The sequence below is a fragment of the Rana temporaria genome, chromosome 7 (assembly GCF_905171775.1).
Source record: "Rana temporaria chromosome 7, aRanTem1.1, whole genome shotgun sequence".
Classification (NCBI taxonomy): Eukaryota; Metazoa; Chordata; class Amphibia; order Anura; family Ranidae; genus Rana; species Rana temporaria.
In genome coordinates this window covers 195214406-195329224 of record NC_053495.1, presented here as the reverse complement: position 1 = coordinate 195329224, position 114819 = coordinate 195214406, and the positions used below count along the sequence as shown (strand labels likewise).

At 46.9% G+C, this 114819-nt stretch overlaps 1 protein-coding gene across 1 annotated transcript; it reads left to right on the top strand.

Moving 5' to 3' along the window:
- Nucleotides 1–8715: 8715 nt before the first annotated feature.
- Nucleotides 8716–108158, top strand: LOC120946048 (interleukin-12 receptor subunit beta-2-like). The gene is made up of 16 exons (XM_040360746.1): nt 8716–8991; nt 19621–19732; nt 21612–21887; nt 23223–23346; nt 36860–37020; nt 39973–40118; nt 49465–49606; nt 63200–63282; nt 65146–65356; nt 68481–68669; nt 69821–69907; nt 72934–73092; nt 87179–87298; nt 90696–90795; nt 100979–101069; nt 107247–108158. The coding sequence occupies exons 2-16, from the start codon at nt 19648–19650 to the stop codon at nt 108075–108077; spliced, it is 2805 nt and encodes a 934-aa protein (XP_040216680.1). The 5' UTR covers nt 8716–8991; nt 19621–19647; the 3' UTR covers nt 108078–108158.
- Nucleotides 108159–114819: the final 6661 nt, after the last annotated feature.

The window sequence follows — 114819 nt, the reverse complement described above, 5'->3', positions numbered from 1 at the left end:
CCATCCGGGGCCCTGGGGACCTCTGGGCCCTTTAATAAAAAATAAATAAATATATATATATATACAAATTATTATTATTATTATTTTTTATTAAAATAAATTACAAAAAAGCGGGGTAGCCATCCGGGGCCCTGGGGACCTCTGGGCCCTTTAATAAAAAATAAATATATATATATATATATATATATATATATATATATATATATATATATATACAAATTATTATTATTATTTTTTATAAAAATAAATTATAAAAAAGGGGGGTTGCCATCCGGGACCTGTGAGCCCTTTAATAATAATAAAAAAAATAAAAAAATAAACCTCTGGGCCCTTTAATAAAAAAAAAATATATATATAAAAAAAATAAAATACACATTTATAAAAAAAAAAGGGGGGGTTGCCATCCAGGGCCCTGGGGACCTCTGTGCCCTTTAATAATAAAAAAAAATGAATATATATAAACAAAAATAAAAAAATAAACATTCATAAAAAATAAAAAAAGGGGGCCCTGTGGACCTCTGAGCCCTTTAATAAAAAAAAATTATATATATATATATATATATATATATATATATATATATAAAAGAAATAAAATATAAAAAAATATATATTTTTATAAAAAAAGGGGGGTTGCCATCCGGGGCCCTGGGGACCTCTGGGCCCTTTAATTATATATATATATATATAAAATGAATAAACAAATATATAAAAAAAATATTTTTTTTATAAAAAAAAGGGGGGTTGTCATCCGGGGCCCTGGGGATCTCTGGGCCCCCTGTACCCCTAAAAAAAAAATTGTCCCTTTAATAAAAAATAAAATAAAAATATATTAGACATTTTTTTATATAAAAAATAAATAAAAAAAAGGAGGGGGTTGCCATCCGGCCCCTTACAGGTGTACTGCCTGTACCCCCCCCCCCCTGATGGCGGCCCTGGTTCTAAGTGTCCCTCATTGTCAAGTTCAAAAGTTGGGAGGTATGCAAGCGTGTAAGGTCAGCAGGTTTGCTGCGGCTTTTAAAATTTAACATGTAAACAGTCCGTCAGATTTACATATTCAGTATTTAAGCACATAAGCTCGTTTTGTGTTGAAAATAACTTTAAATAATTTTTTTTTTGTGAATCGTGATCTACATTTTATGCAAAATAATCGTGATTCTCATTTTTCCCAGAATCGTGCAGCTCTATTTAATAGGTACAACAGGTTCACACAGGGACGACTTCCTGTAAAGTTGCCTCACTGTGAACGGGGATCCGACTTGGAGGCGACTTCCATTGAAATCAATGGGTACAAGTCACATACAAGTCGGATTGAAGTGGTACAGGAAACTTTTCTCAAGTCGGAGCGACTGCAGTAGTGTACATTAAGACGGCTCCATTCACTTACATTGATTTCTTCATGCAGCGCGACTAGGGGCGACCTGGGGCAACCTGAAGTCAGACCTGTGTGAATGGGCTCTTAAAGCGGAGCTCCACCCTAAAGTGGAACTCGCGCTGATTGGAACCCTCCCCCCCCTCCGGTGTCACATTTGACACCTTTCAGGGGGGTGCAGATACCTGTCTAAAGACAGGTATTTGCACCCACTTCCGGCCCAGCATTCACGGGCAAAAGACGGGCATTGCATCACATCCCGTCGCCCCCCCGTTGTGTGCTGGGAACACTCAGCTCCCAGCACACAGCGGGAGCCAATCGGCGGGCGCAGCGCGACTCGCGCATGCGCCGTAGGGAACCAGGCAGTGAAGCCGGAGCGCTTCACTTCCTGGTTCCCTCACAGTGGATGGCGGGGGGGGGGGGGCAGCAGAGTGACGAGCGATCGCTCGTCCTCTGCTGCGGACGGCGCTGGACGGCGCTGGACTCCAGGACAGGTAAGTGTCCTAATATTAAAAGTCAGCAGCTGCAGTATTTGTAGCTGCTGGCTTTTAATATTTTTTTTTGGCCGGACATCCGCTTTAAGAGTTGTAAAAAGCAATTCTGGCTGACAATAGAAAAAAGACAGCTCACGTTGTATAAACCCATTATATTGTGTAGAGTTTCACATGATATTCCTACAGGTTTCAACCTTTTAATTATTGGTCTTCTTCAGGGGAGTTTTTTTCTTTTTTTTTTTCATTTTCGATGAGAGAGCTATTTTCTACAACCAGAAGAATTGCTGTTCTTTTAAAAGCACGTCAGGCCCCGATGATCCCCAGAGTCCACACACTGTTCTCCTACCCTCCAGGGAGGAACCCCCCTCCTTCACAAAACTTGCAAAAAATCACCCTTCAGTTGGACTGAGGAATGGGTTGGGGGGGAGAGAGCGACAGAGCACCTGCTATTCTCTTAAACCATTCAGACGATAAACATAGCCAGGAGTGGGCAATGTGCAAACTATCAAAAAAATTAAGACGTCCCCCCCCCCCCCCCCCACACCCTTTTCCATCACAAACCTATCCACCCCCTTTTTTCTTTTTCCTCTTTTCACTTTATCCCTTTATGGTTAGTTTCTTTTATTGTATTTTTTTTATTTTATTAATTTAACACCCTATATAGGGGGGGGGGGAGTAGGGGGGAAAAAAAGGGTCTGAGCCCATGCGGTCGCACCGCCCTACTACATTACATTGCCAACGCATGCATGCCTTCCTCCGCAGCAGAGAGATTCACGATTAGGTTACCAACACTCCGTAGCTAAGACTTTTGCTTCAACGCAAGACAAACAGGAGTCTATGGGGCAGATCCACAAAAGAATTACCTATTATCTATTGATACGCCGCGTAATTTTAAAGTTCCCGCATCGTATCTTTGTTTGTATCTACAAAACAAGATACGACGGCATCTGGGATCGATCCGACAGGCGTACGTCTTAGTACGCCGTCGGATCTTAGGTGCATTTTTTCCGCCGGCCGCTAGGTGGCGTTTCCGTTGAGTATGCAAATTAGCTAGTTACGGCAATCCACGAACGTACGTCCGGCCGGCGCATTTTTTTACGTCGTTTGCGTTCGGCTTTTTCCGGCGTATAGTTAAAGCTGCTATATGGTGGCGTACTCAATGTTAAGTATGACCGTCGTTCCCGCGTCGAAATTTGAATTTTTTACGTCATTTGCGTAAGTCGTTCGCGAATAGGGATTTGTGTAGAATGACGTCACCGTCGGAAGCATTGGCTTGTTCCGGTTTAATTTTGAGCATGCGCACTGGGATACCCCCACGGACGGCGCATGCGCCGTTAAAAAAAACTTTGTTTACGTCGGGTCACAACGTATTTACATAAAACACGCCCCCATCACAGCCATTTGAATTCCACGCCCTTATGCCGCCAAAGATACACTACGCCGCCGTAACTTACGGTGCGAATTCTTTGAGGATTCGAAAAAAAAAAGTTACGGCGGCGTAGTGTATCTTAGATACGCTGCGCCCGGAGGAAAGATGCGCAGAGGTACGTGAATCTGCCCCAGAGTTTGTATTTACCGCATCATCTATGTCTAGCCTGATATGCGCTAATGTCAGAAGTAATGTTACGTGAGACGTGATGATGCGTCGTGGGTAGCACTCCATTGGTTGTATTGAATGTCTTTGCATTGCCATGTAACACTGCGGTCCATGTGGGCCTCTTTCCTGATATAAATAAACAATAATAAAAAAATAAATAAAATTAAGACGTTTGCAGACTTCAGTATTTTTAAAAAGGTACCGTATTTTCCGGCGTGTAAGACGACCTTTTAGATACAAAAAAATGCATCCAAAGTCGGGGGGTCGTCTTATACGCCGATGACAGTCTCCGTGACTCCGTCAGGCTGCGGGCATCCATGATTTAAAAGCCGCGCCTCCTCCTGAGACTGTTCCGTGATAGGCGGAACACATATTTTCCCAGCAGGGCCTCTGTTCAGTGTTCCGCCTATCACGGATGCCTTCTCATCCTCCGACGAGAGGACATTGTGTTCCGCCTATCACGGAACAGTCTGAGGAGAAGTCGCGGCTTTTGAATCATGGATGTCCGCAGCCTGGAAGACAGAATCTGCAAAAAAATAAGGTAGGGAGATCGTCTTGGCCGGCACAGTGGGGGCAAGTGATGGCACAGTGGAGGCAAGTGATGGCACAGTGGGGGCAAGTGATGGCACAGTGGGGGCAAGTGATGGCACAGTGGGGGCAAGTGATGGCACAGTGGGGGCAAGTGATGGCACAGTGGGGGCAAGTGATGGCACAGTGGAGGAAAGTGATGGCACAGTGGGGGCAAGTGATGGCACAGTGGGGGCAAGTGATGGCACAATGGAAGCAAGTGATGGCACAGTGGGGGCAAGTGATGGCACAGTGGAGGCATGTAATGTAATGTAATGGCACAGTGAGGCATGTAATGGCACAGTGAGGCATGTAATGGCACAATGAGATTTGAAAAAAGCCTGTTTCTGTCAGCGGTTGTTCCAGTCAGTGGTTGTTCCGGCTACCCCTCAGCTTCCAGAAAGACTAGTAGGAAGGGGGTAGTCTTATATGGCGAGTATATCCCAAAACCAATATTTTTCCTGGAAAAATAGGGGGTCGTCTTATACGCCCAGTCGTCTTATACGCCGGCGAATACGGTATGTCAGTATCTGAACAGCCATCCAGGGATCTTACTGGATGGCTTACTGGAAGGTGGATACGTTTCACTGGATCCCTGGCTTCTTCAGGACCTTAGACCTTAAATGTTTCCATATACAAATAAAATAATGCTGGAAAACAAATTTATACAAAAAATTACACATCAAATAATAATCATAACATTTTTCAGGTATAGGGTTTGACATATAATGTCCTTTATACGCCTTTTAGCATATTTGTAGCAAGTAAAGAGAATACCTTTTAGCTATTGTATTGTTGGTGGTAACAGGACAATCCCTTAAAAAAATAATCCTTGTGCACAGCAATAAAAACCTGACAGGGGTTCCAACCATGTATATAGCCTATATATACACGCTGACTTTGCAGTAACTAAATCACAAATTGCAAAACAAAGCTAGCAAAGTAGGTCATATAAAGGGGGTCACCAGGTAGCAGAATGTGTCAGCAGCAGAGGTGTAAGAAGTAGTGCCATGATCTGAGAATACGAAGATCAACATGAGGCAATTACAGAGTTCTGAGTAGGCTCAATAGTCAGTGCCGCTACCTGCAGGGTTATTGGTCAAAAAATTAAAGAGTGATGAAATGTTAGTAGGGAGAGTCTCCAAAATAATGACAGCCTATGACACATAAAAGGAACGTATCCTGCACTAGAAGACATAAGAACAATAATAACTGGTCAGGGTTGTGTCATTAAGCAGGTTTTCCTGAGGGTTGCAGAAGAATGCATAACGTTTATTGTGGGAAGGCCATGGATAGTGTCAAAGGCAATCTTCTTCCAGGGTGCTACTGTCTACCAAAGAAATTGTATCTCTTTCCATCCAGTGCTGGTCCACCAACTGCCCCCTCTCCATTGCCTATCCCCACAATCAACTGCCCCCTCTCCATTGCCTATCTCCACAATCAACTTCCACCTCTCCATTACCTATCTCCACAATCAACCGCCCCCTCTCCATTGCCTATCTCCACAATCAACTGCCCCCTCTCCATTGCCTATCTCCACAATCAACTGCCCCTTCTCCATTGCCTATGTCTATAATCAACTGCCCCTCTCCATTGCCTATCTCCACAATCAACTTCCCCCTCTCCATTGCCTATCTCCACAATCAACTGCCCCCTCTCCATTGCCTATCTCCACAATCAACTTCCCCCTCTCCATTGCCTATCTCCACAATCAACTGCCCCCTCTCCATTGCCTATCTCCACAATCAACTGCCCCCTCTCCATTGCCTATCTCTACAATCAACTGCCCCCTCTCCATTGCCTATCTTCACAATCAACCGCCCCCTCTCCATTGCCTATCTTCACAATCAACTGCCCCCTCTCCATTGCCTATCTCCACAATCAACTGCCCCCTCTCCATTGCCTATCTCTACAATCAAATTCCCCCTCCCCATTGCCTATCTCCACAATCAACTGCCCCTTCTCCATTGCCTATCTCTACAATCAACTTTCCCCTCTCCATTGCCTATCTCCACAATCAACTTCCCCCTCTTCATTGCCTATCTCCACAATCAACAGCCCCCTCTCCATTGCCAATCTCCACAATCAACTGCCCCCTCTCCATTGCCTATCTCCACAATCAACCGCTCCCTCTCCATTGCCTATCTCCAGAATCAACTTCCCCCTCTCCATTGCCTATCTCCACAATCAACTTTCCCCTCTCCATTGCCTATCTCCACAATCAACTTCCCCCTCTTCATTGCCTATCTCCACAATCAACAGCCCCCTCTCCATTGCCAATCTCCACAATCAACTGCCCCCTCTCCATTGCCTATCTCCACAATCAACCGCTCCCTCTCCATTGCCTATCTCCAGAATCAACTTCCCCCTCTCCATTGCCTATCTCCAGAATCAACTTCCCCCTCTCCATTGCCTATCTCCACAATCAACTGCCACTTCTCCATTGCCTATGTCTATAATCATCTGCCCCACCTCCATTGCCTATCTCTACAATCAACTTTCCCCTCTCCATTGCCTATCTCCACAATCGAATGCCCCTTCTGTACTGCCTGTCCACTCCATCAACTGCTCCCTATGTATTGTCTGTCCCCACCATGAGCCTGCCTATCTACACCATCAACTTCTCCCTCTCTATTGCCTATCTACACCATCAACTTCTCCCTCTCTATTGCCTATCTACACCATCAACTGCTCCCTCTCTATTGCCTATCTACACCATCAACTGCTCCCTCTCTATTGCCTATCTACACCATCAACTGCTCCCTCTCTATTGCCTATCTACACCATCAACTGCTCCCTCTCTATTGCCTATCTACACCATCAACTACTTCCTCTCTATTGCCTGTCCCCACCATCACATCAACTGCCCCCTGTTGTACTGCCTGTCCGAAAAAAAAAATCGTAAGAGCAAGACTACGCATGCTCAGAGACGAAAGAATACATTACACAGCAATTCAACACATTACATCCAAAGTTGTATTCTGTCGTACCTCTGGTGAATTTTCATAAATTGAGTAACCTCTTCACTTATGATATGAGACAGGATGGATAAAAATCAATGATTTAAATGTTTTATTTAAATCTGATCTTATTTTATTTTTTTAACAAATTTAATTTCATATAGATAGATAAGATAATAGATAATATAGATAAGATACATTAATAATTTTGTTAATTCAGCATGAAGTGGAGCTTAAAGCGGAGTTCCGGACACAATTTCACTTTTTATATAGAAATACCCCTGTAATACACAAGCTTAATGTATTCTAGTAAAGTTAGTCTGTAAACCAAGGTCCGTTTTGTTAGGTTGTTACAGCATTTAGACACTTTATAAAATAGAAATTGACTGGGGCCATCTTAAGTGTGGGCATCATGAAGCCAGACTGTATGACTTCCTGGATTTCAGCCTTTCAGATCTCGCACATGCTCAGTGCTGCCCAAGCAATGTAATAGTTTTCAGATCAGGTTTCAGCACCTGTACTGTCCAAGTAGTAACATGATTCTTCGAGACTGGGGAGTGCAAAGACTCCTGGAAAGTTACACCCACTGGTCATTCCCAGGAGTCTGTGCGGTGAAGCTTAAAGCGGGGGTTCACCCTTAGAGGGCACTTTTCCCCCTATTTTAAAATATGTGCAGTACTTACCCGTTTACGAGATGCATCCTCTCCGTCGCTTCCGGGTATGGGCTTCGGGAATGGGCGTTCCTTCTTGATTGACAGTCTTCCGAGAGGCTTCCAACGGTCGCATCGTCGGTGCGCAGGCGCAGTATAGAGCCACACCGACGTTCGGCTTCTTTCGGCTACGAGTGACGCGATGGATGCGACCGTCGGAAGCCTCTCGGAAGGCTGTCAATCAAGAAGGAACGCCCAGTCCCGAAGACCCATACCCGGAAGCGACGGAGAAGATGCATCTCGAAAACGGGTAAGTACTGCTCATATTTTAATACAAATAGCCGATTCCCCTAGACCGAACGAGCAGGAAGCTAAGGGGAGAATTTTTTTTTTTTTACAAATGGGTGAACTCCCGCTTTAAGCACCTAGGTGCAGGAAGAGGGAAGACTAACTATTCTGCCTAGCAACAACACTTTGAAGGCATCTAAAAAAAAAACATTTTTTTCTTAAATGACATTTTTTTAAAACTACTGACGTAATGTTATATTTATGGGTGGAACTCCACTTTAATTATGTAGCATGAGGCTGTATATTCTGCAATATAAATTTTTTGGGTAAATTTATTAAAGCGGAGGACCACGCAAAAATGGAACCTCCGCTTTTCGGAACCCCACCCCCCCCCCCCCCACCCCTTGGTGTCACATTTGCCACCTTTCAGGGGGGTGCAGATACCTGTATAATACAATCATTTGCACCCACTTCCGGGCATAGACTCCCGCGGAGGTCACGCCCCTTGCCGTCCTGCCCCCGCTGTCTTCTGGGAAACACACAGGTCCCAGAAGACAGCAGGGACCAGTGAGGATGTGCATGGCCAGCATTACTCCTCTCAATATAAAAACTGTCGATTTAAAGTGAAAACTGCTTTTTGAATGATGTGAACATGTTGGGGCGTACACGACATTTTACTGGCTGGCTTCAGATCGTATTGCTAAGATTAGGTTAGATTGTGAAATGTATATTGTTTAGGGTGTGGTGTATTGCCAGTTAAATCTAGGGCAATATATTTTTTGCTTTGTGGTGCCCCATGAAACCTCTTGCTGGCGAGCCGTAAACGTTTCATTGTGGAAAAGTCCCCCCCCCCATGTTCTGTCACTGGTGAGATCGAGGTCATGTCTATGTGTGTATCTGGTGCACAGAGAGGACAGACAGACAGACAAAAGTTGCATTCTGAGAGGTTGCATTCATGTCCCAGATACTGAAGAGGAAGGTAGGCGGGAGGTTTGTAGTAAAGAGCAGATAAAAGGGGAAATCACCATCACAGCTCTGCAAAGCTCCACAGCAATCAGAGATGAAGGTAGGTCCCTCAACTGTCACTTATTATTCTGCTACTGCTGATGGCCCCCCTTAGGACCCACATCCCTCTCTATCTGTCTGTTATTATCAATCTACTCTCATTCTGGACTTATTTCTACCAATAATGTTTTTTTTTTTATCTGTATGCATGTCAGGGGCGGACTGACAACTCATGGGGCCCCCGGGCAATAGAAGATTATGGGGGCCCCCGGGCAATAGAAGATTATGGGGCCCCCGGGCTTATAGATGGCCACCACGCCAGGAGGCAGTGCAGCTAAAATCTCAGGCATTTCACATCAAAAGCATGTCGGTTTCGGACATATCAGGGACAGATGTAAAAAAAAAAAAAAAAAGATTTTTACATACTGTCCCTGGTTTTATTGAGCCTGGCAACCCTGATGGGGCCCCTTAGTGGCATGGGGCCCTCGGGCAGTGCCAGAGAGTCCCAATGGTCAGTCCGCCCCTGATGCATGTACAATAGAACTACCCCATAGTGTTTTATATCTGTATAGATATATTTCATTACCAATAGAGTTTACATTGTTCTTTAACCACTTAAGGACCGGAAGATTTGCCCCCTTAATGACCAGGCCATTTTTTTGCGATACGACACTGCGTCGTTTTAACTGACAATTGCACGGTCGTGCAATAAAAGGACGTCCTTTTTTCCCCACAAATAGAGATTTATTTTGGTGGTATTTGATCACCTCTGCGGTTTAAAAAAAATTAAGAACATTTTGAAAAAAAAAAAACAATATTGCTTATATATGCTTTTTTTACCACTACTATTCCTTTATATTGGCTTTTGGAATTTACAAATGCGGCAATTTAGAAATCAGATGAAAGGTTTAGCGCTGGGAAACACTTTTTGATAGATAAAAAGTGCATTTTTACCACCATCCCGGGTGCTTATTATTTCTCTCATATTCTCTCCTGTACCCTTTATTATTTTTTATTATCTACATTTTTTTTTATTTATCTTATTATTTTTTATTTTTTCTCTTTTTTTTGTTTATCGATAGGATAATCGCGAGGCGATTTAACATATTTTTTTCTAGGGTTACTCACTCATAACTCTATTATGGTTTCATGTCCTATTACATTTGAAATAATTCCTTGACAAATACTGTATTTATTGGCGTATAACACTCACTTTTTTACCCTGAAAATAGAGGGTAAACTCTGCTATACGCAGGGGGCTATGGAAAGTTTTCTTCCTGAAACTTCCCTCTTAAAGTGGAGGTTCACCCAAAAAGTTAGGGCCAAATCCTCAAAAGAGATACGACGGAGTAATTGCTGTTACGCTGTCGTATCCCTGGTCCTAACTATGGAACTGATCCACAGAATCAGTTTTCCATAGTTAGGCAGAAGATCCGGCATGTGTAATTGAATTACACTGTCAGATCTTAGGATGCAGTACCACATCCGCCGCTGGGGGCATTTCGTGTTGAAATGCCGCCTCGGGTATGCAAATTAGCACTTACGGAGATCCACAAAGCTTTTCAGCTTCGTTTTTTCTCCGTAAGTATTAAGTTGCATACGCAAAATTAGGGCTGCTTTTACAAGGTGTAAAGTTAGTACACCATGTAAAAGCAGACCCTTCTGTCTAGCGACGCGTTTTTTTTTCGAATTTGAATTATTTTTTTCGCGCCGTATCTTTTTTTTTCCCCGACGCAACTTTATTGACCCGTCGCAATCCACAAAGCCCGACATAACGTAATTTCGCGCTATGCACGTCAGGAAAATGACGTCACGAGCATGCGCAGTACGGCCGGCGCGGGAGCGCGCCTCATTTAAATGGGAATCGCCCCCATGAAATGAGGAACGCCTTGTGACAGCGGAATTTAAGTTACACGGCCAGAAATTTCTAGGTAAGTGCTTTGTGGATCGGGCACTTAGGTAGAAATTTTAAGGCAGTGTAACTTAAATTAGAAATTCGCCGTTACGCCGGGTCTTTGTGGATTTGGCCCTTAATTTTTAACATTAGATTGAGGCTCATTTTGTGAAGGGGAATCGGGTGTTTTTTTTTAAAATCGAAGCAGTACTTACCGTTTTAGAGAGCGATCTTCACGCCGCTTCCGGGTATGGGCTGCGGGACTGGGCGTTCCTATTTGATTGACAGGCTTCCGACAGGCTTCCGACGGTCGCATCCATCGCGTCACGATTTTCCGAAAGTAGCCGAACGTCGGTGCGCAGGCACCGTATAGAGCTGCACCGACGTTCGGCTTCTTTCGGCTACTCGTGACGCGATGTATGCGACCGTCGGAAGACTGTCAATCAAATAGGAACGCCCAGTCCCGAAGACCATACCCGGAAGCGGCGGAGAAGATCGCTCTCTAAAACGGTAAGTACTGCTTCGATTTAAAAAAAAAATACCCGATTCCCCTTCAAAAAATGAGCCTCAATCTATGAATGTTAAAAAAAAAAAATTCGGGTGAACTCCCGCTTTAAAGTTAGGGTGCGTGTTATACGCCGATAAATACGGTAGTTGGATCGATACATCGTCATCTTCTATTTTTTCCTACTTACTGTAGTTTATATACTCACTTAATTTTCTGTGTGTATTTATTAATTATAGGGAACAGTTAACTGCATATGTATTGATTAAATGTGTTGTACTAGGTACTGAAAATGTAACCCATATATATATATACACTTATGTATTTCAGTACATTTCCTTTTTTATTTTCTCCTCCCCCAACTTATGTTCCCCTATTGAAATCTCAATAAAAACATTTGACAAGAAAAAGTGCATTTTATATAAAGCTATATGGATCAGACCAAAATGAGGGACAAATGAGGAGGAATGAGGGACAGAGGGACATTGTTCCAAATCAGGGACGGTCCCTCGAAATCTGGGACAGTTGGGAGCTATGGAGCATGCACCTCCCGATCTCGAGCATGCGCATATAGTACAAAGCGAGACTCGACGCTACAAGCAGTGGGTGCACATTGGCTCCTGGGATATGAGTGTCATCAATCCTAGCAGCCAATGGGCACGCAGACATAACAGGAAGGAAGACCGGGAGAACATTTAGGCACCCGTGACAGCTGAGATCGCTGATATCGCAGGGCTGGAGAAAATCGCTTGGCAGAAAAGTTTGCCATAATGTGGTAATATATGGTGGCAGACTAGTATGTTATGGCATAACGCTCCTGGGGTTATTTTCATTTTTATTATTATACAGTATTTATATAGCACTGACAGTTTGCGCAGCGCTTAACAATATAAAGGGATATAGTACAGTTGCAATACAGTTCAAAGCAGAAGGAATAGAAGCGCCCTGCCCATGGAGCTTACAATCTAAAGGGAGGTGGGGGGGGGGGCTGGTACAAAAGGTAACAGCTGCGGGGGATGATCTAAAGGAGGTGGCCGAAGTTCATTTTTTAGGTGGAGGAGGGATAGGCTTCCCAAAATAAATACGTTTTTTGTCTCGGTTCACACCTATGCGTTTTTTGGTGCTTTTTGCTTGTTGCAGAAATGCACAACAGTTCATTTAAAGCGGAGTTCCACCCTAAAAATGAACTTTCTATTAACAGCTTGCCATTAGCGTAGCGTAAATGGGGCCAGCGTAAGCGCGCCTAATTCAAATGAGGATGAGGGGGCGTGTTTTATGTAAATGGGTGGTGACCCAACGGGATTGACTTTTTTTTTACGATCGGCGCATGCGCCGTCCGTGTGCATATCCCAGTGTGCATTGCTCCAAAGTTGGTTTTGACGTGAACGTAAATTACGTCCAGCCCCATTCACGGACGACTTACGCAAACGACATAAAATGTAAAAATTTTGACGCGGGAACGACGGCCATACTTAACATTGACTAGGCCAGCTATTTGTTCGACTAACTTTACGCCGGAAAAAGCCATATGTAAACGACGTAAACAAAAATGCGCCGGGCGCACGTATGTTCGTGAATTGGCGTATCTAGTCCTTTACATATTCTACGCCGAACTCAACGGAAGCACCACCTAGCGGCCAGCGGAAAAATTGCACCCTAAGATACGACGGCGTAGGAGACTTACGCCGCTCATATCTTGGCCTAATTTAAGCGTATCTGGTTTCCAGAATACGCTTAAATTTAGGACGGCGTCGATTCAGAGTTACGTCGGCGTATCTACTGATACGCCGGCGTAAAGCTTTCTGAATCCAGCTATTATAATTGCAATGACAACAAATTGAGTCCTGTATAACTTTATCTACCGTATTTATCGCGGTATAACGCGCTCCCGCGTATACCGCGCACCCCTAAATTGCCCCGAATCCTGTGGAAAAAAAGTCTTTTTTGTACTTACAGTTTTGGTGTCTTGCGCGGCGTCCATCGGCGGCCTCGTCGGGTCCGGCGTCCGTCTGCGGCTTCGGGTGTCCTCTTCGTCGGGTACGGGTGCTTCTGCGGCTTCCGGGGGTCCTCTTCGTCGGGTCCGTCTGCGGCTTCGGGTGTCCTCTTCGTCGGGTACGGGTCCTTCTGCGGCTTCCGGGGGTCCTCTTCGTCGGGTCCGGCGTCCTTCTGCGGCGTCCTCGCGTCCTCCCCGCTCGTTTCCCGCGCCGAGTTTGAATACTGCGCCGACATATACCGAGCGCAGTACACTCGTGTATCGTCGGGCAGGCTCGGCAACTCTCGCGCTGACGTCCTGTACGCTCAGGACGTCATCGCGAGAGGCGCCGAGACTGCCCGAAGATACACGAGTGTACTGCGCTCGGTATATGCCGGCGCAGTATTCAAACTCGTGGCGGGAAAGCGGGTATCGGCGTATACCGCGCACCCGCGATTTTGCCCTGATTTTCAGGGCAAAATAGTGCGCGGTATACGCCGATAAATACGGTATATTACACTGACAATTACATTTTTAGGACAAGCCTTCGGCGGGTTACTGCCCCCTTTTTGTGTGTGATGTTTTATGATTTTTTTTTTTTCTATTTTTGCATTTAAGAATTTTTATGTAAGTATTCACGTTCAACAGACAGCCACGTTTCCTGTACCCGGCCACGCTGTCCTGATACTATCTGGTATCTCCCATTTACTTTCTGAGTACATCTGTGTTTTAATAGAGACTGTACATATATTTACTTTTTAAATCCATGCCATGGAGTGCACAGTGCAAAACAGGGCTGGACTGGGACAAAAATTTGGCCCTGGATTTCATCCAGACCGGCCCACTGACAGGTTTTTCCCAATGTGGGCGGACAGGCAGGGAAAGGAGGTGAACGCTGCGGGGAGGGAGAGGAGGTGAACGCTGCGGGAGGGAGAAGAGGTGAACGATGCGGGGAGGGAGAGGAGGTGAACGCTGCGGGAGGGAGAGAAGGTGAACGCTGCAGGGAGGGAGAGGAGGTGAACGCTGCGGGAGGGAGAGAAGGTGAACGCTGCAGGGAGGGAGAGGAGGTGAATGCTGCGGGGGGGGGGTGAACTCTGCGGAGGGATGGAGGAGGTGAACGCTGCGGGGAGGGAGAGGAGGTGAACGCTGCGGGAGGGAGAGGAGGTGAACGATGCGGGGAGGGAGAGGAGGTGAACGCTGCGGGAGGGAGAGAAGGTGAACGCTGCAGGGAGGGAGAGGAGGTGAATGCTGCGGGGGGGAGAGGAGGTGAACTCTGCGGAGAGATGGAGGAGGTGAACGCTGCTGCGGGGAGGGAGAGGAGGTGAACGCTGCGGGAGGGAGAGGAGGTGAACGATGCGGGGAGGGAGAGAAGATGAACGATGCGGGGAGGGAGAGGAGGTGAACGCTGCAGGGAGGGAGAGGAGGTGAATGCTGCGGGGGGAGAGGAGGTGAACTCTGCGGAGAGATGGAGGAGGTGAACGCTGCGGGGAGGGAGAGGAGGTGAACGCTGCAGGGAGGGAGAGGAGGTGAACGCTGCGGGGAAGGGGAGACAGAGGAGCGGAGGGGGCGGCGGCCGCTGTCACTGAAGCCGGCCCACTGAGCCATCGGCCCACCGGGAAACTCCCTGTTGTCCAGATGGCCAGTCCATCCCTGGTGAAAAACCATTCACCTCTCCTATGAAGGTTTATGGTCGGCTTTCCTGGAGTGGAAAGGAACTTCAAGAAACCTGGATGAGGCGTAATAAGTGGTTTGCAGGTTACTGTGGTTTAAAAAAAAGATGTAAAAAAAAGATATCTGCAAAGATTACCAAACTTTTTTTACATTAGCAATGTTTTGCACTGTAACTTTCTTGCAAGTACAATTGCTATTATGTTTTTTTTCTTATTCTTTTTTTTTTTTTTTAACACATTGCAGAACATGTATTTCATTCACTATCTAATGGATGATTGGTGTGCCAATCGTTTTTCAGAACCCGAAAAATGATGTGAAGCCCACACACGATCATTTTAAGTAAAAAATTTTTAAAACGTTGGCCCGGATTCAGAAAGGAGATACGACGGCGTATCTCCGGATACGCCGTCGTAACTCTGAGTTGTGTTGTCATAGAATCAGTTACGCATAGATTTCCCTAAGATCCGACCGGCGTAAGTGTCTTACACCGTCGTATCTTAGGCTGCATATTCACGCTGGCCGCTAGGTGGCGCTTCCGTATATTTACGCAAGGAATATGCTAATTAGGTAGATACGCCAATTCAGAAACGTCCGCCCGGCGCATTTTTTTTACGTCGTTTATGTTCGGCTTTTTCCGGCGTAAAGTTACCACTGCTATATGAGGGGTATCCTATGTTAAGTATGGACGTCGTTCACGCGTCGAGTTTTGAAAATTGTACGTCGTTTGCGTAAGTCGTTCGCGAATAGGGCTGTACGTAAGTTACGTTCACGTCTAAAGCTATGACGATTTGCGGCGTAAATTCGAGCATGCACACTGGGATTCTTTCACGGACGGCGCATGCGCCGTTCATAAAAAACGTAAAATACGCGGGGTCACCATTCATTTTAATAAAACACGCCCACATCATCCCCATTTGAATTAGGCGGGCTTACGCCGGACCACAGACGTTACGCCGCCGTAACTTAGGGCGCAAATTCTTTCTGAATACGGAACTTGCGCCCTATTTTCAGGCGGCGTAACGTATCTGATATACGTTACGCCCGCCAAAAGATACACCAGTGTATCTGAATCCGGGCCGTTGTTTTTTACATGCCGAAAAATGATCGTGTGTACGCGGGCATTACGCTAAATTCTGCTATGATCACCAACATCCAGTCAAAATCTAGAAAAGTAACCACATGACTTCAGAAAAGCAGTGGGGGTGGGAATTAAAAAATAATGCCTGTCTCCAGGCTAGTGCATGAGATATGTAAATAACCTTTCACTCACAGCAAGGGGGAAGAACAGACAAACGTTTTCTCCTGTTTGTCCGTTTATCTCACTGAAAAAAGAAAAGAGGATTGCTCAGAGCTGGATTAACTCTTTGTGGCAAGACTGGGCACTGACAGGAAATATTATACTCTACATTGTGACAGCAAAGAAAAAAATAAATAAGTTTACATCCACTTTAAGCCTAAAAAGTCCCAATTTTTTTGTTGTGAGGAGATTTCTTTATCTCTCCATATTAGGGATGTTGCCTTTTTAACCACTTGCCGCCCGACAATGACAAATTGACGTCGGCAAAGTGGTTGTAGAATCCAGGATTCTAAGGAATCCAGGATTTTAAGCCGCTGCGCGCCCCCGGGGGCGCGCATCGCGGCGATCGTTGTTGCAGGGTGTCAGTCTGACACCCCGCAACACCGATCAAGGTAAAGAGTCTCTCACGGAGACTCTTTACCACGTGATCAGCCGTGTCCAACCACGGCTGATCACGATGTAAATAGGAAAAGCCGGTAATCGACTTTTCCTCACTCGCGTCTGTCAGACGCGAGTAGAGGAGAGCCGATCAGCTGCTCCTGTGACAGGGGGGGGGGGTTTGTGCTGATCGATTATCAGCACAGCCCCCCCCCCCGAGGATGCCCACTGGACCACCAGGGATGGCCACTAGACCACCAGGGATAATAAAAAAAAAATGATGCCACCCTAGACCACCAGGGATGAGGAGGACACAAAAAATGGATGCCAATCAGTGCCGCAATGGATGCCAATCAGTGCCCACAATGGGCATCACTGATTGGCATCCATTAGTACAACACATACAATAGTGCCCATCTATGCCCATCCGTGCCGCCTATCAGTGCCCATCCATGCTGCCTATCAGTGCCCATCCATGCCGCCTATCAGTGCCCATCCATGCCGCCTATCCGTGCCCAGCTGTGCCGCCTATCTGTGCCCATCTGTGCCACCTATCCGTGCCCATCCATGCCGCCTATCCAAGCCGCCTATCAGTGCTCATCCGTGCCGCCCATCAGTGCCGCATATTAGTGCCCATCAATGCCACCACATCAGTGCCACCTCATCGGTGCCCATCAGTGCCGCCTTATCAGTGCCCGTCAGTGCAGTACCATCAGTGCCCATCAGTGAAGGAGAAAACGTACTTATTTACAATGTTTTATAACAGAAAAAAAAAATCTATTTGTGGGTACAAAATGATAAAAATTTAGTTTGGGTACGGTGTAGCATGACCGCGCAATTGTCATTCAAAGTGCAACAGCGCTGAAAGCTAAAAATTGGTCTGGGCGGGAAGGTGTATAAGTGCCCGGTATGGAAGGGGTTAAGCAGAAACACACAACCTCGTTTGTTCTATTATCAGAAATATTAGTTCCTCAATAGTTCTGGAACTACACATTGCCCAACTCGGAGTGCAAAGGTTAGAAATGTCACTCAAGAGATTAGAATTGTGTTTCTGGGAAGCTGGAGGAAGTCAGAAAACAATAAATTCATTTGTGAAATTCTGTAAACCTAAATAAAGAATTCTGTCTGCAGTTCCGTGTTGCAGTTTCCTCTTCGATTCTTTATTTTTTTGGAATTTCCTTCCAGGTTTACAACAGTTGTATCAGACGGACAGATAAGCAGGACTGATAAGACAGAACGTTCATGTTTCCTCAATTGCTGCCTAAGGGCAAACAGGTTATAACATTTTATAATGATGGCCAGGGCTGGTGCAAGGATTTTTCACACCCTAGGCGAAACCTAATTTTGTCACCCCCCCCCCTGGCCCCACCCCTGACTCCACCCCCTTTCCCCTGCCTATGTATACCCCACCCCCTTTCCCCTGCCTATGTATACCCCACCTTTTTAACCACTTCCATACCAGCCCATTGTAAAATGACGTCTACAAAGGACCTCTAACGATCATTCAGATATCCTTTTGTTCTGCCGGCGATTCTGCACAACGTAAGAATGATCATAGCGGCGATTCCGCCGCTAGATCATTCTTACAGGCGGCGGGAGGGGACATTCCCCCCTCCCGCCGCAATCCGGTGCTTCTCCGGGCTCTCCCGTGCCATCGGGGGCCCGGAGAACGAATCGTCCGGCGCTGGCAGGAAGCATAGAGATGACTGGTGACCAGATGGTCACCAGTCATCTCTATGACCGTCGGAGGACCCGGGCGCGATGTGATGACGTCACGGCCGGTTCCCCGTAAGTAAACAAAGCCGCAATTGCGGCTGCTAAGCAACAGTAAACATGAGATTTTTTTTCACCGATTTCATGCTTTCCAGCCTGGAGGAGAGATGTGCGGTCTTATTGACCATAAAGAGGACCTGTCACACACATTCCTATTACAAGGGATGTTTACATTCCTTGTAATAGGAATAAAAGTGATAATAAAAAAAATAAAAATTAAAAAAAAAGTGTAAAAAAAGAAATAAATATGTAAAAAAAAAAAGAAATAAAAAACATTTTTTTTAACGCCCCTGTCCCCATCAGCTCTCACACAGAAGCGAACGCACACGCAAGTCCCGCCGACATATGTAAACACCGGTAAAACCACATATGTGAGGTATCGCCGCGTGCGTTAGAATGCCAGCAAAAATTCTAGCACTAGATCTCCTCTGTAAATCTAAACTGGTAACCTGTAAAAAATTTCAAAGCGTTGCCTATGGAGATTTTTAAGTACCGAAGTTTGGCGCCATTCCATGGGTGTGCGCAATTTTAAAGCGTGACATGTTAGGTATCTATTTACTCGGTGTAACATCATCTTTCATATTTTACAAAAAAATTGGGCTAACTTTACTGTTTTGTTATTTTTTAAATTCATGAAACAATTTTTTTTAAAAAAAAAGGCGTTTGAAAAATTATTGCGCAAATACCGTGCAAGATAAAAGGTTTCAATGACCGTCGTTTTATTCCCTAGGGTGTCTGCTAAAAAAACATATATAATGTTTGGGGGTTCTGCGTAATTTTCTAGCAAAAAAATTATGATTTGTACATGTAGGAGAGAAGTGCCAGAATAGGCCCGGTATGGAGTATGGATGTGTGTATAACAGCCCGGTATGGAAGTGGTTAATGAAGCGCATGTGTGGCTTGAACACTGTTTTCATATAGGCGTTTGCAAGCTCGGCGGGACGGGGGTGGGTTTAAATTGTTTTTTTTATTATTATTCTTTATTTTACCTTTATTTTTTTATTTTTACACTGTTCTTTTCAGAGCCGGGTTCACACAGGGGTGCAAAATGGCATTATACTGTAGGGAGGAAAGACAGGTCCACTTTATTTATGAGTATCTTTCAAAGTAGTAACCTGTGTTAGATTATTCTAGTGCAGAATACGTGAATTTTCAGTGAAACTTGTATTAACTGGAGTTACATTTTTTTCTTCCTTGCAGGAGTAAAGATGCCTTACGCACCGCAAGATGTTACATTCAGATATGGGAGCTCCGCCTTCCACATGGAGTGTCATTTGCATATTTCATTTATTCACAGTGACAGCTTCCGAAGGTGAGACGGGGTCATCATCACCGCTGGAAATCCTCCATATTACCCTGAAATTATTTAACCCCTTCCTGCCCACCCCGGTGTCCCTTTAACTGGGCTACTACGCCCAGGGGCAGGAAGGTCTGCCTAATTATGATTGGCTGTCACAATGGTCACATGATTAGTACAAACAGTTCGGCGATAAGGGCGCTCTGGTGGAGGTGGATAGCTGGTCAGAGGGATGATAGTAATGAGATGGCACTTTTGGCAGCACTTTGGTTAGAGGAGAAGCAACTCTGAAGATATAAAAAGGGAAAAGAAAGGCGCCTCTAAGTGCAGTATACACAATTTAATAAAGTGCACAAAGGGTTAAAAGCACTTACAAGATCGTTGAGTGTTAAAAGACATGATAAAATCAGGAGTCCTCATCTGTGGCATGTGTCCGAACCTAGGCTAATGTTGGCCATGCCCAATTAGATTTTTTTTTTATTCAGCTGATCTTGAGGGTAGAGACTGATGTGAATGTACATTGTATATGTAAAGCGCTGCGTAAATTGACGGCGCTATATAATTAGACATGTGCATATAGTTAAAGCTGCTATATGGTGGCGTACTCAATGTTAAGTATGGCCGTCGTTCCCGCGTCTAATTTTGAAAATTTTATGTCGTTTGCGTAAGTTGTCCGTGAATGGGGCTGGACGCCATTTACGTTCACGTCAAAACCAATGACATCCTTGCGACGTCATTTAGCGCAATGCACAGCAGGAAATTTTAGGGACGGCGCATGCGCAGTTCGTTCGGCGAGGGGACGCGCTTCATTTAAATGAAACACGCCCCCTACCCGCCGCAATTTGAGATAACTTACGGCGCAAATTCGCTGAGGATTCAAACTTATGCCAAGTAAGTTACGGCGGCGTAGCGTATCTTAGATACGCTGCGCCGATGCAGATCTTTGTGGATCTGCCCCCTTGAGCGGAATTCCATCGGAACAACCCGTCAGAGTTTATTCCGACTGAAAAAAACGGTCGTGTGTACGCAGCATTGGTGAATTTTTTTGTTTTCTTTTTTTTTTTCCGTGTATTTTGTGCGTGTACTCGAGAGAGGAGCCGGACTGCAGGAGTTGGGAGTAGGCAGGCCTCCCCCAGAGGCAATCTGCCACCTTTCTCCATGCCCCGGGGTGGCAATGGCGGGTGTGTGAGGGGGTCCTCCCACACAGCCCGCCCTACCTGCTCCGCTTTGAAGCCCAACGGGGCAGAGGGACTCCCTATAAGGGAGTGAGAGGATCTAGCCCGCTCAACCAGCCCCTTTAGTCCTTCACCTCTTTTTTTTAGAGACCGCGTGGTCAAAGTGCGTGCATGTTAACCCAATTTCGAGTGCGTGTGTAAGTGTGGTGGTTTTTGTGGGAGGGGGGTGGGCGTACTAAGCGCAGGCTTACCTTGCATAGCACACCCACCGGGAGCCGGGCTGAGACCACCAAACTCAATTCACATGTAGCCGAGACCGGGATCCGAACCCCTAGCTGCAGAGGTGAATGGCTTGTCAGCGCAGTGCCAATCGCGTTGAGCCACCGCAGCGCCCAGCATTGGTGAATTGACCCCCTTTGTTATGAATACGATTGTATTTCGGTCGATCACATTATGAGATTACATGGTAAAACAGGGATGCCATCAAACACTAGAAATTGTTCACTTCCCTGTGTGTGTGGCATATCAGTCGAATGAGTTGTTGACTATAGATTGCTTATTTCGAGCGATCAATCAGAAAATAAATCGGTTATCGATTGGGATTTATTGCAGTGTGCATAACCACCATATCAGTTTGTCCAACTGAAAAGTTGTGCTCTGTTGTAACAAAGTTTCAAATATTTCTGTATATATGAAAAATATATTTTTAATTCCTGTAGGTTTCTATATCAGGAAAGGAGATATCATATTTAAACCGGCCTCCGTGGTGCCAAAAGGATCCGATGTCCTGGTGATCTGCATGTTTTCCAAGGACCCCTGCAGAGGGAGAGGACAGTTTGTGTTTGAAGTAAATGACAATTACAGAAAGCCGGACTGGCAGAATGGAACGTCTTCCACTATGCAACTCCTGGGTGTCACAGGGCACCACCACATTATCTGTTACTTGGATTGTGTCCGGAAGAATATCATATACGAGACAAACTTAAAAGTGGGATGTAAGTGTGTGTGTGTGTGTGTGTGCGACCCTTGCATTCCAGTGCTTTTTATTATCTTTTGCACATGTGTGTTACTGTTTACCACTGTAACGGAATGGCCCGTGATACTCAGAGACTTTTGAAGGATGCGGGGTACTCCTGTGCCAGCTTCACCAATGACTCTTATGTCCAGGGTCATCCTATGTCCAATAGGGGCATAGGATGACTGAGGAATGATATCTCGGATTACATGAGATGGGACAGTAATGATAATTCATGTATTGCAGGATATCTTGAAATATTACAGGTGGTTAATTCTGACCCCAACAGGTCAATAGCAGAGTGACTCATTCATGTGGGGACACATAGACTGTTGAGGTGATAATTAAGTCTACCTGGCTGTAGTAATAAAAGCTTGCTGTGTTTGCATTCTATTGTCTAATTAAGTCTGCCTCTCAAGAACCTTTCATTGTGTATGCTAATGACACTGTATTGTGTGAAAGTTCTATTGGTGATAGATATGTGTTGGCAGTCTGAAAGGTCAGATGTCTGACCTTTCAGGTGTAGTGGATTAGCATGTCAATTATGTCTACTAAAGGAATGTGCATTATGTAGCAGGTGAGAATAACTTTGCGGAGTCAGAAAGTCTGTCTAAGATGTGGATTGAGGGGGACTCGTTAGCACCCCTTTGTGTGATGTTGTGGGTGGAGTTGAGTCATTGTCCAGATTTGGTTTCTAACTGTATATAACAACCTGAGTTTACCATTAAAGTGTTCATATGTTTTGGAACCAGAGACAGAGCTGTGTGTGTCTCGTTTGTGGGGGAAACCCAATGGGTCCTGTCTGCTGGATTGTGGAGTGTCGGAAGCTGTCTTGGGTTGGTGGAATGGAATATCGTAAACGGTGTTAACCCCTGACCGTTACAACCATCAACCTTCCAAGACAAGGAAGACATCCCAGTCTTAGTCCGTAGGGTTCAATATTGAGTTAGCCCACCCTTTGCAGCTATAACAGCTTCAACTCTTCTGGGAAGGCCATCCACAAGGTCAGGAGACTGCGAGCCAGGCCTCGCCCAACATCAGTGCCTGGCCTCACAAATTCGCTTCTGGAAGAATGGGTCAAACATTCTCATAGACACACTCCTAAACCTTGTGGACGGCCTTCCCAGACGAGTTGAAGCTGTTATAGCTGCAAAGGATGGGCCAACTCAATATTCAACCCTACAGACTAAGACTGGGATGCCATTAAAGTTCATGTGCGTGTAAAGGCAGGCGTCCCAATACTTTTGGCAATATAGTGTAATTTAGGCCACTGTAATCCATTTATTTTTTCAAAATACTGTATGTTTCCTTTTAGATCCTCCTGACAGACCCTCTAATATATCATGTTCTCTGGGAGAATTATCGTCTGAGATGACATGTACGTGGGATAGAGGGCAAGAAACAGACTTGAGCACAAGCTATGATGTACATGTCGTTAGGTAAGTTCTTTTTTATTACCTTATTTTCAGTCACATTCATTACATTGAGGGTGTCTTCAAGGTATTGCCCAAAGAAACCAGTCTATAGCTGTGGAAAGTAAAGAAGGAAGCCATTGACTGGAAAGGAAAGATTACTGCCTTTATAATTAAGCACCAAAGTCTGTCTTTTGCATTACCCATACATATGATAGCAGCTAAATAGCCCAAAAATTTAGCTCTAAAATTTTTAGCTCTGAAGCTCTATGCATGTGGTGTCAGCCCTGCCAATTCAGTTCTGATTGAATACAAAGAACACAGCCCCCTCTTTATCTCCTCCCCCTCTTGAGCTCCTTAACCACTCGTCATCTCCATATCCCCTCTTCATCTCCATATCCCCTCTTCATCTCCATATCCCCTCTTCATCTCCATATGCCCTCTTCATCTTCATATCCCCTCTTCATCTTCCCTCTTCATCTCCAGATCCCCTCTCAATTTCCATAATCTCTCTCCATTTCCACGACCGTTCTCCATCTTCATAACCCTTCTTCATCTCCATAACCCTTCTTCTTCATCTCCATAACCCTTCTTCTTCATCTCCATAACCCTTCTTCTTCATCTCCATAACCCCTCTTTATTTCCATATCCTCTCTTCCTTCATAACCACTCAACATCTCCATAACCCTTCTTTATCTCTATAACACTTTTCATCTCTAACTCTTCTTCTTCTCCATAACTCCTCTTTCTCCATAACCGCTCCCCATCTCCATAACCCCTCTTAATTTCCATAACCCTTCTTCCTCTCCATAACCCTTCTTCCTCTCCATAACCTCTCTTCATTTCCTTAACTCCATAACCATTCCCCATCTCCATAACCTTTCTTTATCTCCAGACCCCCTTTTCATCTCTATAACCATTTTTCATCTTTATAACCCTTCTTCATCTCCATAACCCATCTTCATCTCCATAACCCTTCTTCTTCATCTCTATAACCCTTCTTCATCTCCATAACCCCTCTTCCTCCATAACCCCTCCCCATCTACATAACCCCTCTTAATTTCCATAATCCTTCTTCATCTCCATAACCCTTCTTCATCTCCATAACCCTTCTTCATCTCCATAACCTCTTATCCTCTCCATAACCCTTCTTCTTCCTCTCCATAACCCTTCTTCTTCCTCTCCATAACTTCTCTTCATTTCCATAACTCCATAACCATTCATAACCATTCCCCATCTCCATAACTTTTATCTCTATAACCTTTTTTTCATCTCTATAACCCTTCTTCATCTCTATAACCCTTCTTCCTCCATAGCCCTTCTTACTCCATAGCCCTTCTTCATCTCCATAACCCCTCTTCATTTCCATAACCTCTCTTCCTTCATAACCACTCAACATCTCCATAAACCTTCTTCATCTCTATAACACTTTTAATCTCTACCCCTTTTTGATCTCATAAATATTCTTCATCTCTATAACTCCTCTTCCTCCATAACTGCTCCCCATCTCCATAACCCTTTATCTCCATAACCCCTCTTCATTTCCATAATCCCTCTATCTCCATAATCTTTCTTTATCTCCATTACCCTTTTTCATCTCTATAACCATTCCCCATCTCCATAACCGCTTCCCATCTTCATAACCCCTCTTGCTCCATAACCCCTCTTGCTACATAGTGAAAGAATGGAGCAAGAGGGCCTCAACATAGAATTCGATTTAAATAGCTTTCTAACTAATATATAAATTTAATCCATAAGGTTATTTTTTTTTTTTAATAAAAACATTTTTTTTGTATAGAAAGTTTTTTTATATAAGGAGATTTTTTATTACATTATAAAAAAAATATATATTTCATATTTATTCACTACATACATTGAATTAAATATTCTTAACATATATCATAATTATAATCTTGTTCAGTGATTATAGCAAGCTCCAATGTCATCCTAGATTGGAAGAATTTGAGGAATTTAATCTTTATATAATGTGACACACGATCATGGACCATTCCGGGTTGTGTGGATTAATATACCCGGAGCTATTGTTTGTATATACGGCATAGGCACTGAAACCAGGACAGAGGCGGTCATCAATCCCCTCCCCATAGCCTAACTGATTGACATATTTAAGGACATATCAGTGCGTGGCCGGGTACGCTTCCTGAAGACATAGAATACGAAACGTACGTCGAGGCGGTACCTGGTCACACACGCACTAATCGTAACTTCCGGTCCAGCTGGTCTGTGGCGTCAGCAAGGTGGAACGCACGCCACTACAGGCAGAAAGTCGGGACCTCCATCCACCTAGACACGCGAGCAAGCCTCAGTGCCGGGTTCAGGGCACTTTTAAAAGTAAGAAGCTATTTGGCTATTTTATGTTACCCTTTTTATTAAACAATATTACACTATATTGGCATCATCTTCGTTTTTACATATCCGCATGGGAGCCTTCTGCTAATAGGGGAGAGAGGTGCATCGATCCATCCAATAAACAGGTTTAACCTGACACAGCGCATTTGACCTCTTTTTTATACTAAAAAGGGTCAACTTCATTTGGTAAGAGCCGAGGCCATCTAGCTATTGATCACTTTGGGTGTGCACATCAACGGTTGGTGAAGGTGGAATGCCATTTGGCTCTAATCACATAGGAGCAGTGGCGGCTGATGCTCAACATTTTCGGGGGGGCGCAAACGAAAAAAAAAATTGCAGCCTCACTGTGCCCATCAAATGCAGCCACTGCGCCATCAATTGTCACCACTGTGCCATGCCATCAAACGCAGCCACTGTGCCATTAATTGTCACCACTGTGCCATGCCATCAAACGCAGCCACTGTGCCATCAATTCGCACCACTGTGCCATGCCATTAAACGCAGCCACTGTGCCATGCCATCAAACGCAGCCACTGTGCCATCAATTGTCACCACTGTGCCATGCCATCAAACGCAGCCACTGTGCCATGCCATCAAACACAGCCACTGTGCCCTTTAATTGTCACCACTGTGCCCTTTAATTGTCACCACTGTGCCCTTTAATTGTCACCGCTGTGCCCTTTAATTGTCACCGCTGTGCCCTTTAATTGTCACCGCTGTGCCCTTTAATTGTCGCTGCTGTGCCCTTTAATCGTCCCCACTGTGCCCATTGTCCCCACTGTGCCTATTGTTGCCACTGTGCCCATTGATGTCGCTGTTGTGCCCTGTAAAGTGCCCCTTTCCCCCCCGCCCGGCACTTACCTTTACTGGAGTCAGCCATCCACGTCCCTCGATGTCTTCTACCGCCCTCGATGACTGACAGGCGTCTCAGCCAATCAGGTTACCGGTAGCCAGAATCGGCCAACCTGATTGGCTGAGACGCCTGTCAGTCTTATCCAAGCAGCGCATCCCTAGTGCGTTCCTTGTATAAGCTCCCGGGACCCGAGGGCTGTACTCGGAAAAGCCTATCAGAGTCGTTGACTCTGATAGGCACTTCCGTACAGCCAACCAGCTGCCGTTATTCAGATGTTCAGACATGAGCGCCGACCATCTGAATAGAACAGCGGCAGCGGCGATAATAACATAGATTCGTGCAATGCATGAATCTATGTTATTAGACTCAGTGGCGGTGAGAGCCAGACGGGGCGGCGCTCCAGCGCCCTCTATGGACGAACCGCCACTGCATAGGAGGAATATATGGACTTTTTCTGATGGACTGATTTTTTCATGCAGCACTTTATTTCACTTGTAATTCTCATATACAGTTGCTTTGTACAGTTTAATATAATAACTTTTCGTGACGTACTCATTATTGGCTAATGAGTGGGTTTGCGCACTGTTTTTTGTGGATTGTTCATTTATAGATTTATTTATTTATGATTACACAAATATGAGGTTATCTTATTTGTTTAGGAGCTGGTTAGTTTGAAAAATATATACACATAGCACTTACTATATTCTATATTTATATCTCATTTATTCATATATTATAGCACTACTACTAGTGCCCCCACCACCACTTTTAACACCTCCTGCTCCATAACCGCACCCCATCTCAGTAACACTTACTTGTACACAGGCAGAGAGCACAGGAAGCTATCAGCTCACAAAATTACTGGCAAAATTAAAGGGTATTATTTTAATTTATTAAACAGATTAACAAAATATTTTCAATGGTATATTTAGTGGACTCGGGTTTACATACACTTTAAACAAACTAAAGCCCCTTTATTGAAGACAGTAGAACAAGGGTGGCCAACTTACTTGATATAGAGAGCCTCAAGTGCAGCCCCTGATATACTGTATATACATATTATTCAGTGAATGTTGTGCCACAGAAAGCTGTGAGAGACTACAGAAATGCAACAGGAGATGGTCAGTATTATGTATAAGTTACAACAGATGACCAGAAGCCTAGAACATGTTGCAAGAGATGGTCAGAGACTACAGACATGCTACAAAAAAAGGGCCAGAGATTGTGAACAGGCTACAAGAGATGGTCAGAGACTATAGACATGCTACAAGAGATGGTCAAAGACTATAGACATGCTACAAGAGATGGTCAGAGACTGTGGACAGGCTACAAGAGATGGTCAGAGACTGTGAACATGCTACAAGAGATGGTCAGAGACTACAGAGATGCTACAAGAGATGGTCAGACTGTGAACATGTTACAAGAGATGGTCAGAGACTGAGGACGGGCTACAAGAGATGGTCAGAGACTGTGAACAGGCTACAAGAGATGGCCAGAGACTGTGGACAGGCTACAAGAGATAGTCAGAGACTGTGGACAGGATACAAGAGATGGCCAGAGACTGTGAACATGTTACAAGAGATGGTCAGAGACTGAGGGCATGCTACAAGAGATGGCCAGAGATTGTGAACATGCTACAAGAGATGGCCAGAGACTGTGGACAGGCTACAAGAGATAGTCAGAGACTGTGGACAGGCTACAAGAGATGGTCAAAGACTATAGACATGCTACAAGAGATGGACAGAGACTGTAGACAGGCTACAAGAGATGGCCAGAGATTGTGAACATGCTACAAGAGATGGCCAGAGACTGTGGACAGGCTACAATAGATAGTCAGAGACTGTGGACAGGCTACAAGAGATGGTCAAAGACTATAGACATGCTACAAGAGATGGTCAGAGACTGTGGACGGGCTACAAGAGATGGTCAAAGACTATAGACATGCTACAACAGATGGTCAAAGACTATAGACATGCTACAAGAGATGGTCAGAGACTATAGACAGGCTACAAGAGATGGCCAGAGATTGTGAACATGCTACACGAGATGGCCAGAGACTGTGGACAGGCTACAAGAGATGGTCAAAGACTACAGACATGCTACAAGAGATGATCAGAGACTGTGAACATGCTACAAGAGATGGGCAGAGACTGTGAACATGCTACAAGAGATGGGCAGAGACTGTGAACAGGCTACAAGAGATGGGCAGAGACTGTGAACATGCTACAAGAGATGGTCAGAGACTGTGAACATGCTACAAGAGATGGGCAGAGACTGTGAACATGCTACAAGAGATGGTCAGAGACTGTGGACAGGCTACAAGAGATGGTCAGAGACTGTGAACATGCTACAAGAGATGGTCAGAGACTGTGGACAGGCTACAAGAGATGGGCAGAGACTGTGAACATGCTACAAGAGATGGGCAGAGACTGTGAACATGCTACAAGAGATGGAAAAAAAAAAATTGTTTTTGTTTTTTGTGAGCTGCAGCTTTAAAAATGCAGCGGTCACGTTTTTGAGCGTTTTTCGCGCGTTTTTTAATGTCTGGCATTTTTACAGCTCTACTCTGGAGCTTCAGAACGCCCTGGTCCTGCGTTTTTTTTTACAGCTCAAAAACGCCTATGTGGGCATGATGCCATAGAATAACATGGACAGGCGTTTTTAAGCTGTAAAAAACGCTCAGAAAAGTGGCTGTAAAAACGCCAGTGGAAATGAAGCCTAAAAAGTTACTTGTGACACATTTGATATTATTCTCAGAAAAATCCATGCTGAAAGATCTCAGAAAAACATGAAGAGGGAACGAGGATGGACAACAAAGAAAAAGTAAGATGACGTGAAAGAAAAAAATCCCCAAACCATTTAACTACTATAAGGCCTTGTTCACACCTATGCAGGTTGCAGTTACATATTCCAGGTGCATTTTGATTTTTCAATACACTCTTTTGATCCATTGAAGTCTATGGAACCAAAAAAACAGAAAAAAGTCCCTGACCCATAATATGCACAGATGTGGACGTGACCCATAGGAAACCATGCTATAGGTTGTTTCTGCAAAAACTGAAAAGGCACTATAAAAGGCATAGGTGTAATCTAGGCCTGAATTAGGCTTTGTTACATGAACAGTGCCCCCCACAGCTCTGCTGCCCTTTAGCACCTGCCAAGTCTGGGGTGGATTCAGGTAGGGGCGCACACTACTACGGAAGCGCAGCGTAACCGTTTTTACGCTACGCCTCCGTAAATTACTTGAGCTACGCTTCATTCACGAAGCAGTAGCTCCGTAATTTGCGTGCGCGCTCTGTAAAACTGCCCGGCGTAAGCGTGCATAATTTAAATGATCCCGTAGGGGGCGTGGATCATTTAAATTAGGCGCGTTCCCGCGCCGAACGTAGTGCGCATGCTCCGTCGGGAAACTTTCCCGACGTGCATTGCGGTAAATGACGTCGTAAGGACGTCATTTGCTTCAACGTGAACGTAAATGGCGTCCATCGCCATTCACTTACGCAAGCAACGTAATTTTTAAAAATCGCGACGCGGGAACGACGGGTATACGTAGCATTGGCTGCCCCTGCTAATAGCATGGGCAGCCTTACGTAGAAACCGACGAACGCAAACGATGTAAAATGCAAACGCAGGGCGCGCGTACGGTTGTGAATCGGCGTGAGTATGCAATTTGCATACTCTACGCTGACCACTACAGGAACGCCACCTAGCGGCCATCGTAAGAATGCAGCCTGCGATACGACGGCATAAGAGCCTTATGCCAGTCATATCTTAGGCTGCAGTCGGCGTATCGAGGTTCCTGAATACAGAAAAGTCGATACGCCGGCGCAACTAAGCAATTGCGCTGTGTATCTATGGATACGCAGACGCAATTGCTTACTGAATCTACCCCTCTGCCTTTATCGGCCCTGGTGAGAATAAAAAAAAAGTAAATAAATATATCTGAGAGTCTTTGATCTTCAGTTTCACTCGCTACTATATTTGCCAATGTGAAAAGAAACCATTAGCTTTTTACTGGTACATGTTATCTTGGTTAATCAGATCGGGGAGTGAGGAAGAGATGACGGGGTTAACAGGAAGCCGATAAATGGCAGCATTTCAGCAATCGTGGTTGCTTTAATTACTTCTTTGCCAGATATGCCCTTGGTGTTATTTAACCACTTCAGCTCCAGAAGATTTTACCCCCTTCATGACCAGGCCATTTTTTTGCTATTCAGTACTGCGCTCTTTTCACTGGTAATTGCTCAGTCATGCAATGCTGTACCCAAAATGTATATAATGTTTTTATTTTTTTCACACAAATGGAGCATTCTTTTGGTGGTATTTGATTACCACTGCAGTTTTTATTTTTTGCGATATAAACTAAAATAGACCAATTTGCCCAAAATGTATTCTGCTACATATTTTTGATTGGGAAAAAAAATCCCAATAAGTCTATATTGATTTTTTTGCATGAAAGTTACCGTATTTATCGGCGTATACCGAGCACTATTTTGCCCTGAAAATCAGGACAAAATCGTGGGTGCGCGGTATACGCCGATACCCGCTTTCCCGGGCGAGTTTGAATACTGCGCCGGCATATACCGAGCGCAGTACACTCGTGTATCTTCGGGCAGTCTAGGCTCCTCTCGCGCTGACGTCCTGGACGTACAGGACGTCAGCGCGAGATTAGCCGAGCCTGCCCGACGATACACGAGTGTACTGCGCTCGGTATATGTCGGCGCAGTATTCAAACTCGGCGCGGGAAACGAGCGGGGAGGACGCGAGGACGCCGCAGAAGGACGCCGGACCCGACGAAGAGGACACCCGAAGCCGCAGACGGACCCGACGAGGCCGCCGATGGACGCTGCGCAAGACACCAAAACTGTAAGTACAAAAAATCTTTTTTCCACAGGAATTCGGGGCAACTTTAGGGGTGCGCGCTATACGCGGGAGCGCGCTATACCCCGATAAATACGGTATATAGCGCCTACAAACTATATATTGCTGGTGGCGATCAGCGAGTTATGATGGGACTCCGACAGTGCGGTGACACTAGACACTGACGCTGGGGGGCAACTGACTAACTGCCACTGACATCATCAGTGCCATTAACTGCTTGCCGACCGCCGCACGACGATATACGTCGGCAGAATGACGCGGGCAGGCAGATGGATGTATATATATATATATACATCCCCTTTAAGGAGCGGCATTGTGGACGCGCCCCCCTGCCGCGAGCTCCGTGACTCCGTCTGCGGGTCCTGCGGACTCGATGTCCGCGGGGGATACCCGCGATCGTCTCACGGTGAGGAAGAACGGGGAAATGCTGATGTAAACAAGCATTTTCCCCCAGACTTCCTAGTGACAGGACAGTGATCACAGCTTCCTGTAATTGGAGGCGGTGATCAGTGTCGTGTCACACACAGCCCATCCCCCCTACAGTTAGGCCCCTTTACCATGTGCGGACCGTGTGTACGCTTTTTCATTCAACCGTTTGCGGATGAAAAAGGGACATACGTTGGTCCCTATGTGATTGCGGGTGTGAGCGGATAACCATCCGCTGACACCCGTAATCACCCGCCTCCGCAAAGATCCGATTTTGCGGACGGAAGAAAATCCTATTTTTTCTTCCGTCTGCGGATCGGATGAACACGGACACACGAGGCGATGCGCTGGCAGGAGAGAAAAAAAATCTCCTGCTAGCAGCATCTTTGGAGCGGTGAGAGGAGCAAAACAATGCAGAGGCGCATTGCGGGCGGTATTAACCCTTTATCGGCCGCTAGCGGGGGTTAATACCGCACCGCTAGGGGCTGAATCCCACTGCAAAATCCGACGGTATAGCGCCGCTATCTTTAGCGGCGCTATACCGCCACCGCGCCTCCAGCCCCAGTGTGAAAGGGGCCTTAATCTAGGCTTACCTGTAGGTGAAAGTTCTCAGAGATGGTTTACAACCACTTTAATCACTTCCCGACCGCCGCATGTATATGTACGTCGGCAGAATGGCACGTACAGGCACATTGGCGTACCTGTACGTCCCTGCCGAGACGTGGGTCGGGGGTCCGATCGGGACCCCCCACCGCTACATGCGGCAGTCGGATTCCCGCGGGGAGCAATCCGGGACGACGGCGCGACTATAGCCACTCAGTCGCGGTCGCTCCCCGGAGCTGAAGAACGGGGAGAGCCGTATGTAAACACGGCTTCCCCGTGCTTCACTGTGGCGGCGCATCGATCGAGTGATCCCTTATATAGGGAGACTCGATCGATGATGTCAGACCTACAGCCACACCTCCCTACAGTTGTAAACACACACTAGGTGAACCCTAACTCCTACAGCGCCCCCTGTGGTTAACTCCCAAACTGCAACTGTCATTTTCACAATAAACAATGCAATTTAAATGCATTTTTTGCTGTGAAAATGACAATGGTCCCAAAAATGTGTCAAAATTGTCCGAAGAGTACGCCATAATGTCGCAGTCACGAAAAAAATCGCTGATCGCCGCCATTAGTAGTAAAAAATAAATAAATAATAAAACTATCCCCTATTTTGTAAACACTATAAATTTTGCGCAAACCAATCGATAAACGCTTATTGCGATTTTTTTTTACCAAAAATAGGTAGAAGAATACGTATCGGCCTAAACTGAGGAAACATTTTTTTTTTATATATGTTTTTGGGGGGTATTTATTATAGCAAAAAGTAAAAAATATTGCATTTTTTTCAAAATTGTCGCTCTATTTTTGTTTATAGCGCAAAAAATAAAAACCGCAGAGGTGATCAAATACCACCAAAAGAAAGCTCTATTTGTGGGGAAAAAAGGACGCCAATTTTGTTTGGGAGCCACGTCGCACGACCGCGCAATTGTCTGTTAAAGCGACGCAGTGCCGAATTGTAAAAACCCCTTGGGTCATTTAGCAGCATATTGGTCCGGTCCTTAAGTGGTTAAGCTGCTTTCACACCGTGGCGGGGGGCGGCATATTTTTAGCGGCGCTTTATCGTCCTTTTTGCAGAGGTATTCGCTCACTTTTAACCCCCGCTAGCAGCCGAAAAAGGGTTAAAAACCACCCGCAGCTTTGCGGGCGGTTCGGCCGCGCTGCCCATTCATTTCAACGGTGGAGGAGTGTTGTATACACACCGCTCCAAAGATGCTGCTTGCAGGAGTTTTTTTTTAATGTCCTGTGTGAAATCGCCTCAGTGTGAAAGCACTCGGGCTTTCACACTGAGACTGCAGAGGAGCCATTTATCAGGCGCTTTACAGGCGCTATTTTTAGCCCAAAAGCGCCTGAAAAACGCCCCAGTGTGAAAGGGGTCTAAGTAGTTGGAGAGCCGACCATCTCAGTTCTCGCCCCCACACCTTGGCCCAGATATTGTATCTAAAAATCTTTTTTTTTTTTTTTTTTTTGGTTGCAACGTCATTTTGTCACACCCAACCCATAATGTGGTAAAGGTGTTTTTGTCTTCTTTGGTGACATTGGTTTGATCCCCTCTTGCTGCACTTGGCTGTGGTCACGCTCACACTCCGCGCTGCAAAACCCTATCAGCTTTAATCACGATGGAATCCTTCGATGTCAGAGCCGCGTGCTTCTGGTGTCCCAGTTACATTTCAATCCGCTCAGAGTGGTGGGGAAAGAACTGAGAGTCAGCGGCCCCATAAGATCATCTCTGCTAATGGCATTTAAAAAGTAAAGGTCACAATTTACTTTTTTTTTTTTAAGCTGCGTGACATTATGAGGACTGAGCAACGGGTGCATCTTAACCACCTGAGCCCCGGGCCATTTTGTAGCTAAAGGACCAGGACACTTTTTGCGATATGGCACTGCGTCGCTGTAATTGACAATTTGCGCGGTCGTGCGACGTGGCTCCCAAACAAAATTGGCGTCCTTTTTTTCCCACAAATAGAGCTTTCTTTTGGTGGTATTTGATCACCTCTGCGGTTTTTATTTTTTGCGCTATAAACAAAAATAGAGCGACCGATTTGAAAAAAATGCAATATTTTTTACTTTTTGCTATAATAAATATCCCCAAAAATATATAAAAAAATGTTTTTTTCCCTCAGTTTAGGCCGATACATATTCTTCTATATATTTTTGGTTAAAAAAAATCGCAATAAGCGTTTATTGCATTTGTATTAATATATATATTTTTTTACTAGTAATGGCGGCGATCAGCGATTTTTATCATGACTGCGACATTATGGCGGACACATCGGACACTTTTGACACATTTTTTGGGACCATTGTCATTTTCACAGCGACCAGTGCTATAAAAATGCACTGATTACTGTAAAAATGACACTGGCAGTGAAGGTGTTAACCTGCAGGGGGCGCTGAAGGGGTTAAGTGTTTCCTAGGGAGTGATTACTACTGTGTGGGGGGTGGCTTGGCGTGTGACGTCACTGATCGTCGTTCCCTATGACAGGGAACAGATGATCAGTGACACTCACACTAGGAAGAACGGGGAGAGGTTTGTTTACACTTACCTCTCCCCGTTCTTCAGCTCTGTGACCCGATCGCGGGACACCGGCGGCGATCGAGTCCGAGGGTCCCGTGGGCGCGGTCACAGAGCTCAGGATCGGGTCACGAGCGTTCGACCCACGGCTGGGCTCTTAAAGGGCAACGTACCTGTACGTGATTGTGCCCAGCCGTGCCATTCTGCCAACGTAAATCGGCGTGAGGCGGTCCTTAAGGGGTTAATTAAGATTAAAAAAACATTTCAATGCGTGGGCAACATAGATGCGCTTCTCCTCCAATATACTCTATGGGCCAGATTCTCAAAAGAGATACGCCGGCGTATCGCCAGATACGCCGTCATATCTCTGAGTCCGCCCGTCGTATCTATGCACCTGATTCATAGAATCAGTTAGGCATAGATAACCATTAGATCCGACAGGCGTAAGGTTCTTGCAATTGCAATTTTTTTCCGCCAACGTTGTTTTCCCGATCGAGTATGCAAATTAGCAAAATACGCGAATTCCCGAACGTATGCCCGACCGACGCAGTGAAGTTACGACGTTTACGTAAGATTTGCTACGCGTAAAGTTGCCCCTGCTATATGAGGCAGCCAATGTTAAGTATGGCCGTCGTTCCCGCGTCGAAATTTAAAAATTTACGTTGTTTGCGTAAGTCGTCCGTGAATAGGGCTGGACGCCGTTTACGTTCACGTCGAAACCAATGACGTCCTTGCGACGTCATTTAGCGCAATGCGCGTCGGGAAATTTTAGGGACGGCGCATGCGCAGTACGTTCGGCTCGGGAACGCGCCTAATTTAAATGATCCACACCCCCTACCCGGATCATTTGAATTAGGCGGGCTTGCGCCGGGGGATTTACGCTACGCCGCCGCAACTTTACAGGCAAGTGCTTTGTGAATCAAGCACTTGCCCGTAAAACTTGCGGCGGCTTAACGTAAATCAGATACGTTACGCCCGCCGAGTTTTACGCCGGGATACAAGAATCTGTCCCACGAACTTTAATCGCATCCCAGTCTTAGTCCGTAAGGTTTAATATTGAGTTGCAACTATAACAGCTTCAACTCTTCTGGGAAGGCTGTCCACAAGGTTTAGGAGTGTGTCTATGGGAATGTTTGATCATTCTTCCAGAAGCGCATTTGTGAAGTCAGGCACTGATGTTGGATGAGATCAGGACTCTGTGCAGGCCAGTCAAGTTCCTCCGCCCCAAACTCGCTAATCTATTGTCTTTATGGACCTTGCTTTGTGCACCGGGAACAGGAAGGGGCCGTCCCGAAACTGTTCCCACACTTGTTACATGTAAATCTGACTTCCTGATAAATGCAATTTTATTTTTAACTATCATGATATATAATAATGTGGTATTTTTTTTTGGGGGGGGGAGGGGCAGCACTTTATTCTTGGACCCTGGCGGCTCAATGTCTTGGGCCAGCCCTGGAACGGAGCCTTAAGGGGAACTCTACACATGCTCAGTTTGGTGTGTATTGCTAAAGAGTTTTTTGTTGTTGTTTTGTTTTGGGAAAGTACATGTGATCAGCACAGAGGCAATCAGCACTGGTCAGACAGAGGGTCAGGGGTCCTGCAGCCTCATAAGGCAGTCAGAGGACAATTAAAAATCCTCCTACAAGCTTTAACCAGACACTGATAGAAGTCACAAGACTATATACTGCTGATGAGAAAAGGTAATTATCTGTTTTTACTAAAATAATTGCATTTCCATGTTATGTGTACTGTGAGAGACCAGATATAGTGAATGCAGAGTCCTGGGGGTAGTAACACTTTAAAGCAGATTAGTATGTGTGGGCATCACAGACAGTTCACATTTAAGGTTGTGTTCAGTCATAAGAAAACTAACCAGTGTTATGATTTAGTTTACAGACTGAAGCGTCATATGTGGAGAATAAGAAAGATGGCTCTGTACGGATCGCAGTGAACCGAACACGGGATGACGTGTTTAGTATTCAGATTACGGCGAGGAACCAGCTGAATTACTCTGTATCAGATGTGGTGCTGGTCCGCGTGTCAGATATAGGTAAGAACTGCATGAATTTCATACTTTCTACTAGGGTTGTCCCGATACCACTTTTTTGAGGCCGAGTACCGATACTTTTTTTCAAGTACTCGCCGATACCGAATACCGATACTTTTTTAAAATGTCACGTGACTTTTTTATTTTTTTTACACAATTTTAATTTTTTACTATTTTTTTTTTTAAAGGGGGGGGGGGGGGGTAGTGGATTGTCAGTGTGTTTTTTTTTTTCTTTTTTGATTATTATTTACATTTTATTTTTTAAATTATTTATTACAATTTTTTTTTTTCATTTTTCATAATCAGTCCTGTTGGGGGGTCTTTGGAGAGATATCAGGGGTCTTAACAGACCTCTGACATCTCCCCTTTAAGACAGAGAAAGGGACCAAGGACACAGATTCCCCAGTCCCTTTCTCTGCAGCCTCAGCTGAAATGAATGGAGGGAAGCACCTCCATTCATAAACTGAAGCATTGTAAACACAGGTTACGATGCTCAGTTATGTGAATGGACAGAGTCAGTGGTCACTGACTCTGTCCATTCGGAAAAGGTAGGAGCCGGGTTTAGCGGCTCCTACCTCCGCTCTCCATCCTGACAGATTGAGGGGGGAGAGCGGCACGGGGGCGACAAGATGGCATGGGGGGGGAGAGCTGCATGGAGGGGGAACAAGACGGCATGGGGGGAGAGCTGCACGAGGGAGAGCGGCACGGGGGAACAACACGGCACTGGGGAACAAGACGGCACGGGGGGAGAGCTGCACGAGGGAGAGCGGCACGGGGGAACAACACGGCACTGGGGAACAAGACGGCACGGGGGGATAGCGGCACTGGGGAACAAGACGGCACGGGGGGAGAGCTGCACGAGGGAGAGCGGCACGGGGGAACAACAAGGCACTGGGGAACAAGACGGCATGGGGGGAGAGCTGCACGAGGGAGAGCCGCACGGGGGAACAACACGGCACTGGGGAACAAGACGGCACGGGGGGAGAGCTGCACGGGGGAGAGCGACACGGGAGAACAAGACGGCACTGGGGGAACAAGACGGCACTGAGGTAACAAGACGGCACTGGGGGAACAAGACGGCACTGGGGGAACAAGACGGCACTGGGGGAACAAGACGGCACTGGGGGGAGAGCGGCACGGAGGGGGAGAAGACAACACAGAGAAGACTGGTAACTCCCCCCACCACCCGATACCTGACTGCCCAGGTATCGGGTGAAGTATCGGACCATTTCCCCCGAGTACAAGTACTTGGGAAATGCTCGGTATCGGTACCGATACCGATACTAGTATCGGTATCGGGACATCCCTACTTTCTACTTGTATTTTTCTAATATAATTTAATACAGATGATAATTTCTTTCAAGAATTCTCATAGCAGAGGCATGTTCTGCGCAAATACTTCACAGTTTATATATAATTAGTCATATCTTCCCCGTGCAGAGGAGCTTACAGTCTGGTGTGTCCCTATTACCAGTGGCAATGCTAGGCACATCAGCCAGACACCGGGCTGTGACTGCTGCCCCCTCCCATCACCAACACACTTTCTGGGGGTGGATATAGATTGTAGTCTTCAGTTATATTCAGTGTTGCTTGTTATCGGCCACTTGTCACTGGTCACTACCAACTGCATAGGCTACCTTCTCAATGATGTCACTGGTCTCTACTAAATAGACAGGCTAAATTTTCAGTGATGTCACTGGTCTGTAGTTATTGGATAGGCTGCATTCTTAGTAGTGTCACCAGTCTCACGTAAATGGATAGACTGCATTGTCAGTGATATCCCCAGTCTTTGCTGATTGGGTAGGCCAGATTCTCATTGGTTTTACCAGTCTCTAGTAAATGGCCTACATTGTCAGTGATGTCACCGGTCTCTAGTGAGTGGATAGGTTGCATTCTCAGTGATGTCACTGGTCTCTAGTGAGTGGATAGGCTACATTCTCAGTGATGTCACTGGTCTCTAGTGAATGGGTAGGTTGCATTCTCAGTGATGTCACTGGTCTCTAGTGAATGAATAGGCTGTAATTCTCAGTGATGTCACTGGTCTCTAGTAAATCCATAGGCTGCATTCTTAGTGATACTTAGTGGTCTCTAGTGAATGGATAGGCTGTATTCTCAGTGATGTCACCAATCTCTAATGAATGAATAGGCTGCATTCTTAGTGATGTCACTGGTCTCTAGTGAATGGTTAGGCTGCATTCTCAGTGATGTCACTGGTCTCTAGTGAATGGTTAGGCTGCATTCTCAGTGATGTCACCGGTCTCTAGTAAATGGATAGGCTGCACTTGCAGTGATGTCACTGGTCTCTAGTGAATGGATAGGCTACATTCGCAGTGATGTCACTGGTCTCTAATGAATGGTTAGGCTGCATTCTCAGTGATGTCACCGGTCTCTAGTAAATGGATAGGCTGCATTTGCAGTGATGTCACTGGTCTCTAGTAAATGGATAGGCTGCATTCGCAGTGATGTCACTGGTCTCTAGTGAATGGTTAGGCTGCATTCTCAGTGATGTCACCGGTCTCTAGTGAATGGATAGGCTGTATTCGCAGTGATGTCACCGATCTCTAGTGAATGGTTAGGCTGCATTCTCAGTGATGTCACCGGTCTCTAGTGAATGGATAGGCTGTATTCGCAGTGATGTCACCGATCTCTAGTGAATGGATAGGCTGTATTCTTCAGCATGGGGCCCGGAATGATTAAACATGGTCTGGTACGGGGGTAGAGCACCAGTAGGATATTCGATTATCTATGGTCCAGGCTAAATGCTGGGAGTGGATTCAGGATAATGGGGCACTGCAGGTTTTTAAAAAAGTGATGTATGGTCTTGTTGTGGATAATGTAACATTATTTCGGCAGATAGAGCGACTTACAGTTATATATTTTATCTGATTGTACCAGTTCGACTGGAGTTGTGCCATCTATTCTTTTCATACCTATGACAACTTTAATATTTCACAGTGGTTCCCATCACACCTATAATCAGAAAAATTCGGCTTCTGCAATCAGCCTTCAACATTTCTATTAGATGGAGAAACCAGACATCGGAGAGACTGAGCTTCTGTGAAGTGCATTATAAAACTCCAACAGACCCATCATGGAAGATGGTATGTAGGGTTATGTTCATACACAAGCAGTCTCTTTATTTACTGCATTTATTGTAAACCTAGACGACCCATCATTGGTGTCAGTGGGAGGAATAGTGTCCCATCATTGGTGTCAGTGGGAGGAATAGTGCCCCATCATTGGTGTCAGTGGGAGGAATAGTGTCCCATCATTGGTGTCAGTGGGAGGAATAGTGTCCCATCATTGGTGTCAGTGGGAGGAATAGTGTCCCATCACTGGTGTCAGTGGGAGGAATAGTGCCCCATCATTGGTGTCAGTGGGAGGAATAGGGCCCCCTCACTTTACTCTGAGGAGCATAAGCAAAATCTGCTTACCTTCCCCTTGCTTCCCCATTGTTCCAATCCACAACCAATTGCGGAGCAGATTGAACCCCAAAGTGTATGTTCAGCCAAAAAGTTTTTCATAGCTTTGGATAGAGTAGGGAAGGTCAGAACCCTTGTCAGGTTTTTGCTGCAATCCGGGCCGCCATTCCAGAGATCTGTACTGACTATTAGCCAGATTCAGAGAGAGTTACGCCGGCGTATCAGTAGATACGCCGTCGTAACTCTGAATCTGCGCCGTCATAAATTTAAGTGTATTCTCAAATTGAGATACACTTAAATCTAGCTAAGATACGACCGCGGGCGCCGTCGTATCTTAGCTGCGTAGCGTATATGAGATACGCTACGCCTGCCTAACGTTAAGCCTATCTACGTGAATCCAGCTATATGCCCGCAGGCTGAAGGAACTAAACCTAAGAGTGTTTGGTAAACTTTATCTAGGAGGCCCAAATACATTTTTTACATGGGGCCCTATGATTTGTAGTTGTGCCCCATAACAAATAGGAGTGATTGGGTCATCTAGGATTGTAATCCAAAGCACTTGTATATCAAAGCGAATTTCCACATAAGAAATAATGGAAACTCAAATAATTCGTTCCACAACCATTTATTCATAGGTCCTTCAGTTTATAGTCCATATAAAAAGATTATAGCAATGTGACAGGTTGTGTAACCATAAAATGTCCATCCACAAATGGAAGCCTCCACAAGGGGATTTAGAAGCAAAATCCAGCAGGAGCCACAGAGTATAAAAGAGAAGAGAGGCGCCTCTAAGTGTAGCAATATGGTTACATTTAACCAGAGCACTTTTTGCGATTCGGCACGGCGTCGCTTTAACTGACAATTGCGCGGTCGTGCGATGTGCCTCCCAAACAAAATTGGCATCCTTTTTTCCCCACAAATAGAGCTTTCTTTTGTTGGTATTTGATCACCTCTGCGGTCTTAATTTTTTGCACTATAAACAAATAAAGAGTGACAATTTTGAAAAAAAAAAAGCAATATTTAATACTTTTTGCTATAATAAATATCCCCCAAAAATATATATACAATTTTTTTTCCTCAGTTTAGGCCGATACGTATTCTTCTACATATTTTTGGTAAAAAATAAATCGCAATAAGCGTTTATTGATTGGTTTGCGCAAAAGTTATAGCGTCTACAAAATAGGGGATAGTTTTATGCCATTTTTATTAATATATTTTTTTTTACTAGTAATCAGTGCTTTAAGTGGGCCGGAACGCGGCGGTACTCAGTACCGCCACTTCCAAAAATGGCCCTGGAGAGTACCAGCACCTCTCCGTGCGCCCAGTACGTGGGTTTCCGGTACCGGAACGCAGCGGAGAGCTAGCTACAGCATTGTAGTGGCTGGCCGGCGCTGGGCGAATTACATCTCCGTCTCTCTCCTCCATAATGTCATTGGCTGGGCCGGCCATCAGCTAGTGGAGGGGGGCGGGCCGCGTGCAGAGTACGGCTTGAGCCGTACGTGCAGGCGCAGGCAGGGAGTTGACCTCACGTTAGGTGACATCAACTCCTTTCCGCGCGCCTGTGAGGAGCGATTAGTGCGGCGTGGTGAATGTGAGCGGGTGACTGGCCCTCCTAGGAGTCAGGACGGTGCAGCAAAGTGAAAAACACCGGACTTTGCTTTGGATCTGAACTTCTGAAGTACAGAGTACTGGTGAGTGTTTTATTGCTACCCATGGCTGCTCACAGACTGATATGTATACACTTCTCCTATCAATTTATCATGGCTCGTTTCAGACAGCCATGCAGACTTGCCCTGTTATTTTCCTTTTATGTTTATTTTAAACCTTCTTGAAAAGTAGGAAGATGTTCATTGTATGATTATTGTTGCAAGCTTGCACATGGACTGCTCAGAGTGACTGGTGAATAACATCCATTATTCTATCTATTTTCTGTGGTGTCTGTCCCTTGTCATGCTTTGTGCCCATTTTATCTTCTCTTTTTTTAGTTTCTGACATCAGCTGGTTTATGTAATTTTAGCAGCAAAATCAAATGTTAGGTTTCGTCTAAGAGAGGGTTTGTAAAATATATATTTTCATGTTCAGTATTGGGGGGGGGGGGAGCACCGGCGCCTAATAGAGTACCGGCACCTCTTTTGGCCCACTTAAAGCACTGCTAGTAATGACAGTGATCAGCGATTTTTTTATTGTGACTGCGACATTATGGCGGACACATCGGACACTTTTGGCACTATTTTGGGACCATTGTCATTTATACAGCGATCAGTGCTATAAAAATGCACTGTGTAAATGTGACTGGCAGTGAAAGGGGTTAACCAGGAGGGAGCGCTGAAGGGGTTAAGTTTGTCCTAGGGATGTGATTACAGGGAGCGGTGATCAGTGTCCTGTCACTAGGAAGAATGGGGAAATGCTTGTTTACATTAGCATTTCCCTGTTCTTTTTCTCCATGAGACGATCGCGGGTATCCCCGTGGACATCGAGTCCACGGGACCCGCAATCACACTCACGGAGCTCGCGGCGGGCCACGTGCACGCCCGCAATTCTGCTTCTTAAAGGCGACGTACAGGTACATTAATCTGCCTGTACGTGCCATTCTGTCGACGTATATCGGCATGAGCCGGTCGGCAAGCGGTTAATGAAGGTACATTTAGAAACTCACATGGTTGATGATTAAAAGAGGCCCATCTAAGTATGCAGGGATCCGGGGTAAAGCTGTCCACATAGATCATCCTCCTCACCGCCGGCTCTCACCGCTGTCAGTCTGCAATCATGATCAGGAAGACTACCCTGCAGTAGAGCGATCTGAAAGCGAGGCTTAAACCGCTCGTGGAGCGCAAAGTGGAAGGGACAACGTCAATGGCGGTGCGGAGGATGATCTATGTGAACAGCTTTACCCCGGATCCCTGCATACTTAGATGTGCCTCTTTTAATCATCAACCATATGAGTTCCTAAATGTTGCACCTTCATTAAATGTAATCATATTGTTACACTTAGAGGCGCCTCTCTTCTCTTTTATACTCAGTAATGACATGACGCTACTTGTATATCAAGACATCGCTTGTATATCAAGTCAAAATGTATTAAAACATTTTGCTTGTCTTGCAAAACGCTCTCAAACCAAGGTTTAAGGCCCCTTTCACACTGGGGCGTATTTCAAGCGTCATTCGATCGCTTTTCGAGCAATATTCAAGCGTTTTTCGATCGTTATTTGAGCGCTTTTTGAGCGTTATTCGAGCAAAGCCTCATCTGCAATCCCAATGTGCTGGTAAAGCACCGCTAAGACCCTAACGTTTTAGGGCGTTTTTGCAGTGCCTCAGTGTGAAAGGGTTACGGTGTTTTTACAGCGCTTTCAATTCATTTCAATGGAGAGGGGCGTTTTTGGAGCGTTTTTTCAGCGCTCAAAAGCTGCTCCAAAAGCTGCTCAGTGTGAAAGGGTCCATTGAGATGCATGGAGAGCGTTTTATGAGCGTTTTAATAGCGCTATTTTTAACGCTATAACGCTGTAAAAACACTTCAGTGTGAAAGGGGTCTTACTGTATTTTATGTTTTATCTCTCCTACTTTAAGACTATAGCAGCCTTTCTCAACCTTTTCACACAGAGGAACTCTTGAAATAATTTTTAGGTTTTTAGCAAACATCTGCAAAGGTTAGTCATTTGGTTACATTAGTTATTAGAATGTTACTCTAAGAGCCGGTTCACACTGGGGCGGCACGACTTGCCGAGCGACTCGGGAAGGCCATCTGCCCACGACTTCTGAGGCGACTTGCAAAATGACTTCTGTATTGAAGTCAATGGAAGTCACCCAGAAGTCACCCCCAATGTAGTACAAGAACCTTTTTCTAAGTCGGAGCGACTTGAGTCGCTCCTATTAGAACGGTTCCATAGTACAGAACGGAGCGCGACTTGTCAGACGGCTAAGTCGCCTGACGCGTCGCGCCTGTGTGAACCGACTCTAAGGCCGGGTACTCACGAACAAACATGTACGGTGAAAGCGGTCCGTCGGATCGTTTTCACCGTACATGCCTGCCAGAGGGCTTCTGTACGATGGTTGTACACACCATCGTACAGAAGTCCGCGCGTAAACAATACGCGGGGCGTGTCCGCGTCGTCGCCGCGACGATGACGCGGCGATGACGCGGAGACGTGGGCGGGCCTGCCATTTAAAGGCTTCCACGCATGCATCGAAGTCATTCGACGCATGCGAGGGACGGCGGGCGCCTGGACATGTACGGTAGGTCTGTACTGACGACCGTACATGTCCGAGCGGGCAGGATTCCAGCGGACGGTTTTAAAACACGTCCAGGAATATTTGTCCGCTGGGAAAAGGCCCGGCGGGCAAATGTTTGCTGGAATTCGGCCCGCTCGCGCCCACACACACGACCAAACATGTATGCTGAAACTGGCCCACGGACCAGTTTCAGCATACATGTTTGGTCGTGTGTACGGGGCCTTACAGTCAGCTGGCTCTGGCTGTTACATCTGGAAGTAGACACCATCAAATTGAAGGCCAATCAGCCACAGCCCAAAAAAATGCATGGTGACCTCTGAAAGAACCCATGCAATCCTGGTTGAGAAAGGATGGACCATATGGATTGAGCTATTTATACTCAAGGGGCCAGATTCACATAGGTTAGCGGATCTTTAGATCCGCTAACCTATCTGATTTAAGATCCGCCGCCGCAAGTTTTTGAAGCAAGTGGTTAATTCACAAAGCACTTACCTCAAAACTTGCGGCGGCGTATCGTAAATCCCCCGGCGGAATTCAAATTCCGCGGCTAGGGGGAGTGTACTATTCAAATCAGGCGCGTCCCCCCGCCGATCGAACAGCGCATGCGCCGTCCGGAAATTTTCCCAGCGTGCATTGCTCCAAATGACGTCGCAAGGATGTCATTGGTTTAGTCGTGAGCGTAACTTACGTCCAGCTCTTTTGTGAATCGACTTACGCAAACTACGTAAAATTTCAAAATTTGACGCGGGAACAACGGCCATACTTAACATTGGCTGCGCCTCATAGACCCAGGGGTAACTATACGCCGGAAAAAGCCGAACGCAAACGACGTAATAAAAAAAGCGTTGGGCGGTCGTTCGTTTTCGGAATCGGCGTAACCCCTCATTTGCATAATCGTCGCGTAAAAGATATGGACTTTGCGTAATTTGCGCATGCTCGAAATTACGCCGCAAGTCGTCATTGCTTTGAACGTGAGCGTAACTTAAGTACAGCCCTATTCGCGAACGACTTACGCAAACGACGTAAAATTTTCAAAACTCGATGCGGGAACGACGTCCATACTTAACATTAGCTACGCCTCATATAGCAGGGGTAACTTTAGGCCGAAAAAAGCCTAACGTAAACAACTTAAAAAAATGCGCCGGCCGGACGTACGTTTCTGAATCAGCGTAAATACCTAATTAGCATATTCCTTGCGTAACTATACGGAAGCGCCACCTAGCGGCCAGCCTAAATATGCAGCCTAAGGCCCCGTACACACGACAGGATCTATCCGCTGGAATTGATCTGCGGATCAGTTCCAGCGGATAGATCCGCTGGTGTGTACAACCCAGCGGATTTTTTTCGGGCCGACCGATTTCCAGCGGATACAAATTTCTTAGCATGCTAAGAAATCTATCCGCTGGAATCGGCTTCAGCGGATCGATCCGGTGGTCTGTACAGACTCACCGGATCGATCCGTCCGATTCCCTCCCTCGCATGCGTCGTAATGATTCGACGCATGCGTGGATATCCTTATATGACAGCGTCGCGCACGTCGCCGCGTCATCATCGCGGCGACGGCGCGACACGTCACCGCGGACGGAATTCCGCGGGGATTTTGATCTCCTGGTTAGTACAACCAGGAGATCAAAATCCGCCAGAGGATTTATCCGCGGATACAGTCCGGAGGACCGTTTCCGCGGATAAATCCTCTCGTCTGTACCCGGCATTAGATACGACGGTGTAAGACACTTACGCCGGTCGGATCTTAGGGAAATCTATGCGTAACTGATTCTATGAATCAGGCGCATAGATACGACGGCCCGCACTCAGAGATACGACGGCTTATCTGGAGATACGCCGTCGTATCTCGTTTCTGAATCCGGGCCACAATCTTTTCCTAGAAAGGTCACCGGTGCCTCTTAAATGCCGTTATGGTAGACCACAGACCACTGCAACAGGATATCAGTTTCAGCTCTTCCCAGATGTTTCTAACATAACTGATCCTCACTTTCTGCACCATCTATATGAGAAAATGTTTGCAAAAAACAAATCCTTGCAGAGAGGATAGCGCTCGTGTTCTTCCTGCGGAACACCATCTACCACCACATCTTGATGTGTGTATTGGCAGGAGGATCAAAGCACTTGGTGTGAAAAAATAACTTATGTTCAGTAAGTAAAATTTTTTTAGTATTTACCTGGAAATCAGTTTTTTTTTTTTTATCGCTTTTCTATATGTAGCGCTACCCCTGCAGGAGTCGCTGGTTATTTTCTCAGATAGCAAGCAATTGAGCTGCAAGTTTGAAAATGACTTGCTAAAAAACGGTTGCTAGACTTGCCAGGCACAAGTTTGTTGTACAGTTGCAGCAAGTCCGCATTGCATGACTTCCAGATCAACTTCCTTTGCAAACATTCTGCAAGTTCTGGTTCAGTTGTGTTGTACAATAGTCCTCCCACCACAGGGGGCACTGTGGCTGAATTTTCTTGCCGTAGTCTTGCAGAGCTCTAGTCCTGTAGACTCGCCACTAATGATGAGCTCTGGCGTGTTCGCATACAACACGTGCAGAGCCCGCCAGGAAGTGTGCACGGCGCTGTGCTAATCACAGCCAGGGAGACATTGTCCCGATGCTTGGCTGCAGGGATCGTGAAATGTCTCCCTGGCTGTTATTAGCGCAGCGCCGTGCACACTTCCTGGCGGACTCTGCATGTGTTCTATGCGAACACGCCAGAGCTCATCCTTACTCACCACTGAAACTTTGCTCTTGCTAAAGACTTGCCACGACATTTTTTACACTTTTTGGGAACCAGTGACATTATTACAGTAATCAGTGCTAAAAATATGCACTGTTGTACTAATGACACTGGCAGGTAAGGGTTTAACACCAGGGGCGAGCAAAGGGTTAACATCAGGGGCGAGCAAAGGGTTAAATGCGTTCCCTGGGTGTTTTTTCTAACTGTATGGGGGGACGTTGTGACCGATGTGGCTTAGCAGAAAGCCATAATCTTTGTGATCTCCCCTGTCAGAACAGAGATTTGCCTTGTTTACAACGGCAGATCCCCGTTCTGTCACAGCGGGGAAAAAATTGCGGGTGGCCGGCGGACATGTAGTCCGCTGGCCCTGCTGATTGGTTCCCCTGCTGGCCAATGGGAGCACACGTGCTCCCACAAAAGCGAGTTCCCGAGCTCATGTACAGCTATGGCGATTTGCAGGATCGGATACCTCACAACTTTCTGAGATGGGAATGAGGGACACCTATCAGCAAAAGTATGCATGCATAGGACACGCCCCTTGCCACGCCCCCTTAAAAGGAGAATTTTACAAAAAAATACGATTGTTTAAACCCACAACTGCTTTTTTACCACTACTATTACTTTATATTGGCTTTTGGAGTTTACAAATGCAGATATTTAGAAATCGGATGAAAGGTTTAGCTCTGGGGAACACTTTTTGATAGATAAAAAGTGCATTTTATATACATCTGTATAGATCAGACCAAAATGAGGGACAAATGAGGAGGAATGAGGGACAGAGGGACACTGCTACAAATCAGGGACAGTCCCTCGAAATCAGGGACAGTTGGGAGGTGTGAGGATCGTGCCACCTTGCGGCAGTATAATGATGGTGACTGGGTGGCAAGTGGTTAATGTGAATCTTGTGCCAGCTAGGTTCGGGCCTTTGAAGACGTTGGCGCGCAGGGATGGAATATGCGATATTCGGCCGCTAGCAGTGCGATGCGCATTGCGGGCGGTATTACCGCGGTTTCCCATTGATTTCAATGGGAAGGAGCAGTATAGGAGCGGTAAACACCCCGCCCTTGTACCGCTCCAAAGATGCTGCTAGCAGTACTTTTGTAGCTGTCATGCTAGCGCACCGCTTCAGTGTGAAAGGCTTTCACGATTTTTTCAGGCGGTATAGCAGCTCTATTTTTAGCGCTGAACCGCCTGAAAAACGTGTCAGTGTGAAAGGGGCCTAACCGAGGATCTGCAACCCGCTCACCACTCTCTCTGGAATTCTCCTGTAGCAGTTGGCTGAAGTGTCGGTGGCCCCCCCTTTTGTTTGTTGACCGTTAGATGTGGCAGGAAGAATGACGAGTATTTTGGTGGTTCACCTCCGTGGCTCGTCGCGTGGGCCTGAACAGCAGTGGCCTGGGTCATTGACCAGAACAGTTAATCAGGTATCAGAACAGCCAATAACGCAGCAAAGCCTAGCTCAGTCCAGCCGCCTGGGTCAGGGTACAGGGTGCAGGTCTGTCCCGAGCACCTTCACTCTGGGACAATACAGTGTCCCGGAATGAAACTGACACAGGTCCCAGCATGAACCCCTCAGAGCTTAAGATGAGACACCCCCCCCCAAACTAGTGAAGAACTACAGGTCCCAGCATAGATCTGTGAAATCTATGGGGTCACACCCTTAGATCTCATGGGTTCATGCGGGGAGTTTCAAAATGGGGGGGGTCACATCTTTAGATATCATCGGTTCATTCTGGGATTTGTAGTCCTTTACTACAGGTCCCAGCATGAACCCCCCCCCCCCCAACTAGTGAAGAACTACAGGTCCCAGGATGAACCGGTAAAAACCATGGGGGGGGGGGGGGTCACAATTTTTTTTTTATAAAAAGTAATTTTTTTTAGAAGGGGGGGGTGTCCCTGAATGGCAGTTTGGAAATGTGGTCACCCTAGGTACAACAGCGTACCTGGTTACCCGAGTACCTGACCGGATTTGTTTATTCCAATGTGCTCCTTTTGGAAGGGTCTTTTTGAAGTTTGTAAACATTTGGAAAACTCTGTGGTTTATTTTATTGCGCTTTCTTTTCAGATTGGCCAAACAGGCAGCACAAACAAGAGTTTTGTAATCAATAAAATCCCTACGGCGGTTTCCCTGCGTGTCCGATGCAGAGAGGAAATTGGAAATAGTTACTGGAGTGATTGGAGTGCCCCCCTTCAGGTTCCACCATCAGGTATGTAGTTGTGTTTCTCCTTTCCTTCTTTACCATGGCATTCAATGGAGCGCCCCTCTTATTACATCTAAACCCAAGGACATAATTGTAATATATTGCAGTCTACTAGTCCTTAACCACTTAAGCACCGCCTCCTGCACATATACGTCGGCAGAATGGCACGGCTGGGCACAAGCACGTACAGGTACGTCCTCCTTAAGTGCCCAGCCGTGGGTCGCGGGCGCGCTCCCGCGACCCCGGTCCGAAGCTCCGTGACCGCGGGACCCGCAGGCCTGATTGCCGCTGGAGTCCCGCGATCGGTCCCCGGAGCTGAAGAACGGGGAGAGCTGTGTGTAAACACACCTTCCCCGTGCTTCACTGTGGCGCCGTCATCGATCGTGTGTTCCCTTATATAGGGAACCACAATCAATGATGTCACACCTACAGCCACACCCCCCTACAGTTAGAAACACAGATGAGGTCATACATAACCCCATCAGCGCCCCCTTGTGGTTAACTCCCAAACTGCAATTGTCATTTTCACAGTAAACAATGCATTTCAAATGCATTTTTTGCTGTGAAAATGACAATGGTCCCAAAAATGTGTCAAAATTGTCCGAAGTGTCCGCCATTATAATGTTGCAGTCACGAAAAAAAACGCTGATCGCCGCCATTAGTTGTAAAAATTTTTTTTTTTATAAAAATGCAATAAAACTATCCCCTATTTTGTAAACGCTATAAATTTTGCGCAAACCAACCGATAAACGCTTATTGCGATTTTTTTTTACCAAAAATAGGTAGAAGAATACGTATCGGCCTAAACTGAGGGGAAAAAAATGTTTTTATATATTTTTGGGGGATATTTATTATAGCAAAAAGTAAAAAATATAGAATTTTTTTCAAAATTGCCGCTCTATTTTTGTTTACAGCGCAAAAAATAAAAACCGCAGAGGTGATCAAATACCACCAAAAGAAAGCTCTATTTGTAGGAAAAAAAGGACGCCAATTTTGTTTGGGAGCCACGTTGCACGACCGCGCAATTGTCAGTTAAATCGACGCAGTGCCGAATTGCAAAAACTGGCCGGGTCCTTTAGCTGCCTAAAGGTCTGGGTCTTAAGTGGTTAAAGTGGTTGTAAAGGCACACGTTTTTTTGCAGCAGACCCCCCCAGCCCCCACTAATGCTTACCTGAGCCCCCTCTGTATCCAGCAATGTCCAGAAGAGCCTTCGCTCTCTTGGGGACTCTTACTCCTGATTGGCTTTTGGCAGCAGATTGGCTGTCAATCGGAGCCAGTGAGACAATCTGGAGATGGAGGGGGCAGGGCTCAGCTGTGGCTCCACGTGTGAATTTACACACAGAGCCGCGGCTTGGGAACACGTCTGCTTGGTGCCCCCTAAAGCAAGCTGCTTGCTGTGGGGGCCCCAGAAAGAGGGAGGTGCCAGGAGCACCGGCGAGGAACCCGAGAAGAGGGCTGCTCTGTGCAAAACCAACTGGACAGAGGAGGCAAGTATGACATGTTTGTTATTTTAATGTAAGAAAATAAAAATAATAATCTTTAGTACACTTTAAGCTGGCCACAGGTGGTTAGAATCTTGGCTGGTTCAGCAGGGACCGGCCGAGATTCAAACCATGTATGGGCAGGCTGATTGTACCCAAGTTGATCGATTAATCGACTTGGCTACAACCAGCATTTCAGATTTTTCATGCGATTATTGCCAGGGGCTATAGCCGCTAGCAGTAATTCCTGGCCAGGATGGCTTCCTGTGCCCCCTCGGCCGGGAGAACACAATGGGCTCAATTCACAAAGCGGTATGTTTCCCCTTATAAAATGCGATGAAAAAAACACTACTAAAATACTGCATGAGTTATTTTATGAAGTCTTGCTGCAGGACCTGCACCCTATACAGTACTGTTACAGAATTTCACAGCCCACTGGGGCGAAAAAAAGGGGGCGCATTTTCACCTTTTTGACTTGGGTGCTAAAGGACCTTGTCTCAGTAGTGCACACAATTGTCTAAAGTGTCTTATATGTGTAGCGCAGTCCACATAAGAGTCGCGGGTAAACTGGGATCCCCCACCATGAACAGCCAGGCACACCGAATTTCCACAGTTTCCCAGAGTCAGAAAACAGTCCAGCACCTTATTTTTGTATTTTATTGAGGGGATAAAACTTGGAAGGGGAGTATGGGGTATTATGGGATGCCCACTTGACTTAGAACAACTCTTCAGGGACAACTTTCCTATATACAGTCTATATACACTTCTCTGCCTCCAGCACACTTGCTTGCAGAACTTCATTCAGACTTCTGGGACACTGATAGTTAATCTGACAAAAAGGCAACTGTCAGATTTTGAAGCAAAATCCCTTTACAGGCAGGGACCGCGGGCCCCTTGGTTGTGTAGCAAAGCTCAGTGTCCAGCTTTATATCCCTGTGGCTACTGATCCCAGCACCACCTGTTAAGGCACTGCCAGCCCGCCTGGCTGCAGCTGCTCTCTAACTAGCCCTGCTGGCTACTTCCCACAGTCCTTCCAGACTGTAGACTCTCCAGCCCACCCGGATGACTTCTCCTGGAGAACTCCTGGATGTACTGACTCTCTCCCGCTGTTCTCACACCTGCTCCTGTGCATCCAGGACAGGATTCCTCCATGTGTTGTAGAGGATCCCTCCAGCACCCAAGCCCCAGGCCTGAGGTTACCCCCCCCCCCAGACTAAGGGGTTACCCTCAAGGGCCACCGACAGCCTCTTCAGCACTCCTTCTTCCTCTTCCACCTGACTGCCCCTGCTGGCATGACTCAGGAGTATTTAAGAGGTGCCTGCCCCTTGCCCGCCCACTTGGCTGGGGATTGGCTGAGACCAGGGGCGGACTGACAACTCATGGGGCCCCCGGGCAACAGGAGATCATGGGGCCCCCTGTATCCCTAACCACACTCAAGCTACACCCACACACATCATGGGGGCACACAGCAGGGCCTAGGGGCATGGAGCGGGGCATGGGAGCAGATAGCTGGGCATGTGGCACAGAGCAGGGTGTGGGGCAGACATCAGGACATGGGGGTCACAGAGAAGGGCATGGGGCAGACATCAGGGCATGGGGGCACAGAGAAGGGCATGTGGTAGACATCAGGGCAAGGGGTCACAGAGCAGGGCATGGGGTCACAGAGCAGGGCATGGGGGCACAGAGCAGACAGCAGGGCATGGGGGCTCAGGACACATCACAGGGCCAAAAGGAGGGAATTGAGCACACAGTGGGACATATAGTAGGGCATTGGGCACACAGTAGGACACATCATGGTTCACACCGTAGAGCACATCATGGGGCACACAGTAGGGCATATCACGGGGCACACAGTAGGGCATGGGGCACATCATGGGGGCACATAGAAGGGCATGGGGGCACACATCGGGGCATGGGGCATGCATGGGGGCACACATCAGGGCAGGGGGCACAGAGCAGGGCAAGGGGGCACACAGAATATGAGGCAAAGAGCAGGGCATGTGGGCACAGAGCAGTGCATGGGCAGACATCAGGGCATAGGACATATATCAGGGCATGTGGCAGAGAGCAAAGTATCGGCAGATTTCAGGGCATGGGGCAGAGAACAGGGTATGGGCAGATAGTAGGGTATGGGGCAGAGAGAGAGAGCAGGGTATGGGGCAGAGAGAGAGAGCAGGGTATGAGGCAGAGAGAGCAGGGTATGGGGCAGAGAGAGAGAGCAGTGTATGGGGCAGAGAGAGAGAGCAGGGTATGGGGCAGAGAGAGAGAGAGAGAGAGAGCAGGGTATGGGGCAGAGAGAGAGAGCAGGGTATGGGGCAGAGAGAGAGAGAGTGCAGGGTATGGGGCAGAGAGAGAGAGAGAGAGCCGGGTATGGGGCAGTGTGAGAGCAGGGTATGGGGCAGAGTGAGAGCAGGGTATGGGGCAGAGTGAGAGCAGGGTATGGGGCAGAGTGAGAGCAGAGTGAGAGCAGGGTATGGGGCAGAGTGAGAGCAGGGTATGGGGCAGTGTGAGAGCAGGGTATGGGGCAGAGTGAGAGCAGGGTATGGGGCAGAGTGAGAGCAGGGTATGGGGCAGTGTGAGAGCAGGGTATGGGGCAGTGTGAGAGCTGGGTATGGGGCAGTGTGAGAACAGGGTATGGGGCAGTGTGAGAGCAGGGTATGGGGCAGAGTGAGAGCAGGGTATGGGGCAGAGTGAGAGCAGGGTATGGGGCAGTGTGAGAGCAGGGTATGGGGCAGTGTGAGAGCAGGGTATGGGGCAGTGTGAGAGCTGGGTATGGGGCAGTGTGAGAGCAGGGTATGGGGCAGTGTGAGAGCAGGGTATGGGGCAGAGTGAGAGCAGGGTATGGGGCAGTGTGAGAGCAGGGTATGGGGCAGTGTGAGAGCTGGGTATGGGGCAGTGTGAGAGCAGGGTATGGGGCAGTGTGAGAGCAGGGTATGGGGCAGAGTGAGAGCAGGGTATGGGGCAGAGTGAGAGCAGGGTATGGGGCAGTGTGAGAGCAGGGTATGGGGCAGTGTGAGAGCTGGGTATGGGGCAGTGTGAGAGCAGGGTATGGGGCAGTGTGAGAGCAGGGTATGGGGCAGAGTGAGAGCAGGGTATGGGGCAGTGTGAGAGCAGGGTATGGGGCAGTGTGAGAGCAGGGTATGGGGCAGTGTGAGAGCAGGGTATGGGGCAGTGCGAGAGCAGGTATGGGGCAGTGTTCAGGATGTTGGGCACATGTACAGGGACACAGCAGGACAGCCTTCCTTCCGAGATGCAGAGTAGCGCGGGAAGCGGCTGTAAACATACCTCTCGTGATGCGCTCCTCCCCGCCGTCCCCCCCTCTCTTCTCGCCCGTCCGAGGTGATGACAAATAGAAGCACCTGGGTGGACAGAAGGGGAGGAGGGGCCGGCCGGAGGAGCGAATCACAAGAGGTCTGTTTACACTGCAGTTGTAATGCCTCGGCTGTGTGTTGCTTTAGGTACACAGCTTAACATCAAGTATAAACCAAGTCCCAATGAAAGACGCGCTGGTTGTTGAACTGATGCAATCTTTACTGAGATATAATGAACAGGAATGTGTACAATAGTATGATGATATGGGATGAGATGTGATGTGATAGTGGTAAAACTGTGAAACAAACATAGAAAACAAATGTAAGCATGGCTATTTAAGCAACATACATTATACATAGCTAATACAAAAGATAGGCCTAACATGTGCTTTGCCTACTACACTGAAACACACATTATCTATCTGCAATGTCTAGCATCCCTCTACACAAGCTGAACTAGCAAAACCCCTTTACTCACAGGCTTTGGTGTTCGTCAGGTTTGCAAATTGTGATAGCTTTAAGATGTCTTGTGGATCTGGTCACTACAGTAGCTAGAGCTGGAATGAAACAGGAAATGTCCCAGCAAGCCTTAGACATACAGAGAAGACCCGCCTCTAGGCATCAAGAAAATGGAGGGTCTTAAAGAAACAGACACTGCAGAGTGCCAAGCATGTAATATACATTGCAAAGGCAGCACACTCCCCACCTGGCATACCTTCTGTTATGCCACTAACCTTTGGATAGAAGTAAAACTACTTCGGAAATTGGCCTAGCATACACCTTGGGAATGCCCTGTCTAACAATTCTAACTTCAACCTTTCTAACTCTAGCATCACTACTAGGATCAGTCCCCACAATGAGTCCAATAGGCCATTCGTTCCTGTGGGCCTGAGTGTCTTTTAATAAGACAATGTCTCCAACTTGTAAGTTGGGTTTGTCATCTTGCCATTTCTTGCGTGGCTGGAGTGTCACCAGGTATTCCTGTCTCCACCTCTTCCAGAAAATGTCCGCAAGACTTTGAACTTGTCTCCATTGCTTGGTGTACAAGTCCTTGAGGTCAAAGTCTCCTGAGGGAGCTGTCACTGGTTCCATCTTCTGGGTCAGCAGCATTGCGGGTGTCAAGACTGACGGCATCTCCGGATCTGTAGACACTGGAACCAAAGGTCTGGCGTTCATAATGGCCACGACTTCAGCCATTAGTGTAGTCAAAGCTTCATGAGTGAGGCGAGTAGACCCAACCTTCAGGAGCATGGCATCCAGAATACGACGAGCTACTCCAATCATCCTCTCCCAGGCTCCTCCCATATGCGATGCGTGTGGAGGATTAAAAGTCCAAGTGCATCCTTGATCTTGAAGATAGGAACCTGTTTCAGAGTCTGTAGAGATGATCTTCAACTCCTTGCAGGCCCCAATAAAGTTTGTGCCACGGTCTGAACGAATCAATTTCGCTGGTCCTCTGATAGAGAAGAATCTTCTCAAGGCATTGATGAAACTTGAAGTGGATAAAGATTCAATCACTTCAATATGAACTGCTCTAGTACTCAGGCAAGAGAACAGAACAGCCCAACGTTTACTTTCGGCACTGCCTCCTCTGGTCTTGCGAGAAGAGATGTTCCATGGTCCAAAAACGTCTAGACCTACGTGAGTGAACGGAGGATCTGAAGCAAGTCTGTCTGCAGGTAAGTTTGACATCTTCTGAACCTCAAGTTTCCCTCTAATCTTCTTACAGGTAACGCATTTGCTGATCACGCTGGAGACTAGTCTCTTACCTCCTATGATCCACAATCCTGCTGACCGTACTGCTCCTTCAGTGAAGTGTCGTCCTTGATGTGCAACTTGCTCATGATAGTGTCTTACCAGAAGAAGAGCGATGTGATGATTCTTAGGTATGATGAAGGGATGTCTCTCTTGGATAGTCATATCCGCTGCCAACAAACGACCTCCAATTCTTAGTACTCCGTTTTCGTCGAGGATAGGGTTCAACTTCTTGAGCGAACTGAGTCGAGAAATCTCTTCCTTTTTCAGAAGGCTTTGAATTTCTTCTTTAAAGACTTCCTGCTGGATGCATTTGATGATCGCGACCTTAGCTTGTTCAAGATGGTCGTTGCTACGCTGATCAGTATTAGTAGCTCTGCAGGAGTATCTAGCTAGACAGATAAGTTTTCCGATTGCACGGGTTAAAGACTTCCAACTGGAAAACCTTTCAAATCTATGGGCGCCCAGACTGTCTCTGGTAACTAAAGTCTTACAAACTGCAACTTGAGGTCTTACCTCTTTGTCTTGATCTGGTTCTATGATCTGAAAGGTCTCTACCTGAGTAGTCTCTTTGGTTTCTGGCTTACCAAGAAACGATGGACCTACGAACCAGTTAGTTTGCTTGAGTACAGCGGCTGACACCAATCTTGTCCCATGATCAGCTGGGTTCTTGTCTGTGCTGATGTGATGCCACTGATCTGGACTTGTAGACTTTCTGATACGTGTCACTCTGTTGGTCACGTATGTGTAAAATCTTTTTGAAGCGTTGTGAATATATCCTAACACAATCTTGCTGTCTGTATAAAAGTTCACTGCATGGATCTCAATGTCCAGTTCAGTCGTAATCATGTCTGCCATCTCTACCGCTAAGACAGCAGCACAAAGTTCTAGACGTGGGACAGTGTGAGCAGGTCTGGGAGCTAGTTTAGATTTTCCCATGATGAACCCAACATGGCTTTGTCCCTCAGTGTCTATTACCCTAAGGTAAGTTACAGCTGCAATAGCCATAGTGGAAGCGTCAGAGAATACGCATAATTCTCTCCTCTTTGTAGCAGACAAGGAAACAAATACGTACGGTCTTGGAATGTTGAGTTGTTCAAGCTCTAACAATGAGTCTTTCCACAACTTCCACTGCATTTGCTTCTCTTCAGGAAGAAGTACGTCCCAGTCAATTTGTTCTTGCTCAGTAGTGATCTGTCTCAAAAGAGCTTTGCCTTGCATGATGATGGGTGCTACGAATCCCAGGGGGTCATAAAGACTGTTGACTGTAGATAGGACGCCTCTTTTTGTGAATGGTTTCTCTTCTCTGGAGACCCTGAAGGTGAAACTGTCAGTCTTTAGGTCCCAACTAAGCCCAAGACTTCTTTGCAAGGGTGGTGATTCTGTTCCTAGATCTAAGTCTTTGAGGTCTTTAGCACGGTCTTCCATTGGAAATGCTTCCATGACTCTGTAGCTGTTGGAAGCTACCTTGTTTAATCTTATGTTGGATTCTGCCAACATTTCTTTTGTACTTTTCAGGACGTTAATAGCTTCTTCGTTGCTGGAGAAAGAAGCAAGTCCATCGTCCACGTAGAAGTTCTTCATGACGAACTGTTTGGCTTCTTGACCATGTCTTTCACCTTGCTGAGCTGCTCGTTTCAGATTGTAGATAGCTACAGCTGGGGAAGGGCTATTTCCAAACACATGTACCTTCATCCTGTACGCTGTGATGTCTTTGTTAAAGTCGTTGTCTGCATACCACAGGAACCTTAAGTAGTCTCTGTGATCTTCTCGAACGAAGAAACAGTAGAACATCTGTTGTACATCTGCTGTTACTGCTACGAGTTCTTTTCTGAACCTGATGAGTACTCCAAGGAGTGTGTTGTTCAGGTCAGGTCCGCTGAGAAGGACGTCATTTAATGAGATGCCTTCGTGCTTCGCACTAGAGTCAAATACTACACGTATCTGACCTGGTTTCTGAGGATGATACACCCCAAATATTGGTAAGTACCAGTGTTCTTGGTTCTCTTGTAGTGGTGGTGCCCTTTCTGCCTGCTTGTTGTCAAAAATCTTTTGCATGAAGGCTTGGAAGTGTTTATTCATATTTGGCTTTCTTTGTAGAGTGCGCTGCAACAAACTGAAGCGTTTCTCTGCTTGTACCCTGTTGTCAGGAAGGCGATGGCGTGGTGACCGGAAGGGTAGAGGGGCTACCCAGCTGCCTGACTTGTCTCTGTAGACTTCTCTGTCCATGATCTCAAGGAAGAGGGTATCTTCCACCGAGGGTGCTGGCTTGTCGTCGTCTCGTGTTCTTTCAAACACCTTACAACCCAGTTCATCTGCATTTCCAGTTGAGGCTAAGTCTTCCATGCACCTCTGTATACTTCGATGATGTTTTGGGTTATCTAATCTCTCTTTAATGTGTAGACTGTTGGTACATGGGCAAAGACAAGATGTACGACCATTCTGCAACAGATGTGTTCTGTAGACATTTACCTTTGCTGGTTTGTGCAGTCCGTCTAGACATACTTCTCCAACGATGACCCATCCGAGATCAAGGCGTTGTGCAAATGGTGCATTGTGTGGCCCATTGTACTGTTCTCTGACTTTGTGCACGCTGAGAATATCTCTCCCGAGTAGAAGGGTGATTGCAGCATCTGGATCTAGTGCTGGTATTTGGTCTGCTATTCGCACCAGATGTGGGTGATGACGAGCAACTTCAGGTGTGGGAATCTCTGACCTGTCGTCTGGTATCTCATCACATTCTATGAGGGTAGGAAGAGTCACCTTTGTCTTTCCATCTAATGACTCGATGATGTAGTTATTTGCTCTTCTCCCTATTGTCTCTACAACTCCAGAACAAGTCTTCAAGGTGTATGGAGTTGGACTTCCTTTGTCACCGAAGAGGTCAAAGAATTCTGTTTTTGCCAGAGATCTGTTACTCTGTTCATCCAAGACTGTGTACATTTTGATTGCCTTCTCTCTGAAACCTGCTGGATACACCTTGACTAAGCATATCTTGGAGCATGATCTTGAGCGGCCCTGCTCTGTACAGATCTCAGTGCACTTTGAGGTTACTGCTGGCATTGTACTCTCGCCTTGCTCCCCACCATGGTCTTCTTGAGTTGCCGGAACTTCTTGTTTCCATGGTGGTGGTCCCGGGTGCAGTGTTGACAAGTGTTTGTCACTGTTACACTCTGCGCATTGTATTGTTTTTGTACAGTCTTTTGCAAGATGCTGAATTGAAGCGCAGCATCTGAAACAAATGCGATTGTCTTTAAGATAAGCTTTGCGCTCTTCTAATGTCTTGCTTCTGAAACTGCGACATTTTCTTAGTGGATGAGGCTTGTTGTGGATAGGACATATTTTGTCTGGCTCCTCAACTTTCTTCCTTGTGTTGTCTTCCTGATTGGCTGCAGATTCAGGCGGAACTTCTGTCTTCCTTACAGAAACTGTTGCTCTGCGTTCTTTGTAAAGCCCTGGAGGTTTCTGCTCTACCTTTGGGAAGCTTGCCGTTCTCTTGTTCAGGAAAGCAAAGCTTGGGTCATTGCGTATTTCAGCTTGGTCTTCTATGAATTCAGCGAAGAAGGCGAACGGTGGAAATGCAACTCGATGATCTTTCTTGTATCTTGAAGCTTGAGCTACCCACCTTTCTTGCAAGTTGTAAGGAAGTTTCTCGATTATGGGCTCCACTCCACGTGCTGTATCCAGATATGAGAGACCTGGCAGATATCCACTAGACTTAGCGGCTTCTATTTCTAAGAGTAGGTCTCCCAAACCTCTCAGCTTTTGGTAATCCTTACTTGTTATTCTTGGATAGTTTTCTATCCTTTTCAGCAGAGCATCCTCGATCACTTCAGGTGATCCATAGCATTGTTCTAGTCTCCGCCACACCATTGCAAGTCCTGCTGCTGCGTCATGAACATGTACTGATCTGATCCTTTGGGCTTGCTCAGTGGACTCTGGTCCTAGCCATCTGACGAGCTGGTCAAACTTTTCTTTCTCTGTCAGATTTAAGTCTTGGGTACCACTCAGGAAAGATGACTTCCAGGCCCAGTAGTTTTCTGGACGGTCATCGAATTTCATGAGACCAGCGCCTACTATCTCACGGTGCATCAGGAATTTTGCCACTTCTATAGCACTTGTTGCGTCTGGCGAATACTTCTCGGGTGTAAACTCAGGGTATGGCTGCGGCTGGTAAGGCTGATGAGGCGCTTGACTGAATCCACTTTGTTTAGGTGGTTGTTCTCGTCTGTTGTAAGTCTTTCTGCTATAATCCAGACTTGTATTTGCTTGAGGAGGGAGTACGCGAGCATCCGTTTGCACTCTTGGAGGGTTGGCAGATTGGTCTCCGAGCATGCGACCACTTGACTTCCCACTCTGGGATCCTGATTCAGCCTTGCAATGTTGCGTAGTATCAAAGTTGCTTATTGCTAGTGGAGTCAATGAAGACCTAGGTGCGTTATTGGACTGCTGGTCGGTGTACATGGTTGCTTGTGACTGTACGTACTCACGGGTGCGCTGGATTGCGCTATGGGATGACGTCTGGTTTTCTATGCCATCGTACTGAGCTTCGGCAGCCCTTGTGAAAACTTCTGCCTCGGCTAAGGCTGCTGCAGCGTTTTTCTGCTGTTTGAGTAAGTGTAAAGATGCTTCCACTTCTGCTTTCTTTTTGAGTTCTTCGGATTCACTTTTTGCTTTTTCTCTCATCAATTCAGCTTCTTGCTCCGCATAAGAAGCCATGGCGCAAGCTGCCTCTGCTTTTGCTCTTGCCTTAGTCGCTTTGTCGCTAGCCGATGACAGACTGGTGATGCTTGAATGTCTAGAACTAGTACGCTTAGATCTTGCTGAATCTGCGCTAGCTGAAGTCAGATTTGTTTGACTAGATGCTCTAGACAATGTTGTGCATCTAGACTTGATTCTTGGCAAGCTGTGTGTGTCATCCTCCTTATAGGAGCATTGAGGGTTAACTGTCAGAGTGTTGTTCTCTGTGTTCTGCATCTTGATTTAGCTGGCAGAGTGGATAATGATGATGACTGGACACAGGCAGTATCAGTGTTGTAGTGAGTGAGAGAAATTAGTTTCACTTTAGCTTCACTCCACGTGGCTGAAAGGAGTTAATAGTTCTTTTACTGCGGAAAGACGATTCAAAGCTGTTTAGCTGCTTCTGACAACGATTTAAAGCCTTTTTACTGTAATGCCTCGGCTGTGTGTTGCTTTAGGTACACAGCTTAACATCAAGTATAAACCAAGTCCCAATGAAAGACGCGCTGGTTGTTGAACTGATGCAATCTTTACTGAGATATAATGAACAGGAATGTGTACAATAGTATGATGATATGGGATGAGATGTGATGTGATAGTGGTAAAACTGTGAAACAAACATAGAAAACAAATGTAAGCATGGTTATTTAAGCAACATACATTATACATAGCTAATACAAAAGATAGGCCTAACATGTGCTTTGCCTACTACACTGAAACACACATTATCTATCTGCAATGTCTAGCATCCCTCTACACAAGCTGAACTAGCAAAACCCCTTTACTCACAGGCTTTGGTGTTCGTCAGGTTTGCAAATTGTGATAGCTTTAAGATGTCTTGTGGATCTGGTCACTACAGTAGCTAGAGCTGGAATGAAACAGGAAATGTCCCAGCAAGCCTTAGACATACAGAGAAGACCCGCCTCTAGGCATCAAGAAAATGGAGGGTCTTAAAGAAACAGACACTGCAGAGTGCCAAGCATGTAATATACATTGCAAAGGCAGCACAGCAGTCTTAGCAGGACGCAGTGATTCGGGACCCGATCTACCTGTCAGCTAGTTGTAATTGATGGGTAGATCGAAGGGGAAGCTCAGCTGTCATGGGGCCCCCTACTGGTCACGGGCCCTCGGTCCGTGCCCGAACTGCCCTATGGTCAGTCCGCCCCTGGCTGAGACCCTTGTCAATACTCCAAGCAGCTCCTCCTAACCTCCCTCCCATTCTTCTGGAAACTTCAACAAGGTTACAGAAAGTGGGGGGAGGTACCAGAGGTGCTGCTTGCTGAGTCATCCAGCCTCCCTGAGTCACTCAACCCTGACCCAGATTCAACCCAAATTTACCTGACGAACTTCATTAGCCTTAATATTTCCCTGTTGCTAGTTAAAATATCTAAGAAGTTCCAGGCTTGGAAAAACCTTCCCTTGTCCCTCATACGGAAGATCAATTTGATTAAAATTAAAATTTTGCCACTATTATTGTATAGCCTTAGAAACTCTCCGGTGTGGATTCCCAAGCCCCTTTTCAAATCCATAGACTCCATGATTTCCTCCTTTTTGTAGCAGGGAGGTGTCCCCCGCCTTAAATTGGCGATACTACAGCAGCCACGGGGAGGGGGGCCTCGCCATTCTTAACTTACCTAAATATTTTTTGGCTGGACAGTTGACGGTGGCCCACCGCTGGTTGACTGCTCCTCCGGATGACGCATCTTTCTCACTGGAAGCCGCCTGTGTGGGCTCTTATGAGGCATTGTCTCACCTAGTTTATCGGGGTCCGAGGGCTCCCTACCTGCTGACATCCTCCATGCGCTCTGTAATGAGGGCTTGGGGTGTGGCTCAGGGATTACGGTCGCCTGGCTCCACCAGACTGTCACCCAATATCCCGCTGTGGAGGAACCCCAATTTACCACACTTCTTTGGCTACCCGGACCCGGTTGTGTGGACTAAATATGGAATTAAGCTAGTACTCCATATTGTATCGAATGGTGCGTTATTGTCCTTTGATGAATTAAAACTAAAGTATAATTTGCCCAACACTCACTTCTTCAGGTATATTCAATCAAGGCATGCTTTTTTGCTCGCAGTTTGGTGGGGAGCCCCTTGATCTTGAGCCCAGTGACTTGGAGCTCTGTGTGACATGGAGCTCTGTGTAATGGTGACACCTCTCCCCCTCATAGATGTCATCAGCCTGGAGAGGTACCTGCTACAGAAGCTACCCTTCCAATCAGTCTATATATAATCAAGCATATATTTATGCCATTAATCATACTGTATAATGTTGCACTGAGATTGATTGATTATTCTTTTTTTCTGTGCAGCTCCTGAAGGCACTCCTAACGTATGGCGGATCCTTAGGTCAGAGTATCCCAATGGGACCCAGGAAGTGTCTATCTTCATAATGGTGAGGACCAGCCTTATACTTAAATAAAATGTTATTGTTTTAAAGCATGCCCCCAGATCAGGGAGTAAAAAGCTTTTAAAGCCAGTAAGTCTTGCGCCTGCGCCATGTATGCCGTTTCCACGTGTACGCTGGCCGCACCTAAGCCATGCCACCCGTATTGCAGGAACGCCCCCCCCCCCTCTTTTTTTTCTAAAGGAGCTGATTCCCACGTGGAGGGGACGGCTCGGGGAGGGGTACTCACCAGGGGGATGCCTGACTGCTGCAGGAGGCGGATGGGCCCCCAAAACCTCTAGCCAAGACAGAGGGGAGTAAGGAGCAATGCTGTTCCACAAAAGCGTTTGCTGACACTGAGCACAATACTGGGGAAGCATTGAAATGTTAGACACCTTGGGCTAGATTCAAGTAGCCCGCCGTAAGTTTGTGCGGGCGTAGCGTATGTTATTTACGCTACGCCGCCGCAACTTACACAGGCAAGTGCAGTATTCACAAAGCACTTGCTCCGTAAGTTGCGGCGGCGTAGCGTAAATGGGGCCGGCGTAAGCGCGCCTAATTCAAATGAGTATGAGGGGGGCGTGTTTTATGTAAATGGGTGGTGACCCGACGTGATTGACGTTTTTCCCGAACGGCGCATGCGCCGTCCGTGGAATTTCCCAGTGTGCATTGCTCCAAGGTACGCCGCAAGGACGTCATTGGTTTCGACGTGAACGTAAATTATGTCCAGCCCTATTCGCGAACGACTTACGCAAACAACGTAAAAAATTAAAAATTCGACGCGGGAACAACGTCTATACTTAACATTGCGTACGCCTCATAATAGCAGGAGCAACCTTACGCCGAAAAAGCCTAATGTAAACGACGTAAAAAAATAGCACCGGGCGTATGAATCGGCGTATCTAGGTCATTTGCATATTCTATGACGGAAGCGCCACCTAGCGGCCAGCGTAAATATGCACCCTAAGATACGACGGTGTAAGAGACTTACGCCAGTCGGATCTTAGGCTAATGTCGGCGTATCTTGCTTTCTGAATACAGAAAGAAGATACGCCGGCGCAGCTTTGAATTTACGCGGCGTATCTATAGATACGCCGGCGTAAATCAATGATGAATCTAGCCCCAGGTATGTTACACAGGTAAAACACAGGCAAGACATCGTCTACTCAAAAAAGTCCATAAGTGAATTATTATGTGTTCCTTAGGATCTTCTCAACTTACCATTCCCGCCGCAGGATACTGCTGGAAATCACAGACAGACCCAATCTTCATCCACCACGTGTCATGACAGACCTTCTAGGTCCGGGTCCCCCTTATATATGGGGTCCACTCCCTTGGACCTGTACAGCACCCTGCCAGAGCAACCTTTGGTTTAGTTATGTGACCAGGGCACTGGATCCCAGGGTCCAACCCTCAAAAGAGAAGCATTACGGGCAGAAACCTCGCTCTTCTTCCTCATGGCCCGGGTACCATCCATTTTGTCCTTTTTTGGCACTTTGAATGGCTCCGATTGCATAACCCCTTGATCCTGCCAAAGATGAGCTCTTTTTTAGCACTTCAATAACCATGACCAACACCTTAGACACTGGCCAAAAACTGAGGTACTTCCTGTATGGGAGGGGTTATATAGAGAGGGACTTCCTGTATTTTGAGTGCACCAGTGTCCATTCACCTATAGGTTGAGTATAACCCACATAGTTATTACTATGGCTGCTCTGTGTCCCATGATGTATGATAAAGAAAAAACTTTTATAGCCTGAAAGGCCTGTGTGCAGATCTTACATCTTTATACATATTTTCTTCCATTGCTGTGTAAATGAATTTTCTCTTATTGCTGTCTGTTATCACTGATTTAATTCTATGCTATTACAGAAAGATAACGATGAAATTCCACAAAGAACAATCTTGGGATATGAAGTATTTTATTTGGATATAGAAAATAGAACTACTCTCAGGACTTGTACGGTGTCGGAGGAAGAGTGTGTCACGCTGGTCCCAAAAGGGGTCAAGATGTTATTTGTCTCTGCCTTCAATTCCTATGGGACCTCCCCCAACAGTAATGTATACACCCAGGAGGAATCTGGTAAGAAGGATTTTCATTTATTAAGGAATATTAGATTGTATCTAAACCCAACGCCAAAAATGTTATATATTGTCTTTGATGTGTTCGTTGGATTCGTTTTTCTCTTTTCAAGCTTCTTTCGCTTTATTTTCACCTGGTGATCACAGGTGGCTACATCAACCTTTTTCAACCAGGGTGATTTGAGGTTTCTTCAGGGGTGCCTTGGCAAAATGTCTAAAAATTTATCAAAAATTGTATACAAGCCAGCAGGTGGATCAAGCCTGCCTTTTAGTTACACAATGGGGGTTATTTACAAAAGGCAAATCCGCTTTGCACTACAAGTGCAAACTACAAGTGCAAAGTGCACTTTGAATTGCACTGAAAGTGCACTTTGAATTGCGGTGACCCCTGTCCTCTCTCCTAGCAGTGGTGACCCCTGTCTTCTCTTCAACCAGCGGTGACCTCTGTCCTCTCTCCTAGCAGTGGTGACCCCTGTCTTCTCTCCAACCAGCGGTGACTGTCCTCTCTCCTAGCAGTGGTGACTCCTGTCTTCTCTCCAACCAGCGGTGGACCCCTGTCCTCTCTCCTGGCACTGGAGACTCCTGTCTTCTCTCCAACCAGCGGTGACCCCTGTCCTCTCTCCTAGTAGTGGTGACAGCTGTCTTCTCTGCAACCAGCGGTGAACCCTGTCCTCTCTCCAGGCAGCGGTGACCCCTGTCCTCTGCCCTGCTGACTCCTGTCCTTGGCTCAGTTGACCCCTGTACACTGCCGCGCTAACCCCTATCCTCAGCTCTACTGACCCCTGTCCTCCGCCCTGCTGACCCATGTCCTCTGCCCTACTAGTCCCCAGTACACTGCCTTACCGATTCCTGTAGACTCCCCTGCTGAACCCCCATCCTCCACCCTGCTGACCCCGGTTCTCTGCCCTGCTGACCCATGTCCTCTGCCCTACTGGTCCCCAGTACACTGCCTTACCGATTCCTGTAGACTCCCCTGCTGAACCCCCATCCTCCACCCTGCTGACCCCGGTTCTCTGCCCTGCTGACCCACTGTACACGGTCCTACAAACTAACAGTCCCTGTACACTGCCCTACTAACTGCTAACCCTATCCTCCTCCTGTACACTGCCCTGCTGACCTCCCATCCTCTGCCCAGCTGTCCCCCTGTACACTGCCCTGCTGACCTCCCATCCTCTGCCCCCCTGACATTTGTTTCGGCACCACTACATCAGACAGGCTAGATCCGGCCATTGGGTACATCACTCCTCCTCTGTATCTGTGCAGAGAGCCATGGTTGTCACCCTAGGCTGCTCTCCTGATATAACAGACATTTCCATCTCCATTACATGAGGGCAGGGCAATTGGTAGTTACAGATGATAGCTACCGTTAAGGTCAAACTGTTGCTAAGGGGGAATGGAATGCCCACATCCCTAGTATCAAAGAACACTCAAGTAGTAAACCCTCTTAGTGGGACTTTAAAGGGCAAGAATAACTAAATATGTAAAAAATAACATCAACTTTATTGTACACATTAAAAATACACACACGTTAAAAAATAAGCGAGGTTAATGCGGTTTTAATACATAAATTGTTAGAAATACGTAGAGATAACCAAATGTTTCTGTCCGCAGATTGAATGCAAGGGGACAGAAATCACCCGTAGTTATTACTAAAGTTATTACTAAAATCAGTAATAATCGAATGCAGAAGCAATTATTTAATATGATAAAGAGTAGATACAGTACATATATCTAGTCTTACAGATGCCACCGGCCCTTTGAGGACAACCATAATGTTGATGGGGCCAAGGATGAAATTTAGATTGACATCCCTGCTCTATTGGGGCTGTACTCTCTGACAGTCTCTAGCATTATGTGTGGTCCTTTGGTGATGTCAGGGGCCACATTTGAGGCCCCGTTTCAGCTCATAGGTTCACAACCACTGCTCTGTGGACACTGGGTGACCTTTGCTCTATGCCTCTGGTGAAGCAGAGGGTCTGCTATCTCTCTGACAATAACAGTCCCATCTGGGCCCTTGTGCTCTGCTGCATTTCCTGACTATGACAGTGGCGACTGGTGCTCAAATTGCAGCCTCACTGTGCCCATCAATTGTTGCCGCTGTGATATCAAACGCAGCCACTGTGACATCAATTGTCGCCACTGTGCCATCAATTGACGCCACTGTGCCATCAAACGCAGCCACTGTGCCATTAATTGTCGCCACTGTGCTATCAAATGCAGCCACTGTGCCCATCAAACGCAGCCACTGTGCCATCAATTGTCGCCACTGTGCCATCAAATGCAGCCCCTGTGCCATCAATTGTCACCAGTGTGCCATCAATTGTCGCCAGTGTGCCATCAAACGCAGTCACTGTGCCATCAATTTTCGCCACTCTGCCCATTAATTGCCGCCAGTTTTCCCCCGTAAAATGCTGCCTGTTTGCCCCGTAAAATGCCGCCATATTGCCCCAAAATGCTGCCAGATTGACCCCCCACCAGACACTTACCTTTCTCAGGTCAGCCATCCTCCCCCACGATCCCTTGACGTCTTCTCCCACCCTCGATGTCGCTTCAGCCAATCAGGTGACCGGTAACCAGATCCGGTGAACCTGATTGGCTGAGACACGTGTCAGTGTTAAACAGGGAACGCACACCCTGTGCATCCTCTGGTTAACCATTTGGAAGTTGATTAGAGCCCACAGGCTGTAATCGGGAAGCCTTTGAGAGCCGCTGGCTCTGATAGACACTTCCAAAACACACCCACCGCTGTTATTCAGCAGGCCGGTGCTCAACGGGGGGCCGGACACCTGAATAGTGGGCGGCAGTGGCGACAATACATAGATTCATGCATGAATCTATGTATTGTTGAATGACAGTGCAGGAGAGAGGGGGCGGCGCTCCTGCGCCCACTATGGACGCACCGCCACTGCTCTATGAGATCTCCATGATTAGGCCCATTTTTTGGTGAAACACAAAAGGAGGTCCCAAGCAAGTTTCATGTGTGGTTTTAAAGCTTTTACTGCAGGGAATTTCTTGGTATGCTGTTGCTCTCTTCTTGATTTGTATACTTTATAGATGTTGTTATGATTATTTTCCTTATTACAATTATTATTATTAACATGCTTTTACCGATTCCGCTATATTAGATTTACCTCGACCGGGCAATCTAACTGCTACAACTTGGCCAATCCATGTTCAGTGGCAGAGTCCGCCCAGCAGAGGGCACTCACTGCTCTGGTATGTTCTCCAGTGGAATCCTGACAATTGTGATGGGAAACACAGAAACGTGTCATGGCAGAAACTCTCGAAGGACAGAACACATCTTTTGTTAAATGGTAATTATTTGTTTCATTTGTATTTCCTCTGTATCATTAGTATTCGTTATTTCTCTGCCTTGCCTTGGCACATTTGGTTGGCTGTTGTGCCACCTAGTGGGGAGATCGAATGCAGACACTTTTTTTCCCAGCAGTTAAAGTGGAGTTCCACCCATTTTTTTATGTTTGTCTGTGCTGCATGGCCTAATCTCAAAGTGTTCAGAATGGACAATTTTTATTTATTTTGTTGCTTGTAAATACCTTTATTTTGTAGTCCTTCATTACTTCCTCCTCCTTATTAGCCTAGGCTATTAAGTCACAAGGCTATTCGCAAGGGTTTCTGGGATAGGCATCATGTATCCTAGTAGTCCTTGCAAATAGCCCATTTGCATAGAGACGGGGCGGCAACTTCCTCTGACACTCCCGTTGCTATGGAAACCTGACTGAAACCTATTACATCGCTTGTGCAGCACTGAGCATGTGCGAGATCTGCAAGGCTGAAATCCAGGAAGTCATACAGTCTGGCTTCATGATGCCCACACTTAAGATGGCCACGGTCTATTTCTAGATTATAAACTAACTAAATGCTCTAACAACCTAACAAAACGGACCTTAGTTTACAGACTAACTTTACTAGACTACATTAAGCTTGTGTATTACAGGGGTATTTATATTTAAAACGTGAAATTGTGGGTGGAACTCCCCTTTAAAATGGTTGTAAACCCTTAGGCCCCCGTACACACGACCGGATCTGTCCGCTGGGATTTATCCTACAGGTAAGCATACTTTTGCTGATAGGTGTCCCTCATTCCCGTCTTAAAAAGTTGGGAGGTATCGACAAATGAGGAGGACAGAGGGACTTCCTTCCGAATGAGGGGCAGTCCCTCGAAATCAGGGACCGTTGGGAGCTTTACCATGATCCACCACCTGACATGCATGAAGATACCAATGTGATGTATTATTTGTTGTCTCTACCCGTAGTAGTATCACATCTTTTTTGGGTGTTCGACTTATTTTTGTGGACTTATGTTCAGGAGGACTTATTCTCTTTATGATTTTTTTTTTTGTGTCACTATATTAGATTCCTTGAGTGCAGCACTTACAGTATTTATGTGAATCACACTTATGCAGCAACATGATTGTGTTTGATTATTTCACTTGTTTCTTTTCAGACACAATCTCAGCGGAACAACGTGTGAGGATATTGCTGTACGCTGTATACAGCTCTGGGGTTAGTCTGCCCAGCATAGTGGAGTTCAGTGAGTTTTTTGTCTTTTTATTCCTATGGGCTTTATTTACCAATTTCCCTAACATTACTTCTAGAGACGATTTAGATCATTCCTGTGATTTTCTATTCTGTATTACTGATTGTAGTTACAGCATATGTCTTATATCTTGATATACCGATTTGCAAGTTCCAGTGCATCCCCAGTGGTGGTGCATCCATAAAGGGCGCAGGAGCGCCTCCCCCTCTCTCCTGCACCACTCTAATCACCATAGATAGATTCATGCATTGCAGTGCAATATGAAACATCAAATAAGATAAAAATACAGACAACTTTTCAAGTTGTAAAATGCAAAAGATTATGGGCCAGATTCAGAGAGAACTTACGTCAACGTATCTGTTGATACGCCGCGTAAGTTCTAGTATGCGCCGTCGTATCTATGAGCCATATTCAGGAAACAAGATACGCCTGAATTTTGGCTTAATACGACCGACGTAAGTCTCCTACGCCGTCGTATCTTGGGTGCATATTTACGCTGGCCGCTAGGGGCGCTTCCATTGATTTATGCGTCGAATATTTAAAGAGCAAGATACGCCGGTTCACGTACATACTTACGCCCGTCGCAGTAATCTACGCCGTTTACGTAAGGCGTACGTATGGCGTAAGTTTACCCCTCATAAAGCATGGGTAAGTCATGTTAAGGTATGGACGTCGGAAATGTCCGAACAGCCGTCGTATTTTACGTCGTTTACGTAAGTCGTACGTGAATGGGGCTGGGCGTAGGTTACGTTCACTTCGAAAGCATTGAGCCGTCGTATCTTAGGGAGTATATGCAACGTGATTCTGAGCATGCGCGCGCATGCGCCGTTCGTACGGCCATGCATTTACATGGGGTCACGACTCATTTTAATACAACACGCCCACTACCTGCCTACTTTGAATTAGGCAGGCTTACGCCAGCCTATTTACGCTACGCTGGCATAAATATGGGAGCGAGTGCTTTGTGAATACTGTACTCAGCTTTCCTCTCAATGTTACGTCGGCGTAGAGCATATGAGATGCGCTACGCCGGCTCAAAGATGCGCCGATGTACCTGAATCTGGCCCAAAATATATATATATGTCAGCACAGTGGTGTAGTGGGTAGCCTAGCAGCAAAAAGGGTCACTGGTTCAAATCACGATACCATCTTCCTGGAGTTTCCATGTTCTCCCTGTGCCTGTGTCGGGTTCCTCCCGGTACCCTGGTTTACTCTCACACTCTAAAGACATGCTGGTAGGTTAATCAGATCCTGTCTAAATTGGCCCTAGTGTATGTATGAATGTGAGTTAGGGATCTTAGATTATAAGCTCCTTAAAGTGGAGTTCCACCCAAAAGTGAAACTTCCGCTTTAATCACTCCTCACCCCCTTACATGCCACATGTGGCATGTAATTTTTTTTTGGGGGGGGAGTGGGGGCTTCAGTAGGAGTGGGACTTCCTTTCCCACTTCCTCCTTCCACCCAGGGACCGCCTCGGCGACTTCTCTTCTTGCCTTAGGCAGTCCCTCCCTTTAGGCGATCTCCAGGGACATGTGACAGGTCCCAGGAGATCGCCTGTCCATTCATAGAGCGCAGCGCAGTGAGTGCCTGGCTGTGAAGCCGAAAGCTGTCACGGCCGGGTGCCCACACTATGAATGGAGGCGCCGGCCGGATAATGGGAAAGAGGAGGGGAGCTCCGGGCGGCTGCGTCGCTGGACCGTGGAGCAGGTAAGTGTCTGTTTATTAAAAGTCAGCAGCTACACTTTTTGTAGCTGCTGACTTTTAATAAACCTAAAAAAAGGCTGGAACTCCCCTTTAAGGGTAGCGACTGATGTGAATGTACAATGTATATGTAAAGTGCTGTGTAAATTGACGGCGCTATAGAAGTACCTGGAATAATAATAATATCCACAAAGGTGCAAAAATGTGCATGTAAAAGCAGGCGTCCCAATACTTTCGGTAATATATAGGTGGATTCAGAAAGACTTAGGCTGGCGTATCAGTAGATACCCCAGCCTAAGTCTGAATCTGCGCCGACGCAAATTTAAGCGTATTCTGGAAACCAGATACGCTTAAATTAGGCTCAGATACGAGCGGTGTAAGTGTCTTACACCGTCGTATCCTAAAGTGTACTTTTTAGGCTGACCGCTAGGTGGCGCTTCCATTGCGGTCGGCCTAGAATATGTAAATGAGTACATACGCCGATTCACGAACGTACGCTTGCCCGACGCAGTAAAGATACGCCGTTTACGTAGCGTACTTTCAGGCCTAAAGTTATTCCATCAAATAGCTGGAATAGTAATGTTAAGTATGGCCGTCGTTCCCGCGTCGAAAGTTGAAAATTTTACGTCGTTTGCGTAAGTCGTCCATGAATAGGGCTGGACGTAATTTATGTCCACGTTGAAACCAATACGACTGTGCGGCGTACTTTGCCGCAATGCACACTGGGATATGTACACGGACGGCGCATGCGCCGTTCGTAAAATACGTTAATCACATCAGGTCACCCTCCAATAACATAAAACATGCCCCCTCAGCCGAATTTGAATTAGCCGCGCTTACGCCCGCCCGATTTACGCTACGCCGCCGTAACTTAGCAGGCAAGTACTTTGTAAACACGATACACTACGCCGCCGCAAAGTTAGGGCGGTCTTTGTAAATCTAGCTAATAGTGTATATTTGTCTGCCCTATGCTGTTTTTCCATATCCTGATCTGTTATGTACTAGATCTCCATATAGTGCTCTGAAATTATGCCTCCATGTATCATTATCATTATCATCCTATGCTACTATACTGTATATTTTACTATCCAATATGACTCAATATAGAGCCTGTTTTTCTCCTCTGCCTCCATATTGTGCTCTGTCCTATCCTGCGCCTCCATTCACTGTTCTAATAGCTCCCTTTCCTCCATTATTTTATATCCTGTGTTTCCGTATACGCCTCTATATAGCACTCAGCAATATCATATGGAATATTATGCACATAACAGTTTTATATAACAGGTTTACTTTTACATCACCATTTATTTTACAAGCAGAACCTGAAAGTGGACCAGATTCTATAACCGTAGAGAAGATTTTACCAAACACACTATTAATCCAGTGGTTGGAGGTTCCTGTGTGTAAGCGGCGAGGACTTATCACTACATACACGCTGAATGTGACGGAATGGTCAAGCAGCATACAGTACACATACAGTAAGTAGATCATCAGAGTGTCACAATAATTGCACAATAATCAATGTATGTTTCCACCCCCCCAGAATACTGGTAACTTAAAGCGGACCTTCAGTCATTTTTCATCTTTCCATCTATTAAAGGGGAGTTCCAGACAATATTTATGTTTATTAAAAGTCAGCAGCTACAAAAAGTGTAGCTGCTGGCTTTTAATAAACAGACACTTACCTGCTCCAGCGTTCCAGCGAGGCGCCGGCCGGGGCTCCGCTCCTCTCCCCCCCTCCCCGGCCGGCGTCTTCATTGTCACTGTGGGCACCCAGCCGTGACAGCTTTCGGCTTCACGGCCGGGCACCCACTGCGCATGCGTGAGCGGCACTGCGCATGCGCGAGCGGCGTGGCGCCGTCTGATTGGACAGGCACTCGCCTACAGGGAGGGGCTGTGAAAAGGCGATTAAGCTAATCGCCTTTCCAGCCCCTCGGCGGAAGGAGGAAGTGGGACAGGAAGTCCCCTTCTCCTGAAGCCCCCACTACCCCCCCCCAAAAAAAATTAAGGGGGTGAGGAGTGGGATAAGCGGAAGTTCCATTTTTGGGTGGAACTCCGCTTTAAATCTTTTGCCCTTGTTGTTGTTTTAGCTTTGAGTAGTAAAACTTTGTTTTTCTGCCAGTAAATCCCTTATACAGCCCACTTCCTGTTTCTTGCCTGGTCATTAGCCTAGGCTTATTACATCATGCACAGCTCTCACTCTTGTCAGAGTTTGCCAGAAAGGGAGGGTTGGTGAGTCATAAGAGGGCCAATGAGAGCTGCAGAGCTGGAGGTGTGCCTGTAACGAAACGTCCCACACTCCGCTTGAGTGCTTCCGTCATATACCACTTCCTCCTAGCCTGAATATAGGTTTATCAGATATTCCAACCGCTGTCCAGAACAAAATAAGACGATACTCATTTGATTGCTGAACATGTACTGTTTATTAGAACCAGAATACAAGCTTTATATACAGTTAAAGAGAAGGAGGTTCCCCCCTCTTGCTCATATTACTCTAACAATACACCTGTAACCAGAAACATAAATTAACATGAGCTAAATCAGGGGAAAATCGTGGGTGCGCGATATACGCCGATCCCCCTCAGAGACAGCCGATCCTCTTCCGACAAAGACCGAGCCGAGTGTACTGCGCACTCGGCTAGGCTCGGCCACGCCCGCAGCCACGCGAGAGGAGCCGAACACACTGGAAATCCGGCTCTGCACAGCTCGACCGATGGGCCAAATTCAACGCTGCAACCCCGGCAGACGGACGCGACGGACACCGACAAGGTGGACGGACCGGCAGACGGACGCGACAGCAGACGGACGCGACGGACACCAACAAGGCTGGACGGACCCCGCGCAAGGCCGCAGATGGATGCCGGACAAGGCCGCCGATGGACGCCGACAGCAGACGGACACCGACAAGGCTGAGCATCCAAAAAGTATGGCGCGCGGTATATGCCGATAAATACGGTAATCCCTTAAAGCAGCCGATGTGACTCCATGCCCTCCTTGCATTGTTATGATAAATCAGGATTTCACTATAGGTCAGACTTGTTCACACAGTAGATTATATATTATCATAAGTATAAACACAGGACACCTTCACACAATAGCAGGAGCACCAGCAGGAGTCGGCCCATCTCCTACATTGTGCAGAGGCCAATGTGATCAGCTCTCTCAACTAACATGTTGAGTTCAGAATCAAACAAACTAAGAATAGTCTTTACATATATCCTGGGAGGTATTGTGGATAAATATTACTGTCCCATTTTAAGTAAACCAAGATATATTTTCTTAGTCACCCTGTGCCAGAATGGCACAAGGTGACGTAGACATAAAAGGTGTATGGGGAGCTGAAACAAGAGTTTCCCAACCTTTCCAAGGGATTCTGGGTTCCACGGGCCCTCCCGTCACAGCTGTCTTCTGTGTGTCTATGTGATGCCAGGAAGTGATCAGGCAGCAGCTTCAGCTGCCCACAGTTAAAATGGATGCAGCCAGACTCAGTGGAGGGAGATTTCTGCAGCATATTTGGCAAGTACAGAATCACAGTATATATAAAATAATATGCAAAGTGGTTGGAGGGAAGCTTCAGAATGGCAAAGATGTTTTTATAACAAATTATGTGAGCAGACTGCAATTCCTCTTTCAAAGCTGAAATCCAGGAATTCAGACACTTTTAAAATCTGCTGGCATAAAATGAGTCCAATGAGGTGCATGTCACCACGTGGACTTATCTCTGATATTTGCATCTGCCACTTTTACGGAGCTGCGAGAGAACAGCAATCACTACACTCCCGGAGCTCTGACAGGAGAGACGCCGTGTTCTCACACACAGCAGTTCTGCCCTCCCTCCCCCCTCTGCTGTACAAGCTCTTGGGATCTGAGTACAGGTATATCTTGTTTCTATTGTTTTGCAGGTCAGTGGCCAGATCTAAACCGTGCAGCTCTCCCCCATTTTGTGTCGGTTTGCCCCAGGTTGGCATTGTGTCCAGGGTAGCATTTACAGTGGCAAAGCAGAGTATTCCTGGCTAAAGAGGGATTACTTTGATGCAGCTGGCCAGCTCAAACATGTATTGCAATATATGTAAATACCGTATTTATTGGGGTATATCGCGCTCCCGCGTATAGCGCGCACCCCTAAAGTTGCCCTGAATTCCTGTGGAAAAAAGTTTTTTTGTACTTACAGTTTTGGTGTCTTGCGCGGCGTCCATCTGCGGCTTCCGATGTCCTCTTCGTCGGGTCCGGCGTCCTTCTGCGGCGTCCTCCCCACTCGTTTCCCGCGCCGAGTTTGAATACTGCGCCGACATATACAGAGCGCGGTACACTCGTGTATTGTCGGGCAGGCTCAGCTACTCCCGCGCTGACGTCCTGTACGTCCAGGACGTCAGCGCGAGAGGAGCCGAGACTGCCCGACAATACACGAGTGTACTGCGCTCTGTATATGTCGGCGCAGTATTCAAACTCGGCGCGGGAAAGCGGGTATCGGCGTATACCGCACACCCACGATTTTGCCCTGATTTTCAGGGCAAAAAAGTGCGCGGTATACGCCGATAAATATGGTATCTCTTTTTTTTTTATTGCAAAGTTTGCTTGAAAGGGTATAGCAGTGTGCAGAGGGTTCATCCAGTGTTTTCTGGTCTCACCCTTTTAGCACCTGGTAGATTATATGCATGTACAAGATATTGGGATCTGAGCACAGCTATATCTTGTTTCCCTTCCTATCTGCTGTTCACTCACAGAAGCCTTTGTATTTTGTGAATAAGTAATATAATACAAAGCGTTTTGTGCTTGTGCAGGAGGAGGGTAGAGGATAGGAAGTGAAGGCTATGCCATGGGTTAGAAGTGATCAGGACCATTCTGTACCTTCTGTAAATCACTGCTGAATTTTTTTTGTAAATTATTAAATTGCTGTTTTATTTGGTACTGGTATGAGTGTAGCATTCTGTAAAATGACCACAAGATGGCAGTGTGTAACGTATTACAGAACCAGAATTAAAGGGTCACTAAAGGAATTTTTTTTTTTAGCTAAATAGCTTCCTTTACCTTGCTGCAGTCCTGGTTTCATGTCCTCATTGTTCGTTTTTGCTTTCATGTTGCTGTAAATCCTCTCTGTTCTGGACACTTCCTGGTTGCCTGTTTCCTGATAACCACAGTACTGGGAGATTTCCCACGGTGGTCACTAATCAAGGAGGTGTGAGTAAAACGAAACTGGATTGGTGCTGAGGAGTTTTAGACAAAGTATCACTGCTCTCTATTGGCTGACTGCCCTCTTGTGGCTCTCTGTACATCAGAGAACCAGCAAACAACAGCAAAAACGAAACTACACTGCAGGCACATTATATGATTGTTTTTTTATCTATTTTTAATCATTTTTAAAAGGAATCAGTTAACTATTATGTCTCTATGCCCTGTAAACAGTCATTTCAGCAAAAAAATTTTTTTCCTTTAGTGACCCTTTAAAGTGGTTGTAAAGGCTTGTGTTTGTCACGGGCCCCCCTGTTTTACTTACCTGAGCCCGTTCACCTGCTCTGCAATCCCCCAGCATCCTCTTCTCCATGGAGTCTCAGCATTGATTGGATAGATTGATAGCAGCGCAACCATTGGCTTGCGCTGCTGTCAATCACATCCAGGGGGGGCGGGACAAAGTCATACACTCTGGCCCGGATTCACGTAGCACTTACGCCGACATATCTACAGATACGCCGCATAAGTGTAAATGTGCGCCGTCGTATCTATGCGCCGTGCCCATAGAACTAGATACGCCTGGAAATAGGCTTCCTACAAACGATGTAAGTTTCCTACGCCGTCGTATCCTGGGCACATATTCACGTTTGCCGCAAGGGGCGCTCCCATTGATTTACGATTCGAATATGCAAATGAGTGAGAATATCCGATTCACGAACGTACTTGCGCCCGTCGCTGTAATATACGCGGTTTACGTAAGTCGTACGTCCGGCGTAAAGTTAAGCCTCATAAAGCAGGTGTAAGTCATGTTAAGGTATAGACCAGGGAACAGCCGTCGTATGTTACGTTGTTTACGTAGTAGTACGTGACCAGGGCTGGGCGTAGGCTACGTTCACGTCGTAGGCAGTGATTCGACGTATCCTAGGGAGTATTTCCGACGTGATTCTGAGCATGCGCACTGGGATGCGTCCACGGGATGCTTGCCTCTCTGTGTTACGTCGGCGTAGCGCATATGAGATGCGCTACGCCGGCAGAAATATGCGCCGATGTTTCTTAATCCGGCCCATTGTGTCTATGGACGCAGCATGTATGACAGGGAGCGCTCCCGCAAGCTAACCCCCTCGGTAGAACGCTTCCCAGAGGGGGTTAGCTATTGCAGGGAGGAGCCGAGACAGCCACCAAGGGACCCCAGAAGAGGACGATCTGGGCCACGAAACGAACTGCAAAGTGGAGGTTAGTATGACATGTTTGTTATTTAAAAAATAATTAAACAATGAATCTTTTCATTAGAAACAGAGAAAAGTGACAGCAGAAAAAAACCATCAAGTAGTCCATCGGGTCTGCCCCTTTTTTTCGTTAACTTTATTTGTCCGAGTGTAGATCCACACTATATTGTCAATAGTATTGGGACGCCTGCCTTTACACGCACATGAACTTTAGAGGCATCCCAGTCTTAGGCAGGCCATACATGGGTCGAATTTGAGTTGGCCCACCCTTTGAAGTTATAACAGCTTCAACTCTTCTGGGAAGGCCGTCCACAAGGTTTAGGAGTGTGTCTATGGGAATGTTTGACCATTCTTCCAGAAGAGCATTTGTGAGGTCAGGCGCTGATGTTGGATGAGTAGACCTGGCTCGCAATCTCTGCTCTCATTCATCCCAAAGGGTGTTCTATCGGGGTTGAGGTCTGGCTCTGTGCAGGCCAGTCAAATTCCTTCACCCCAAACTCGCTCATCCATGTTTTTATGGACCCCCCCCCCCCCAGACTTACAATGCTGCTGTCCAAAGGTGTCTCTGCTGCTGCTTTATCCGGAGTGGGGCACTCTTATATTATTATTATACAGGATTTATAAAGTGCCAACAGTTTGCGCCGCGCTTTACATCAGGGAAGACAGTACAGTCACAATACAAATCAATACAGGAGGCATCAGAGGGCCCTGCTCGTTAGAGCTTACAATCTAGAAATACAGGAGTGTTCAAACTAATGTGTTTTTTGGCGCATTTTGTAGTTTGTAGGATCGCACTACAGTCAATTTAAGAAGGTTTTCTATGGGGCACGTTCACAGCTATGCTTTTTTCTTTTTTTTTATCCAGAAAACAAGTTTATTGAAGCACACATATAAATTTACATACATCGAGAATGCATTCAGGTATAAAACAATAGGCTACATTCCATAACATTTTTCAACAGTGGTACATCTTATCACTCCACCATCCACGTATATGTCAAAATCCGATCCGCCCCTGACCCCCTCCCGGCCCCCTCCCATAGTAAATTGAGAAGAAAAATTATGAAAAGAAAAAAGACCAAAGACCAAGAACAATGGCATTTCCACATCCCTCCATCCCATCTCATTTACATTTCACAGATCAGGTTGAGTTGCTCAGGCCGAGTATCCTGCCCGTGACCAGGTCCACCGGGGCCAAGCCCGGTACATCCAGCCACCTGCCCCACAGCTTCTCAAATTTCTGGGAGCACCCTCTGTGTTGGTATATCACCTTTTCCTTTCGGAGCATCTCCCCCATAATGTTGGTCCACTCTTTCAGGCTGGGAGGTTCCTCCTCTATCCAGTGCGACATTATGAGTTTGCGAGCTTGGAATAGGGATCGAGCAACCGCTATCTTGGTACCTTCCTCCCACTCCAGCTCATCTAATATAAGGAGCAAACATCGTTTAGGGTCAGTAGGGAGCAGGACTTGGAACACCCTATTAATGGTGTCCACTATTCCCACCCAGTAGGGGTGGAGCTTCGGGCATCTCCATAGTAGGTGGATCAGGTCGCCATGATCTCTCTTACACCTAGTGCATAGCGGGGTGGGCCTGAGCCCCATAGCAAAAAGCCTATGGGGGGTGTAATACACCCTCAGTAATAAGTATAATTGCGACACCTTCTGGGACACATTCAAGGAACAGAGTGGTACTGCCTGTAAGGCTTCATCCCACTGCTCACCATCCATTGGGCCCACATCGCCCTCCCACTTGGCCTTCACTCTCAGCGGATGCTTGGACATGAAGCTGTGTAACAGCATATTGTAACACTGCGATATGAACCCCTTGGTAGAGACTGCCCCCGCTATCAGATTAAACAAAGGAGTAGGAGAGGGTAGCCAGTCCAAGGCTTCCCCCTGGGCCTTCACCGCATGACTGAGTTGCATATAATAGAACTGCATGGATTGTGGTAACTTAAAAAGATCCCGCAGATCTGCAAACGGGAGAAGTTTCCCGTTGCGAAATATCTGTTTCAGATGAACTATCCCATACCTCCTCCAGAGTGCCCCATGTTGTAACTTAGCCAATTCAGGGTATGAGTCATTTGACCAGATGGGGCTATAGTCCGTGTATCCTGTCACTCCCTGCAGGTACCTAGCTTTGTTCCATACTTTTTGTATAAGGTTATAAGTGGGGTACTGCTTGTTCGGCTTCCCGAAGGCGAGTGCCTCGAGGGCAGGTGCTACCGACTCCCTCCCAACTGTATGGAGCATCACCATCTCCGAGGAGCCCCTTCCCTCCCCCTCCCTCCTCTCCCCTGTGTTAACAACCCCCACCAGCTGTTGCAGCTGAGCTGCTATGTAATATAACCAGGGATTAGGGAGGGCAAGCCCCCCCTCATCCTTCGGGCACTGAAGATGTTCTAACTTTATCCGGGGGTACGGTTTTTCCAAATGAGTGAGCGGAACAGGGAGTTAACAATCCTAAATATCTTCAGGGTCACTACTGTGGGGGCATTATGAAGTACATAAAGCAACTGGGGCATTAGAATCATTTTAATCAAGTTCACCCTACCAGCCACTGACAAGGACAGGGAATTCCATGTTTTAATACGGTCACGAAATTTCTGCAGCAGCGGGGATATATTCAGTCTGCCATACTCGCATATCTTGGGTGTCACCTGGATTCCCAGATATCTAAATGAGGTAGTCAGGGGGACCGTAGATGACGTCGGGGGAGCCCCCCCTTCGTCAATAAGCATTAATGAGGACTTAGTCCAGTTTATCTGGAGTCCCGAGAACTTGCCGAACTCCTGTATTACAGTCATGGCCCCCGTCAGTGAGCTCTCCACATCCCCCAGCAAGATCATGGTATCATCTGCATATAGCATTATTTTTTCCTGTCTGTCTCCGTATCGGAATCCCACTACCTCTGAGCTGGCTCTGATTTTAATTGCAAGCGGTTCTATCGCCAAGGCGAATAGTAGAGGCGACAGTGGGCATCCCTGTCGCGTGCCTCTCCCCAGAGTGAAGGTGCGTGAAACCGCTCCTGAGGACCGAATGGCCGCTTTTGGGTCATAGTATAATAGCCGGACCCAGGAAACAAAGGATTCCCCGAAGCCGAACCTCTCTAGAACCTCCCATAAATACTCCCACTCGACGCTATCAAACGCCTTCATAGCGTCCAGTGAGAGCAGGGCCCTTTGTCCCACATTGTCTGCTGAGGATTGCATATTAAGGTATAGCCTACGCAAGTTGACAGCCGTCGACTTGTCAGGCATAAATCCTGCCTGGTCCGGATGGACCAGGCTAGTGATGACCCCGTTCAGTCTGATCGCTAGCATTTTAGCCAGCAGCTTAATGTCACTCTGTAGCAGCGATATCGGCCTATAGGAGCCCGGATCCAACGGATCCTTACCAGGTTTTAGAATCAGTACAATATTAGCAGTAGTCATGGAAGTGGGCAAAGTCTGTCGTTCCCTGGCCGCATTAAACACCGCCAGGAGTTTCGGTAGGAGTATACCCGCGTATTGTTTATACACCTCAATGGGCAGTCCGTCTGCCCCCGGCGCCTTACAGTTTGGAAACGCGGCTAGCGCTATTTGCAGCTCCTCTAACGTGAAAGGGGCGTCCAAGGTCCTCCGCTGCGCCTGACTCAGTCGGGGGAAGTCAATGTCCTGCATGTAGGTCAACAGTTCTGTCCGGGTGAATAGCTCCGTCGGGAGGTACAATGTCTCGTAAAATCTAGCCAGTTCTGCCAGGACCACGTCCGGGGAATTCACTATTTTGCCCTCTCTATTTCTGATTGCCCCAATACTGGGAGACCTCTGCTGGGAATTAGCGATCCTGGCAAGCATACGCCCTGTACTTTCACCCTCCTCAAAGAAAGCCAACCTAGAGAAAAATAGTTTTTTTTCTGCCTTAGAGGACAGCAGCCGCTCATATGCTGATTGAGCCGACTGCCATGCCTCCTTAGCAGCCTCCGTTGGGGTTTGCACGAAGGCTTCCTCCAGGGCCGTTACCTGTTTTTCAAGGTCCTCAGTGAGCCCCGAAGAATCCCTCTTCACCCTGGTAATTTCCCGGATAAGTAACCCCCTCACATAGGCTTTAAAGGCGTCCCACTGTTCAGCCGGGAATTCAACAAAGCACTCTCTATTCAAAAACTCCCGCATGCTCCGCTCCACCTCCTCATGCGACAGGAATAGTTCCAACCAAAAGGCATTAAATTTCCATGGGGATCTGGGAAGTGTAGAGGGTGGGGAAGTAATTAAGCTGGTTACCAAATGTGAATGATCTGAGACGCTACGGGGTTTGTACGTCACATCTGAAATGGATGGGAGCATGGCGGGGTTACACACTACCAGGTCTATCCTAGACAATGTCCCGTGGGTCTTGGAAAAGCAGGAAAACTGCCTCTCCACTGGGTTTCTAGACCTCCATACATCTATCCATCCTACCTCGGTGAGCAATCTTAGCAATGGAGAGTCCCTCAGAGGGGGCGAAACCCCAGATGCGGGGTGTCGGTCCATCGAGGGGCTCAACCAACAATTAAAGTCCCCCACTATCAGCAGCGGGAGGTCCGGCCTACCCTCCAAGTAGGATAGCAGTAACCGGAGCACCGCCACCGCAAACGGCGGGGGTATATAAACACATGCCAATATACAGTTCAGCTTTCCCACCCGGCAATGTAGAAAAATAAACCGTCCCTCCGTATCAATACACACATCCATCTCCTGAAAATCAATAGCAGCGTGTATCATTACGCTCACACCTCTAGAGTACGACGTGTGAGTGGAATGATAGGCCCTACCCACCCATGCATATTTAAGACAGCATTGCGTTTCAGTGGTTAGGTGCGTTTCTTGCATACATAAAATCATTGGATGATATTTTTTCAGACAGGTGGATACCATCATACGCTTCAGTGGGGAGCCTAGGCCCCTCACATTCCACGATACCACTGGCAGCTCAGCCATTGGGATATAGCATGCATAAATGAAAGGGTAAATGCGATATAAATAAAAACATCAGCCTCCAGTTGGTACCTAGGGTCCCGGGTGCGGTCAGGACAGAACGGACCTGGTATCTCGATGTGGCCGTTCGTTCGCAAAGTTCTCGATGTAGGTGGTAAAGGTGCAGAAAATAAAAGTAATAGGCCTGGGCCGTCAACAGAGCGTGCCCGTATTCATGGCCTGTGCTCCAAAAACAACACTGCAGTGTAAGAAAAGAAAGAAAACAAGTCCAGGCCGCCAACAGAGCTGGCCCCTTGGCTCCAACGGGGAGCAAACTGTAATAAGGCACTTTTGCTCCACGTAGATTGTGGAGTAACCGCATTTTCCTTGCAACTTTACAAGATGACTCAGAGTTCACATCCTAATATAATGTCTCCCAGCAGAACATAGTAAAAAAGAGAAACTGTAGTCACTCAGGTAAAGGAAGTGAAGCAAAATTGAAATTGAAATTGAAATTGAAAGGGGTCCTCTGTGCAAAGATCAATGATTAATAGCAGCAGATCATCTTCCACAGTCCGGGGAAGGGGGAAGAGGGGACCAAAATCAACCCCTCCGTGTCAAAGAGTGCACGTATTGCACCAAAAAGCAGAGCTAGAACTTAAAACATAATAACCTGCTCCAGCTTCCGTAGGGTCATTCTCCTTCCTCCTCTCTCTCCCTGTGTCTCAGGGCCTGCTCGTTGCGATCCAGCCACATTGCCGCTTCCTGGGCTGATTCAAAGAATTGGGCTTGTCGGTTAGCGGTAACTCTCAGCTTGGCGGGGTAAAGCATGGCATATGGCAATTGTAGTGCCCTCAGGCGCCTCTTCACATCCAAAAATTTTGCCCGGCGGCGTTGCACCTCAGCAGAGAAGTCCGGGTAGAATGACACCCGGACCCCATTAACCTGGACGTTGGCCTTCTCTCTAGCATGTCTCAGCACTGCTTCCCTGTCCCTGTAATGAAGCATTCTGGCCAGGATAGGCCTAGGGGGGGCCCCAGGCTGTGGTGGGCGACCCGGTGTGCGGTGTGCTCTTTCAACTGTGAAAAACGGAGAGAAGGCCTCCTTTCCAAATACTTCTATCAGCCAGCCCTCGATAAATGTGGTGGGGTCCCGGCCTTCCGTCTTCTCCGGTAGCCCCACTATGCGCACATTGTTGCGGCGTAAACGGTTCTCAATGTCGTCAGCCCTGTTATTAATGTCTCTGGCCATCTGTATAGCTGTATGGGCCTCTCGAGCAACTGGGGGCAGCCTGTCTTCCACTTCACTCACCCTGCTTTCCACAGCCGTCGTTCGCTCCCGTATCTTTTGCATGTCCTGCCGCAACAGAGACACATCTTCTCTGAGGCCCCCAAACTGTTCCTTGAGTGTATTTACAGAAGCAGTGCACACATGTACCGCTCTCAATATTTCAGCCAGGGTCGGTTGCTCTGTATCCCCCGTCTCAGCCTCCGTATCTGCGGGTATGGAGGGTGGCTGTTCCACTGCATTCCCCCGTTCTACACATCTCCAGGCCCCTCCATCTGCCTGCCCCTGTAAGGCCTGTCCCGAGTCCTGGGCCCGATCAGCTTCCCCCCTTCCTTCCTGCTCCAAGGGACCCCCCAGCTTTTGTGTAAAGAAAGTCATGTCTCTCGGGTAGTCCTTACCCTGTGCCTTTGCTGTTTTTTTGCTGGTCTCCCCCTTGGGCCTGTCAGCGCCTCGTGGAGTGCGGAGAGCCTGGGCCGCGGCGGCGCCATCTTGGATCTCGAGCGCCGGCCAATCATCCTTTTTTTTTGCCATTCCGCGGGTGCAGAGAGCCGGCGGGTGGACCGGGAGGGTGACCGGGTGAGTAGCCAGCTGAACAGCTGTTTAAATCCGTCGGATCGCTGCTGGGAGAGGATCAATGCCAGGTGCTGCGGAGGAGCTGTGAGAAACACGTCTTCTCACATGCCGGTCTTGGCCACGCCCCCCCAGCTATGCTTTTTTCAGCCTCTGTGTTTTTGGAAAGGGTTAGGGACTTTTTTCCTGCAGCAGATTGTGTTTTCCGTGTAATAGACATGCATTTTGTATTTTTTTTTTCTCCTTAACAAGCTGCGAATAGGAGCCGGTGGCTGTCTGCTCTCTAACAAATGGCAATTTACAGTTTAAGGACAAAAAAAAAAACGCGAAATGCAAAACATATGAAAAATCCATGCAAAAATGCATAAAAAAAACGCAAAAAAATGCAAAATGCACTGCAAAATGTGCCGAAAAACCGCATCAACCGCAACCACATAGATGTGAACCTGGCCCTACTGTGTGTTACTGGCAAGATCACCAGTTAAAAACAGAGGCGAAAAAATCTAAAGGGAAAAAAACAAATGCAGTCACCACATCCAATGATTTTCGGTTATGGGTTTAATTTCACTTTGATTCATTTAGAATTCTTCCTTAATAAAAGCTCCCTCTAGTGAGCATTTTGTAAATTGCTAAATATCTCTTATGTAAGCTCTCATTATTGTTGTTAATATTTTATTAAATACATTGTTTAACATTTTTTTTTTAAAATATATCGCTTTAATATTTTGTATTGCTTGTAGCCCTGATGAAGAGGGATTTTTGGTCCCTGAAACGTGTTGGCAGCCTTTTGTCTTCTGTTGTCATTTATGGATTTACTAAAACAGTATTGGATGATATGTCTGGCGCTCCTTCTGGTTCAGATACACATAGGCCCGGATTCACAAAGCACTTACACCGACGTATCTCGATATACGCCGCGTAAGTGTAAATATGCGCTGTCGTATCTATGCGCCGTGCCCACAGAACTAGATACGCCTAAAAATAGGCTTCATCTGACCGACAAAACTTTTCTACACCGGCGTATCTTGGGCGCATATTTACGCTGGCCGCAAGTGGCGCTCCCATTGATTTTCTATGCACATATGCTAATGAGGGAGATACGTCGATTCACGAACGTACATGCGCCCGGCGCATAATATACGCGATTTGCGTAAGTCGTACGCCCGGCGTAAAGTTATTCCCCATATAGGAGGCGCAACTCATGCAAACGTATGGACCAGGGAACACGGCCGTCGAATTTTGCGTCGTTTACGTAGTACGTGAATAGGGCTGGGCGTAGGTTACGTTCACGTCGTAGGCAGTGATCCGCCGTATCTTAGGGAGTAGTTTCGACGTGATTCTGAGCATGCGCACTGGGTTGCGTCCACGGGACGCCGCATGCGCCGTTCGTTTTAAGTACTTCTATGACGCTTGGCCCATCATTTGCATGGGGTCACGCCTCATTAGCATGGCTCACGCCCACTTCCACCTACGCCAGCTTACATTGAGGAAACCCAGCGTAGATTTAACAGCGAGTGGGAGCGAGTGCTTTGTAAATCCAGTGCTTGCCTCTCTGCGCTACGTCGTATGTATCCAGCACCTCACTTCTTTAGGATCTCAGTCTGAAATATCAGTTTGACAGCTCAGTCCTAAAGCCGCTCCATAAGGGGCCCATAAGGCATACGACCCCTAAATCTGTATGCAGGGCGCATTTCAATGGGGTTTGTTTTTGGAGCACATGATTAGAAGCCTAATTGGCTTCAAAAAGTTTGGGCTTCCCACCCTCTTATGTGACATTAGCGAATCTCAATATTCGGTTTAGGCCTCCTGTATCTCCTCCCGGCTAATCAGTAAGCGCGTCTTAAGACCGGATTGTCTGGGAGAAGTGACCAGATCGGCCAGGAAGAGAAGCCGGGGAAGCTGCCAAAGCCACCCACAACCTGGATGGGATAAATGTGGGGCTGGTGGATGGCCTGGTGGGCTGACGGGCGGGTGGACGGGCAAGCGACCGGGGGGAGATTTTTTGCCCCCCCCCCCCAAAAAAAAAAATCGAGCACCAGCGGCCACTGTCAAAGACCAATGGTTGGAGACTGTGAACTCTTTCAATTAAGGGCAAGACTTAGCGGCGTTTAAGAGGTGACGAATAATTGATCGTTTGTAAATTTTGTACATTTTCTCTGGAATGGTAGGAACATAGAGAAGAGAAAAGGCGAGGTCATCCAGAAACCTTGTAAACTGTAAATATTTGAACAATCCTCCAACCTCTCTTCAATAATACTCAAGTTTGGGACAGGACCATAAGACTTGTAGTAACGTGGCAGTTATCATTTTTTATCTCACAATAGAAATATCAGTAAAGTGCTCTGAGGGATCTAATTCTGTTTCTTTTGTGAAATTCTAGACTCCGAAGCAAGACGCTTTACATTCGAGGACTATAATCCAGATCGCCGCTATTCGGTTTGCATATCGGCATCAACCAAGACTGGCCAGGGACCTGACTCCTGTGCATTCATTGAACCTGGTAAGCCTGTTGCCTGGTTTAAAAGATCAGACTCTCCAAGATGGGTGTTCAGTATTTGATAGGGGCTGGTTAAATAAGAACCCGCTTTGTGTATGACAAGCATTAAAACCCGTGGGCCGGATTCAGAAAGAGATACGACGGCGTATCTCCTGATACGCTGTCGTATCTCTGAGTTCCGACGGTCGTATCTATGCACCTGATTCATAGAATCAGGTTACGCACAGATATCCCTAAGGCCTCGTACACACGACGGGACATGTCCGATGAAAACGGTCCGCGGACCGTTTTCATCGGACATGTCCGCTGGCGGATTTTGGTCTGATGGCTGTACACACCACTAAACACTAAAAAAAACATCAATCACGTCAGGTCATCACACATTATCATAAAACACGCCCCCCCCCCCTTCCACATTTGAATTACGCGGCCTTACGCCGCAACACATACATTACGCCGCCGTAACTAAGGGCGCAAGTTCTTTCTGAATAAAGAACTCGCGCCCAAAGTTAGAGCGGCGTAACGTATCGGAGATACGCTACGCCGGCCGGACAGATACGCCATTGTATCTGAATCCGGCCCCCTGTCTGTTTTTATAAAAAAAAAATCATTTAGTGGTATGCAACAGATATAACTTCACAAAACATACATTCAAGGCACGGTAGTACATGTAGTCGGTGTACAGGTACATCCTGTCAAGAGTGAGCTTGCATAAAGCAACAGTAAAAGGGTGAGACCACATGTAGTAATAATAAAAATGTGACAAGGGTACCAAGGTTTGGAGACCCTTATAAGTGGACCATGTAGGCACCAGCCTAGATTTAGAGGGTCCCTCAGACCTACACAAAGTGGTACCTGTAGATGAGGCGATGTCTTATGCAGGGCATCTAACCAAATTCTTGGCATACCCCCTGTTTGTTTTTTTACTTCCTATACCAGGCTCCGTTACAGAGAGATTTGCCTTCACTTCCTGTACGGTTGAAAATGGTTCCCCAAACAGGAAGTGAGGGAATCGAGTGCCACATTAAAGTGTAACTAAATCCAAAAAAAATAAAAATTCTGTTACTGCTTCCAATGCACATATCTGTATATGTGATTATTCATGGTTGATCACATACAGTATGTCAAAATAATTATTCCTTTTTATTTATTTATTTATTTATTTCAGGTACTTATATAGCGATGTCAATTCACGCACTTCACATATATTATACATTCACATCAGTCCCTGCCCTCAAGGAGCTGACAATCTAAGGTCCCTAGCTCGCAATCATACATACACATACTAGGGATAATTTAGACAGGAGCCACCGGAGTACCCGGAGGAAACCCACACAAGCACAAGGAAAACATGCAAACTCTAGGCAGGTCGTGTCTTTTTTGAAGGTGGGCATGCTAGCCTTTCATGGTCTTAAAGCGGATGTGCCAGTAAAAAAGAATATTAAAAGCCAGCAGCTACAAATACTGCAGCTGCTGACTTTTAATATTAGGACACTTACCTGTCCTGGAGTCCAGCGCTGTCCACAGCAGAGGATGAGCGATCGCTCGTCTCTCTGCTGCTCCCCCCGCCATCCTCAGTGAGGGAACCAGGAAGTGAAGCGCTCCGGCTTCACTACCCGGTTCCCTACGGCGCATGCGCGAGTCGCGCTGCGCCCGCCGATTGGCTCACACGCTGTGTGCTGGGAGCCGAGTGTTCCCAGCACACAACGGGGGACAGACGGGAAGTAAGGAAAAACCCGTCTTTTGCCCGAGCGTGTGGCCGGAAGTGGGTGCAAATAACTGTCTTTAGACAGGTATCTGCACCCCCCTCCCCCTGAAAGGTGTCAAATGTGACACCGGAAGGGGGGCGGGTTCCGATCAGCGTGAGTTCCACTTTAGGGTGGAGCTCCGCTTTAATGTAATGGAAGCATAGCCACCCTCCTCTGTATGTTCTTGCTGTGGATTCCAATGCTGTATGCCAGTGCAGCCAGAGTGGGCACATGGAACCTCTAAAAAGTAGTAAGCTTCCTGTCCTGATTAGGAAAAGGGAAAGCAGTAAAACCCTGACAGAATATTCACAACTCCAGGCAATTTTTATATTAATAAACGTGAAGCTCAGGCTGCAAAAATCACCGGTAACCTGGAGTTGCCCCCTGCAGTACTTTTATTCCAACACAAGATGCCCTCAGTCTTCTGGGTTAAATGACGCCCCAACAAGGGCGTACGTGAAGGGGTCGCCATTGCGACCCAGCTTCAGGGGACCCGTCCGGTCCCCCTGTACACCTGGATGGGAGGGGCGGTGTGGGCGGTGGCCATACCCCCCAACATTTTGTGATGGGAATGAGGTACAACTACTAACAAACATATGTGGGTATAGAACACACCTCTTGCCACACCCCCTTAAAGTAGAATTAACCAAAACCAAAAAAAAGGTTAATTAAATCCACAAGGGCTTTTTTTACCGCTACTATTCCTTTATATTGGCTTTTAAAATTTACAAATGCAACAAGGGTTTTGATGAAAGGTTTAGCACTGGGAAACACTTTTTGAAAGATAAAAAGTGCATTTTATGTACAACTATATAGATCAGACCAAAATGAGGGCAAATGAGAGGGAAAGAGGGACAGAGGGACATTTCTAAAAATCAGGGACAGTCCCTCAAAAACAGGGACAGTTGGGAGCTATGGCGGTGGCATGTAGAGGAACCCATGCCCTTTATTTCCTTTCTGCAGCCACTGAATGCCTGCTTCTCCTCCTCTTCCTCCTGCAGACATTCAGTGGCTGCAGGAAGGAAATGGAGGGCATCGGTTCTTCTACAAACATTACAAAAATTAAAAACTACTGACATCAGTGGTGGAACTACCGGATTCGCAAAGGTTAAACTTGCGACAGGGCCCTGGCGTTCCGCCCACCATGGGTGGACTCCAAGACGGCAGGAAGGGGGCCCACTGTGGTCCCACGATGGGAGTTAGTGTGAAGGGTACTGGCCAGGGATATCGTTTATGGTTTCTTTCATGGGGGCTCTGAAGATTCTTATTACGCCTCTGTGCCCAGACAGTTCTGCTCCAGAGGCAGGTCTGATAGAGTGTCAACAAGCAACTCAGCAGCAGACAGCACAGCTAAAGACTTTACCATCCAGTGGCCAGCAAGGAGGAGGATGCACATCTAAAGGGATGCCATAGATTTGTTCTTTTATACAATGCTTGGACCTAGAGCTTGGTGACACTCTGTAACTTATCTTTGTCCCACCATCAGGCAGTGAGGTGTTGAGGTACATGAGTTTTATTATGAAACCACAAGAAAAAAAGAAGGGTATTTGAGCTCAGTGAAATGATGCAAATGATGTCCAGAGTGTTTTTCAATGATCATATGCAATAAGTAGTTCTGATGGATTTACATAAATTCTTTTTATGTTTCTTAGATAAAAGATTGCAGAACTATTTTGAACCCCTGCTGGGTACATGTTTGGTTGCCATCACATTGACCACACTCGCTTTGGTTTTATTGATGATCCGGAAAAGGTAAGAATAGTAACAGCCTTTTGTTGTACTTGGTGGACCCGCCCCCTATATACTCAACTGATTCTCAAGATATAAAATGATTGATGAATGAGAGCGATCTGTTTCCTGGCACAGAACATGCTCATTCTGCTGCTGAAATGCTTCAGTGGGAAGAAATTTCCCAGTTTTGACTGGTTCTAGATCATCACAGGGCCGTCTTAATAGCATCATGGGCCCCTGGGCAAAGTAATGCACTGCGGCCCCACCAGCTTGCCCCAATTCACACGCCTACTTTCAAGAAATAAAGTATAAATAGTTGATAGAATTAAACATATATTCCTTAGCACTTTCAATAAAAATCGATTTTACAAAAGGAAAACATTCCATAAATCAAAGACTAGTCAACACAACGGGCACAGTACAGGGGGGGTGCAGAAGGGCACAGTACAGGGGGGGGATGCAGAAGGGCACAGTACAGGGGGGGGGGTGCAGAAGGGCACAGTACAGGGGGGAATGCAGAAGGGCACAGTACAGGGGGGGATGTAAAAGGGCACAGTACAGGGGGGGATGCAGAAGGGCACAGTACAGGGGGGGATGCAGAAGGGCACAGTACAGGGGGGGATGCAGAAGGGCACAGTACAGGGGGGGATGCAGAAGGGCACAGTACAGGGGGGATGCAGAAGGGCACAGTACAGGGGGGGATGCAGAAGGGCACAGTACAGGGGGGGATGCAGAAGGGCACAGTACAGGGGGGGATGCAGAAGGGCACAGTACAGGGGGGATGCAGAAGGGCACAGTACAGGGGGATGTAGAAGGGCACAGTACAGGGGGGATGCAGAAGGGCACAGTACAGGGGGGGGTCAGGAAGGCACAACACTGGGATCAGGAGGGCACAGTATAGGTTCTGGGATGTTTCCCGGGACACGACCATATTGGGACAGTTTAATAAAAAGCATGACTGTCCCAGAAAATCCGGGGCAGTTGGCAAGTATGATGTAATGCAAGATTATTTTGGGGCCCCTCATGTACCTGGGGCCCCTGGGCAGTGCATTAAGATGGCCCTGGATCATCACACAAGGTTTAGTGTAATGCCTCTTGCCAAGGCCATTTTTAAGAGTTGGGAATTTCCAGCTGATGTCTCATGGTACTGAGGCTTAAATATTGTACTAGAAATCCACTTAACTTCAACTTCAGAAGGTAAGATGCAAGGGTAGAAAGTGAAACCCATCACTAAATATTAAAGAAAACTTCCAGAAAGACGTGTTAACGTGAACTGGGAAAATCGCAGTTTTGCAGAACAGACCATAAGCCAATTCAGCTTTTTAATAATTGCTGAGTAATGCAAAGTGGAAAATATGATCTTTCTATTTAAAGAGACTCTGTCATAAAGGAAAGCACGCGTGTGGTTAGTCTGGGATGTAAGCAACCATTTCCTGACTCGTCAGACAGGTTGTGCGCCCAACAAGCTGAAACTACTTAACCATACATTGCCTTATCTCATTACTGCTCTTTTGTACCGTGTGGATGGGCATACATGGGTATGGCCAAAATACTCACCTCCTCTCCAGTTCTGTCATCTGTAGTAATTATTTTCTGTCACTAGATGTCCTCAGTCTTCGGGGTTGATGACAACAGCCAGCTTCTGTGAATGTCAGGTGTCATAGACCCACCCCCTGAGGGGAATCATTATGGCACCCCGCAGTCCCATACCACCATCTCCACTTCTCTCCATTCCTGGTTGTGGGTGGGCCCCCAGTGACCTCACGTACAATGCAGAGCTATTGGTCCTGCATAGTACTTGATGCGACCACTGGCAGGAGCACCTTAAAGAAGAGGCTTTGAGGGACTGGTAGCACACCATGGAGGAAGGATGCAGGAGTGGGAAATAATGTATGTATTGGGATAAATTCACACCTGGGGCTAGATTCAGATAGGTCAGCGGATCTTTATCTGATTTATGATCCGCCGGCGCAAGTTTTTGAGGCAAGTGCTGTATTCAGAAAGCACTTGCCTCTAAAGTTGCGGCGGCGTATCGTAAATCCCCCGGCGGAATTCAAATTCCGCGACTAGGGGGCGTGTAGAATTTAAATCAGGCGCGTCCCCGCCGCCGAACAAACTGCGCATGCGCCGTCCCCTAAATCTCCCAGCGTGCATTGCTCCAAATGACGTCGCTATGACGTCATTGGTTTCGACATGAACGTAAATTACGTCCATCCGTATTCGCGACCAACTTACGCAAACGACGTAAAAAAATCAAAATTCGACCCGGGAACGACGGCCATACTTAACATAGGATACGCCGCATATAGCAGGGTCAACTATACGCCGGAAAAAGCCGAACGCAAACGACGTAAAAAAAAAAGCGCCGGGCGGTCGTTCGTTTCTGAATCGGCGTAACTCCTCATTTGCATATTTGTCGCGTATACAAACGGAAGCGCCACCTAGCGGCCAGCGTGAGATTGCAGCCTAAGATCCGACGGTGTAAGTCACTTACACCTGGTGGATCTTAGGGAGATCTATGCGTAACTGATTCTATGAATCAGTCGCATAGATCCGACCGACGGAACTCAGAGATACGCCGTCGTATCTCTATCTGAATCTGGCCCCTGGTGTTCAACCCCCCCCCCCAAATTCATGACGCTTTACTGACGAGGTACGTCACGTCTGGCTGTGCAGTGGCTCCTGAAATGATGGTCACCAATCCCGGCAGACAATGCGCCGCCGCCACTTGTAGCATCGCTGTGTTTATGCGCGTGATCAGAAGGTGCATGCTGGGTAGCCAGCAGCACCATATCCCAGGAAGTACATACCAGTGGGCTTCGGCTGCCCACGCTCAAGATCAAAACTCGCTCAGCGGGGACTACTACGTAAGCATCTTAAAATAAATAACAAAAAAAAAAAAACCTACATTAGGTAATAATTCCGCTTGATATGGGATTAGGTGCATACAATCTGGGAGGGTTTTTAAAGAAAAAAAAAAGTTCTGAACACTGCTTTAAAGTGATATTAAAGGCATGTTTAAAAAAAATAAAAAGTAGTTTTGCACAGAGCAGCTCCGATCCTCCTCTTCTTGGGTCCCCCGCTGGCGCTTCTGGTCCCTCCCTCCTGTCAAGTGCCCTCAAAGCAAGCAACTTGCATTAGGATACATTAAGGTGAAAAAACATGATAGTTTACAACCCCTTTAAACCTTGCAGTGTGTGGGGCCCACGACAAAAGCATCTTTATCTGGTGCCTGGAGTTGGGCTTTAGGGACGGTTCACACTGCTGCGATGTTAAGAGTTCAGATGCTATTCGCACCGCACTGCAGTGAAAATAACATGTGCGATGCGATTTTGAGCCATACAAATCGTATGGTTGAAATCGCATCAAACTCGCACCGGACCCTTTTTTTTTGTCCACAGCAGAATCGAATCGCATGGGTGTTCACACCCATGCGATCCGATTCCTGTCCGAGTTTGCAGATCGCACTGCGATATGCGAACTGATTTGGGGGTGTCATTAACTTTTAACTGACACTCCCAGCAGTTCCTATAGGGAAGTGTGATCTGCCGCAGAGAAAAAAGCGATGCGGGAAACCGCAGTGGATTCGCAGGGTTCCCGCATCGCAGCAGTGTGAACCAGCCCTTAAAGCTGATCTCCACATTTAATGTCCTGGCCCAAAGGACACATATGCCGCGTACACACGATCAAATTTCATTTAAAATGATCGTTTGTGGGCTTCACATAATTTTTCGGTTTCTGAAAAACGACAACATTTGGCGTCCTTTTTTCCCCACAAATAGAGCTTTATTTTGGTGGTATTTGATCACCTCTGCGGTTTTTATTTTTTGCGCTATAAACAAAAATAGAGCGACAATTGCGAAAAAAATTAATATTTTTTACTTTTTGCTATAATAAATATCCCCCAAAAATATATTAAAAAAAATTTCCTCAGTTTAGGCCGATACGTATTCTTCTACATATTTTTTGTAAAAAAAAAAAAAATCGCAATAAACGTTTATTGATTGGTTTGCGCAAAAGTTATAGCGTTTACAAAATAGGGGGTAGTTTTATGGCATTTTTATTAATATTTTTTTTACTAGTAATGGTGGCGATCAGCGTTTTTTTTTCCGGTACTGCGACATTATGGCGGACACTTCAGACAATTTTGACACATTTTTGGGACCATTAGCATTTTTATAGCGATCAGTGCTATAAAAATGCATTGGATTACTATAAAAATGCCACTGGCAGGGAAGGGGTTAACACTAGGGGGTGGGGAAGGGGTTAAGTATGTCCCTGGGTGTGTTCTAACTGTAGGGGGGGGTGGACTCACTAGGGGAAATGACCGATCTTCTGTTCATACATTGTATTTCTCTCCCTGACAGGACCAGGAGCTGTGTGTTTACACACACAGCTCCTGGTCCCCGCTCTGTAAGGAGCGATCACGTGTGCCCGGCGGCGATCGCGCCCGCCGGGCACGCTCACGGGAGTCAGGGACGAGCGAGGGGCGCGCGCCCATAGTGGCCGTTTCGAAAGCCTGACGTATAGCTATGGGCTCTCGAGCAGGGGAGCCGACCTGCCGCCGTATAACTGCGGCGGCTGGTCGGCAAGTAGTTAAAGCTGATCTCCACATCTAATGTCCTGGCCCAAAGGACATATATGCCGCGTACACACGATCATTTTTCGGCATGAAAAAAACTACATTTTTTAAAAATGTCATTTAAAATTATCGTTTGTGGGCTTCAAATAATTTTTCGGGTTCTGAAAAACAACACATTTTTTTTCGAACATGCTGCATTTTTAGAAGCAAGTTATGAGACGGGAGCGCTCGTTCTGGTAAAACTAGCGTTCGTAATGGAGTAAGCACATTCATCACGCTGTAACAGACAGAAAAGCGCAAATCGTCTTTTAATAACACAAAATCAGCTGAAGCAGCCCCAAGGGTGGCGTCATCCGCATGGAACTTCCCCTTTATAGTGCCGTCGTACGTGTTGTAAGTCACCGCGCTTTGCTAGAGCATTTTTTTAAAACGATCGCGTGTAGGCAACGTCGTTTTAATGATGAAGTTGGAAAAAACAACGTTTTTTCGAGATGCTGAAAAACATTGGCCCGGATTCAGAGAGCAATTGCGCCTGCGTAACCATCGTTACGCCGGCGTAACGAATGCTCCTGATTCAGGAACCTCGTTACGCCGACTGCAGCCTAAGATATGCGTGGCATAAGGCTCTTATGCCCGCATATCTTAGGCTGCATTCTTGCGATGGCCGCTAGGTGGCGTTCCCGTTGTGCTCAGCGTATAGTATGCAAATTGCATACTAACGCCGATTCACAACGTTACGCGAGCCCTGCGTACGCAGTTTACGTCGTTTGCGTACGGCGGTTTTCGAGTAAGGCTGCCCCTGCTATTAGCAGGGGCAGCCAATGTTACGTATACCCGTCGTTCCCGCGTTGCGAAATTTTAATTTTACGTAGTTTGCGTAAGTGATTCGTGAATGGCGCTGGACGCCATTCACGTTCACTTTGAAGCAAATGACGTCCTAGCGACGTCATTTGCCGCAATGCACGTCGGGAAAGTTTTCCTGATGGAGCATGCGCTCTACGATAATTTAAATGATTCCCGCCCCCTACGGAATCATTTAAATTGCGCGCGCTTACGCCGGGCATTTTGCAGGAGAGCACACGCAATTTACGGAGCTACTGCTCCATGAATCGCGGGTAGCGCAGAAAATTTGCGTGGGCGCAGGGCAAAAACGGTGCCCTGCGCCTACGTAAAAAAAGCACAGATGTTACTGAATCTACCCCATTGTTTTTTGTTCATGCCGAAAAATGATGGTGTGTACGCGGCATTAGATCCGCTTTAGGCTTGCTGGACAGTTAGCAATATTTCCAGCAGAGGTCAGGCTGGCACCATTCTACAGGTACAGCACCAGCACTGTGCGAAACACAAACTGCAGATTCGTCGAAAATTCTCCGCGGTGAGACACACAGTTTCATAAAGACGTCAGCAGAAAGTACAGCACGTGGGAAGAGCGTGAGCTCATCAGAGACCCCCCCCCTGGTGAAATCCAGAGTAGCTTTCATTTTCTGAAAGGCTGCATAAGGGCTTTCAAACACAACACTGATGATGACCAAAAAGTCAGAAACGGCTGTGTCCATGCCCAGTCTATAGTAAATGGCCCTGAAATGTTTTATAGCTTCTGTGCTATACATTTTAAAAATAATGAAACAAACATAAATCTCCTTAAATTAAAGTGGTTATAAAGCCCTAAGGTTTTTCACCTTGATGCATTCTAATCATTTAACCACTTAAGGACCGCCTCCTGCACATATACGTTGGCAGAATGGCACGGCTGGGCACAGGCACGTACAGGTACGTCGCCTATAAGAGCTCAGCCTTGGGTAAACACACCTTCCCCATTCTTCACAGTAGCACTGTCATTGATCGTCTGTTCCCTGATATAGGGAAAGACGATCAATGACGTCACAATCCAGCCCCGCCCCCTACAGTTAGAAACACATATGAGGTCACACTTAACCCCTTCAGCGCCCCCTAGTGGTTAACTCCTAAACTGCAATTGTCATTTTCACAGTAATCGGTGCATTTTTATAGCACTTTTTGCTGTGAAAATGACAATGGTCCCAAAAATGTGTCAAAATTGTCCGAAGTGTCCGCCATAATGTCGCAGTCATGAAAAAAAAATCGCTGATCGCCGCCATTAGTAGTAAAAAAAAAAAAAGATTAATAAAAATGCCATAAAACTATCCCCAATTTCAGGGATATTAGTGGACCTCCAGCTGTTGCAAAACTGCAAGTCCTATCATGCCTCTGCCTCTGGGTGTCATGCTTGTGGCTGTCAGAGTCTTTCTATGCCTCATAGGACTTGTAGTTCTGCAACAGCTGGAGGTCCGCTAATTGCATATCTCTGCCCTATTTTGTAAACGCTATCAATTTTGCGCAAACCAATCGTTAAACGCTTATTGCGTTTTTTTTTTTTGCCAAAAATAGGTAGAAGAATACGTATCGCCCTAAACTGAGGGAAAAAAAAGTTTTTTTATATCTTTTTTGGGGATATTTATTATAGCAAAAAGTAAAAAATATTGCATTTTTTTCAAAATTGTCGCTCTATTTTTGTTTATAGCGCAAAAAATAAAAACCGCAGAGGTGATCAAATACCACCAAAAGAAAGCTCTATTTGTGGGGGAAAAAAAGACGTCAATTTTGTTTGGGAGCCACGTCGCACGACCGCGCAATTGTCAGTTAAAGCGACGCAGTGCCGAATCGCAAAAAGGGGCAAGGTCCTTAACCTGCATATTGGTCCGGGTCTTAAGTGGTTAAGGTGAAAAACGGTCTGTGCTGAAACCCCCCCCCCCCAAGACCACCCCTTTTTCTTACCTGAGCCAGCAATGTGCACGAGCGCAGCGGCTCCAGCCACTGTCACTCTCCTGATTGGACAGATTGATAATGGCTCCAGCTGCTGTCAATCAAATGCTTTGACACGGGAATGCAGCAGCGGGACTCAGGAGCGAGCCTGCATGTAAATCGGCTTTCCGTGGGGGCACCCGATGAAGAGGAAGGACCTGGAGCACCGGCGGGGGACCCCACAACAAGAGGATCCAGGTTGCATTGTGCAAAACCATTGCACAGAGCAGGTAAGTTTAGTCATGTTTGTTATTTAAAAACAAAAAGGGTTAAAGGGTTGAACTATAAGGCCTCCCTTGTGGTGGGGTTGCCCCACACAGTGAAAGAGTTAACTGCTTGTTTATGTCTAGGGGGGCCGGTTAAAGCAGTTTTACTTCCCTGACCCTCTGCTGCTCCATCAAGCTCTGCACTGCTAGATCAATCCCTGCAGCCTCTTCTCCCCTTCACTACTGCAGTCTAAGGTCCTCTGATATCATCAAAACCCATGCAGCGCTCTGCATTGGACGTGAGGATACCAAGAAACAGTCCACTGCCAGGGCATGGGGGGCGGTGAATAGAGTACGTAAAAGTGCTACCCATAGTTGCTCAGCCAATGTGCTGGGAGCAGTGGCGGCTGGTGCTCAAAATTTTTTGGGGGGCGCAAACGTAAAAAAAAAAGAAAAAAATTGCAGCCTCTCTGTGCCCATCAAATGAAGCCACTGTGGCATTAATTGTCACCACTGTGCCATGCCATCAAACGCAGCCACTGTGCCATTAATTGTCACCACTGTGCCATGCCATCAAACGCAGCCACTGTGCCATTAATTGTCACCACTGTGCCATGCCATCAAATGCAGTCACTATGCCATCAATTCGCACCACTGTGCCATGCCATCAAATGCAGTCACTGTGCCATGCCATCAAACGCAGCCACTGTGCCATCAATTATCACCACTGTGCCATGCCATCAAACGCAGCCGCTGTGCCATGCCATCAAACGCAGTCACTGTGCCATGCCATCAAACGCAGCCGCTGTGCCATGCCATCAAACGCAGCCGCTGTGCCATGCCATCAAACGCAGTCACTGTGCCATGCCATCAAACACAGTCACTGTGCCATGCCAAACGCAGTCACTGTGCCATGCCATCAAATGCAGTCACTGTGACGGTGACTGCTTCCTATGTAGACAATAAAAAATAAATAAAATTGATGAGAAATAACAAGAGTCTCGGCTTTACAAATGCATTGTTACATGTACCAAAATTCTGACTTGCCCAGGAAACAGCTATAGGTGTGAAAATGCTGCGGGTGAACCAGTTCTGCAGAATTGCTCTTAGGTTTTGGTTAAGCTGAGGTGGGCTTAGGCCAGCTTTAAAAAAAAACTCTTCTGCAGAATTTGTAAGCTTTACTGCAGGAAGCCTCCACCCAAAATGACCTTTATTTTGGTTGGAGGGTCCCGGTGGCAAGCTGTGTCTTACATGATTTCATATAGTTCAAGACCTGAGGCACTGTAGGGGTGCAGACTGGCGCTGATTGACTTTAGGCAGTCCCAGTGTGTTTGTTCGGGTGCCCCCCCCCCCCCCCCCCCGTTGAGAGAGATTTCAGTACAGGAATAGTAAGACACAGGAACACGGTGTATCTGAAATCATTCTCTGACTTTACTGATAATATTAAGACAAACCGTTGTCCGCCGAAAATTTACTAGCCTATCATCCAACATCCACGAGGGGGAGGCGGGGGCCTCGAGTAATTTGCAGGGCCCTACGCAGCTTGCGTAGTGAGCGTATAGTGCGGATCGGCTCCGGCGGCGTCTTTCATCCCCTCATAGTCTTTCAGGACATGACTTTCTCCGCTCACAATACACCCAATGGAGCCTCTCAAACTATAACTTTGAGAATCCTGTGCCCTTTCCATATTCCTTTCCTAATCTCACACCATGGCAGGGCCTCGCACTGTCAAACATTCAGGCCCGGATTTCCCACAAGGCCACCAAGGCCGGGCCTTGGGGCGGCAGGGTGCAGAGGGTTCAGTGGCATGGAATCCCCCGACGGCTAGTTAAGGGCGGTAAGTTGCTTACTGGAATCCGCTCGCTCGTTAACAAGTGATTTTGGCGATGTCGCCACAATCACTTGTAAAATGTGTGTTGCCATCTGTCCTTCCCTCCCCCCCTACATACCTCTCTCTACTGGCTCTGTCTTCGGGACTCCGTCCTCCCCCAGACCACCGAGTCTGTCCCCTGTGACTGTCCCTGCCGCCGATGTACACAGTGAGAGGGGTGAGCTGTGCTCTTCCCATCTCAGCTGTGACAGGAGTTCTAGTACAGTGCTAGGACTCCTGTTTTGGAGGTGACAGGGTCAATAAAGAGAACCTGTCACCTCCAATTGCTATCACACAGGGAATTGCTTTCTCCTGTGTGATAGCAATTAAGTTAAGTGAAAAAAATTGATAAAAAAAATTAAAATAAGAAATAATAATTAAATTATAAAATAAAAAATTAATTAAAAAGTGAAGAATAAGAAAAATAATATTAAAATAAATAAGAAAATTATACAAAAATAAAAAAAGTAAACGACAAGCTACAAAATAAAAAAAAGTGCTAAAAAATTAAAAAAGAAAGGAACAAAAAATATTTGAACTAACCAGTTGCCATTCTCCGTTGATTTGGGGGGGGGGGGGGTGGTTCGGTTGGCAGGGAGGGGGTGCATTGTGGAACCTGGCCTTGGGACAGCAGGGAGAGCAAATCCGGCCCTGCACACATTAGCAGTTATGTATACGATGAACATCACGTACCTTTAACATATCCTCTTGTCTTTTCTCTTTTAGGATAAAATCTATACTACGGCTCTGGTTACCCAAATATCTATATGAAGAGTACCCCAATGTTAGGAACAGTGCAGCAGTGCAGTTCCTACAGGTAATTGTGTTAAATTAAGCTACTTTAAGCCTTTACATTTGTCTTTATGTACAGAATTGCCAGAAATGTCATATTCTGTCTATATGGTGGTCCCCCTGCACAGTGTGCTGACAACACTGCTTCTGCCGCACTGAAATCCCAAGCAGTGTTGTCAGCCCTGCCTGCGCTCTCCCCTCTAGACCAAGGGGTATCATACAACCTCAGGGCGAACCCCATTTCTGCCGTTTGACCCAAATCATAATAGTGAAACATGCAGACCAGAGAGAAAACATCTACATCTTCACCTTTCCAACATTCAGCGTCAAGAGGAAGAAGTGGAGCCTGTGCGGCTCCTTTTATTAACAACATGACATCACAAACATAAGCATACACATTGGTCAGTTCATATAAAGATGGTTTCTTCTCACAAGTCCATATAAGGGTCTTCCTGTGGGTTTATTCTTGGCATGCTGCACACGTCCTTCTTGCCATGTGGCACAAAAGTCCTTCTGTCATACAGGGATCCCCATTGAAGCCTACAGGGCAACATTCTTTTCAGAGTCATGTATGGACATAGGCAGCTCAAGGAACAAGGAAGAGGAGGGGTGGTGACAGCTGAATAGCTCTTTGTCTCCTTTGTCCTCACTCAGAGTTTAAGATGTACTTGTAAATTTAAAACATTATATCTGACATAACTTCTTTTAAGGAGAATAAACACTTGGAATATATATCTTCACACATGCATATGTATATCTCTTATATAGATAAAGAAAATAAAAATAAATAAAAACAATATATAAGAATATAAAAGGAAAAACAAAATTTCAGTGGATCTAATAAAATAATTAGCTCATCACAAAATAGGAATTTTAGTACTTCCATCACACTTTCTAAACAAAGGGCCAGTTTACTGTCCTTCAAACTTTAGGGGTGGCGGGCTGTGGCCAGTGCCCCATCATTGGTATTAAGGGGGGAAATAGTGCCCCATTGTTCGTATCAATGGAAGGAATAGTGCTACGTCATTGGGAGGAATAGTGCCCCATCATTGGTGTCCCTAGGAGGAATAGTGAACCATCATTGGTGTCCCTGGGAGGAATAGTGCCCCACCATTGATGTCAAGGGGAGGAATAGTATTAATAGTGTTCCATAATTAGTGTCAGTAGGAGGAACAGTGCCCTATCATTGGTGTCAGTAGGAGGAACAGTGCCCTATCATTGGTGTCAGTAGGAGGAACAGTGCCCTATCATTGGTGTCAGTGGGAGGAATAGTGTCCCATCTTTGGTGTTAGTGGGAAGAATAGTGCCCCATCATTGATATAGTGGCCCATCCCTTTCACATAATGTCCCAGCCCTTTCACATGGGCTGTCCAATCAGGTCCGCCTGTTAGTTTTTCCGGCTGACCTGATCGGACCCTCCAGTCTCCCCTATGGAGCGGCGGATGTGAGTCCTGACATGTCCGTTGACATCTGCTGCTATCCGATCCTGTACGCAAAAATCAGACAGATGGAGGTCCCATTTTCCATCCACCTGGCGCATCGGTTCAGATATGATCAGATAAAGAATGGACAGGCGGTCCGTTTTCATCCGATCTCCCAATAGAGGAGAGTGGGACTGTCTGTCTCCGCTGTGCACAGTGAGCGGAGACAGACCTATTATCTGCCTGCTCAGTAGGGATCAGCGTAGCGATCCCCTGCTGAACAAGCAGATTCTGTTCAGCGGAGGCGCCCATGTGAAAGGGGCTTTTGGCTCGCTAGAGTTTTTTTACTGATCTGAAATGAGTTGCATTGTTGTCTATGGGACATTACACACAGCTGAGTAAAGATCAGTAATACAGCGTTTGGTACAGAGCAGTAAAACAAAAATGTATGTAGCGCCCTGGGGTTTAGTCAGGGAGCTAATCACATAGGGCCAGATTCACAGACACTTACGTTACTCCGCGGCAGCGTAACGTATCCCATTTACGTTACACCGCCACAGGTTTACAGCGTAAGTGCCTGATTCTCAAAGCTCTTACCTGTAAACTTGCTGCGGTGTAACGTAAATGCGCTCGGCGCAAGCCTGCCTAATTCAAATGGGGCGGGCACCATTTAAATTAGGCGCGTTCCCGCGCCGAACGTTCTGCGCATGCTCCGTTAGGAAATTTCCCGACGTGCATTGCGCGAAATTATGGCGCCCGACGTTTTTTTTTAAATGCGACGTGCGTTTCGTATTCCCGGACTTCTTACGCAAAAAAAAATCCAAAATTCGACGCGGGAACGACGGCCATACTTTAACATGGCTGATCTAAAGATAAGCCATGTTAAAGCAGGTGTAACTTTGCGATGGGTAAAAACGACTAGCGACGACGTACGGGATTGCGACGAACGCGCGGATCTTCGTGGATCGTCGTAACTAGTCATTTGCATATTCTACGCCGACCGCTATGGAATCGCCACCTAGCGGCCGGCCTAGAATTGCATCCTAAGATCCGACGGTGTAAGTCAATTACACCTGTAGGATCTTAGGGCTATCTATGCGTAACTGATTCTATGAATCAGTCGCATAGTTAGGACGGGCGTATCACAGAGATACGACGGCGTATCAGGAGATACGCCGTCGTATCTCTTCTGTGAATCTGGCCCATATTCACTTGCCAAGAGTAGTTATCTTGGTTGATTGATAGAGATCTATTGATTTCTCCCTAAGTTTGGACTTATTGCACTTTTCTCTTCTACCACTAGGTGGCCGGGTACTTGGTGGTACTAGATACTAGAAGGGCAGCCCAAGGTCAGGTTATGAGTATATGTGGTATCTCAGCCAATGGGTAGGGGTTTTCTTGAATCCCTTGGCCTGCTGGGAGAACCTAATTATTTGGGTGACGTCAGGCAATCTATGTTCTATGCCACCTGAACCTGGGCTACTAGGCTGGAGATTGGGACTATCCTGGGGCATCTGGCTGTCAGGCTGTGTGAGGGCCTATCCAGAAGTAAAGAGAGCTGCGTAGGGTTGAAATTTTGGCTTGCAGTCCAACCAGAAGCGACGGTTCTGCCGGCCGAATAACCTGTCAGTGGTCAGAGGTAGAAGGGAAGCTGTCACCACGAAGGGTCCAACCACTTTTACCAGGGACCACAGTGAATAACTGAAGCAAGTACTGGAACCACATTCTCCCCGAAAGGGCACAGTGGAGAATCTGGAAACTTCAGGCGGTGATCAAGTCAGGGACCCAATCCGCAAGGGAGACGCTTGCAGAGCAGCCTTGTGAGTCAAGCCAGGGACCAAGCCGGTTAGCAGGGGTGAAGCTTGAGAAGTATCTGGAATGCCAAGATAGGGACCCAGCAGAAAAGCGGGGGAGTCTGTGAATCAGAGGGTCTAGTCTAGTGAGAGACCGGGAGATAAAAAAAAAAGTTGAAGAACTACAAGATGCAGTTATAGTGGAGCTGAAAGTACTGTTATGTTTGAGTTAGGAACTGTTAACTACTTCAGCCCCGGACCATTATGCAGGTAAAGGACCTTGCCCCTTTTTGTGATTCGGCACTGCGTCGATTTAACTGACAATTGCGCGGTCGTGCGACATGGCTCCCAAACAAAATTGGCGTCCTTTTTTTTCCCACAAATAGAGCTTTCTTTTGGTGGTATTTGATCACCTCTGCGGGTTTTATTTTTTGTGTTATAAACAAAAATAGAGCGACAATTTTGAAAAAAATGCAATATTTTTTACTTTTTACTATAATAAATATCCCCAAAAAATATATAAAAAAATTTTTTTTTCCTCAGTTTAGGCCGATACGTATTCTTCTACATATTTTTGGTAAAAAAAATTGCAATAAGTGTTTATTGATTGGTTTGCGCAAAAGTTATAGTGGATAGTCTTATGCCATTTTTATTAATAATTTTGTTTTTTTTTACAAGTAATGGCGGCGATCAGTGATTTTTTCCGTGACTGCGACATTATGGCGGACACATCGGACACTTTTGACAAATTTTTGGGACCATTGTCATTTTAACAGCGAAAAGTGCTATAAAAATGCACTGTTACTGTGAAAATGACAATGGCAGTGAAGGGGTTAACCACTAGGGGGCGCTAAAGGGGTTAAGTGTGTCCTATTATGTGGCTGGACGTGTGATATCACTGATCGTCGTTCCCTATGACAGGGAACAGACGATCAGTGACAAGCCACAGAGAACAACGGGGAAGGTTTGTTTACACTCACCTCTCCCCGTTCTTCAGCTCCTGTGACCCGATCGCGGTACACCGGTGCCGATCGGGTCCCGCGGGCGCGGTCACGGAGCTTCAAACTGGGTCACGAGCGCGACGGCTGGGCACATAGGGCCAGATCCACAAAAACCCGGCACAACGTAACTTTTTCAATTTAAGTTACACCGCCGGAAAATTGTCAAAATGTCATTTTCCCGACGTGCTTTGCGCGGTTTTACGTTGCGCCGGGTTTTGAGAATCGCGACGGGCGTAAAAAAAAAAATACGAGTTGCGGCGGGAAAAGAAAAATTTGAAAAAAAAAAAAGGCGACGCAGGATAGAAGGGTCTACTTTTACAAGGCCTAAACAGTTTAGGCCTTGTAAAAGCAGCCCTAATATTGCGACGGCAAACTAATACTTACAGAGAAAAAAGGAAGCGTAAAAGCTTCGTGGATCTCCGTAAGTGCTAATTTGCATACCCGAAGCGGCATTTCGACGAGAAATGCCCCCAGCGGCGGATGCGGTACTGCATCCTAAGATCCGACAGTGTAAGTCCCTTACACATGTCGGATCTTCTGTCTATCTATGAGAAACTGATTCTGTGGATCAGTTCCAAAGATAGAAACAGGGATACGACGGCGTATCCCTTTTGAGGATCAGGCCCTTAAAGAGCAACTTACCTGTACGTGCTTGTGACCAGCCGTGCAATTCTGCCGACGTATATCGGCGTTAGGCGGTGCTCAAGTGGTTAAAGACTATTACCATAGGAACCTGCATGGCTGTTCTCTCATTGAAGAGTCTGCCAATTGAATTAGCAACTATCTAATGCCGCGTACACACAATCGGAAATTCCGACGGCAAAGGTCCGATGTGAGCTTTTGAATGGAAATTCCGACCATGTGTAGGCTCCATCGGACTTTTGCTGTCGGAATTTCCACCTATCGAAAAATCTTATCGTCTGTAGCAATTCCGATGCGTAAAATTCCGACGCATGCTCTCAAACAATTCGACGCATGCTCGGAAGCATTGAACTTAATTATCTCGGCTCGTTGTAATGTTGTACGTCACCGCGTTCTTGACGGACGAAAATTACTTTTGTGTGACCGTGTGTATGCAAGCCAAGCTTGAGCGGATTTCCGTCGGAAAAACCATCAAATGTTTTTCCGACGGAAAATCCGATCGTGTGTAAGCGGCCTTACGGTAACAGGGGGGCCAGCTATTTGTTCGACTAACTTTACGCCGGAAACCGCCTTACGTAAACGACGTATCTTTACTGCGACGGGCAAGTGTACGTTCGTGAATCGGCGTATCTCGATGATTTTCGGATTCTATGCGTAAATCAGCGTTCACGCCCCTAGCGGCCGGCGGAATTAGACAGATAAGATACGACGGCGCAGGCCGTCGTATCTTAGCTAGGTTTAAGTGTATCTCAGTTTGAGCATACACAGGCCTCGTACACACGACTGAACATGTCCGCTGAAACTGGTCCGGCGGACCAGTTTCCGCGGACATGTTTGGTCGTGTGCACGGCCGACCGGACAATTGTCCGGCGGATCGGACAGGTTTCCAGCGGACAAATGTTTCTTAGCATGCTAAGAAACATGTCCGCTGGAAGCCTGTCCGTCGGACATGTTCGGTCGTCTGTACGACTCACCGGACATGTCCGCTCGGCCGAAAGCCCTCACATGCGTCGAAGTGATTCGACGCAATGCGTGGAAGCATTTACTTTCCAGGGTCGCGCACGTTGCCGCGCCATCGTCGCGGCCACGTCACCGCGTATCCTGTCCGCCCGGATTTCTGTTTGATGGTGTGTACAACCATCAGACAGAAATCTCCGAGCGGACCGTTTTCATCGGACATGTCCCCTCCTGTTTTCCGGGCCTAAAACATACGATGGCTTAGATTCCGAGTTACAACGGCGTATCTACTGATACGCCGGCGTAACTCTTTGTGAATCTAGCCATATGTCTGTAATCCAGACTATTACCCATTGAAATAATATATCTTAATATTTTTTAAATGCAGGAGAAACCAGAGGACTCCGTCTCCTTCCCCAACCCATCATACAGTGACCCAGAAATCACAGATGTACAGGAAGCCGCCATCACCAGGGAGACACCTGAGGCTCACCCACTTCTTCAAACCACAACAGATAATAATATGATAGAGCGTGTGGATAAGGTTGGCCCACTTATGACCACAACAGATGACAATATGGTGGAGGTTGGCCAACCTCTTCAGACCACAGCAGATAATATCACAGAGCAAACATCTGGCTATCGCCTAACAGATGACAATATGGCGGAGCACATGGCCAAGGCTGGCCCACCTCTTCAGATCACAATGGCTAATATGACAGTGGACATGTCTGGCTATCGCCCAACAGATGACAATATGGTGGAGCACATGGCCAAGGTTGGCCCACCTCTTCAGATCACAATGGATAATATGACAGTGGACATGTCTGGCTATCGCCCGCAAGCTGCCCGGCCGAACCTCCAGAGTCAGGATTCGTACTGCAGTCCCTTCCATTTGTTGGACATTCAGAGAGAACCTCAAAGACTGGATGGGCCAATTGATGGCTCAGATAGGAACGTAGGAACCTTCCAGATGGATTTCAGTTTGTTCCAAGGGATGGACCTGCAGGTACTTAATGATGGAGCCCTGGAGGATCACTCTTCTTCCATGCAGGTGACGGCCAGTATGGCCGCATGGAGTGAGCATCAGAAGTACCGCAACATGGCAGAAATGGCCGATATTCTGAGCAGTAAACTAAATTGCCACTTACCGCTGGACCACCGAGGATTACAGGACACAAATCCGTACTTTCCACACATGTTTGCAAGGGGAACATAATATGTGTGGTGTATTGTCCTCATCAGACAGGTTTAGATAGACTTTAATGGAAACCTTAGAGAATGTGGAGGTTGCTATTGCTATTGCCCTTTACAAATGTTTCTATGTCAATGACTCAACCACAGAGATGCTCCCCCACAAAGTCTTCATTAATCTGGGATCCTTACGTGATTTCTTAACAATAAACAAAATACAGGAAGAGAAGCAGAGTACTTTATTGGGACCTGGAGGGGGGCCTCTAATGGACACAGAGAGGGCTTCTGTTAGAGAGTCTGTTAGATGTTCGGCGCCCCCACCTCTGCAGGCGCCTGGGTGCAATGCACCTTGTGCACCCTGCCTAGGATCGGCCCTGCTTGTTTTACTACTTCGAGTCACCGGTCTGCAAGAAGTATGCAGATCGGGAGCTTTGACCTCACTGACTGTCTGATTTGCACCCTCATTGCAGGTCAACGACTCACAAAGTATTGAAAAGGGATGACTGAGACTGAGAGTTTTCATTTCACTGCAGCTTCTATGAAAATTGGGAGATTTCGATCAATGAAGACAATGGAAGGAAGTGAGATGAACCCTACGACAGCAAGTCTGACAAATTAAAAATGATTTTCTAATGCCGCGTACACAAGACCGTTTTTCGGGTTCAAATTTTTTTTTTTTTTATGTCATTAACCCCTTCCATACAGGGCATTTTCACCCCCTTCCTGCCCAGACCAATTTTTAGTTTTCAGCGCTGTCGCACTTTGAATGACGATGGCGCGGTCGTGCGATGTGGCTCTCAAACAAAATCTACCTCCTTTTTTTTACCACAAATAGAGCTTTCTTTTGGTGGTATTTGATCACCTCTGTGTTTTTTATTTTTTGCGCAAAAGTTCTAGCATCTATAAAATAGGGAATTGAATTATGGCATTTTTTTTTTTTTTTATGGCGGCGATCTGCGATTTTTTTTATTGTGACCGTGACATTGCGGCGGACACATCGGACACTTTTGACACGTTTTTGGGACCATTCACATTTACACAGCGATTAGTGCTATAAAACTGCACTGATTACTGTGTAAATGTGACTGGCCGGGAAGGGGTTAACACTAGGGGGCGCTGAAGGGGCCTTAAAGTGTGTTCTAACTGTAGGGGGGAGGGGACTCACAAGGGGACGAGATCGATGTGTGTTCCTCTGTACTGGGAACACACATCGGTCTCCTCACCGCTGACAGGACATGGATCTGTGTGTTTACACCCCATCATTACACACACAGATCCATGGTCCTGCCGTGATTGCGGGCAATCGCGGGTGCCCGGCGCACATCGCGGCCATTGGGCACGCGCACCGGGTCCCGAGCAATGCGGCGGGGGCGCGCGCTCCCCCTAGTCGCCCGAGAAAGCTAGGACGTCACTATGACTCGGTAGGGAACGGGTTAAAAACGATCGTGTGTGGGCTCCAGAGCATTTTTCGGGTTCTAAAAAATGGGCATTAAAAATTTCTAACATGCTCTATTTTTTCACGACATATTTAACGTTGTCGTTTTTAAGGTTGTAAAAAATGGTCGTGTGTGGGCTTTAACGACGTGAAAAAAACGCGCATGCTCAGAAGCAAGTTACGAGACGGGAGCGCTCGTTCTGGTAAAACTAGCGTTCGTAAGCACATTCATCACACTGTAACAGACAGAAAAGCGCGAATCGTCTTTTACTAACACGAGGATCAGCAAAAGCAGCCCCAAGGGTGACGTCATCCGCATGGAACTTCCCCTTTATAGTGCCGCCGTGCGTGTTGTACGTCACCGCGCTTTGCTAGAGCATTTTTTTTTCACGATCGCGTGTTGGCCAAGGCCGTTTTAATGATCGGGTTGAAAAAAACTTTGTTTTTTCTAGACCCTTAAAAACGTAATTTTTTAGAACCCGAAAAACGGTCGTGTGTACGCGGCATTAGACTAGAGAAAGTTTTGAACCCCTGTAATTAACTGTGCCCCTCTCTTCCCGTCTGATGAAAATGTCATCAGGACATTCCTGTGAAGGGAAATCTCTCTAATGCCCCGTACACACGATCGGAAACTGCCATGAGAGCTTTGGTCGGGAAACCCGGCCGTGTGTATGCTCCAGGTTTCCCCCATAGGTAAACTGCCGGCTTAAAAGCCACCAGGAATCCCGGCGGGAAAAAAGAGAACATGTTCTCATTTTTCCCAGCGGTTTTCCTGTCTGGAAAACTGCGATAGAGCATACACACGGCCGGTTTTCCAAGCCAAAAGCTGTCATGGCTGTATTTCCAATGGGAAAACGGACCATGTGTTTGAGGCATTATGAAGCCTCTAATGCAGGGGTCTCCAAACGTTCAGAGAGGCCGGACTGTGGTCAGTGAGATTAGAAAATGTCCCTGAATCAGTAGGAGTAAACAATGCCCCATCTTTGGTGTCAGTAACAGAAGTTTTTCCACGTCATTGGGAGGACTTGTGACCCATTATTGGTGTCATTGGGAGGAATTGTGTCCCGTCATTGGGCCCCATTGTTGGTGTCATTGGGAGGAATTGTGCTCCATCATTGGTGTCATTGGGAGGAATTGTGCTCTGTCCTTAAGCCCCATTGTTGGTGTCATTGGGAGGAATTGTTCCCTGTCATTGGGAGGAATTGTTGGTGTCATTGGGAGGAATTGTGCCCCATTGTTGGTGTCATTGGGAGGAATTGTGCCCTATCCTTGGTGTCATTGGGAGGAATTGTTGGTGTCATTGGGAGGAATTGTGCCCCGTCATTGGGCCCCATTGTTGGTGTCATTGGGAGGAATTGTGCCCCTGCATTGGTGTTATTGGGCCCCATTGTTGGTTTCATTGGGATTAATTGTTCCCTGTCATTGGGCCCCATTGTTGGTGTCATTGGGAGGAATTGTGCCCCATCCTTGGTGTCATTGGGAGGAATTGTTGGTGTCATTGGGAGGAATTGTGCCCCGTCATTGGGCCCCATTGTTGGTGTCATTGGGAGGAATTGTGCCCCTGCATTGGTGTTATTGGGCCCCATTGTTGGTTTCATTGGGATTAATTGTTCCCTGTCATTGGGCCCCATTGTTGGTGTCATTGGGAGGAATTGTGCCCCATCCTTGGTGTCATTGGGAGGAATTGTTGGTGTCATTGGGAGGAATTTTGCCCAGTCATTGGGCCCCATTGTTGGTGTCATTGAGAGGAAATGTGCTCCATCGTTGGTGTCATTGGGAGGAATTGTTGGTGTCATTGGGAGGAATTGGGCCCCCATTGTTGGTCTCATCGGGAGGAATTGGGCCCCATCATTGGTGTCATTGGGCCCCATTGTTGATGTCATTGAGAGGAATTGTGCCCAGTCATTGTGCCTCTTTGTTGGTGTCAGTGGGGGGGGGGGGGGGGTTGTGCTCCATTGCTGGTGTCATTAGATGAAATAGTGCCCCAAGGACCAAAAAAAAAAGGGCCACCTCTGGCACCTGGGCCACCGTTTGGAGACCACTGCTCTAATGGATAGCAGTAAGGGTTTGTTTACACGAGCATTGTCCTCTGAAGTGCGATCCATAATGGATCTTTCTTCAAAGTGTGTTTGACAGGTGGTGAGCTGTCATTGTATCACCTCCTCGGCAACCAGTTTAACCCCTAAAAGCCTGCACTGGTTGCAACGCAGCCCCATTCAGTTTAATCGGTTGTGCTTGGAGGGTGGTACTGGGGGAGAAAATATTTTGCCCAGCTGCGGCATCTGTACACCTCTGTCTGCTGCATACTGGGGAGCAGGAGGGGGCTCCAAATAGGCGATTCAACCATGCATGTGTTTTTACCACTTCTCAACCGCAGATGTAAATAAAGCGAGGCTTCTCATTGGCCTCATTTTTTACAATTTTATTCACAGGAAGCTAAAAACAGATCAAATACACAAAAAGGGGGGAAAAAACTCTAAATGAAACAAGCATCCTGTAAATAAAAGACAAATAACAAACCCATTTGTGTTATTTTCAAGAAAATTTCATACAGTCATTTCTTGGCAAAATCTATTTTGTTAAAACGACTCCACTGATCCTCAGCCGGGCAACTCACAATTTCAGGAGGTCAGGGATGGGAACCTTCATACACTATATTACCAAAAGTATTGGGAATCGGGACACCTGCCTTTACACGCACATGAACTTTAATGACATCCCAGCCTTAGTCTGTAAGGTTCAATATTGAGTTGGCTCCGCCCTTTGCAGCTATAACAGCTTCACCTCTTCTGGGAAAGGCCGTCCACAAATGCTCTTCTGGAAGAATGGTCAAACATTCCCATAGACACACTCCTAAACCTTGTGGACGGCCTTCCCAGAAGAGTTGAAGCTGTTATAGCTGCAAAGGGCGGAGCCAACTCAATATTGAACCCTACGGACTAAGACTGGGATGCCATTAAAGTTTGTGTAAAGGCAGGTGTCCCAATACTTTTGGTAATAATGGCCCGGATTCACAAAGCACTCACGCCGACGTATCTCGAGATACGCCGCGTAAGTCTATCTATGCGCCGTCATATCTATGCGCCGTGCCCACAATCTGAGATACGCCTGAAAATAGGCTGCATACGACCGATGTAACTTTCCTACACCGGCGTATCGTGGGCGCATATTTACGCTGGCCGCAAGGGGCGCTCCCATTGATTTTCTATGCACATATACAAATGAGGGAGATACGCCGATTCACGAACGTAGTTGCGCCCGGCACATAATACACGCGGTTTGCGTAAGTCGTACGTCCGGCGTAAAGTTATTCCCCATATAGGAGGCGCAACTCATGCTAAGGTATGGACCAGGGAACAGCCGTCGTATTTTACGTTGTACGTGAATAGGGCTGGGCGTAGGTTACGTTCACGTCGTAGGCATTGATCCGTTGTATCTTAGGGAGTAGTTCCGACATGATTCTGCCCATGCGCACTGGGATGCGTCCACGGGACGGCGCATGCGCCGTACGTTATTCGTATCTTTATGACGCTCAGTCCATCATTTACATGGGGTCAGGCCTCATTAGCATGGCTCACGCCCACTTCCGCCTACGCTGGTTTACGCCGAGGAAACCCAGCGCAGATTTGTGAATACTGTGCTTGCCTCTGTGCGCTGCGTCGGCGTAGCGTATATTCGATACGCTACGCCGGCCTAAATATGTGCCGAGGTATGTGAATCCGGGCCCTAGTGTATATCTCTTTGTGCAGGTTTTCTTAGATTAAGACATGTGATACAGCATTAATTGGGGTAAATGTCTGTCTGTTTCCAAAGGCATTGTTATCATTAGCGGTTCTGATCCATTCCAGTTTACAGCTTGTAAAATGTTCTTTAACGTGAACCTGTGGTCTGATAATAGGTTTACCCAAACCGCTCCTTCCCAGCAACACATACTCGCTTTTCCTCCTCTCCCCTCCTGCTCTGATCACCTGTAGGACTGAGGAAAACAAGTCCTGTGTAAGCTCCTGGTTGCTCTGGTTGGAGCTTACACAATGCTAAGAACCCTCCTTCTACCCTCATGTGACAGCACTGTGGTCTGACAATTGGCTGTTCAGGCAACCAATGCTGCATTGTGGGAGGGACAGGAGTGTTCCCCCATGGAAGCTCCGGGTATTTGTCTTCAGCCCAGGTAGCTGAACAGAGCGGTAAAAGGAGCAAAGGGATCGGTAGGGAGGGGGCATTACAGCCTAACTGTGGCTGGTGCTGCCTGCAGTCAGCCAACGTTATGCTATGGGTGCAGGTGTACGGCCCCGAACACAGACAGCGTGCATTCCGAGCCACACACCTACCAAATTAGAACCTATAACTGTGTTCGTACATCTGCTGCATCCTCATAAAGTAGCAGGCGGCTCTAGTCACACAAACCAACCACTCATTCACACTGTATGGGCCAGAGAACCGGCTCTCCAGCCTGAAAATATCCTCCTGCATGCCCGGGAGAGGAGAGAAGGGAAGTCAGCAGCGCTGCGAGAGGGAGGGTGGGGGCACACAGAGGGGCCCGGCAACAAGGGGAATGGGATGTGGGCAATTGATGCAACGGGAGGGGCAATTACAGGAACCTATCCCCTGGGTGGCTTTCTGCAGCAGTTAAAAGCAAGCAGGAGGGAGAGAAGGAGAGGCCAGCTTTTATCTGCTGCAGGGGATCGCCCTCCCTGCCCACATCTGTTTTTTCCTGCTGCCCGGGTCCCTCTGGGTGCTCCCACCCTCCCCCATGCAGCGCTGCCAGCCAGAGGGAGAGAAGGGTAAGCCAGATTTTAGCTGCTGCAGAGAGTCACCCAGGGGATCAGTTTATATAATTGCCCCCCCTTCTACATTGATCATCCCCCCTGTCCACATCCGATTCTGCCTGCTGCCTGGCCCCCTCTGTGTGCTCCCACCCTCCCGCTTGCAACGCTGCCAGCCGGAGGGGAAGAGGAGGAGAAGCAAGATTTTAGCTGCTGCAGAGAGAGCCACCCAGGGGATCAGTTTATATAATTGCCCCCCTCCTTCTACATTGATCACCCTCCCTACCCACATCCGGTTCTCCCTGCTGCCTGGCCCCCTCTGTGCGCTTCCACCCTCCCCCATGCAGCGCTACCAGCCTGAGGGAAAGGAGGAGAAGCCAGCTTTTAGCTGCTGCAGAGAGAGCCACCCAGGGGATCAGTTCATCTAATTCACCCCCCCTTCTACATTGATCACCCTCCCTGCCCACATCTGATTCCCCTCTGTGGCTCCCAGCCTCCTCCTTGCGGCAGTGCCAGCGTGACGGAGAGGAGGAGGAGCAAGCTTTTAGCTGTTGCAGAGAAAGCCACCC

Coding starts and splice junctions, on each gene's coding strand:
- LOC120946048 (XM_040360746.1), top strand. CDS start 19,648: ATGTTACATTCAGATATGGGAGCTCCGCCTTCCACATGGAGTGTCATT. Junction 40,119..49,464: donor CAGACCCATCATGGAAGATG/GTATGTAGGGTT, acceptor CTTTCTTTTCAG/ATTGGCCAAACAGGCAGCAC. Junction 90,796..100,978: donor TTATTGATGATCCGGAAAAG/GTAAGAATAGTA, acceptor TTTCTCTTTTAG/GATAAAATCTATACTACGGC.